This window comes from Micrasema longulum, unplaced genomic scaffold (genome assembly GCF_059751315.1).
Source record: "Micrasema longulum isolate JH-2025_06_02 unplaced genomic scaffold, ASM5975131v1 h1tg000921l, whole genome shotgun sequence".
NCBI lineage: Eukaryota > Metazoa > Arthropoda > Insecta > Trichoptera > Brachycentridae > Micrasema > Micrasema longulum.
This window is the reverse complement of record NW_028278112.1, coordinates 29,268-173,446: the sequence shown is the minus strand read 5'-3', so window position 1 is coordinate 173,446 and position 144,179 is coordinate 29,268. Positions and strand designations below refer to the sequence as shown.

The 144,179-nt window shown below is 33.3% G+C and overlaps 6 protein-coding genes and 1 long non-coding RNA gene across 11 annotated transcripts; 3 read left to right on the top strand and 4 right to left on the bottom strand.

The window, feature by feature from the left end:
* Nucleotides 1–40,903: 40,903 nt before the first annotated feature.
* LOC148278168 (uncharacterized) lies at nucleotides 40,904–43,299 on the bottom strand. The gene is made up of 2 exons (XR_015823260.1): nucleotides 43,195–43,299; nucleotides 40,904–41,912 (listed from the first exon to the last, which is right to left on the bottom strand). It is a non-coding gene; the product is annotated as an uncharacterized LOC148278168 (long non-coding RNA).
* Nucleotides 43,300–47,709: 4,410 nt separating this feature from the next.
* On the bottom strand, nucleotides 47,710–73,659 carry LOC148278167 (uncharacterized). The gene is made up of 3 exons (XM_088231807.1): nucleotides 72,437–73,659; nucleotides 48,030–48,138; nucleotides 47,710–47,746 (listed from the first exon to the last, which is right to left on the bottom strand). Exons 1-3 carry the CDS (start codon nucleotides 73,050–73,052, stop codon nucleotides 47,710–47,712), a joined length of 762 nt encoding a protein of 253 aa, XP_088087933.1. The 5' UTR covers nucleotides 73,053–73,659.
* A 2,225-nt stretch (nucleotides 73,660–75,884) lies between these two features.
* Nucleotides 75,885–84,204, bottom strand: temp (protein prenyltransferase alpha subunit repeat-containing protein tempura). Its single transcript, XM_088231808.1, has 3 exons — nucleotides 84,026–84,204; nucleotides 81,078–81,472; nucleotides 75,885–80,190 (listed from the first exon to the last, which is right to left on the bottom strand). Exons 1-3 carry the CDS (start codon nucleotides 84,109–84,111, stop codon nucleotides 79,286–79,288), a joined length of 1,386 nt encoding a protein of 461 aa, XP_088087934.1. The 5' UTR covers nucleotides 84,112–84,204; the 3' UTR covers nucleotides 75,885–79,285.
* A 415-nt stretch (nucleotides 84,205–84,619) lies between these two features.
* On the top strand, nucleotides 84,620–85,300 carry ksh (transmembrane protein 167A-like protein ksh). The gene is made up of 3 exons (XM_088231810.1): nucleotides 84,620–84,710; nucleotides 84,907–85,016; nucleotides 85,128–85,300. The coding sequence occupies exons 1-3, from the start codon at nucleotides 84,708–84,710 to the stop codon at nucleotides 85,231–85,233; spliced, it is 219 nt and encodes a 72-aa protein (XP_088087936.1). The 5' UTR covers nucleotides 84,620–84,707; the 3' UTR covers nucleotides 85,234–85,300.
* Nucleotides 85,301–92,091: 6,791 nt separating this feature from the next.
* vap (RAS p21 protein activator vap) lies at nucleotides 92,092–121,795 on the bottom strand. The gene is made up of 20 exons (XM_088231809.1): nucleotides 121,423–121,795; nucleotides 118,878–119,074; nucleotides 114,078–114,191; nucleotides 111,450–111,522; nucleotides 110,534–110,687; nucleotides 109,282–109,406; nucleotides 108,370–108,500; nucleotides 107,835–108,046; nucleotides 106,592–106,894; nucleotides 105,407–105,577; nucleotides 105,022–105,197; nucleotides 103,968–104,040; nucleotides 100,991–101,109; nucleotides 99,571–99,701; nucleotides 98,657–98,826; nucleotides 97,816–97,944; nucleotides 96,345–96,474; nucleotides 95,221–95,375; nucleotides 93,994–94,150; nucleotides 92,092–92,282 (listed from the first exon to the last, which is right to left on the bottom strand). Exons 2-20 carry the CDS (start codon nucleotides 119,035–119,037, stop codon nucleotides 92,131–92,133), a joined length of 2,835 nt encoding a protein of 944 aa, XP_088087935.1. The 5' UTR covers nucleotides 119,038–119,074; nucleotides 121,423–121,795; the 3' UTR covers nucleotides 92,092–92,130.
* A 1,279-nt stretch (nucleotides 121,796–123,074) lies between these two features.
* LOC148278163 (uncharacterized) lies at nucleotides 123,075–128,909 on the top strand. 5 transcript variants are annotated; one of them, XM_088231816.1, is made up of 6 exons: nucleotides 123,131–123,447; nucleotides 123,921–123,983; nucleotides 124,404–124,493; nucleotides 125,045–125,119; nucleotides 126,251–126,351; nucleotides 128,384–128,909. In XM_088231816.1, the coding sequence occupies exons 1-6, from the start codon at nucleotides 123,318–123,320 to the stop codon at nucleotides 128,396–128,398; spliced, it is 474 nt and encodes a 157-aa protein (XP_088087942.1). In that variant the 5' UTR covers nucleotides 123,131–123,317; the 3' UTR covers nucleotides 128,399–128,909. The 5 variants fall into 5 exon arrangements, 3 of the variants coding, with proteins under 3 accessions (XP_088087941.1, XP_088087942.1, XP_088087940.1); XM_088231814.1 differs by having other exon boundaries at nucleotides 123,171–123,447; nucleotides 126,251–126,346; XM_088231815.1 differs by lacking the exon at nucleotides 123,921–123,983 and having other exon boundaries at nucleotides 123,075–123,447.
* Nucleotides 128,910–129,216: 307 nt separating this feature from the next.
* On the top strand, nucleotides 129,217–142,595 carry LOC148278162 (uncharacterized). Its single transcript, XM_088231817.1, is given in 12 exon segments — nucleotides 129,217–129,446; nucleotides 129,539–129,817; nucleotides 131,378–131,672; nucleotides 131,675–132,197; nucleotides 133,246–133,360; nucleotides 133,717–134,174; nucleotides 134,254–134,441; nucleotides 136,206–136,423; nucleotides 138,381–138,469; nucleotides 139,446–139,530; nucleotides 140,393–140,522; nucleotides 142,435–142,595. Coding segments are annotated over 12 exon segments (2,571 nt in total). The 5' UTR covers nucleotides 129,217–129,282; the 3' UTR covers nucleotides 142,462–142,595.
* Nucleotides 142,596–144,179: the final 1,584 nt, after the last annotated feature.

Below are 144,179 nucleotides of genomic sequence, written 5' to 3'. Positions count from 1 at the left end.
CAATATTCAAAAGTAGATATATTTTGAATAATATGTATTACATTTACATTTCTAGTAATATTATAAGTTTTGTATGATTAGTTATTTTATGGTATGTATAATTTTCATGTGACAACATTTACAATAACAATATTATGTGGAAGCCTCTAATTGGACTTTATGATATGTATTTATGGTATAATTGTATCTTATAAAGTTATAAATGTCTGTTGGCTTTCCAATGAAATAAAATAAAAAAATAATATTTCATGTTCCTGGACTGGCAACTGAGGCGTAAGGCTGATATATATCACGACTCGGATTTGTTTCTTCCGGTTTACTACAAACTCATGATCTAACATACTCAGAACCATCGCGCTCAGAATGGGGAAAATTTTATTAAGGGTGACAGACAAATTGACTGTTTATACTTTGGTTGCTTGGACGGCGATCGGGGCATTGAAAGCATTAAATGTAAATTCAAAAATTAAAAATACGCAAATCTTCTGAAAACAAATAAATTTACCGATCATTACAGCTAAAAAAACTGTTTCTGCAATGTGCGGATCTGAAAGGAGGCCACAAGACCTTTAAAACAGTTTTAGGTAAGTGGGTGGGCTTACAATGATATCTATCACCTTACCAACAAATGTTACAAATGATCGATATATTTATTTATTTATTTTATCCCTTAATATACAAATACAATATATTTATACATATAAGGGCGGGCATATTGCCTTAAGGCAATTTCTTCCTACCTACCCAAACCGTTCCGATTTAGAAAATTACAAGTACATGGACATATTCTAAGGAATTATACTGAATCTTATAATTTTATACAAAAGTAATTATATTTTAGTTACATAAAACTTTTAAGTATATTTTTTAGCAGAAATACCTTAAAAATTATAGTTTTTATCTAATTTGTGTTTTTTTTATATTTTTATTACTGCGCGATACAAAAAAATATTCATTGGCAAAATCATATGATTTCCTCATTTTGATTCAGATTTCAGATTCAGACAACAGCCTCAAGGAACCTTGTCTTTGTGATTTTTTTACAATGTTCCTATATTATTAGTTGTGAAGAATGCAGGTTTAATGTTTTCATCAATTTCAATGTTATGTATTTTATTATAATCAATAACCGCAAAGTTAGTGCTTCAAATATAAAAAATAAATAAAGTTATTTACGGCTTTTAGGAAATGTCTGAAAATTTAAATATTTGGGTAAATATTAGGATTCGAATTATTTATTTTTTAATAAAAAAATTGATAATGAGAAGACTGAGTACCAGAACTGACTCATCTGGAATGAACAGATAGAGAACACATTTTCCCGGGATTCGCTTTGAATCGATACCGGAAGAGGAAAATTACCTTTGGGAAAACGCCCACACAAAGAAGGTAGAATTTTATGTAAAACATTCAAGTGTTATTGTTTCTTGGCTTATTCTGCTATACATAATGTCAAAGGAGATAAGTTCGCCCCGTTTTGTAGTGGTTGACGCGATCGCCTACCATTCTCGAAGTGCGGGGTTCGATTCCTAGCAGGGTCGACATGTTATATTTCACTCTCCACGGCGTCGCACCTGCACCGTAAGAATGATCACTTTATCTTGATGTAACAGGAGATCGAAATACGCTGCATTTGGGTTACCAATAATGCGTTTAGAGGGTTTTATATTGCCGGCAAAATGCAAACTCCCGATGCGTTGACAGACGAAATAAAAAAATGGCATTATTTAACTAGGTCAACAAAAAGGAGCCCCGTTTGAAAAAAAAGAAGATAATCAGTTATCGTGCCACATTAAAATTAGCTTTGCCATGCAAAAACTATTTCATTACAATTTCGGTTCCATTTGGATTTCATGGGAGTCTTTCCCGAGCTTTATTTCCCTCAGCGTCAGCGAAAGCGCGCATTTTTTCCTAACTTCGCCATTTTTTTAATTTCGTCTGTCAACGCGTCGACGGTTTCCGTTTTGCCCGGCAGTATTGCCAAGTGTAAATTTACTTTACAGGTTCTCAAAAAAGTTAGGCATGGTACCTGCTTACCGTACATTCGCGGAGACTGGACCGCTGTGCACGTGCAAACCACGAGCCTACTGCGTGATATCGCATGATTGGCCCATTTCACACCACGGCAAAAATCTACACGGCATGATAAATACAATACGGTGGATCGATATTTACCGTTTCACTTTTTTTTTTATTTAATGCCTGGCAAACGCAATAACCAGTATATCATGAGACCGACTAATCTCCAGTCGATTTCCTTTTGCAGGATTTTTACTTGAGAGTACTCGCTAAATATAAAAAATGATTTTGATAAAATTATCATTTAAATCTCTTTTGTTAAGTTCTACGATAATATTTGAATCGGGTTGTGGTCCCGGGGGCAGTGTTGCGGACTCACGGATCAGAGATCCGAGGTTCGAACCCCGCTCTACCCCAACTTGATTTCCATTTTCTAATAGTGAGTTATGTCTAGCACAGAGACATGCATATTGTATAGGCCCAAAAAAGTTTAATTATTTTTTTACTGATAATATTTCATTAATCCCAAACATTTCAAATTTTCCTTCTTTTAAAAAACACGCTCTATCGTGGATTCAAACTTAAGATATTAACTTTTTTTATGATATATTTTGTTGTCCTTCAATAATAAGGAATATTTTTATGATTTTTTAAAAATATTTTCTATTTACTTTTTTAATTACTATAAAATTAAAAAAGTACCTTATAATCTTTTACAGAATACTGTCTTTTCTCTTTCTCAATAATAAATAATATTATACCTGTCTATTTATTATATGAGCAAAAATTCATAAACATTTCTTGTATACCCAGGTACAGACCATGCCTTTGTGGGATTTTTTGTTTACTATTTTTACTGTTATATATATTTCATTGCTTTGTAATTATCCTTTATTTTTTATATACTCTGTTTTACCTCTCATGTATATTGTAAAAAACAAAAAAAAATATATAAAAACAATAAAAATATTTACAACTCGTTGCAAATGGTCACCAAAATTGAAATATTTGGGCAAGTTATCAGAACACATTTTTTTTTCTTATTATTATTTTCAAAATTTTATTTATTTATTTTCTTTATTTATTTATTTACACCTTTTATCAAAAGTACAATTTTACGTTCACTTTGCCCAGCTAACAAGGATACATACCCCGTTCCAAGTTAGGCAATTACATTTTAATATACGAGTATGATAATAGTTAACAAATTATTAGAGAGCACAGACTAATAAAATATAAACATACTCGTATACACATTTCGATACATGTACATACACATATATATACAGACATATTATATACACATGTACATACACACACACGTACATACACCAATGTGCATTCACATACATACATTCATAAAACATAGACAATTTATTAATAATGCGAAATTCATGATTGCCGTCTGTATATATATTTTTTAAAATTATTCTTCATTTTTATATTTTATTTTCGACATCCAGTAAGAATCTCCAATCGTGGCAATATATCAACCAATGCGTTTTTATTAATATTTTTATAAAAATCACTAACTAAATTATTATTTTCAAAATTTAATACATTAACTAATGCGTTTTTATTAATATTTTTTGTAAAAATCATTAACTTGGAAGTTTTATAAAAAAAAACGAAAAATAAAGTATTATCAAATTTGAGTAGGTACAAACGAATCTAATAAATGTCAATCCACTATAATTTTACCGTGCCGTTTAGATTAAGATGATATGTGTGAAATATCACACGGCTGGTTAGTTTATTTGGAAATTCTTGTAATAATGAACGTATTTTAGCCAATACCATGACACTACCGATGAAATACAAAATGAACGCTGTTCTACAGCACTGAAAACAAAACAGCAAATAAAATGGCACAAGAAATTGACCAAGATCTTGTACCTTTTTTGAGCCATGGCATACGAGGTTTAGTTAAGATATTTCCTCATCTTGAATGCTCAATCCTCAGTCTACAAGTCCAGAAAAAAACGTATAGTTTACCAGTAGCTCAATCACAAATAACTATCGACGTGCTAATATGCGACTTGATAACAATTTCTCACCATGGTTGTTTATCGTATTCGCGATCACAATGAAACATCCGTGAACACCTAATAATTAATGTCAAAATATTAACGTTTCGCGACGTATAATCCTGCTGCGCAATTACATATTTGAATTTCACCGGTGTAAATATTTATTTATTTATTTATTTATTTAATTTTACAATACGCCCAAGGGGCATTTACAAAAAATATACAGTTAAGTACAAACATAGTGCGTAAAAATTTAAAAGATAAACAATACATTTAGAAACAATAAGAAGCATACTGCCATGCAAAATAAAAAGTGAAACTTTACATAGTAAAAAGAAAAAATAATTTTATATGGATATAATAAAAGTAATTGAATTAAAAAGCAAATTGTAAGTAACTTGTAAAGAATTCAAACAAAAAAATAAATACATTTTCATATATTTATAAGTGTAAAAATAAATATACAGGTAACTACAAACAAAGAAAGTAATAATTTTATAAATACACAACACATTAAAAGAAATAAAAAAAGATTTTATATACATGTAGAAACAATAAAAAGCAAACTGCAATGCAAAATAAAAAGCGAAACTTTGCATAAAAAAAAAAAGATTAAAAATATGAATATAAGAACAATGTTAAAATTAAAAAACAAATTGTAAATAACTTGTTAAGAATTCTAAATATATATATACACACATATATACACATACATATATACGTATAAAAAAAAATGTTATTAACAAATTAATCTTAAAAACAAGTAATGAAAATTAGTTAACAGTAAGTATATGTGTGAAAATAATATAATATACGGTACACAAAAATATTTGATAAATTAATATCAGAAAGAGATAAGATAATAATAAAACTCATCAAAAACAGAGAAAGAATTGTATGAAAAAGAAAGTTTTATTACGACATTAATAATTTGCTTCAAACAGTGCATTTAAGAACGTTTTAAAATTAATAATTGTCGTATTAAAAATGTCTATTTCACAAGTAAATTTGTTGGCTAAGGAATGTAAAATATGGAAAATATTCCTAAACTGCTATTTCTATTAATTTATTTATTAGTTATCATACTATTTATTGCATTAAGCCGGCTGATGGCAAGCCAAATATCAAGAAAAGCAGTCGCCATTGTAATTGTAATTAATTTCCAATTTTTCGTATAAGATACTCCATACTATTTTGCAGATGCAATATATTGTATTATTTTTTATGGTAAACGCGGATTTTTCGCCAATGAACTGTATTCATTTACGAGGAAAACAAAAAACAAACCGACACACGCGTTGACTTATGACTGCGATAACTTAAGCATCTTCGTTATTGTTCATTGTGATCGCTCAAATGCTTCGCATATTTTGAAGCACGTCAATAGTTATTTGTGATTGAGCTACAGCTCGACATAACAGCTGCCTTCCTCATTCCCGAGTCGGCGTGAGCTGGTGACACTGACGTCACGAGGTCGGATACCAGGTCAAGGTAACGGCAGACGCCTGACCTTGGCACTGACCCGGTGGGAGACCTGGGCTGAAGCTTTTGACTCCGCCCGCTAGAGGCGCCGCGCGGCACAATGTATGTCGGGCTGAATTATTGACTTACCTTAGTATTATTATTTATTTATATTATAATAATCATCATTTACCTGTTTTTTTTTGTGAACTCTAAGCGCAGAATATCAGCAATCGTTAATTTATAATTTACGTGAAGGTTGGTTTAATTATCAAATCCAATGGTCAGCGCGTTTGCCTACCATTAGAGATCTTGGTTCGATTCCCGACATAATTGAGACGAAGTCTTTACTTAAAATCCTGTTTTTCCACTATACTCGAATATGCATATAATATTTTGTTTGGTAATTGATTATTTTAATTATTACTTTCATTATTATGTTTTTTAACTTTATAAACCATATTTCAATGATGTTTTTGTATTATTTTCTAATAAAATCAATGATTTTTGCATCGCTTTATGAATCGCTTTTTTAATTTCTAAGATTTCTAAGTTGTCTAATTTTAATATTTTATTTTCAACAAGAAGTACTTTTAATCCAGTGTCTTTATTGAAGTTATGATTATTTTCTATCAGATGATTTGCGAGTTCAGAAAAATTATTATTATTTTAGCATCTTAAGTGTTCTTTTACTCTAATATAAAAGTTTCTTTAAGTTTTTTCAATGTAGATTGAATCGCAATCATTACAATTTAATTGGTATATTTATTTATTTATTCTATTTATGGACTTTGTCTTTGTGATTTTTTAACAGTGTTCCTATATTATTAGTTGTGGAGAAAGCCGGTTTAATGTTTGATAGTAGGGAATTCGATAATTGTTTTGAAAATATGTCATTTCTAAAAGGAATTAATATTAAATCAAAAACGCAAACTTATGAATAAATATTTATATTTTACTCCCACAGTAAATAAAGCAAACCCACCTAAACAATGGAGGCGGATTCTTTTCTTCTATATCTTTGCATACAGATCTCGCTTCCTCTACATTCATACATCTTCTCATGCACGCGCGCCGATTATTCCGACTTTTGACATGTCCATCTTCAAGTATTTGTTGGATTTGGTCATGCCATGGCTTTCTCAGTCTTCCTCTATTTCTGCATCCATCTACATAAATATTCTTAGCCGTTCTTTCGCTGTCCATTCGTTTTACATGTCCAAACCAGCGCAGAGCTCCTTTCTTAATTTTGTCGATAATGCTTGTCTCAGCCGTACATAATGTACGGATCTCAACATTTGTGCATCTATCGTACATAGTTTTACCACACGTTCGCCTGAGAGATCGCATTTCGACAGCATTCAGCCTACTTTCATCCCTGTTTTTCCAAGTCTATACTTCGCTCCCATACATCAGGGACGGGACCAGGACTCCGCTGTGAACTGCCTATTTCCCTATATCATATTTCCCCCTCTATATTTGTGCATACTAGGTACATAATAAACTAAACTATGGCTTGCATGCACCAATGCAATGTCCTGATTGTGTTGCATTATAAACTCGATACACGATCTGAACTTTTTTGGTGTAAGACTTTCTAGATTTAAAAAATCACTAAGATAGACCAGAGATCTTGTCTTGGGATAGTAATTATTATTAAATTTGTTGTCCTAGCTTTAATTTTATTTAGTTGTATTTTATTTCAGTTGTTCCTGTATTTATTATAAATAAACGTATTTACCATTGTTAAATGGGCTGAAAAAGTCTGCAATAAAAATAAATATAATAAAATAAATAAAAACAAGTTTGTTTTTAACCACTTATTTTCATTTTTTTTCTACCGACCGGTTTCAAACCTATACAAGATTCTTTATCAAGGTATACTTAACTAATAAATTAATTCCTATTTTATTTTATCCATGTTTACTAAATACTACATATGGAGCTAATAAATCAAGTATATTTGTCTTGTAATGATGGGAAACGTAATGTGAGATGGATACGATCTTTAAAACTAGACAGGAATGGACGAAAGGAAATATTGTCAATTCGGTTATTAATTATTTTTTTCTTTTTATTTATTTATTTATAAATTTATTACATAAAATAAGTATACATATTTGGTAAGAGTGAAAATAAAAACGGAGTGTTCTCTGTTTAGGATAGTTTCCATCTAACATGGCTCAGCCTGTTCTAAGATGGAGATTTTTTATCTTTTAAAGCATAAGTAGTTCTATACTAATATAATAAAAACAAACAAAAAAAACTAAAACTACTTAATTATAAATGCATTGCTTTTTTAATTTCTAAAATTTACAAACTGTCTAATTTCAATATTTTGTATGTCGACAGAGCCTTTGTTGAGTTTATGATTATTTTCAATCAGACTTTATGCGAATTCAGAAAAATTATCATTATTTAGGCACATTAGGTGTTCTTTTACTCTAATATTAAAGTTTCTTTTAGTTTTTCCAATGTAGATTGAATCGCAATCACAACAATTTAATTGGTATAAGCCAGATTTATTATATTAAGGGACTTTGTCTTTGCGATTTTTTAACAATGATCCGATATTATTAGTTGTGTAGAATGCAGGTTTAATGTTTGATGGTGGAGAACTAGATAATTATTTAGAAAAAATGTCATTTATAAAAAGAATCCACCTCCATTATTAAGATGGGTTGGCTTTGTTTATTGTGGGAGTAGAATATAAATATTTATTTAAAGTTTGCGTTTTTTTATTTATTTAATATTTTAACAATTAAGTTCTCATGACATCCATTTATTTATTTATCGTGGATAACTTATATAGCGCCATTTTCGTAATAAAATACCTCAAGGGCGCTTTACATGGTGATTCTATTGTTAAGTTAATTTAATTGAAGCTTTTAAATTTGTAATTTAATTAAAATAATTTATTTTATTTTGTTGTCACGTGCTACGGATTTATTCAAATGATTTAGAGAACAAGTGGGTTTTAAGTTTTTTCCGAAACATTACTTCACTTTCACAGCCTCGCACCTCTGGGAGAGCATTCCATGCCATAGGGCCTGCGACCGCAAATGCGCGCTCACCAAATTTAGTGCGCTGTTTGCGTAGAGGTATAATAACTTTTCATCTCGCCGTAGACGTAGCTGATCTAAGCGTGAGACGCCTGTCAGCTAGTTCATCTGGAATGCATAGTTCCCTTAGATATTCCGGAGCCGAGTTGTGCAGTGACTTATACATAAGCCAACAGAGTTTGTATTCGACCCTCTGTGGAAAACGTAGCCAGTGTAGTTCCCGAAGTAGTGGAGTGATATGACTGAACTTAGAGATTCCGAAAATAAGTCTCGCTGCGGCATTCAATACAGATTGTAGGCGAGTCATTTTGTTCATCGGTAGACCTGCATAGATACCATTACAATAATCGACTCTAGACACTACAAACGCATTTATTAATTGACGGGCGGCATCAACCGGCAAATTTTTGCGTATGCATTTAATTTGTCTCAGCTGGTAGAAGCATGAACTTATCGTTCTACTAATTTGAGCGTCAAGAGATAGGTCAGAATTGAGTAAAACATCCCAGTAGTTTAACGGTGGGTAATACGGTACTCCCAACATTGGATTGGGTAGAGCCGTATCCTGGATCAAATTCTGTCGTCTGGCTGAAGCCACCCACAGTTGTTCAGTTTTTGATGGGTTTAATGTTAGTCTGTTTTCAGCCATCCAGTTTCCTATTTTCTTGATGCATCCATCAATTAAATTGACAAGCACACTTCTCTCGCCTGGTTTGCAATAAAAATAAATCTGCGTATCATCTGCATAGCAGTGCGACCACTATCCACATTCATAATTAACCTATGTATCATTTAATGGAATGCGGAATGTTTATAGGCAATTGTATTTACATATTTATTTATTTTATTATAATGAATAACCACAAATTTGTTGCTACAAATATATATATTTAAAAAAAAATGTTTATAAATTAATTTGTCAATTTTATTTTATTTTATTTGGGATTTTTACAGCTATTACATAAACAAAATAAGTAGAAAAATATTAACAATACTAAAGCCAATTAAGAAATCCACTGTAAATCTAATGACACATAATATATAAGAAAAGAGTTTACGTAATTGTATGTGTGTGACGTTTGTATTCATGTGTATTTGAATGTGTGTATGCGTAAATGAATGAGGGAGAGGGTACGTGTGGGAATGAATGAGGGAGAGGGTGCGTGTGTGTGGGTGCGTAAGTATAAAAAAATAATTGTTTGAAACTTGTAAATATATTAAAAATGGTACAAAAAAGAGCTAGGCAAAAAGTTTGAAACCATTGATATAGACCGAAAGTACCGCTGTGCCAAATCCATCAATTCTATAATTTCTCGTTTAAAAATAATTATTGTGAACGCGTCTCTCTTTTAAAAAATACCGTTCGATTTATTAGTCACCAACAAGGACCCGAATTGCGCCTTTCGCAAGGGTCGTTGTATGTAATAAAAGTATGTCCGCTCGGGCAATCGGGAGCCTATTGTTCTTGCCGAGAAGGTACCCCCAAGAACCGGCCACATGTCAATATTTGTGAAGCTCAGGACACTTTTAAAAACGCGAATAATAATAGTTAAAAATAATATTTATATTTTGAAATCCTAATCACTTTATTTCCATGAATAGCATATTTATATTTTACATGAAAATTATAACGGCAACCATCACGCCGTTTCCCCGTAAAAGTAGGTAGAGAGGATGGAACGCCACGTCACTCTATCTCAGCATATAGACTTCGCTTCTTCTACCTTCATACCTATTCTCGTGCACGCTCGCCGATTATTCCGATTCTTATCATAAGTTAATTATAAGACTAGGTTAATTTAATATTTAAGTTTAGTAGAATAAGTTTTAAGAACACCATTTGGCGGGAAAGACGGAATTCAGCGGGAAAAGAAGACCGCCCCGACCGAAGCGTGCGCCCGCCAATCAGAGCGACGAGACCAACCGGGAAGAGGGGACGTCTAAAAGATGATAAAAACCGTGACGCCCGCTTCCCGGACTCTCTTCCACTTAAACTCTTTCTACGGAACGCTCTTTCTACGGAAGTCCTTTCTACACGAACTCTCTTCTACGGACTCTCTTCTCCTGCGTCTGTTGATCTCAAGGGTCACGGGCGGGTGCCTTGCCATCCCCGTGGCCCAGTCAGCAGCCCAGTCAGCAGCCCAGGAGAGAAGCCACCGCGCTAGCTAACCAGCCCTGAAGCCGCAGCCCCGACGCTGCCGCCTACGACGTAACCCGCGCGCTCACGTCGCCGCACTACGGTGACGCAGCCCACGCGCCCACGCGCCCACGCGCCCACGCGCCTACGCCGCTGCGCTTATGACGAGCCGCCTACGTCGTGCGTCCCTATACGCACCCGACGTCACTTCTCATGCCCCGCCATGGGACAGGAAGCCACGCCGCCGCTCATAACGAGCCGTCCTCGCGGCATACCTCACCGCAGCTGGACGCCGCCGTCCCAGCTACCCCTGTCGCCGCAGCCAGATGCCGCCTCCCCCTACGATGCACCACGCCGCCGCCCACATCGCGTCCTGTGCCCACGCCGCACGCCAGGGACCCACGCCGCCTTCGCGTCCACACGCCGCGCGCCGCATCAGGGCGTCAGGTTATTTTTAAGTTTATGGTTTAAGTAGGTTAAGTCTAATTCTAAGTTAGGTTAGATATTGTTTATAATTTATTTTAAATACATTTAATATCCACAATTATCTTTATTCCTTTCTTACCCCTCCACATTGACATGATTAAACTGAATGCAACTTTAATCTAATTGTTATTCTTTACGAATAACTGGCGCCCGACTAAACCAAACGTCTCTCACTCTCTTAATTAATGTTTTTTTTTAACGCTAATTTTTATTTCATTTTATATATTTTTATCTTTTAATTATTTTTTTCGAGGTTGTCACCTTTTTGTTCAAATTTAAATCAAGAAATGTTATAAATTGTATTTTTTAAAAGTTTGTTAAATTTTAAAACCGTATTGTGAAAAATTAGCATTTTATTTTAAAATTTTCGGCAATTTTGGATAGGTAGTTGGTTTTTGACAAACTGGCTAGACGCATTTTGGTGTGAGGTCCCCTGTGACTTTTTGAATATGAAGAGGACAGTGAAAGGATGACGGTTTACGTCTACAAAGGAGATAAAGACCGAATTGTTAGAAATTAATCGTAAGAAATATTTCGAGGATTGGAAAAACGCTGCCATTAGAGTATTATATCCGATAAGATTAATATTGAGTAATCAAGATTAAAATTTGTTGCAAAAGAGAGGGAAAACCTTTTTTGAGAAGGAAATATGGAAGTCTAGGGATTTACAGGGCTTATGACCTGTCATTGGCTGGTTTAAGTGGCCACTTTACACACTGTGTAACATTCACCATTCTGCCTATGTTTAAATATCCCTATTTCCTGAACTCTTCCATCTGTCGACTTTTGTGAAGTAAAAGAGCTGAAACCTTCATCGTGTGGGTGAAATACATCCGACTGAACCAATCCACCTCACAAAAATGTTTTTCCTCTCTGTTGCGACAAATTTAGACCGAAATAACTCCCTAGGAAGGAAATCCAGCCTGTCTTCAAAAATTTGGATGTACTCAAAACATTGTTGAATATATCATAATAATTCAATTTGATGAATCTCACCCGCATAAATAAAGGTTTTAGCTCATTAACTTCACAAACATACACAGGTGAATGAATTGAAGGAATATAGATGTTCAAATATGGGCAGAATGGTGAATGTTACACAGTGTGTAAAGTGGCCACTTAAACCAGCCATAAGCTCTGTAGATGCCTAGACTTCTATATTACCTTATCTTAAATGTTCTTCATCTCTGTTGTAATATGTTAATATAAACAGCTCCCCAGGGAGTTGAATCCAGTCCTTGTCTACAAAAATTTGGACAAACTCAAAATATTGTACATATAATATAAATACAAATTAGTTTATTATAATGCAATTTTAGTGTCAATTTTAATTCTGACAGAGTGATGTTTGTGTAGTCTAAGTCTTTAAATTTTGTATTGTACACTGAAAAAGTCCTACGAAAAAAAGCATTTTTAACATACGATGTTTTACTTATTAGTACATGAAACAGGTGGTAAAGTCTACAAATTCTGTCTGGAACATGTATTGTTAAAACTAAGTAATTCTTCACAGTCAACTATTCCTGTCGTAATTTTGTGAAGCAGTAGTTGGTCCGCACACACTCTGCGGTATTGTAGAGAAGTGATTTCATGGTAGGTGGAGGCAGCGAGAGTTGATACATAAGAAAAACCGGTTTTGTATTTAAGCTACTTTTTAAATTTGTTCTGAATGTTTTATATGTATTCCAAGTGGCTTCTAACAAACGTATAATATAATGAAATTTGGGCCTTTGGATTGCCAAAGTGTTTACTCATTCGAATTATGAAACCTAACATGCACAATGGATGTATGGGTATGTGTATTTGTGAGTGTGTAGTGTATGTATGCATAATTGCATATGCATGTGTATTTATGTGTGTATGTTTACATTGTTTACGTATGGAAATGTATATAATATCATTCTGTATACCTATATACCTATGCGGGTGCATTTCCTTATTTTTACTTACTATTGTTTCTTTTAGTTTTTCTTGCGTTTTTCTTACTTTTAACCTAATGTTTATACTTATGTTACACTTGAATATATTACTAATAAATGTTAAAGCTCGTAGGGCGTATAAATAAATAAATAAATAACTCCCTAGGGGGAAATCTAGCCAGTCTGCAAACATTTGGGCATACTCAAAACATTGTAAAATAAAGATTTATTTAAAATATTTGCAAATTCCGTGTATTTTGTTATCAAACTGTGTACTTATTCGAGATGCGCCCCCTCAATGTGAGCTCCTGTCAGAGTGGAGTCACCCACTGCGGCAGAAATTCCTTCTAGAACAATGTTATGCATTCCTTCCTCTTGACGTTCTGCCATTCTGCCGTTCTGCCGCGTCACATTTTGCGCATCCCTAATATTAATAAATGACCATCGTCAGTAGAAACATTAGCTTCGACTAATCTTTAGATCTACGTTGTGCTACCGATTTTATCTATGTGCTGACGGATGACACACGAATTTGTTATTTTTATACGAGCTACATAATAAACTACGTAGTGTAATAAAGGCCGATCTTCCACCGCACCGCACTGATCGCAATTGTACAAATCCACACGACACGGTAAAATTAAGGTCGACAAAAGCCGACAAAACTACTCAAAAATAAGTAGTTTTACGTTTTTGAGACAGAATTTTATAGGATATCAGTCCTTTGAGAATGGTTAAGGGCATCTCCAACACATAAATAGAAATATAAATATTTATTTATCAATTAATTAAAAGAAAACAACAGCCATTGTAATTTTGTATTTTTGTCGCACAATTGATCGCGTTGTAGACTCGGGCAATTAGAAATCCCTATCTACAACTGCAATTTCATCACCATTTTTAATAATTTATTTTAATTTAGTTTCTTTTGAAGTCACTGCATTGAGAAAAATATCACGTTATGACGAATCCGCACTCGGCGGGGTCGCGATTAACGGGGGTTATCTGTACTGGGATTCTTACAGCGCCCTCTGTTGGCCGGTCTCGCATATTGTGCGATGTTCAGGCACAACCCTATGAATTTCTATCGTGTCGCGTGGATTTTTATGATCATCTAAAATGTTCTATGGCCAGAAACTAACCTCGTGAATTCCTTTAAGTTATGCGGTAGGAAACTTTCATCAACTATTTTACGGAGGTTTCTACTCAACTTTGTAAGGGAAGCATTTTTATAGCAAAACTTTTGCAAGTCAAATTATTTTTGAGGCTAACATATAGCAACAGAGATGGAGATCTTTTTTATTACACATACTTCCGTCATTAAAGAACTGAATCTCACTCACATCAATAAAAGTTACAACAACTTAACTTCATAAAAACCAATAGATGGCACAGTTGAAGATATTATCAGATTATGTCAGAGTTGTCATGAAATGCCCCTGGCTACCGCACCCGTCACATCATCACACGTTGAGTTCTCTATTTTATGAGCCAGCAGTTCGTACGAACTATGCCCAGAACTCTCCACTAATACGTTTAACTCGTGACTATAATTTGAACTTTCCCTTATTGTCCCTTTGATTGTAATAAATTAACATTTAAAATGTGCATTTTAAAACACACAGTTTTCTCTTATATTTATTAGTTTTTCCATTTCATATTAATATAATCTTATTTTCATATATCTTTCATAAATTATGTATTTTTGATACTTGTGCAATAATATACACACACATGTCCACTAACCTTTACAACTAATGTCTAAAACATATTTACACACGCAAAGAAAGCGATTTATGTATATTTCATGTTTTTATGTCATTAGTTTCGTTCTCTGTATATTTTGTTCGTAATACTTTTCTGCGTGTATTAGTATTGATATCCCAAATCAAATTTGAAAAAATAAATAAAGAAAATAAAGAAAGACATTATTTTTTCAATCTAGCCACTCGTTTCGGATACTGACAGTTATGTTTTCAATTTCATCAAAATTTACTTTTTTCTCTCTTATATTCTAAATAGGCTAAAAGAAAAAAATTGCCAACCACAAAACGATTAAAAATTTAAGTAAATCGTAATTAAAGGAATGATTACTCGGTGGAACCAAATTTTTGTCACTTTTCATGCGTAGGTAAACGTATCGATGGGTTCTAGGCCCGTCGGTATAAACCGATGTACTTACATAAAAACTTGATGGTGGAGGGATCGGTAGTGTATCTTAGTAGTCGGTCGGGAGACTTTTATCTTCAACTATGACGTCATACTGAAGCTATGTCATTTTAGAGTGTAGATATGAGTACCGTGACGTACGCTTCCCCTTGTTTCATATCGATGTACCTACCCAAAACTTGAAGATAGAGAGTCGGTAGTGTATCTTCGTAATCGCTCGAGAGAATTTATCTTCAACTATACCGTCAAAGTGAAAGTATGACGTCTTTATATTCCCATCATAATCAAGGCCCTGCTCCGAAAAACCCCTTCGGAAACTTGGAACAGATTATCATCCAGAGTGATGTTGTTCAGCACAGCGGAAGCCCTTCCAACAGGCATAAGCACCTTACCTTCACGTAACAAAAATTATCATAATATGCTCCGGTTGGTGTACCAGTACGGTGCCCTAAGCACCATGCGCAAGGCAATAACGCTTTTCATCCCTCGACATAGCGCATCATTTTTCAGCTGTTCCTTTTCTTATTTAAATTTGTAGCAACAGAGAGGAAAAACATTTTTGAGAAGGGAATATGAAAGTCTAGGCATATACAGGGCTTATTACCTGTCATTGGCTGGTTAGTTCATCATTCTGCCTATGTTTTAACATCCACATTTCCTCAACTCTTCCACCTGTTGAATTTTTAATGTTGTTGTTGCTGTTGAATATGAATTACTCCCTAGGGAGGAAATCCAGCCAGTCTGCGAGCATTTAGACATACTCAAAACATTTTTGTATTCCTTTTCTGTTCAAGGTGCTTGACTTTGGAATGAACTACCTCTTCATATAAAAAATGCACCTTCTCTAGCCACCTTCAAGAAACGCCTGAAACATTACTACGTATCCTCAGAATCCTGAACTCAATGTTTTTTTAAAAATATTTATTTTTATATCTTTTCTTTCCTTGGTTTCTCTTTCTCTCTTCTTCCAAACTCATTCTCTCATTCTACATCCCTCGTGATTTAATATGTATAACATTATGTATTTTTTGAAGTTAACATGTGGAACATTATGTACTTTTTAAAGTTAATACTTGTAAGCCTTATCTCCCAATTAAAAAATGGCTGTTATTTTTAATTTTATTTATTTATTTTGTTTATTAAGAAAAACAACAGCAATACAAAGAAATATACACAACATAATAAAAAAAAACATAAAATAAAGCCAAATCAGTTTTCCACATAAATACAATTATAAAAATCCAGTTCAGTTAAATATAATTTATAGAAGTGCATGTGTGCGAGTTTTTTTTTTGTGTGTGAGGATGCGTGTGTAAAAAAGTGGAGTGTGGTTTTGGTAGGTATGTGAATATGTGTGTGATTGTATATGGGTGTGAGGGTAGGTTTAAGGACAGGGTAAGTGTGTATTTGATATGAGTGAATAGAAACAATTTAAAATTATAATGTAAAAATATAAATATATTTTTTTTTTTATAACGAAACATAATTTTTTTCAAATAATAGTTTTTTAATTTTGGTTTTAAAAGTGAGTTTACTACAATTAAATATGTCTATGTTATTGAAAAATAAATTATAATTACGCGTCAAGCGAATCAGAGGAGAGTTCTGAGCATAGTTGGTGCGAACTGTGGGTTAATATGTTTCTTTTATTTTTACTTACATTAAATAAGTAATTTTATATAATATTCCCAAGGACTTTTTCAGAAAAAACTCATTTAAGGACACGCAGATAACAATATTTATATACAGACGCTTTATATATTAAACTATAACATTATTTGCAAAAGCAGAATAGAAATAATTATGACACACTACAAATTAAAAAAGTGTGAAAAAGTTTTTAAAAATTACAAAATAAACATATTACAAGTTACGGAAATGATATATACATAATACAACCAATAAAAGAAAAAATAAGAAAAAAAAAAAAGTTTTAAAATTACATATATGTTTCAATTACAAGCTAACGAGTAGAAGAGTGCAAATGTCAAAAAAATACATGAAAAAGTTTTTAAAATTTACAAAATATATGTTCCCAAAACAAGCTATAAAAGTATGAAAAAGCATAAAATCATTTTAAAAGTATTAAAAATTACATATATGTACAAGCAAAAACAGTAAAATATTAATAACTATATGTTCAAGATGCGTATTCTCTGGATCAACTAACATTATTTATTCAAAGTACCTACTTCTGGAAAAAATAATTCTTCAATTCGCACGTCCTGTTTCTGTATTTTGAAATTGGTACTATATTTTTGTGGCAATTTTTTAAATTCCTTGAAACCTTTGTATTTTTAAGAATTTTAATAATAAAATATAATTTATTTTTAAAAACAAAATCTTAATAAATTAGTTAGATTTTTTTATGTAAATATTTTCTTTTTTAGTACAAATTTTTGACTAACTCTTCTTTGACCAGTCTGTTTTTCGGTCGGCTGGAAAATATTGCTTTCAGCAAAAAGTCCGCCAAGATACATATTCTTTGTACTTAGTTTTAAATAAATAAATAAACAAATAATGAGTGAGCGAGTTCAGAATTATTTTATCCGCCGTAAATTTCGAAGGTAACAAACAGGAAGTAATTTCAAAAAGTGCGAACATTATTTTACATTTCATACCTTTATTAAAGTTAATGGATTCGGCCGTGGAAGGAGATGATAGGTTCGGGTGTAATATTCGCTATTTTCATTCATTATTTTATGTCATTTACTTTTTTGGTCCCTCGCATAACTTCTAATCTTAACAAATTACAAAAGGGATGGAAAACATTTTAGAGAAGGGATATGGTAGTGCAGGCATTTACTGTCATTGGCTGGTTTGGGTGGCCACTTTACACATTGTAATTTGTTAATCGTGATGTCTCCCTAGGGCAGAGGTTCCCAACCCCGTGCCCGCGGGCAACATGGCGCCCGCGGAACGATTCGTATGTGCCACTATTCGACAGGCAGAATTTTTTCATAAAAATTAATTAAAAATTTGAATTATTTTTATTTATTTGTTGGAGTTTTAATTTTTTTGAGTGCCGAGGTTTATTAAATACGTTGGTATGTTTACGATATTGTATGTATGAGTGATTCCTTTGCTGACAGTACTTGTAATTGACAGTACTTAATCGGGTTGTGGTCCTGTGGCTAGTGTCTCCGACTCACGGACCAAAGTTCCGTGGTTCGAATCCCACTTTACCCCAACTTGATTCCATTTTCTAATAGTGAGTTATTTACAACTCGTTGCAAATGGCCCTTAAAATTAAATATTTGGGTAAATCATAAGAACTTCTTTAAAAAAAATATATATATATATTTTTTTACAAAATGTTTTCTTTGTATTTGTGTTTTTTGTTTACTTTTTTACGTTTTATAAATACATTTCTCTGTGTGTATGCAATTTGAATAATATTTGTATTATTTTGAAACATTTTTGTTTATTATTTATTAATAAATTATGAATATAAGAAAATAATTTATGGGAAAATGAGAAGTTATGGAAGAACTTTGTCGATTAAAAATAGGTGGTGCCCGCCACCCTACCGATATTTTATAATGTGCTCTAGAGTACGAAAAGGATGGGAACCCCTGCCCTAGGGGATGAAATCCAATATTTTGTCTGCAAACATTTGGTCAAACACAAAATATTATAACTTCTTATCATTTTCACTAGGAAAAGGTACCGATACAGAAAATTTCATTCTGATACTCTTTTTAAAAAAAAAAATTGGGTGCGATTTTGTCGATCCTAGTTAGGCATAACCAGTCCGACGTGCAGTTATCTTTTTCCAACAGTATAGAGGAGGAATTGGCGAGTGACATAAAAACTAAGTTTAAATACATTTTCATCATAATTGTCTGGCAAAGCATATCCCCTTAACTTCTCATTGGCGGCCCCGTGGTATAGTGGTCAAGACACTTGACTCACGCACGGAAGGTTCCGGGTTTGATTTCCGGTGAGAACACAAAGAATACTTGAGTGATTTTTCTCAAGCCGGGGCTTTTTGTGCCGTAATTAACCACTGTAATTTAAGGCTATTTAAGAGAAGGAATTCTAGAATTGAAGGAATATAGATGTTCAAATATGGGCAGAATGGTGAATGTTACACAGTGTGTAAAGTGGCCACTTAAACCAGCCAATGACAGATCAAAAGCCCTGTAAATGCCTAGACTTCTATATTCCCTTCTATAAAAAGTTATTAATTTCTGTTGTAATCTGTTAATATAAACAGCTCCCCAGGGAGTTGAATCCAGTCCTTGTCTACAAAAATTTGGACAAACTCAAAATATTGTTGATAAACTCACCTGGTCTATAAAGAAGTATAATAATTAAAAAATAAACATTTCAGGCGTTGCCTAGTATGATGGTGAAATAATTCAATCACGTGAATCTCACCCACATAAATAAAGGTTTCAGCTCTTTAACTTCACAAACATCATCAGATAAAAGAATTGAAGGAATATAGATGTTTAAATATGGGCAGAATGGTGAATGTTACACAGTGTGTAAAGTGGGCACTTAAACCAGCCGATTACAGGTCATAAGCCCTGTAGATGCCAGGACTTCTATATTGCCTTCTCTAAAAGTTCTTTATTTCCGTTGTAATGTGTTAATGATATTTCATTGATTCCAAACTTTCAAAATTTTCCTTCTTCTAAAAAACACGCAGTATCCTGGATTCAAACTAAACATACGAACTCTTTTTTTCTATGATATATTTTGTTGTCCTTTAATAATAAGGAATGTTTTTAGGTTTTTTTAAAAATTTTTTATTTATTTATTTTTTGAATTACTATAAAAAAAACATATAATCTTTGACATAATATTAATTTTCTCTTTCTTATGTTACACAAAAATATTATAACTGTCTATTTATTATAGGAGTAAAAATTCATTGACATTTTCTTGTATACCCACGAACAGGCCATGCCTTTGTGGGATTTTTGTTTACTATTTTTACTATTAATATGTATTTTATTGCTATGTAATTATCCTTTATTTTTTTAATACTCTGTTTTACCTCTTATGTTTATTGTAAAAAAAATCTAAACAATTTTAATGAATCAAATTAAATCAATAATACTATAAATTACTTCATTCAAAAAAATCTATAAATAAATTAAATATTTTTTTTATATGCAGAGATACATATTCCTTTCTCAAAAATAATATCTTCTATTAAAAGCTAAAATCAAGATCATATTTTTATGTCAATTTTCGGTTCGTAGGTCAATCGGCTACCATGATTATACATTAAATAAATAAAAGGCGATTAAGTTTTAATTGGCTGGAAGCGATTTGATACGACGCGACGCGGTGATTAGCAGAAACTAGGAGATCAGAAGACCAGGAGAATATAAGCGACGAGGAGAGCGGATAGCGGAGCGCTCATTGCAATTTCCGGACAGTAATCTGCCCGCCAATTATATTCCCACCACGCTACATAAATATTCCATATTGCTTTTGTACGTACATATTTGCCTGCATACACAAATACACATAGACACAATGTGTGCTTATGGTTTACACATAATATATACACCCTCATCACTCTATGGTAATCCGGGGTAGCAGAATCAAAATATTAAGCATTCCATGTCCCCTTCCTAGTTGGAGCATACGGAGTCCACGAAGATCCTCCAGGCATCTCTGTCGGCTGCCAGCTCCTATGCATCTCCCCAAGTCGGTGACATGGTTGAATTTAATTCATATGGAGAATAGCGAATGTTACACAGTGTGTAAAATGGCCACTTAAACCAGCCAATGACAGGTCATAAGACCTGTGGCTGCTTAGACTTCTATATTCCCTTCTATAAAAAGCTATTCATCTCTGTTGTATTATGTAAATATTGATAGCTCCCTAGGAGGTTGAATCCAGTCCTTGTCTACAAAAATTTGGACAAACTCAAAACATCGTTGAAATATAATTTAATTTAATTACCATAACATAATTTTGAATTCTTTATCTTTATTTATTTTGTACACAAATAGATATAATTTTATAATAAACATACCAGTCTCTAAAATGACGCCAAAGCGATGAAACTGGTCACTGGTTATTTCAAATTTGTGGATTTAAATATCACTAGTCTTTTAAATTTGTAATAAATAACAATAAACTTCCACCAATAATTGTCAGTAACAAACTGAAATGTTTTAGAATTAAAAAAAAAAAGTTCACAAATAAAAAAAAGCAGTGTTAATTGTCCTTAGACAAAGTTTTTTTTAAAAGATCCACGGAGTTGATTTCCTTGACCCCACTTTACGGTAACTGAATACTGAAACAGTACAGAAGTGATAAATTACCACACCATAGTCCATACTCGTAAGTATTAATCGCCACATCCCATCATACTTTAGTAACCAAATTACTCTATATTTGGACATTTAGAGGACTTAATATGAAACTGTCGAAACATGACGTAAGTATAGTCAGCCTCTATGGTGCAATTGTAAGGTGCGTTGGCGTTGTATCAAAAACATCAGATATTAGAAACATTACTTGGCATCCTTCCAACTGAAGGAATATTGTTAATCAATTTCATACGGATAGTTAGGTTAATACCTATGGAGTAAAGGTAAATTTTAAATACATAATACACCCAAGACATACAAGAGCGTCAAATAATTTAACTTGCAAACAGCCTAGGACTAACAGAAAAATAAACAGTTTTGTGTACAGCAATAAAGTTCGTTCAGCGGCCTCCGTAATGTAGTGGTCAAGACGCTAGACTCACATACGGAAGGTTCCGGGTTCGATTCCCGGCGAGAACTTAAAAAAATATACAAAACATATACGTACTTAAAAAATACCCGAATAAAACAGTTCTTGCAGCCCGTGTGACGAGTGATATGTGATGATATTTTATCGACTTTTTATTAAAACTATTGAGTCATAATATATTATATCCCCTTATACAGCACTTTTGCTGATTGGGAATATTTCGTATAAATAAAATATGTAATGTAATGTAATATATAAATATTAACATATCACAACAGAGATGAAGAAAAATAAACCAAAGTAGGGAAGAAAATGCCGAACACTCCTCTAGTGGAACGGAAGGCCTGTTGACTACTGCCAACAGGCCGGCTTCTCCTGAAGAGTTTTGAGTGGTTTCCTCTCCACATAAGCAAATGCTGAGAAGTTCCTGATTGGCCCACATTAGTATATCCCTCCTGATCCCAACAGTTTAGATCAATTTAAAGAAATTTAATAGCAGAAAAATCCACTTTTGAAATATAAACCTTGTATATTATAAGCAAGGTAAATAATAAAGCAACTCCTATATAAAAAAATTAAAAAAACAGAGATGAAGAATATTTTAGAGAAAGTAATATAAAAGTCTAGGCATCTACAGGGCTTATAACCTGTCATTGGCTAGTTTAAGTGGCCACTTACTTAACACACTGTGTAACATTCACCATTCTGCCCATTTTTTTTTAAGCCAATTCACAGGCTTAAGTAAGCCCTAATAGATTGGCATTAATGAGTAATACTTAATCTAAACATTCTTAAAATCTACTTAAATTGACAAAGTGTATAATTAACAAACGGTATGCATATAGCATAATCTAGGCGGAAATGGCAAGTGTGACATCGCGAGTCAGGAGAGACAACACTGCTTGCTTCTTAAATGTCTGCCCTTGCTGTAGAAACACATCGACAGTAGTTTGAACATCTATATACCTGCAATTCTTTCGTCTGTTGATGTTTGTGAAGTTAAAGAGCTGAAACCTTTATTTATGCGGGTAAGATTCATCTAGTTGAATTATTTAACCTACGTACTAGACAACTCCTGAAAATCTTATTTTTCTTTTATTTTGAATCCAGTCATTGTATACAAAAATTTGGACAAACTCAAAATATAGTTAATATGTAAAGTAAAAAGATGTATTTTGCCATAAATAAACACCTCTCTCCCGCTTCCCCTCCCACCAAGTCTACTATATACCATTGTGTATTTCTACTTTTCTTTATAGTAATATTCTATGAATAAATATGTCCTTAAAAATGCCCATTGGACGTATATATAAATTCCGTCATGTTCCGTGCGCCTGTTACAGACATATTATCCAACTAAAAAAATATTTTTATAAGCCTATAAAATGCATCAAAACAGCTTCAAAGTTCTTTCATTTTCACTGTAATGAGGAAGTTCAACACAACGGGAAATTGGATATAAAACATATTTTCTTAAGCGCGGTTGAAAATAAAACGTTTGATTGTACTCGGAAGTTTCTGTAAAATGTATTAAAAAAAATAAAAAAAGATTTTATCATATTACAACAGCGATGAAGAACATTTTAGAGAATGAAATATAGAAGTCTAGGCATCTACAGGGCTTATGACCTGTCATTAGCTGGTTTAAGTAGCCACTTTACACACTGCGTAACATTCACCATTCTGCCCATATTTGAACATCTATATTCCTTCAATTCATTCACCTGTTGATGTTTGTGAAGTTAAAGAGCTAAAACCTTTATTTATGCGGGTGAGATTCATCTAATTGAATTATTTCACCTACATACTAGGCAACGCCTGAAAATTATATTTTTTTCTAATTTCTATACTTCTTCAGGGACCAGGTGGATTTATCAACAATATTTTATCAAGACTTCTTGATTACCTTCTATAAAATGTTCTTCATCTCTGTTGTAATATGTTCATATTAACAGCTCTCCAGAGAGTTGAATTCAGTCCTTGTCTACAAAAAATTTGACAAATTCAAAATATTGTTGAAAAATTATTTTGATAATAGTGAACTACTTTGAATGACGTCACTAATTTTTCGAAATCCACAAACGACGGAGTATTGAGATAGATGTCTGGTTACCGGGAAGCCAACCCACCAATTAGAAAAACTAAAAAAAAACCATCTGGACAAAACGACGATTGATGGTCTATTAAATAAATAAAAACCACTAAACTTTCTTATTCCACAGAAGAAAACCGAACAATTATCATCGATGGCCTTCTAGGTCAGCGGGAGCCCGCAGGTTTGAAGAAGACCAATTTGCTTCGGACGTGCGGTATACAAATTTGATGGCTATTTTTGAAAAACGCAAATAAGTTCGACAGAAAATTTCAAAGTGATCGGTTCAGTTTTGAGGTGCGGAAAACGGGACAACGAAACGTCGATTTCAGTTGGGCAGTATCAGTCCATCACGTAATTGACTTTTGAGACATTTGCGAGAGAGTGACTGAAAAATAATATTCAAATATCTGCGTATCCTCTTAAGACATAATATTTTTATAGTTCCATTACACGCATGGGTACTATTGATTTTACAACAGTTTAGCAAATCTAGCTGTACATGTGTTATTTTATCTGGTTATTAATAGAGAGGAAAGGGGCTCAAATCAACCTTTACTCTTTCTTACCAAGGCCAGGCAAAAACTGAGGGGAAAAATATCATTAGCAATGTGATTACATTAGCGATACCACCCGCTTAAATGATCTGCAGTGTGCGAAATGCTCCTTAAACCAGTTTTTTCAATCTTTTTGAATACGCAACCCCTTAAATAGTAAAAAAAACAGGCGACCCCCCAGAACCTTAATTTTACCATACCACTTGTATGTCTGCGATTTTAACGACGTAATATTTCATTTTATTTCTGTTGAGACTGTAATGAATGTTTATCGTGTAGGTTTATATAAATTCAATTGTGTTGAATTAATAATATGATACTTACTGGGAGTTTTGTTGTATAGGTTGCGTATAATTTTAATAAAAATATTCAAATGTAAATAAAGACTACCCTGGCAATACTAACAAAATGTCCCCCTTGTTTTATTTAACAATCTGACATACGGTAAAATAATTTATTTTATTTATTAAACACTTTATATACATACATATACAATATATAAACATTAAACGGCGGGCATATTGCCTTAATGCAATTCCTTCCTACCTACCCAAACCGTTCCGATTGAGAAAATTATAAGTACACTAGCGGACCCGACAGACGTTGTCCTGCCCGAACGTTGGCTTGCCTGCTATTACCTTGGAAAAAGACTTTTCATTGATAAGTAGGTACCTAGGTACTTGTTTGTGATTGAATTCCAAAGCTAAAAATTGTTTTTATTGAATTCAAGTAGGTAGGTACCTAGGTACTTGTTTTTGATTGAATTCCAAAACATAAAATAAATATTTTTCAAGTATGGAATTCTTTTTGCAAACGTCAAACTCCGGTCGTCTCACCAACAAAAGGGTGTACTTATGTAGGAATACGATTTTTAAAAATGTATTGAATTTAATATTATTTTAGTTTTATAATAATTATAATAATAATGTTTGGCGCTGTACAATAAATAAATATCCCAACACGTCTTGCAGCTACAGAGCGCATGGACGGTTGGGATTCTAGTTCCTCGTCTCCAATTATGATATATTACAATTATGATATATATGAGCTAGATAACAGAACGTCTTGCAGCTACAGAGCGCATGGACAATAAGAAATCTAGCCCCCATTTACATTTTTAATTTTTTAAATTTTTACTTGACAATGAAGTTTAGAGTTTAAGTGATATTTTAAAAACGAAATAAAAAGCAAATTTATAAAATTAGAAGTTAGATAACAACAAGTCTTGCAGCTACTGAGCCCATGGACGGTTGAAATTCTAGACCCCATTTACTAAATTTAGATATTTGTTACCAAAAATCCATTAAAAAGAAATAAATGGGTGGAAATTATAAGAAATGTAAGATGATTGAGATTCACAAAAAACAAATTCTGTTTGTAAACATTCCAGAACAAACTTTTGTATACACAAAAAAACAACATCTTTCCATTTTTTTGTAAATGCATCCTCCTCGAAAGCAACCCTGGTAGATCGATGAATAAAACATGTAAGCTCTTTACTTCTTTTTTACATCTTAGATTGAAGATTTTAATATCTACGAACAGGCACAGCGCAAAGATCTACATTTCTCTGAAAATCGCACGTAAATCGGTTAAGCCGTTTAGGAAGAGTTCAGTGACATCACACGTACAGAGGGATTATATATATAAAAATGGACATATTCTAAGGAATTATACCGAAACTTAAAATTGTATGCAAAATTAAAAACAAAAATGAACGAAATAAAATAATTAATATACTATGAAGAGAGAAGAGGAGATGGGAAGGGAAGAAGAAAGAGAAAGGAACAATTTAAATATTTAGATAGTGACATTTTAATCATGATTTAAATGTAAATAAAGAACAGGCGTCTCTTACATTAGTGGATAGATTATTCCACAATCGAGCAGCTATTACTGTAAAAGAGGAGGCAAGAAAATTCGAGCGGTAAAGGGGTATTAAAGGGGCTCTCTCGTTACTAAAACGAAGAGATAGTCCAAGTTGTGATAGAGGTTGGAAGAGCTCTCTTAGATAAACAGGCGAAGTGGGATTATTTCCAATATTGTGAAGAAGTGATAGAATGTGAATGTTTCTTCTATGCCTGATACTGAGCCAGTTAGTTGCGTGCAATATTCGGTTAAGTTGTCGAATTTGCGAAGATTAAAGATACAACTTATACAAACATTCTGCAATCGTTCTAACTTATCAAGCAATTCAGAGTTAGCATCTGGATAACATACATCTACATAATCAAGAAGTGAAAGAAGTAAGCTCTGGACTAATGTTTGCTTAACATTAATGTGTCAAGGTTTACCTTTAAATTACAAAAAAATCGTGGTAATAATTATAGTACTCATTTACCGAAATATTAATGAATTAAGTGCAATGAGGATGTTTTTTTTTAAATAAAAATAAATTATTTGTTAACATGCTATTAAACTAAGTCAATTAAAAAAATGTATATATGTATCGTATTATCAGCGCTATGATTTTTTAAGTTTTGTATTTCTGAAATAACTACGCGTGTGACGTCAGAGGATCTTCTCGTTCGTTTACGGTAAGAAAACCAGATATTCTTCACAGCTCTCATATCATTGATTGGTTCATATGAACCAGTGATGTCGTTCAAAGTAGTGCGTTTTTTTTTCTTTTTTTTTTCTTACATTTTCAAGAAACTTTGCGCTACAATTTAATGCTCTAATTTTTACCGCGCGCAAGAAATCATTTTTTTAATCCAATTTCCCGTAGGGCTGAAGCCCTTTATTATCATTACAATTATGTTTTTGTATTATTTTCTATTAATTTCAATGATACTATGATTTTCATTTGGTTATGCATGTAACTATATTTGTATAATTTATTTATATTTTTTTTAAGCTAACTTCTTTGGAATTTTATAATTCATACTTTGTTATTCTTTGCATCACATGTTATTAAAATTTCATTAATTTTACTATGTATTTAAAAAATATATAATTACGGCTTAATACGGTCACAACCTAAAAAGCCTTAATAAGATCAAGTATGTGTAAACGAGTGTAATTTTATTTATTTATTTAATTAAAGGTTGTTTATTACTCATTATTTGATACATAAGTCCAAACTCCATGGGACTAACAGTCCTGTGTCCTGTGTTGAGTTGGGACGAGCAATTAGTTGACACAGACACATGAGTATATCGTCACAAATATTATGTAGGATCAGAAACATAACATTTAAAAAAAAAAACAAAATATATGGCTCATCAATATGGTAAACAGTAAACTCAAACATTCGGAAAATCATCTAGGAGTTTCAAATTCAAATGCCATGTTACAGGATTGATGTAACATGACGTCACACGTTATGCCACCGACCGTCGCGCGTCGGCGTCGGCGTCGTCTCCAAAGGTATTTTTTTAGCACGGTCTTTTAAGGGTTAAGAAAAATAGTCGATAACTAAGGGAGTCGGGAAATACCGAGCCTTTTATGAAATAACTCATTTTATTACCTAATACAATCCAATACAAACACACCAACGTAATTTAGACGAGCTTACATACCAATAAGAACTTTAACACCCATTTTCCATTAAACTAATTGAAAAGTTTCGAAGCCTGTTTTATGTAAGTATTTAATATTGTATATACTATTAACAAAGACAGGAACACTTATGTATAAAAAACGGATAGAAAATAAAAATGTTTTGATTGAACAATGGGGAAATATAGGGTTTTTTAAATATTTTTAAAGTTATAAAGGTCAATGAAATACTGTCCAGTAAAAAAAATGTTTTGCTAGTAATTAGTAGCATAAAAATACTTTTCAATTTGTAATTTCGAATTTCCGCAAAAACGGTCATTCCATTGGCCAGGCCCATAATACATCACGATTCATGTTTATTTGTTCCTAACCATTCAAATTTGTTAAGAACATTGTCACGAATCTTGACGTCACAACTGTCAAGGCCAAACATGTTGCGTTTTTCTGGCGACGTAATTTTTTAAAGTACTTTTTTAAATTTATGTATGAAAACATTTCTCCACAATATCCATATTGATTTCAAAAATACAATTGATTATTCTAAATCCATTTCGTATATTTTTATCGGTATTCGTAGTATGTGATATTTCCCTATTTGCTGCAGAAAAAAAGCAATAAACTAGAAAATAAAATGATTTATAAAAAAATAAACATTTGCGGTCTTATGATTTACCCAAATACATTTAAATTTTGGGGGCTATTTTATACGAATTGTAAATAATTCACTTAGGTTCGAACATTGAACCTTTGATACACGAGTCGGCGACACTGGCCACGGGACCACAACTCAATTCAAACCTTGTAAATTACTTAAGTTAGTTTACATAAGTCTTGCAGAATCAATTATATCATACGGAATTCTGTCTTGGGGAGAAACTCGCAAGTCATACGTTGATAGAATTTATAATCTCCAGAGAAGACTTCTCAAGATAATGATTGAAAATGAAGAAATCAAAAAGATTTGCAAAGAAGATGACACAATTTTATTTAAGCATTGTGGGGTATTTCCGGTGAAGCAACTTTACCACTTTAAGCTAATAATAAAGCATTTTGATGAGGAAAAAACCCTGCTCAGTCACCAACATGGAACAAGATCGATAACAGCCACTAAACTGGTAGAGTCTAGAGCACAAATCTTCTATGGAAGCAGGACGACAGAATATATTGTATTAAAGCTATTTAATAATCTTCCTGCCGAGGTAAAGAACTCTACCAGTTTGCAGCAAAGAAGCAAATGATTAAAGGATTTCCTCATCAAGAATCAAAACTTCAAGGTGTAAAGTTGTGTTTATCCAGTCCAAATATATTTATGTTTAATTTTTACAGTGGTTTGTTCGTTTTTTTGTGTTTATTCGATATTTTGTGATAAATAAAAAAAATTGTATTGAAACGCGCCGATAAACTTTTATTTATTATTAGTTTGGCGCGATCTAGATTTTGTTTACTTTTGTACATTATTTTGAATATAATATAATTAAAAATATTTTTTAAATTTATTTTTTTAAAATTGTTATTTGAAGCGGGTTGTGGTCCCGTGGCTAGTGTTGCGGACTCACAGATCAGAGGTGAGACGACTTTTAGCCTTAGCGGGGCAGTATGGGTGCATGGTACCATGCAAATCCACGAAATTGAAATAATATTAACATTGACCCATAGGGGTGACATTTTTCTCTATAAACCTAACTTCCTAAATAGTATTGTCATGACAAATAAGTCATGTTAAAAATTCAGTTCAAGCTATAGTTACATGATAATTTCAACAGCTACAGTTCTAGGTACCATAACTTCAAAAAACACCTACAGAGATGTGACTGAGATTGGTCGAAAATTCTCCGATTAAAAAAAATATCTTTCAATCTAATCACCTGATCATGAATAGAGTTTGACATTTGTTTTGTTGATATTTGACTCCTTTGTGTGCCTATGGCGTATATACAGTTTCGACATTTAAAAATGTGTCACCAAAGGATGTGAAAAATAGCGGAAAATGACATCCACGCTTGTGACGTATCAGACTGACACAGAACTTGTATCACCTCTGTTTTTTAAATTAGTAAATTGTAAACTCATATTTTATTCAATCGGACTCCTATGTGCTTAAAAAATAACAGGAAGCAGATATTTCGTATATTTAATTTTATTTATTATATAAGTTTATATATAATATCATTTAACATATAAGATATAAGCATATTAGCATGGTAGTGACATTTTGGGTGTCTTTTTCGGGATAACCTGAAAACTGATAAGCCTAGAAATTGTATGGCCTAAAACTAGGCTAATTATTTAATAATAACCTTTAAACATTTGGATTTTTTGTATCACCATTGGAGACAATATTCGGTCACATATTTGGAAACCCCATTTGAGAAGTGCCCATAAACATGATAAATTAATTATTTGTATTTAATATTGCGTCACTTGAAGCTATCATATTTTAAAATTTTATACAAATATTCTAATTTTAAAGCGATTTTCATATGAAATAATGTTTTGTTTATTTTAAGATTTGAGGCACTTTAAAGGATAACTTGTGAGGAAATATAAACATAATGTTCCAGAAAAATAATAGAAAATACGCATTGAATGATGAGATGTCAAGTAAATTATGTGAAAGTGTTTATTTTACCTTCCTTGAAGATGTATTTTCCAGCTTTTTCACACAGAAATTCCCCTCGCTCAGTTTCCACAATAATTCAATATTCCGAGGAACCCATCGGTTGACAAGTGTTTCTTTCTCGCCTAAAGTACGGACACACCTCGCGAAAACTTTACTCACAAAAATAGCAAACAAAACCGTAAAATTATCCGAATTTTCGTCGATGCAGATCACTTTTGTTCACAAAACGGACAACATTAAAAAGAACCGCCAAAAATATGTCCGACGCGCTCCGAGGACCCTTCAAACACAAAACATGGTGGCTGTTCCATATAAACATACAGAATAAAGCAGGTAATTCAGATGCAGGAGACACTGCACAACAATACCAATTATTTGACAGTTAAATCTTAACAATTCGCTTATAATAAAAGCTACTTTTCTGCTCGAAGTCGCTGAAAATAAGCGCACCTCATTTCACGTTGGTAACTGACGTACTAAATTTGTACGGATGCTCGTCAATCAAATCCTGTGCAAGCGATAATGCCCTCTGAAGTCATTACGGCAGTGGTCAAAGTTGTGTGAGAGAATTTCTCTAGGGTCGCGTTGTCATGGTACACGATAATAGGCTTTCCGCATTGTAGTAATATAGTAGAGTTTTGCGTATGAGGGTTTAGAACTGCGCGAGTTTTCTGCGCACATCGATCCGTTGTAGGTGTAAGGGGATTCTAAATTCAAGTAGTGTCAGATTATGGTGCGTGAAAATTTTCATGGCAGATAATAATTGTTAGGTATAATAGGCATTATAATTAAATTGATTTGTGATGCGCACCTTTCAATTTGCGCTTACAGTTTGCTACATTGTACTCATAGGTATATTCATTCAATCAAATTACAGAACGCACGATATGTATACAACAGTTTTACTTCTCAAATAAAGAACTTATGAAATTAGACAAAGTATTTTTTTTTTTTATGAAAGAATACTATTAGAATGCTGTCAAGTACATAAAACTTTATTGATATTTAAAGCAGTAACTTTGTAGTCAAACATTTCAATAAATGTTGGTAAATAACCACCTACCGACTTTTCTATGGTAGGGTCAGATGGGGAACACTGTAACATGGGGTCAGCGTTGCCAATCTCCATAAAGAAAAAATCGGTAGATTAAAAAAAAATATATCGGTACATTTCCATCCAAAACCCATAACCGGGGGGGGGGGGGAGGGTAGTAACAGGTGTTGTTAAAAAAATATCGACGGTTAAAAATTTCATACACAAAACCACTTCTATATCATACTTTTACTGTACGTGGAGATGTTTAAAAATCACTAGAATTTCAATGTTAACTTCTAAACGGTATCTACCGAAAAATCGGTATAGGGTTGGCAACGCTGCACGGGGTACACTAATAACAGTCCTTTATTTGTCTTTATTGCAACATTTTTTTTTACAGCCCATGAGAATTCAAAATCCGCCAGCTTAATACAGAACTAATTTGATAACAGTATTTGTGTATTTGCGAAACATTGCTTTTGTAGTGATTTAAAAAAAGTTATTTCGTGGCTATTCTGAAATAGTTAATTATTGGTAAGTCAATGTGTTTCCCTTTTAATATTTTGTTTGTAATCTGTATAAATCAAACAAGCTTGCTGATCAAACTTTCTAATCTAACTTTTTTCAAATGTAAGGAAAATCATTTTAATACCCTCTGGTACTCCCCAGATCTGGACTACAGTGTAACAATTAAGGCACTTCACATAATCCGTTGTATAATAATTCACGAGCACGTTTTCTATTTTCATTGTTAGTGAAGTCAAACGACACGAACTATTGATTTACTATAAGAAAAGTGTTCGTGAAATAAAAATAGATTTTTCTAAAATTAAATAAAACTTTTTTGTTAGACTGTTCTCCTCTGACCCTTCCGGTTTTGAGACGTGCGTACCCGTCTCTCTCTGTCTATATAATGTATCCAAATAATTGCTAACCTGCCTTAAAGACACATAATAATATTGGTAAATTGTCAGTAAATTATACCCTACCACCAACCAACGGCTTCGCGTCTGAGATCTAAAAACAGTTTCATCATAGCCACCTCCCCTATTGAAACCTCACAACCGCGGAAATAGGAACTGTGGTAACAGGATCTTGGAGCGAGACCGTGGATGGGTCCACATGAGGGTATCTAAGGAGGTGAACACCTACACTACTCCTTATGGATGACCCTCAACAAACTACGGGTGGGTGTTACACGAAGTAAAAACAAATCTCCAAAGGTGGTGCTTCTTTGGTGATGATATATGTGATTGCGGCGCAACCCAGGACGACAGTCACCTTCTGACATGGCCGCTCATGAGAAAAGGCTGCACTTCTGGGGACCTAATTGTGGCAAATGACAAGGCGATATCCGTCGCCGTATATTGGAGTGGCAGGATCTAACCGGGCACGTTAAGCAAATAAGTAGTAAATAATAAAGATTAAAATAGCTTATTAAATAACTCGGGAGTTTCTAACTAAATGCATTTTTTGTCCTTTGGTTCATATTGAAAGAACATCAATATTCCTGTTAAAAAACACATACGAGGTGTCTACAATAACAGTTTCTCTGAATTCACAAATCCCTCTGTCAATTTTATTCATGACTTTAAATACATATAGTACATACAGGAGTTAAAAGTTTAAAACTTATTCAGAGAGAAAATACGTGAATACACTTGTATGAAGAAAAGTCGGATCGCGCTCCCTCTTAACATTAAACATAATTAAGTATACTTACAAAATTTTACTGAAAAATCTTTATTGAAAACCGTTTGGATAAACGTAAAAAAGATGTTGTAACTTTTCATTGGTAAGTAGGTACTTGTTTATGATTGAATTCCAAATCTAAAAAACATAGATATTCTAATAATTAATTTAAGTAGGTATCTAAGTACTTGTTTTATGTTTGAAATCCATAAAACAAGTACTTCAATCAATTATTTTCAAATAAAGAAGTCTTTTCGCAAATGTCAAACTTTGCTTAGGGATGCACTTTAGTCGGGAATATGATTTTCAAAAATGTATTGAATGTCAGTTGATATTACGATATTCGTATTTTAGTATAACCATAAATAAAGTAAAAATAAATAAATGGGTAGAAAATATAAGGAATTTAATGAAATAAACTGATTGGCGTCCATAAAAAAAAGAATGTTGTTTGTAATCATTCAAAAACAAACTTTTTTGTACACAAAAAAATTACTTCCATAATATTTTTGTACACGCCATAGAATTATGAATAGTCCAGAAACCGCATACGCACATCAAACGGAAGGCGACTAAACTACTCATAAATGAGTAGGTTTACGTTTTGACCTATTAGTTTCTTTGTGGACGTCGCTCAGTACGCAACTCCTGATTAGAATTTAACTATGCCGTGTTATATCTTTTTAAAGTGTAGAAATACTTATAAGATCTTAAAGAAACAGGATGCAATCACATTTCATGTGTAATTAGCAAATGAATGTATATGTAATAAATGCATTACTTAAATATTTAATTATTTTTCCATCTGTCAGATTGTCGAAGAAACAAAATAAACATTTCGTTAGTGATGCCAGGGTAGTAAATTTTTTTACCCTACTTTGCTCATCTAATGAGAGAACTAATGAAAATTGAATCTCGGATTAAACAACTCTATCGTAGACATTTGACCGACATCTTCTTTAAAGCATCAAATATTATTTAACATGATATAAAAATATCCGTTTTATGTAAAATAAAATTTGTTTTATATTTCAAGTTTAAAGTTCATTAATTCAATTACTCTTATTAAATGACCCTTTACTTATTTACTCTGTTGTGTCAATCACTATTTCCGCGTTCACAATAAAATTTTAGAGAAATTAACAGATTGCTTTTTTTTAACCTTACATTTGTGTTATAATTATATTTTTTCCCATCGTTTAACATTACGCGACGGCATCACGGACTATTCTTAATTCTATGGTATACGCATTCTCGGCGAATGCAGCCCTGGTGATGGATAAAAAAAACATTTACGCTCCTAACTTTTTTGTTCTTAATAAATTAAAGATTTTATGAGCTTTAAACCTTCTCGTGGCAAAGATGTACATTTATCTGAAAACCGCACGCAAATCGGTCTGGTCAGATTCAGTCCATCGAGGACAACCATCCAAACATTACCTTTTATAAATATAGAAGAAGAAGATAGAAGAAGAAGATAGAAAAAGATAATATAATAATAAATATACCCCATTAAACGATGTTCCTCTGTACTGGCCACCCTGTGCCTAGTAAATTCGCACACCTTCCTTCCTCCCCTCCCGCTTTTCAACTATGCTCTCACAAGATGTTTTTATTATACTCAATGCAAGTTGGTGTTAGCTTCTAGTAGCATGCGTCCTATCAGCACGTGGGTCGGTTTTATAGTGGGATATGTGTGTTAGTGCGATTAGTGTCCTGACGAAACCGGTAGACACAGAAAAGTCGATAAGTGGTTTATACAAATATTCAAAATAAGCAATTATTAAATAAAAAAATATGTTTACTTCTAGTTACTCCCTTTATCTAGTTAAAATACAACACGAGCACTTATTTCATTTTTATTTTGCGATTTAGCGTTTTTTTTACATTATTTTTTAACAAGAATCTTAACGACTTTTACTCCCTGAAATAATATTTAGACGTAAAAAATTAAGACTCGCGTTCAATGAGCATAAACTATAAATGTACATAATTTTAAATATTAAGAATATTTAACACGCTTAAAAAAGTAATAAAAATGTGAAAATCTTTAACAACATTTTAACAAAAGTATTTAAAAAATGAATTGCTACCGTTCGTCTGAGAGATTTTTTTATATATTTTTTAAGTATGTTTCTTTATATTTTATTAAATGAATACAATTTTTCCATAGTTCATAATAGGGAAGTTCAGTGCTACAGGAAATTTGATATAAAAACTTAATAAAAAAAAAGTTTTGATGGAGTAAAATTGTACAAATTAAAAAATTTAAATTTTTTATACGCGGTCAAAATTAGAGCATTAAATTGTGGAGCGAATTTTCTCTTAATTGTATAAAAATATTAATAAAAATGTTTTAAACTACTTTGAACATCACAGTTTTACGTGAAATCAATTATAGCGTTATGTTGTGATAGATTTCCAGCGTCCTGGTAGCCACGTTTTGCAACGATTAGCGTGTTTTGACAGGTACGGGGTTTTCTTTAAACTTTCAGGAAAACTTGCTGACTTAAACTCGTGACGTCACGGGTGGCGTAATTTCAATAAACACAAAAAAATTAGAGCTATGGTAATACAATACATGATTTAAAATGATTCCCCATTAAGATCTTAAGGAGGTACCTATCAATTGAATTGATTACACAAGTTTTATTAGTCTGCCATGTGTCTTGAGTTTAGTTACAGCTTGTCCACCACATAGCGCACATTGCAACTGAGTATATAATACCCGTATGCAGAGACAAAACTTAAGGTGAGGAAAGTACATTCTATTGTCTTCACCTTCGGGTTATTCTGTGCATTTTAAATTAGAATGTACTTTCCTCACCTTAAGTTTTGTCTTTGCATACGGGCATAAGTCTCCTTGGCGGTGCCCACATACACGGAACAAGTGCTCGTTGCCGAACGAGAAAAGCTGCCCGAAAGTCCCTTAGTCTGGTAGCCTTAACAGCTTTGTGCTGAAAGAAGGAAATCCAGAAGTACGTAATGTGCATTTCATTGGATTAAGAAAAAGAAGGAAGTGAATTTTTTACTGATTGGGATTACATTGATTGGACATGATCAATTCGCCGAAATGATTACAAAACTTTTTAAAATCCTTGAAATTATTTTTGGAACCCATCAGATCTGTATATCCGAGAGGACCTATAACAGAGCCACGGATAGTAGCGAGAAACTCCATTCGGTAATCATAGAGAGGGGGAAAGGGACAAGATCACAGAATGTGTTCAGAAGATTGATTATGATATCCGCAGCAGGACGAAGGGGAATCAACGATATTGAAATCAAATAATTTGTCAATAAATTTACCATGACCTGATAAAAAACTGCGTAGTCCAGTGATCGGGGATAACCCAAGAAGGTTTTAAGCACTGGTGGATTGAAGGAAAAAAAGAAAGGTAACCCTCCCTGAAGGGAAAGATTCCCAGAGCTTAATTACAGTAAAAAGCAGAGGAATTGCCAAAAGTGTACAAATGGCAATACAAAGCCTACCAGCGTTACGATTATGAACGCCTTTTTCATCTGTACATATCGAGACAGTATAAACTAACATCGATATTTATGTACGAAAATGTGAATATTTGTATAAAAATTCAATATATCTTCGTCGGTAACCTGTAATTGAACAAGTTTAGGAAAAAAATGTAAACACGTTCTATTTTTTATACGGAAAACTAATTTTTATTTTGTAGATAAAATTAAAGATAAATTTTATCTTCCCATTAGAATACTGACCAGGGGTTTTATGCTGGAAAGATGTGACATTTTGTCACCCACTCGACAATAGTCGATTAGGCATCTCGAATGCTTTGTCACAATGCTATTCTTGAAAACCCTCTGACAATTTAATAACAAAGACGAATGAGAATGTGGCAACACTAACACATCCGTATTTATTTATGGCTCTCCTGTCACACGTAAAATTTTATTGTTTGTTGTCAGACTTCTTCGGTTGAATATTTTTTGTTCGAAATATTATGAAAACAAATTTTAAAAATGTTTTACTGAGACACTGCAACATTGATCATTTTTATTTGCCTTTGATCAGTGTTGTAAATTTTCAGTTGAAATACAAAAAAAATATCGACTTGTCATTGAAACATGAATGCTGAGCGTTTTACAAGAAAGAAGTTTGACAGCTTAAGTTACGATGTCGCATTCGAGTTCTTTGGGGCACTCGAGATAAAGTCGATTGGTTTGCGATCGACTGCATTCGTATGGGTGGTTCAAGAATGCTATCACTCGTCGAATTACGGAACTCGCATACGATTCTAAAAACGAATGAGTCCAGCATGAGGCTCCAGGGCCGCGATTATGAATGGGTATATTCATCGGTATATACTAAGACGGTATAAACTAATATCGATATTCATGTACAAAAGTGTGTATATTCGTATGAAAATTCAAAGTATCTTCGTCGGTGACAGGAATTTAAAATGTATGAAAAAAAAAAGTAAACTTATTATATTTTTCATACAAAAAACTTAATTTTGCTTTGTTGATAAAATTGAAAATAAATTTAACTTCCCGTCAGAATACGTACCCAGGGCCCTGATTACAATGGGAAGTTAACAGAGTTATCTAAAACTGTATAAAGAAAAACCGATATTTGTGTACGAAAATGAGTATATTTGCTTGAACATTTAAAGTGTTTTCGTCGGTATAATTGAAAATGTTTAGAAAAAAAAATCTATGCATATTCTGCTTTTCATACAGAAAACTTAATTTTATTTTGCTGATAAAATTGAAGATAAATGTTAACTTGCTACTGTAATCGGAGCCCAGGTACTAAAATAATTTAACGCATGGGATGATTATTGCTATAAGAAAAACCAATGGCTAAATGTGAGGCAAGGTGGTTAATTTAAGTTGTACGTGAGCAATCCTTAATTAATAATGTATATTCATCTAGATTACAATGGGAAGTTAACATTTAACTTTGCTTGTATTTACAAAGTAAAATTAAGTTTTCTGCATGAAAAGCAGAATATGCACACATTTTTTTCTTTTAAACTTATTTTATTATAGGTGACCGATGAAGATTATTTAAATGTTCATGCAAATATACTCATTGTTGTACACAAGTATCGGTTTTTCTTTATAGATAGTCGAAGATAACTCTGTTAACTTCCGATTGTAATCGGGCCCCAGGCACGACTCACGTCTCCGGAGGCCCGTGTGGTGTGTGGTATGCTATATTTGAGTAAACTGTTATGCAAGCCCAGTATGACCGTGTTATATAACTCGGTCCTAGTGGAACTCGCCATAAAATCAATACCTACTGCTTTATTCTTACATCACGGGGAAGATTATTATCTTAGACGGTATGGCCTAAGCCCGCTGGGGTAGCGCAGCTGTAATCTAGGCACCTCGAGAAAACCTATGCTAAAGTATGTAAAAGTTTGACTTTAAATGAAATTCCACCAAGAACTGTCGATTCGGGGATTTACGAAACTTAAGAATTTTGTTATTGTCAGATAATCTAACATGCTCATAATGATCATTTATCATTGTTATTTATTTAAAACTAGCGGACTCGAGAGACGAGTTGTCCTGCCAGAGTTGTCCTGAAGAACTGTCGATTCGGGGATTTACGAAACTTAAGAATTTTGTTATTGTCAGATAATCTAACATGCTCATAATGATCATTTATCATTGTTATTTATTTAAAACTAGCGGACTCGAGAGACGAGTTGTCCTGCCAGAACGTTGGCTTGCCCGAAAGTTATTTATTTTGGTCTTTTTTGAGCTATTTTTATATTCGTAAAAAGGTTAGTTATTCGTTTTATCTCCTCATGTGATTGGTTAAGAGTCTTCGTCGTACTCAAATCGAAATTGTGCATAAATCACTGCTCTAGTGCCATAATCCAGGGAGAAAATACGAGAATACGTGTTAATAATGAAAAGCCAGAGCGCGCTTGTAAGATGCCTGATTGTGTCGTGAAAGTGTGCAAAAATTGTTCGGATAAAAAGAAAAAGACTTTACATTGATAAGTAGGTACCTACGTACTTGTTTATGATTGAGTTCCAAAACTAAAAATTAATAATATTCAAAGATAGAATTTAATTAGGTACCTAGGTACTTGTTCATGGTTGAATTCCAAAACATAAAATAATCCATTTTCAAATACAGAATTATTTTTGCAAATTTCAAACTCTGCTCTATTTATCAACAGCGGTGCATTCTGTGTGTATCAAATATAAGTTCAATTATTTAAGCATTACTAAAAATCCATTCAAAATAAGTTAATATATAGAAATTAAGATATTGTAAGGAAATTAATCAATTTAGTATCCATTAAAAATAATTAATCTTTTTAAATGTTAAAATACCAACTTTTTATTATTCTGCAAATTTTTCAATATTTGCTTTTTAGTCGAATGCAACCCTGGAAAATCGATTAAAAATTTATATATGCTTCCAATTTTTTTCCAGTCAACATTGAGGATGTTATTGTATTATGTTACCTTGAAAACGTAAAATATATTATTTTGCAAAAAACCGAACGTAAATCAGTCAAGCCGTTTTTGAGTTTTGCGAGATTAATAAAAACTATTCATTTTTATATTTATAAGAAGAAGATAAAACAAGGAAAATTCTATTTTGTCTTTAACATAAATTAATACTTTTAGAGCCATGGATTTTCCTGTTTTTATATTTAAATAAAATTATTATTCTTCTTCGTTTTCTCGTAGATCTGACGATCTGTTCTTCTCAGACTACTTCGTCTCCGGTGGTAAGGCCTAACTATCCTTCCATCGCATCGCCTAGGGGGTCTTCCAGGTGCCCGCCGCACTGTGGAACCAAATTTAGAATTCACGATAAAAAGTAAAAAAATGTAAAGTAAAGTAAAGTAAAGATCGGGTTGTGGTCCTGTGGCTAGTGTCTTGGACTCACGGACTTAAGGTCTGTGGTTCGAATCCCACTCTACCCCAACTCGATTCCCATTTTCTCATGAGTTATTTACAACTCGTTGAAAATGGCCCACAAAATTAAATATTTAGGAAAATCATAAGAACGCAAATATTTTATTTTTTTTATTTAAAAAAAAAAGTTTTTTTTAAATATATTTTTTATTATTTTAAGCTTATACACAGATAAATTTTGTATGAAAGTGCGTTTTCAAACCCAAAAATGGTGGTAATTAAGTGGAAGGGGAACACTGATCACGCGTTGGTCCGTTGATTCAGTCGTATTCCAATCGTGGGCGAAAGCATTTATCATATAATCCCCGTATTATATTTTACTTTTATTATATTTTAAAGGTTTTTTTTTATTGAATTCATCCAGCTTTTTGAGATTTTTTATGAAAACGAGTCTTTCTGGTTTTCTCACATATTTTTCATCAGATCAAAGTTCGTGATTTTGTACTCAGGTACACAAATGTAAGGTTAAAAAAAAGCAATCTGTTAATTTCTCTAAAATTTTATTGTGCACGCGAAAATATTGATTGACACAACAGAGTAGATAAGTAATGAGTCGTTATATAAGAGTAATTGAATTAATGAACTTTAAACTTAAAATATGAAACAAATTTTATTTGACATAAAACGGATATTTTTATATCATGTAAATAAAATTTGATGTTTTAAAGATAATGTCAGTCAAATGTCCATGATAGAGTTGTTTAATCCGAGATCCAACTTTCATTAGATGAGCAAAGTAGGGTAAAAAAATTACTACCCTGGCAACACTAACGAAATGTTCATAATTCAATTTTTAAGTCATGCATTTGTTACATACACATTCATTTGCTGATTACCCATGAAATGTGATTATATATACAGTATACAGTATTTCTACATTTTAAAAGGACACAATACGGCATTGTTGAATTTAAATCAGGAATTGCGTACTGAGCGACGTCTACAAAGAAATTAATGAGTCAAAACGTAAACCTACTCATTTATGAGTAGTTTAGTCGCCTTCTGTGCTATGTGCGTATGCGATTTCTAGACTATTCTTAATTCTATGATAACAGCATTATATTATGGTCCTACATTTTCTAAGGAATCTGCTCCAGAGCACTCAAATCTACAATATCGCACATTTCCCATATAAAGTCATTTTTGACCCGGTCGTGCAGAGTATTTCCGGTAATCGATCTGAGGAACCTAATCTCTGATGTTCTTAGCGAGGTCTTTGTTTTTCTGGTGTCCGCTCGTGTACGTTAATGTCAAGATGGGTTTCTCACTTTGCTGTCAATACGCATATTTTAATTTTCACTTAAAATCTCTTTTAGACATCCCTAAGTGGTTTTATTGACTTGATCTCGGACTTCGCTGTATATTTTGGTACATTACCATCGTCATCAATTCCCTTTTCTACACCCAGTGGAGGATAGGGCGCTGCTTTAGTACACCAATGAAGGAGAAGTGATTACTGATGAGTCTTACGTTTGAGCTGTCAGTCCTGAAACTATAAAATATTGCAGTTTAAAAATTCTTTTAAAATAATATTTCACGTTGAACTTGCCAGGGTCGGTAATACAAACGCTCTCGCGGCCGTATTATCTCGTGTATTTGTTTACAAAATACACGAGAAAAACTGTTTTCTCGTGCCGCGAGAGTGGTTCACAATAGCACCCCAGGGCCTCGATTATGATAGGAAGATAAAGGCATCATACCTTCACCTTGACGGTACAGTTGATAGATAAATATAAATTCGCTCTAGCGATTACAAATATATACTACCGACCCCCCCCCCCAACCCAATCCAAAACTTAAAGAAGTTTTGGGTTGGTACATCGATATAAAACAAGGGGAAGGGTACGTCACGGTACACATATCTACGCTCTAAAATGACATAGATTCAGTATGACGTCATAGTTGAAGATAAAAGTCTCCCGACCGACTGCAAAGGTGCACTACCAATCCCCCCCCCATCAAATTTTGATGTAAGTACATCGGTTTATACCGACGGGTCTAGAACCCCTCGATACCTTTATCTACGCATTAACAGTGTCAAAAATTTTGTTCCACCGAGCAATTTTTTCTTTTATTTTTATTTCATTTTTAATCGTTTTGAGGTTGGCTCTTTTTTTCTTAAAAGCTTATTAAAAATATGAGAGCGAAATAAGTCAATTTTAAGTCGAATTAAATTCTGACATAACTGTCAGTTCCAGTAACGAGTGGCTAGACTAGCTAGATGCTGCCCTATTAACATACATGAGCATCTAGCCGTAAAATGTTACCAATGTAAAAAATAGATTGAGTTATTATATTTTTACCGTCTGTTTTACTATCTTCCGGAGTGTGCGTATCGGCTTTGAAGTTCCCCGGTAAATAAATACAGACGATCGTTAAGCATATCATTTTGGCAAGTGTCAAAAGTCTTTTAAAAATCATGTTCAAGCGAGCTTTTTTGCTTGAAAAGGGATTTATTGGAGTTTATAATCGCTTTCAAGTGGGCACTTTCTATCACAAAAGCCTATTTAAAATATAAATGAGAACTATTTTAAATGTTAAAGATGTAAGGAACGCGGATTATTTGTTTGCGGTCATTCATTGACTTATTTCGATCATATAATGTCAATATGACAAGTAGGTAGAACATACCGAGGTAAGATACAGATAGTACAGAAGTTAAGCATACCATCGCGATATATACATATGAAGATAGCGTTCATAATCGTGGCACAGGAGCCGAACATGCTAGGCGAACTCCCCAGTCACTACACTACGAGGTAGACTTATCTTACCTTTTTCAGGATTTTTACCCGATCTCTCGGGCTAAACTCTGGCTCTCGCCATCGAGTCTTAAACGCTCGTCCATGTTCTTGATTCTATTTCACACACAGAACTGTATTTTTTACTCCTTCTGGACAAACTATATTCCAAAATGTTTATTTCCTAACGTTTTGTGTCGTGTTTATTTCCCGCCTCCAAGTAGATCACGTGACCCCCTGGCGCGTAGCCATCTGACGTGACGTCGCATGATGCCATGACGTTACACGACGCTAGCGATGTGCATAACCGATTATCAATTTTTTATGTATTATAAATCATTAAATCCATTCACAAAAATACATATTTTTATTAAAATTCATTCGGATCCAAAAAACTGCGTAATTAGATTAAAGTTTTTCAGAGATTTTCTCTCAAATCTGTGGCCGTTTTTCGGAAAACCAAACATTTACCAGGTGTTTTTTTCAAATCGTTCATTTTTCATACTTGTTGGGCAGATTATTTATAAACAGCTTAACGAGCCTTTTGCAAAGTTATTGTTCATACATTTCAATAAAAAATTACGTTAATAATCATGGTTTATTAACAAAAATAACAATTTCTTTATCTACAACACACACACTTGGGTAATAAATTTCTCTGGATCATGTCTAGTCTGCCTAACTAGGTACAACCTGTTTTAAGGCAGACATTTTTATGCAAAATAAACAATAACATGACTACCTACTAGATAATTTATTTTACAATATTAATTTATACCAGAATGTTTTTGAGTAAATTTTCTGATTTTTCTCTACCTAAACCCAGTAACCAGTTCAGTAATCCGGGTCATGTTTTTGCAATGTTTGGGTAACTTTGAGAGAATATTTTGGGGCCCAGAAACTTATAATTTCTTTTCCTGAATTCAGAGTTTGCGGTAGATCCCATGACCCATCCTCTAGTTTGACTTCTGGTAGTGTGGGGGTGTTCCTTTTGGGATTTGGTAGAATAATAATTATAACTTATATTTGAATATAAGGTTTTACATAATGTGGAAGTTCAGTTGTTTTTAAGATTGTTTGGGTTAATTGTATATCATTATTGCCAATCTTTTAGGACTCGCTAAGCCCGTTGATCGACTTTAAAAAAAGGGTTAAAATAATTAATAAAGAAATTGGCTTGCAATTGACATTCATAAAAAGATTATGGGGTTAAATGAATTACAAATTATAACCGAATATAACTAACAATGTTACGCATACGAAACTTAAAAAAGATAAAAAAAAGATAAGATTACCAATGCAATGAGGAGTAAAGAGTCTCAAAACTCTTTGTATAATGGTTTAAAATTGTACAAAGAGTTACCCGAAGAGATAAAAGAAATAGAACGCCCACAAACAAATAAATTATTACATTACCTGTAGAAATTATAACGGACTCGGTATTGATGTAGACATTTTTAACTGCACGTTGCATTTGTACAGAAAATTTCTTCATGGGGTCGATTATTTGGGATAGTTGCTGAATGTGCATCTTGCGTGGTTTATGCTATGTATATGTGCCGCATGTAATGTATATGTTTGTGTATGTTTTATATGCGCGTTCATGTGTGTGCGTGGATAGCTCGGAGTGTACATTCGGTATTTTTATTTATTTTATTTTATTACCTAAATATTCTTCTCTCACTTGAAATTCTTATTTATTTATGTTTTTTGTCTCATTTAATGTTTATATCTTTTGCATAATTTATGAAAACTTAATTGGTCTTTTTATGTTAAAAAAATTATGTTTTCAATACTTATTGTGTATGACTGTATGTTTTCTGAATAAAATAAAATAATAAAATAAATAAATTACGTTTATGAATAAAATTCGATTTCTAAACAATTTTATTTCTCGATTTTCAGATGCACGTCACTATACGAAGCAGTTGGCGCTGATGGAAAAGTGGAATGACTTTTCGACGCCCGTAACAAATTTAATTAAATTATATTATGTTTATTCCAAAACATATCTAGATAAAGAAATTATGCCAATTTCGATCCAACATTTATATAATATGAAACAATAACACTACTCTGCATCACGCACGTATTTATTGCGTCATGAAACATCTTTTTTCTTACATTTTTTGTTTGAAGTTTTTGATCAAAGCAAATATCGTGTGGAATATTTTTACACTGTACTCTTTGTTGTCTATGGTATCAAAATAGGGTATTTTAAATAAAATTACGACGTAACATATGCAAAACTATTAGTACTACTACTACCATCACGCCATTTCTCTGTAGGGGTAGGCAATGAAGGCACCCACCCCTTTCCCGAAACTGTTCAAAAAGACTTGTCTTAGCCCTGTAGATGCCGAGCCTTCTATATTCCCTTCTCGAAAAATCGGTGTATCGGGTGAATCGGGTGAATCGGATAGCGGTCCCGTGGTCTCGGACTCACGGCCAAAAGGTCCGTGGTTCGAATCCCATTCTACCCCAACTTGATTCCCATTTTCTAATAGTGAGTCATTTACAACTCGTTAAAAATGGCCCACAATTTTTTTTGTAAAATGAATGTTATAATCCGTAAGGGTTAATAAATAAATTTTCAAATTAAAAACAAAAAAGATGGAAAATACTAAATTAGCATTGCACTGAAAAGATTTTTAAAACGTAAGGTTCAAAGTTAGGTGCACGGCGTTACTCTCCGCTCTTTATTAGCCTTGATGTCAAATTTTATTAAACAGAAATATAGGTCATGTGACGGTTCACGTTATTAGTTTAAAACGCATAAAAATTGACATTCATCCTTTATATCCTGCACCCTTTATTAGGAAGTAATAATTCAAATGTTTGCGCCAATATTTTTTAATTTATTCATGTAGTGAAAGGCGTGGGAGGGATTTGTGGTTTAGTGACTCACAAACCAGATGACGTAGAGCGTAAATATAAAATTGTAGAATTCAAAATACACAAAGCAATTACAAGAGACATTGATCATCGCCTGGTGTGACGACATGTAGTTTTACAAGCTGTTTTTGTTCCCGTTGCCAAAGTGGAAATAGTCGAGATCCAGAATGACCATCCTATAATTTGTACTGCGTTTTGCGTAAACTGGTGGGCGGGCTATACGCGAGAGGCGAGCCCCAACTATTTATTATAATACATCCAAATAAATTATTGTATACGTGGTTTTTCAGGGCCACGCCGCGATACTTCGGAGGCACATTTCTCATGACGTACCTTTAAAAATATTCTAATGAATTTTAATGAAAATCGCAAGTTCTAATTTTTAAAAAAATAGAGAATAAAAGCGTATTTGACCAAAGATACGCGCCGGAAGCGGACTGGGGAAGCGGATGGGTAGGGGAGGGGTAGAGGATTGTGGACCCTTCCATATTTTATAATATTTCAATCCCTATTTTAGTTCGATACATGGAGGATTTTCCCCATTTTCAAATTATTTTATTGAATTGAATTTTATTTGTAGAATAAGGATGATATTACCTTATTTTACCACTTTGCTTAGGCGTGACTTTATATTAGGTTTATAAGTAAGGCTCCGTGTACATAGTAGTTTTCTTCTTTTTTCATCTTTCCCTTATCACCGAGGATCATGATGACCATCACAATCATACTTCGTTCTCCCCCGAAAATAACGTTTCTTATTGAACAATATTTTGTTTACATAACATATGCTAATATAAACAGCTCACAAGGGAGTTGAATCCAGTTCTTGTCTACAAAAATTTAGACAAACTCAAAATATGGTTGATAAATCCACCTGGTCTGAAAGAAATTGAAAAAAAAATCATTTTCAGGCGTTGCCTAGTGTGAGGTGAAATAATTCAATTAGACAAATCTCACCCGCATAAATAAAGGTTTCCGCACTTTTACTTCACAAACATCAACAAATGAAAGAATTGAAGGAACATAGATATTCAAATATGGACAGAATGGTGAATGTTACACAGTGTGTAAAGTGGCCACTTAAACCAGCCATTGACAGGTCATAAGCCCTGTAGATGCCTAGACTTTTATATTACCTTCTATTAAATGTTCTTCATCTCTGTTGTAATAGTTTCTTATTCAAGTTTGTTGCGGCCGTTAAAATTCCGCAACGATAAGATTTCCAGTTTATAAAAACCTTACCCGTACAACAATAGATGACGCTAGTTTTCTCCATACTTTTATTTTATACAGTAAACCGATGTGATATTCAATCCAAGTATATACGTGCAGAATCAAAAAATGTCATACGTGAATATAGGTATATAGGTAGAAATGTGAATTTTACTAAGTGCGTAAAATGATCACTCAACCCAGCCGATGACAAATTTGATTTGTAAATGCCTACCCTATGGATGAATCAGATATCTGATAACTATCCGGTATCCGGCCTTTCCGGCCTAATTTTATTATCTGACCGAATACCGGATAGTAGCTTGATATCCGGCGGATATCTAATATTCATTAAACTGGGAAAATTTTATGAAATCAAAGCCTATAATTTATTGATATCAGCCGTGTTTAGGAAAAAATGTATTTCTTGCATAAAAAGGGTCAGTGTTCAGTATACACTCTAGAAAAATTATTTGACCTGGAAATATAAAAAATACTCATCAAAATAGATTGTTTAACGAAAATCACATTTGCGTGAAAAAAAAGGATATCCGGCCACCCGGCTTAGGGGATTTCCAAATACCCTGTATCCGGTATCCGGTTAAACCACTATCCGTTTAGACACTACCCTGCACTTTAATATTTTCAACAGCTTTAATTTTGTTGAAAAACTATTTGAAAAAAGTTTTTATTTACTACTAATTAATGGTACATAAGATGAGTTTTTTAAAACATTTTAGATTCAACAGGAATTTACTCACGGTAAGCCAACAGTAAGTGCAAGGGCTTGTTTAGCGAGGGCGCACGTTGAGCCCTGGGCTAGGGGCGGGGGTCCCTGTGCGAGGCTACGCCGTGCTGTCACCGGAGGACCTAAGATAAGAAAATACTAATTAATACATTTAAACAAAAAACTAATTAGGTATCCACCAGTACAGTACCCGATCACGAAATGAAAATCAAATAAGACCTGTGAAGTCAACGACGTTTGGTACTACAGTAAAACTCCAACTATCCGTATTAATGAGTGCCAGATTTTATTGCTTTTGAAAAAATACAGCGAATTGAAATTGAAAAAATGAAATTAGTTGCTGAATGTGCATCTTGCGTGGTTTATGCTATGTATATGTGCCGCATGTAATGTATATGTTTGTGTATGTTTTATATGCGCGTTTATGTGTGTGCGTGGATAGCTCAGAGTGTACATTCGGTATTTTTATTTATTTTAATTTATTACCTCCATGGAAAACGCAAATGTTAACAATTATTCTTTTCTCACTTGAAATTCTTATTTATTAATTTTTTTGTCTCATTTAATGTTTATATCTTTTGCATAATTTATGAAAACTTAATTGGTCTTTTCATGTTAAAAAAATGTTGTTTTTAATACTTATTATGTATGACTGTATGTTTTCTGAATAAAATCAAATTAAAATAACTGGCAAATCTGCCTTTTACAGTCATTTATAATACTACATATTTGGCTTCATTTTTTAAAATTTTAATTTCTTAAATTGGCACTGGTGTTAACTCATTTTATATTCATATAAACCGACTTTTTTGTATATTTTGTATGCTGATACACATACATGTTTGTTATTTTTCTTTTTCTTTTTATATCCATGTTTTATATTGTTTGGGCTATGTATAGCGTGTGAGCTCGCCAATATATGACAGTAAAAATTTTATTGTCTTTGAATTTCCTAGAGTTTTAACCATCGAAAAAAAAGAAGATTGCAAATAAAATCAACAGACAATGGAAATTTGATGTGTATTATTTTAATATATTGTTTATAACAGAAAAATACATAGAGAAATATGCATTTTTATTTTTTGTAATAAAAACAGTCTAGTAAATTCGAATAAATAAAAATACGCTTTATATTAACAATATTAATTAAAATGCAAAAATAATATTGAATACTTGAAAAATAAATATTACTGAGTGTTACAAACATAATTTAAAAAAACGGATAGCGATTAAAAGTAAAAACTATCTTTAGTTTAATTCTTATAGCGATAAATACATAAACATTATAAAACAGGAGTTATACAAAAATAATATTGTAACTAGGCGGCTACCTACACGGTTAAATTTCGAAACACCACGCAATTTCTTATCTCGGCTACGCTATGTAAAATGAAAAAAAATATTTAAATTAATAATTTCATCACGTCATGAAGTCGCCCCTGGGTAGCGCCTGCTAACGTCAATCAACAAAAACATCCTCGTTTTAATAACAATATTTCGGCTACGCCATAAATCTCTTTTTTTAAATAATTTCTCACGTCACAAAGTCGCCCCTGGGTAGCGCCTGCTAACGTCAATCAACAAAAACATCCTCTTTTTAATTACAATATTTCGGCTACGCCATAAATCTCTTTTTTTAAATAATTTCTCACGTCACAAAGTCGCCCCTGGGTAGCGCCTGCTAACGTCAATCAACAAAAACATCCTCGTTTTTATAACAGTATTTCGGCTACGCCATGAATTTCTTATAAAAAATGTCAAAACGTCACAAAGCCACTCTTTGAGTGTCGCTACTGACATCATTTACAAAAACATAATTATTTGTGCTTTTTTCAGGTACGAAACATTTTTTTAAATACACCTACCTAACCGATAAAATACTATTAGTAATTAAACCAAGGTGTGCTTTAAAGTTCCGTATGGCCAAATAATATTATTTATTATTAGAATATTATTGACATGTAGTTCAAGCATTGCTGCATTCACGTTGCTTTACTTCTGAGAGCTCAACTGCTATGTTTTTCTATGGTTATGTTAATGTCATCTGTCATGTATTGGCGAGCTCACAGGCTATACTTACGCCTATTGTTTTTATTTTTTTGTTTATCTACCTAACTCATTATATTGTTATATTATGTATTGTAAAAGGCACTTATGCCGTATAATAAACAAAAAAAAAATAAAAAAAATATCGGTATTCGTAATTTGTGATATTCCCCTATAAGATATCTACCTAGGCATATGTACTATCACGCCCACTAAATGTAAAAACATAATTATTTTTTGCCAGCATACCTACTGATAATATTCACCGCACGTGCCTGCTACTATTTTACACGTGTATCTAGTTTACAATTATATTATTTTATTGATCGAAGTTCAACTTCCAAAAGTAAACACCTCATTTATATTCAAGTTGGAGTTCTAACAGGAAAAATCTTTTTAAATATTAGAAAGAATAAAAAAAAATTGGATTTAAAACATGAGTTTTTTGCAACATTTTCTTTCATCATTACCATAATTCATTGTTATGGTGCACGAGGCACTGCATTTGTACACCAATCGCAGCGAATCTAATTATTTTTTATTACATGAAGGCCCTTTTCACCTACAAAAGGCAACACAAGTGTCACACTTAACCCGGTAAAATTACCGCGCCGGGTGGATTTGCGTGGTATGTGTGAAAACAGCCGAAGGTAAGATGATCAGTTTTACGTTTCACGTGCCACTTTAGGGACTAAGATTTATAGTATGTTCTTTAAACCCTGTCACATCTGAAACCACGATGATCAATATGAACAAGAAGACATATTAGCATATTTAAAAAAATATTTAGAACAAAGAAAGTTTTTAAAAATAAAATATTTAAAAAAACAAATGGTTGCTTACTTCTGCAGAGGAGAAGTGAAGGAGCTCGGTTGTCGGTGCATCAGACTTCCCCCCCCCCTCGTTTCTCCCCTGCAGAAGTAAGCAACCATTTCTTTTTTTTAAATATATATTTTTTTAAATTTTATTCGTTCTAAAAAAATATTTTGATGTGTCAATATGTCTTCTTGCTCATACTGATCATCGTGGTTTCGGATGTGACAGGGTTTAAAGAACATCCTGTATACCTGTTCGGACCAAATCTAAACCTACCTACCCGTCTTTCCCATTTCCTAGCGCACTCCTTGTAACAATAATAGTACGTGTAAGTGCCGGAAACAACATTAAAAATCAGTACAAAATCTAACATTAACGAGTGAAGTACTTTACTAATATTTCAACAAGCGAGCTGTGCCTGCGTCATTTTAGACCGCCAGCTCCATCCAGACAAGCTGTGCCAGCGTCTTCCGACCGCCAGCTTCACCGGGGTTCCAGTACTCGTCACGCCTCATCCATCAGCAGGTTAGTGGAGTTGCGCAACCTTCCTCCCTAACAATACAGTCCACTCTAAATTTCCCCCCTCCTAGGACAAGGTATTCTTCCCACCTCGTCCACTCCTCAACAATACTAGTCGACAGTATTTGGAGTTTGTCCAAATTTTTAGACTCAAATCGCACAAAAAACTTCACAAAAATCAACAGATGAAAGGATTGAAGGGACATAGATGTTCAAATATGGGCAGAATGGTGATTGTTACACAATGTGTAATGTGGCCACTCAAACCAGCCAATGACAGGTCATAAGCCCTGTAGATGCCTAGACTTCTATATTGCCTACTCTAAAATGTTCGTCATCTCTGTTTATATATTAATATATTCTAGTGTAAAAACACCTTTTCGAATAAATATTTCATGTCAACCATGCCCCCGAAATCGAACCCGAGGCCTTTTGCGTGGTAGGCAAGTTCTCTGACCACTACACCATGAGGCCGATATTTTTTCTCTAGCCGCTAAAAAAATTAACCCTGCAGGGTCACCGGAGGTATACATATATGTCGTAAAAAATATATAGCTGTAAGAAATCCAGTCATTTGTCTACAAACAATTGGACAAACTGAAAACGTCAGCCTCACAGTGTAGTGGTTGGCGCGTTTGCCTACCATGCAAGAGGTCTCGCGTTCGATTCCTGACATTAAATATTTATTTAAAAAGGTGTTTTTACACTGGAATATTTCGTAGTCCCAGGGCCGCGATTATGAACGGCTATCTTCATCGATATATACTGAGACGTTATAAATATCGATATTTATGGATGAAAGTGTGTATATTTGTATGAAAATTCAAAGTATCTTCGTCGGTAACCGGTCATTGAACATATTTAGAATAAAATAATGTAAACATATTTTATTTTGCTTTCGATAAAAAACATTTTACTTTTAGGATAAAATTGAAGATAAATTTTAACTTCCTATCAGATTACGTACCCTGGGCTGGTATTCTGAATGGAATTGTGTTGATCGCTCTGTTAGCGTGTATTTAGTATCTACGTAAATACGTGTTAAAAATGCGTTTTCTACGTTCGCTTTTGCGTTCAGAATACCAGCCCTGGGCTGGTACCTAAAGCGTAAGACTGATCATCTTACATTCATGTTACAAAAATGATCAAAATACACTGCGATTGGTGTACCAAAGCAGTGGCCTATGCATCATTAGCTGCAGAAAGGGAATGATGATGAAAATTTTTTAAAATAAATAATTCATGTTCCCGGATATAAGGTCATTTTGCCGCGTTCATGACATGTCACGTGTTGTCTGTCACTTGCTAATAATGGAATTTCTAATTATTATTAGCGATGTGAGCTGTGGCTTTATGCTGTAACTAATTCGTTTCGTAAAATCATTCGTATCGTTTGAGAGGGAACGAGAGCGAAATATAGTTTTGATTGCGTTAGAATGAGATGGATACATGACTAACGAACGAACTTACGAAACTAAATTGTGACAGATTAAGCCAGCTGACTCATCAAGTTTCCAATCCATTGACATTTAAAACTCACCAACACACACGCAAATACACACACGCGCACGCAACCAAATAATAAATCCGCACTATGTACTGGTTGAATAATTGAGCTGGCGCGTTCGCAAAACTTACACAAACGCATTTAAATTTCATAGGATGTTAATTTTAAAAACGTTAGATTTCATTTTAACCAAATGTGCTCTTTTTTACAAATCCGTGTTGGATTAGAAAGTTGTGTGTATAAAAAAAATTAATGCATTCAGAAAATGTAATAAATTAATTTATTTTTACACAAGTACATTTTTCATTTATAATAATATTTAGTGTTCATCATTTTCGACCAACTAAAATCTCTACCGAAATTTTCTTAACCGATTGCTTTTTTTTGCCTTTTTTTTGCTTTAATCCAAAAGGGATTTTAAAAAACATAGCACATTTGACTTAAATTTAATATGAAAGTTTTTTAAATCAATATTCTGTGCATTCACAATGTGTTTGTGTAAGTTTTGCAAACGCACTAGCACTAGATAATCGACCATTCACAGATACTATACAATGCGTGTGAAAGTTTTCACGGTCACTGTTATCAATGTGTTTTTTTTTGGGTGAAACCGTGTGTGTTGGAACTGTTCAGACGGAAGCTGTTTATAAATTAAGTTGCCGAGGATGTGATAAAGTGTGCACAGGACAAACAGAGCGCACAGCAAAGAAAAAGATCGACGAACACAAAATAGCGTGTAAACTTGGGCACCCTGACAAATCTGCAATAAAACACTTTATAGACACCGGTCATTTTTTTGTCTTCGAACCGAAAATTTTACATAAACCCACGAATAATAAAAGAGGCAATTGAAATACACAGACACCCAAATAACATAAACAAAGACGACGGGCTTAAATTAAACTCAACATAGTTCCCAGCACGACATACTCCAAAAACTAATAGAAATGTGCCTATTCCCGACTGCGACAAGGTACAAATTACTAGTTTTTAACTTATAATATTAGAAATCAAACCCTGATTTGAGTCTACTTAACACTTTATTTTATTTTTACAAATATAAAAAATAAAAAAACAAAAATTTCGTGGCAATTGTTTCGCCTTGTTAGGGTATTTTCAAACGAATGTGTGTAACATTCGTTGACATGTGACATGAAAATAAACACCAAATCAATCAAAAAATTACTAGTACTTAAACACATACTTTTTTCTACGAAGCACTCAGTTCACCTTGAAGATGGCTGCTGCAATGGTAGCCGAAACGTCGGAACAAATCCAACACACACGGTATCACCCAAATAAAAAAACATATTGACTAAACAATGCGTTTGTGTATGTTTCGCGGACACGCCAGCTTTAATTAATCGCCCAGTGGACATCACACTGGATTTAGAAACCAGACAATGGTGACACATTGGCAATCAACAAGTTAGATTATTACAATAAAAGACGAAGTCGTAGTAGATTATCAACAGTATTGTTGGATTTAAATATAAAAACTGCTACGCGAAACATGATACGAGAATTTGTAAAGCCCATCTCACACAGCACGATAAAATAACACAGGGTCAACAATATTTTAGACTGAATTTTACTCCTTAACTTACTGCCTTTGTTTTCAAGTAATGCTACATACCACACACCTATGGCCCGCATGTGTCGGGATATCTTGATTATTTTTGTTAAATAAAGGATGATCAGCTTCAGGTACCAGTCCAGGGACTGTGAAATATTATAGTGTGAAAACACCCTTTTAATTCAAGTTTTCATATCAACAATGTCAGGAATCGAACCCGAGACCTCTTGCATGGTAGGCAACCATTACACCACGAGGTCGCCGTACAAGATATACTGCAGAGATAACAAAACTGTCATCTTTCATGATACTCTCGCATTTTAGGAATAAATTTTTAAGTACATACGTACACCTTATTTTTCCTTGCTTTCTATAAACTGAAAAAAAGGTGTATTAAAAAAAACAACAACAAATAAAAAATAATATTGACTGAATGAGGAGCTTCAGCCCTACGGGAAATTGGATAAAAAAAAATTTTCTCGCGTGCGGTAAAAATTAGAGCATTAAATTGTACAGCAAAGTTTTTTGAAAATGTGTGAAAAAAAGAATAAAAAATATTTTTATTAAAACGCACTACTTTGAACGACGTCACTGGTACATATGAACCAACCAATAATATGACAGTTGTGAAGGATATCAGGTTCACTTACCGTAAACGAACCAATCGGATGAACTGACAGAGAAGACCCTCTGACGTCACACGCGGAGTTATTTCAGAAACACAAATCTTAAAAAATTGTAGCGCTAATAATACGATATACAAAAATATTTTTAATAAAATTTAGTACAATTCTCTCAACTATAGAGCATCAAAGACCACAACAATTTGACATAGCTAATGGAGAAACCGGACCAAAAATACTAAAATCGGAAGTGATAAACGCGATTAACCAAATCAAAAATGGTAAAGCACCTGGACCTGATGAAGTATTTGCAGAGTTAATAAAGCTTGTAAATAACAATGATATCGATATATTTGTTAAGTTATTTAATCAAGTATATGCTACCGGAGTAATACCAAAAGAATGACTTAAATCGACATTTATTACCTTACCGAAAAAAAGGAACGCAAAAAGGTGTAGTGAATATAGAACAATAAGTCTTATGAGCCACATTCTAAAAAAATTTCTGAAAATCTTTCACGGAAGAATATATAAAATGTGTGAGGAAAATTTTAGCGAAACACAATTTGGTTTTAGGATATGGTACAAGAGAAGCTCTCTGTTGTATTCAATTGCTTGTTAAAAGATGCCGTGACATGAACGTAGATGTATATGCATGTTTCATAGACTATGCCAAAGCTTTTGATAAAGTACGTCACAAAAAACTTCTAGAAATTTTAAAAATTACCTAGATTCTAGAGATATAAGGATAAATGGTAACCTCTACTGACGTCAAAAAGCTGCAGTGAAAGTGGATGATGAATTGACATCGGACATAGACATATGTCGAGGAGTCCGGCAAGGATGCATTATGTCTCCTCTCCTTTTTAATATGTACTCGGAAGCCATTTTTAGAAATGCGCTAAATGAACTAACAAACGGCATTAGCATAAATGGACAAATTATAAACAATATCCGATTCGCGGATGATACTGTCCTTCTACAGATAGTATGGAAAGCCTGCAACTATTATTGGACAAAGTTCACACGGCAAGTTTGAATAAAGGGCTGGAGATTAATATTTCCAAGACTAAATGTATGGTTATTCGGAAAAAGCCACAAACTTTCCCAATGACTTTAAAACTTGGAACGCAGGTTATTGAGCAAGTTCATCAATATCAATATTTAGGATGCTGGCTGAATGATAAATGGGATCACTCGCAGGAGATCAAAGTCAGAATAAAGATGGCGCGAGACTGCTTTTTCAGGATGTGTGACCTTCTTCGCAGTAAAGACTTTAATTTAGGCCTCCGAATGCGCATTGCTTGATGTTACGTCTTCTTAGTACTTTTTACGGCGTCGAAACGTGGACACTTACCCAAAACACTTCAAAAAAGATCGAAGCCTTTGAAATGTGGTGCAACAGGAGGATATTAAAAATCTTCTGGGTGGATAGAGTCCGAAACGATGATGTTCTCCGACGGATGGAAAAAGATAAAGAGGTACTGAAGACCATAAAGAAAATAAAACTTGAGTACTTTGGGCATGTGATGAGAGGCAAAAAATATAAAATTTTACTAGTCGTTCTACAGGGAAGGATTGAAGGAAGACGCAGTGCAGGTAGAAGGCGCATCTCTTGGCTTAAGAACTTGCGCGACTGGTTCCATTGCAGCACTCGGTCTTTGTTTAGGGCAGCTGCCAATAAAGTAAGAATCGCAACGATGATCCGTCTTTGTCGTATTGTTAACTCGAGACAAGATCTGGACTTTTTTGGTTTAAGTTTACAACGATTTAAACGAGCACTTAATAAATAGTCCAGATCTTGTCTTGGTGTCCCTTATGTTTGTCAATGCTTCTTTTCTTTTTTTAAATGTTTTAAACTATTCTTTTGTTGTAATATTTTAACCCTATAAACTGTATACATGGACAATGTCCGTTAATAAATAAATGATTTCCAACCTCCATCGGGGAGAGGAACCATAAGAAGAAGAAGATAGAGTGGATCATTTTAATATAAGTTTTAGTTGAATGTCCCCACGACTTATCTATATCTTATAATTTATTCTACTTAAGAAAAATAAATTATTTTCAGAGTTCTTTTAGGCGAAATAAAAAATAGCCTATAAAAAGTACTCACAAGAGTCTGCATTAGTTACAAAATTAAACTGTGGATCACGTTTGTCAAATGAATAAATAAATGTATTAAAATACCAAACCAAATTAGCCGTTGGGGAAACTCAAGGTAAGTCAGCGTCGTTTTGCGCTAGCTGTTGACTCACTCAAATTTATTAACGATTATTTAATGCATTTGATCGCATAAATCAAAGCATAGCATCCTTGCTGGACGAATATTCATTTAACGACGTGTTTATCCTTGCCATAACGATTACTTGACCAGCAGCAAAAATAAGTTTCGCTTATTTCTGGGCACGTTTGACTGTCAGATTTATCAATACCCATGGGTTGTATAAGATATAAGAAGTATTAGGTATACTGAGTTGGACATCATTTACCCGAAATGTTTATTATACCTATAACATTTGAATATTTTTAATCGGGTTGAATTAGTACTTTTTATTATATGGTTTTTAGTTTATAATAGAATTGCCACTTCCACTGAGATCAAACGCCGAATATTCGTGGCAAAAATATGCTTCTTTGCATTGTCATATTTATGTCTGTATTTTATTGTCTTTTAAAATATATGTTTTTATCCCTTTTCAACATAAAGAGGGATCAAAAGTTCATCTTTATCTCTCCTTCCAAACTCATTATCTGATTCCACATTCCTCATCCTTCGATATGTATAACATAACGAACTTTTTCGAGGTTTATTTCCCCATTGAAAAACAGCTGTTATTTTTTATTAATTAGGTTTTTTTTCATGTATGTATCTTTTGATCTATATTTTCATTTTTTAGTAGAAATTTTTGATCAACTCTTCTTCTGACAAGTCTGCCGCAAACCTGTAATAGACGGTTTCGGTTTGCGCTTAAAATTCTCAACCCAAGTACCTACGGCCCGCTGTATTGCTGTAATCTGTAGCTTACTTCGCGGTCAATAATCATAGAATGATTTTTCTCCGTATGAGCGAATCTACTAGGTTTAAAATTACTAAGCCCATTAAGCTCTAAGGTTTAATGGGCTTAGTAATTTTATTTATTTATATCCGCAGGAAATATGAAACATAAAATATTATAAGTACAATAATAAAATTATTTACATACGATTCATTGAATCACTTATAAATGTCAATAAAAATATAAATATATAATATAATTCAACAATTAGTAAATTTAACATAATAAACCAATAAATTTAAATCAATAAACTAAAATCAATAAACACGAATCTAATGACAAGCTGTCTTATCCTGCACATATTCTTAGACTCTATATTAGCTCTTTCCAAAAAAGTTATGCTTGACAAAATCCTTTAAAAAAAATTGTCAGAAAAGCCTAAATTTCAAGAGGTACCTTGTTGTAGAATCGTATGCAGTTTGAGGCAAAAGAACAATATATATTTTTGCAGTTTAGTAGTGGGCACAACTAGCATATCTTTATTTCTCTTGTTCAACCTATGGAAATCTCTGTTTCTCTTAAAATCATCAGTATTTTATGTACATAGATCAAGTTTTCATAAATATATTGACGTGACTCAAAATACTGATTTTTTAAAACTTATTTTAAACTCGATAAAACCAAAAGCCCTGTGATGCGTTGGGATATGACATAATGGAAAGTGGAAGCAAACATATTATTTAAAAATTATCTCATGAATAACAATTGCATATCACCATATAAACAACAGACAACACTATGTTTGCAGCATAATATGAATTTATGCAGTGTCTCCTAGCGGCAGCGGTCTCCTGCAACCTGCAACCGTCTGCGTCTCCTCCCCTAGACAAAATCCTATTTGGAATATTTCTGTCTGAGATGACTGTTGGTTTGGAGACCTTAATATTATGTCCCTCCAGGATATTGAACACTCTTGGGGCCACAAAATAAAAAGAATAAATTTGTGCTAAAATCGTGCGTGTTTTAGGAATAAAATAAATAAAAATAATCAACTATAAATATCTACAGAATCCCAATGATAAAGTACACTTAACTACCAAGGCAGACTTGGCACAACTAAAAAAAATTAAATGTTGAATTCCCTTCAATGCCATTTTTTTCTAATTCTAACTAAAAACATATTTTTATGTATGTTTTTTTATGCAAATACTGGGAAAAATAATGAAAAAATATTTTTTTTTTTTTTTCAGTTATAATTTTATATTTTGGTTTATGTGGACAATTGGGCATTAAAATGATAAAAAATACAAAAATGTAAGGAAAACACGAAATGGCGATTCTCATGAACATATTTTTATGTTCAAATTTATTGCAACAAAGAGGGAAAACATTATTAAGAAGGGAATATGGAAGCATTTACAGGGCTTATGACCTGTCATTGGCTGGTTTAAGTGGCCACTTTACACACTGTGTAACATTCACCATTCTGCCCATGTTTAAACATCCACATTTCCTCAACTCTTCCATCTGTTGGCTTTTGTGAAGTTATAACAGGTCATAAGCCCTGTAAATGCCTAGACTTCCATATTCCCTTCTCAATAATGTTTTCCCTCTCTGTTGCAATAAATTTAAAAATAAACAACTCCCTGGGGAGGAAATCCAGCCAGTCTGCAAGCATTTGGACATACTCAAACATTTTTGAATATTTTTATGTAATTATGAAAGTTGCGGAAACAATTATAACTTCAAATCTTTAAAAAAAACAAAGAAATTACCCTTTGAACTTTAGATAAATTACACTTTTGACAGAATATGTGCAACTGATTTTTTATTTCAAATTTTATCGAAAAAATTTACCCTGGTGGCGACTTTTTGAGATAAATTATAATGGCTAGTATGGATATAATATAAAAAACTAGTTGCCTATCGGTACATATCAGATTGTCTACATTGGGCATTGTTGGGTTAATAATTTCAAAAGTCGACATAATCAAATACACGAGAAGAGGCATACGAATTAGAGAAAGAAATCCTAGCATATATTATGTAGGTATGTCAAGAGACGCGTGTCTCATTCTATGCATCTACTTGTAGTAAAATTAGAAAAGTTGGTGGGAAAACCGTATTTCGCCATTTCTTCTGTCAGAAATAATGAATTGCCACATGGACATTTTCTCGGCTTTGTGTTTTTCTATTTCTGCTGTCGTTTCTTTGTAAACTTATTTAAATGTGTCCTATTTGTACATAATATAGGGCAACATTTAATAATATATTAAAGTATTTGTGTTGGCAAACTCATCGTGAGATATTTCTTCAAATTAATTTAAAGCAGCTGCCACTCAAAATAATTTCTCCACAGAGCCAAATTATTTCGTCTTATTTTTTAAACTTTTCTTAAGAGGAAAGGCGGTCTGATTTTTATTCGTACAAACGTATTTTCTATTTTCTCTCTGGATTATGTACTATAGTAGTGATTTTTTTGCATACTGTGTCAGAACAGCTGTTCCAATACATGAAGGTGCTGGATATGAGACAACTGTACCTAAAAGAAGCACTTCTGGTCGAACAATAAGGAGAGGTCTCAGCAGAATGTCCGTACGAGGTTTTCCCAGAGCATGAATTATGTCATACACAAAACCCGTACGACTTTTGCTCAGAGACATCTCTCATTTATCGCACCGAGAGTGTTCAATATTTCGGAAGAACGTATTAAGCTCTCAAGGACAAAAAATATTTTCAAGAAAGAAGTTAAAGACTGGATTTTCTTTAGCGGGAGGGATTTGAGTAGGAAACTCCTTGATGATTTTCCAAATGCTCGAGTTTACTGTTTACCATATTGATGTGCCATATATATGTTTTTTAAAAATATTTTATATAATTATTTTTGCACAAATAATGTACAATTACCTTATGTATGTAAATAAATAAATTAATAAATAAATAAATAAAAAAAAAAAAAAAAAAAAAAAAAAAACAAATAAATAAATGAATGAATAAATAAATAAATAAATAAATAAATAAATAAATAAGTAAGTAAATAAATAAATAAATAGATAGATAAATAAATAAATAAATAAATAAAGAAATAAATAAATAAATATGTATTTACTATTGGCATGTCTCTATCGTTTTGCTTTTTTGATAAATTGTTTTTTATGGGACTTAGGACCATTCAAACCTAAAAAAAATGCCAAGTTTTATCTGGCGTCTTTGGACGTACGGTTTACCAATAAGATAAATAATTTTGAAAAACACAAAATGTACCAACACAGAAAACTTTGTTTAGATACTCTTTCTTAAAAAAACAACTAAATCGGTTCAGTTTAGAGGCATGGAAAACGGGACAGCGAAAGGTCAATTTTTTCGATTTAAGGCAAACTCAGTTCGACATGCAGTTGTCTTTTACGCACAATATGGGGCGCGCTTGCGAGAGGATGACAGAAAAATTATGTTCAAATACTTATTTATCAAAATTCCCAGACCCCGCCTACCCTTCTCATAAAATTATTAATATTTAAAGCATTTACTTTGTGGTTTAAGTTGTTTTTAATTATTTTATTTTTTTTATAATTTGCTTATTTTAAATATTAAATAATTTCATTTCATATTTAGTGGCTTCAGAACGGGTATTTTTGTACTTTGTGAGGTTGCTAGAACATATATTTGCAACTCTTAAATAGGTTATATTGTGAATGCAGTTAGTTGGTAGAATTCCATTTTAATTATTGGTAAGTGTGTGATAATGTCATAATAAGACGAAACGCGTCACATTGTATGCTCTTGTGTATATTAAAAAAAAAAGTTGAATTTACTAATGATACTATTTTATTTTGGTTCCAGTACCAACAATAGTTCAATTTTGTTAGTTGACTAATTTATAGCATTAACACTTATTTTATTTGTGTTTTTGTATTGCAAGTAAATTATTTAAGTGTATACCTTTTTTCTTTAACGTTAAGATATATAAGTTTAACAGTTTATAAATGATACATAATGTTATTATTAGAGCACACATAAGAATATTTTTACGTGTGTACTGTTTTGAGATTTAAAATAAATAAATTAACGTCGTATTTCGGCACTGAAACTAAAATATATCAATAAATGTGAGGTAATATTAGTTTTTAGTTTTTTTTAAATTTCTAAATGGTTTTTTAAGGTTTTTTTAATAAATTGTCCTTTTACGCATAAAATAATCAGCTTCGTAACATAAATGAAAGCTACAAAAGTTTTGATCTAAAATGCAGAATTTAAGTTCAAGCGAGTCAGAGAAGACTTTCAACTTAAAATTAAAAAAAACCGAAAACGATAAAGGCAGGTCTGAAGATCATAAAAACGTAAAAAATATGTTGTTATAAATTAAATATTACAACCAGAGTTATCTTACTTTAAAAAAAATACAAATCTATAAAAAATGTTTCAACTGAAGTATTTCAATAAAAAAAAATTAAGTATTACCGAAGGCATAATTTTACGTAGAAATAAAAGAAAATTTAAAATGCTTGTATTTCTTTTCAAAATCAAATAAATAAAATTTGGCTTCAGCCACTTTCATGTTTAACTTATTATCTTTAAATAATTACGACAAATTTTAGTTCAATACTTAGTCTTTATTGAGATCCCAGATACCTAAGTTTAGTCTAAATTTGAAATGGCGTTATCTGCCGGTCCAAAAGTAATTATATTTTAGTTACATAAAACTTTGATGTATATTTTTTTAACAGAACTACCTTTATAAAATATTGTTTTATTCTAATTTATGTTTTTTATTTTTTTATCATTGCGCGATTAAAAAAAACATTCGTTTTAAATTGGAAAAATCGTATGATTTCCTAATTTTGCGTTCGTTTTACCAGACTTTGCCTTAAGAATTCGCCACTTCAGTGTTTTTTAAGGCTGATTTCAGCGAATAAGTAATACTTTTTTTGCTTTGGTACAAAAGCTTAGAGTCTAGCGCAGTTTTTAAAGTTATTCAGAAACTATGGAACTGCCTTTTTAGATTTTTGATTATAAGTCCCAAATTCAAGTCTGACTCGCTCGAACTTAAATTCTGCTTTTTAGGTCAAAACTTTTGAAGCTTCCATCAATGTTACGAAGCTGATTATTTTATGCGTAAAAGTACAATTTACAAAAACATCCTGAAAAAACCTTTCAGAAATTAAAAAAAAAACTAAAAACCGATCTGGTCGAAAATTTTCAAAAACTTATTCAAAAATTCATAACTCAGAAATTACGCAAAATCACGGAACATACATGAGGGTGATTTGGATACCCCTCAATATGAGGCACCCACGTTTTACCTTTGGACGTCACTTCTCCGGCCATCCTCTATAACCACTTACAGACTTTTTTTATGTCTACGAGTTTCGTCAAGACACTAATTACTCATGCAAATCCCACTATATGCAAATGATATTTTTTAATTTGTTTATTAATCATCATAATATGGTGAACACACAGTGCTGTGTGTTTTCCAGATCTTCTTCTTTCTGTGCCTTATCAGGTCTCCCCGACGTTGGCGATCACTCTAGAGTAGGCATTCCGGTCCTGCGCCAACTGGAACAGCGCCTCAATACCGCGCACTCCCGTCCAGTCGCGGATGTTTCTCAGCCAGGACACCTGTCGCCTTTCAACTCCACGTTTTCCCTCGATGTTTTCCATCATGATCAGCTGTAGAAGCACATATTTGCTTCCGCGCATGATATGGCCCAGATATGCGAGTTATCTCTGTTTTATTGAGGACAGTAGTTCTTTTTCGGCACTGGCTCGTCTCAGCACCTCCACGTTGGTCACTAAATCTGTCTGTAAAGATGATGGTGTTTAGCCGAAACCCTCAGATTAATGCTGTATTGCGAATAAATGGTCAAACAATCGAGAGAGTGGCCAACTTTAAATACCTCGACAGCCAAATCACTTCTGATCTGAATCCGGATAGGAAAATTAGATGCAGAATAGAGATAGCACGATCAGCATTCAATGGCATGAAATTATTCTTCTGCAGTGATAGTCTTAATATAAAACTGAGACAGGATGGTCAAGTGCTATGTGTGGTTAGTACTGCTCTACGGGGTTGAAACATGGACTCTCAAGGTGAACTCCACGAACCGATTAGAGGCTTTTGAAATGTGGCTTCACCGGAGAATCCTCAGAATTCCGTGGACAGATTTGCTGTCCAAACAGCGAAGTGAAATTAATATTTATTTTATAATTTTTAATATATTTTAAGAATACAAAGTATTTTAAAATTAATAACTTAAATGTAAATATATTCCTGTATCATCAAATAATATCTACATATGTTTCCACTTTCCATTATGTTATATTCCAACTCAACAAGGGGCTTTTGGTCTCATAAAGTTGGAGATACGTTATTATTATTCCTTTTGAATTGGAGGTCAGTATTATACAAGTTTCTGACGTCACTGCGACCTGTGAAGATCTATTGTGACGGGCCCGGTTGTACCTATTCTTACTAAATTTAAGCCCTTAGTTCGTCCTCTCAGTTAGAAGATAAAATATTACCTGTAATATAATGTTGTAGGTACTCCGGACATGAAGCACGCTATACAATAACAACCTACCTGTATCTCTGTACTAAAGTCTCATGAAGTTCCTACCTGTGCAAAATGCGTAAAGAAAATACATTATTAATACAAGATTGCATATAAATCTCCAGCGCACATACAACTTCTCTCATCTCCGTCTTGATACATAACGTTAAGTCAATAACTAACATGAGAATATAAAAGTAACCACCTTGCCTCACACTTAACTACTGTTTTTTCTCATAATAATAATCATCAGTAGCTCAATCACAAATAACTATCGACGTGCTTAAAAACATGCTAAGCATTTGAGCGATCACAATGAAAAATAATCAACATGCTTAAGTAATCGCTGTCAAAAGTCAACGCGTGTGTTATCTCTAAGTCGACGCTCGTGTCGGTTTGTTTTTTTGTTTTCCTCGTAAATAAATACAGTTCATTGGCAAAAAATCGGCGTTACTACAAAAAATAATACTATATATTGCGATTACAATTACTATGGCGACTGCTTTTCTTGGCATTTGGCTTGCCAACCGCCGGCTAAATGGAATAAATAGCGTGATAAACAATGAATAAATACAAAAAAATAGCAGTTTTGGAATATTTTCCATATTTACACCGGTGAAATTCAAATACGTGATTCCGCTGCAGGATCATACGTCGCGAAACGTAAATATTTTGACATTTAATATTAGGTGTTCACGGATGTTCCATTGCGATCGCGAATACGATAAACAACCGTGGTGAGAAATTGTTATCACGTCGCTTATTGTGTCTCGTATTGTGTCTGTCTTTATTACAATTTTTTTCAAGTTTAACTTCTTTGTCTACAATTATATCTGTGGCTAATTTATGAATAAATTTTAAGGATTCTAGTTCAAAGAGTTCAGTTATATTTAATTGTTTAGTTTGTTTAAAAAGTTCTTTTGTTGCTGTTAGAAAAGGGGAGTAAATATTTTATTTTATTGTATTTGTGTATTTGTATGTCATTTTGGTTTCAAGTTCACCGTAGTAATTGCATATTACATATTTCTTATTTTACATGGCTTCATATATTAATAGTTTATCGACAGAAAAAAATTCAGTCTTTCACTGTTGATAAAATAAGAAGTGTGAGCGTACAGTTTACAAAAAATTACAATTACAAAAATTGACTTAACGCCTTTCGTTAAATTAAAACAACCTGATATTGTATAAATATAACTTGTTGTTTTATTAGTATCATATGCATACTTGACCACACTTATAATTATCAACAACTGTAGTTAGTAAATAGTTAGTAATACGAAAACCTTGATTTTATTAAAATAATTACCTTCATTTGATATGAGTATAATTAAACGTAAACGACATTAGGTTCAAAGGTTGATCAACATACCTACTTGTACAACATTTTATAACACGCATACATAGTCAATCGAAATTTCAATTAGTTTAAGAGGAAATTGTGTCTTTTCAGGAGTGGCCAAAAGCATTTTTATATATTTATTTGGGATATCAACAGTAATACAGCGAATACACATGTACATACATTGAAATATAATATATAGAGATAACACTCCATATAAATCCGAGCTAAAAAGTCGTCCCCAAAGGAAAGGAATGACCAGCGGAGGGAGCAAGTATCGTCACGTCATATTACGTCGAATTTGACAAGCAAAAAAAGTGGTACAGTAAAAAGCACGAACTGTTTACATCGGTCTGTAAGTTCCGTTAAGTATGTCGCTCCCTTCCGCATTCGCGTCACCTTTGTTTATCGTTTCACTATACGCCCGACTAACTGAGCAGAACAGAGACAGGAGATAACCCATGAATTGGTAACATATAAATAAGACGTTTTTTGACATTAAAAATGCTAGATTATTTATTACTTACCGGTAAAAGGTTGTGGGTAACATCCCTCTTTCTATTTTTTCCAGGTCGACTTGTGCAGTATCTTAGCTTACATATGGGCATTTTAGTAATTGCGAGGAGAAAAGTAGCCGGGGAATGCTCGCAACAGACTAAAGTCCGTTCTATTAAACATATGCCAATTGGCCGCAGGTTGGAGAAACATATTTTTAACGCTCATGTTTACTCTAGTTATTGTTACCTCAATGTGTACAAACGAAAAAACGTAAAACGAAACCAATAACATCATTCCCCTTTCCACACCTAATGGTTTATAGAGCACTGCATTGGTACACCAATCGCAGCTTATTTTTACATTTTTTTACATGAAGGCAAGATAATCAATCTTACGTCTCAGGAGTCAGTCCAGGTACTATGAAATATTATAGTGTAAATACACCTTATCAAATAAATATTTCATGTCAACCATGCAGGGAATCGAACCCGAGACCTCTTGCGTGGCAGGCAAATGCGCTATCACTACACCACGCGGCTGACCTATAATAGATATCCACAAAAATACTTTATACATTAACAAGTATGTATAGAATAAGAATGTGTGCGGCAAATGTCGATGCATGCAGAAAACGAGGAAGACCGAGAACTCGCGCGACCAAATCCAACAAATACTTGAAGATGGACATGTCAAAACAAACCATCACGCCGTTTCCTCGTAAGGGTACGCAGAGAGGATAGAACGCCACATCACTCTATCTTTGCATACAGATCTCGCTACCTTTACATTCATACATCTTCTCATGCACGCGCGCCGATTTTTCCGACTTTTAACATGTCCATCTTCAAGTATTTGTTGGATTCGGTCGTGCCGTAACTTTCTCGGTCTTCCTCGATTTCTGCATCCATCAACATTCGTACCGTAAATATTTATAACCGTTCTTTCGCTGTCCATTCGCTCCGTATGTCCAAACCAACGCGGAACTCCTTTGTTGATTTTGTCGACAGTGCTTATCTCGGCCTTACACAATGTACGGATCTCGACTTGCACCGCCGTGCACAGTTTGACCACACAGAGATCGCACCCCGACAGCATTCAGCCTACTTTCATCCCTGTTTTTCCAAGTCCATACTTCGCTCTCATACATCAAGGTCGAGACTCCATTCTGAACTGCTAATTTTGCCTCTTGCGACAAGCGTTATTTGCCAAGGTTGATTTCAATACACCGTTCGCTCTGTTCCCGGCACTCACCCTCCTTCCAATATATTTCTCAGTCATTCCATCCCTAGTAAATATACTTTACAGATAATTTCATGAGTCGGAACAATCAGCGTGCGTGCATGAAGAAGACGTATTTATTTATTTACTTTAAGGCAGTTTATTACACATAATTTGAGACATAAGTCCCAACTCCACGGTCCTGTGGTAAAAGTCCTGTGTTGAGTTGGGACGAAGAATATAGACGAAGCGAGGTCTGTATACAAAGACAGAGACAGAGTGATATTTTTTATTTAACAAGTTTACGGACAATGCCCAATTTAAACAAATCAAATAAAGAAAAACAATAATATTTCAATAACAAATAATAGAAACAATACAACAAAGAAAAGCAAAGACAAGTTAATATATTAGGCATCATGGAATACAGGTTAATTCTATAAATATACAGTCAATTTATTGGGAATATTTTTTCAGTTTATTCGTAAAAAAAATCAATTTACAATCAAAATAATTTAGATCTTGATTTTCATTTACAAATCTAATCATTCTGGGTAGAGGCGCGTGGAAACCATAATTAGTCTTATGATGACCGAGGAACAGATTTTTATTATTTCTGAGTCTATGTGAAGGAACATTAAGAGATATTTGTTGGAGAATAGTCGGGACATCAAATAAACTATTAAATATACTAAACATGCAAATTAAATTTGCATTAAATCGACGTTATGAGAGACTGGATATATTAAGGAAAGGTTCCATGTCGGAATAGTTATAGTGATCTCTTGTGATTCCTAGTTTGTACGAATTTTTTCTTATAAATTTATGCTGAACTGATTCGATGCGATTTATATGAGTAACATGTGAAGGAGACCATATTACGGAGGCGTATCCGAGAATGGGACGAACCAATGAGCAGTAAAGTGTTTTTAGAGTTAATATGTCTTGAAAATCTGATGTAGCTCTATTAACAAATCCAAAGAATTTAAGAGATTTGTTAATGATCAATGCATTCATGAAAATTTAGTTTGTTGTCTAGAATCACCCCGAGATCTCTTGTTGAAGTTACAACGGAAAGAATTTAGTCATTTAGTTTATAACAAAAAGTATTTTTTTTTTTAGATTTACAGTAAGAAATTATTTTGCATTTTTTAATATTTAATTCAAGGTTATTTGTTTTGTACCGAGAATAAATATCATCTTCAAGAGCAAGACAGTCACTAACATTTTTAATTACTTTAAGAATCTTATTTTCGTCAGCAAAAAGCCAAAATTTTGTGGTATGATGTTCTATCCTTTCTGCATACTCGTACGGGAGACGGCTTGATGGTTTGTTTGTATGTTTTGTGAAAAGCAAAGATGAACGGCACTCAATACCCCAAAAATCTCAGTGCCCACGTGTTCTATACACTTTTTTATATTTCTAGCAACAATATTACGTTGCCATTTATATGTAAATACTGGTCCTAATAACCGGTTTTAGTGCAGGTTACAGCGAAAGACAACCATCATTACTAATAGATTCATTTCCGCATTGTTCAATTACATGTCACATTTCCAGTAAGTAACAATTATTTATCTCCATAATGAATTATTTTATTAACATAAATATTTATTAAAGGTATTTTAATTCGATTTTGCGCGTCGGTATTCAACACATCTACATAAAATGTAGAATATTATGTACAAAACAAGGAAACCAAAATGATAATACATATTGTTTTATTGATTTTTTTTACTAATTATTTATCCTTAACGGAAGACGAGTACGCAATTGAATTATTTAATTATGTATGTATTCATATTTTGAATCGTAGACAGAAATTTGACGTAATGTGCGAGACAAAGTGATAATAATATGTATGGCCGGCCTCCGCGGTGTAATGGCTAAGACACTCGACTCACGCACGGAAGGTCCCGGGTTCGATTCCCGGCGAGAGCGCAAAAAACGATGTGGTTTTTCTCAAATCTGGGCTGTAATTCACCACTGTAATTGGGCCTCCTGGCCTGTTGTGGTGCAAACAAAAAAAAATGAATTTGTAAGCATATTTATTTATTTAAAATTTACATGTCCATTGCAGCACAATTGCCAACGAGGAAGTTCAGTGCTACGGGTTTTTTTTCTTAAGCGCGGTAAAAATTGAAGCATTTAATTGTAAGTAAAGTTTCTCTAAAACTGATGAAAAAACTAACAAAAGTATACTAGGCATATATCTACATGTAGACTTCTATATTACCTTCTTAAAAGTGTTCTTCATCTCTGTTGTAATATGTTGATATTACCAACTCCCTAGGGGTTGAATCCAGTTGTCTACAAAAATTTGGGTAGACTCAAGATAAAAATATCAAGATAAGTATAAAAATAAAAATATATTTTTAGGCGGTACCTAGTATGTAGGTGAAAAAAATCTATTAGATGAATCTCACCCGCATCAATAAAGGTTTCAGCTCTGTAAATTCACAAACATCAACAGATGGAATAATCGAAGCAATATAGATATTCAAATATAGGCAGAATGGTGAATGTTACACAGTGTGTAAAGTGCCACTCAAACTAGCCAATGACAGTTCATAAGCCCTGTAGATGCCTCCCTTCTCTGTGTGTTGTGTGTTTCGTGTGTTCTCATCTCCGTTGGAATATGCTAAAAATGACCTCACAATTCTTTTAAATCAACCAATGATGTAGTGTTATGATAGATTTCCGGTTTCCGAGAAGTTGACTCACCAATCAGGAAAACTCACCGAAGAGAACTAGTGACGTCACGCGCGGGGTAATTTAAGAAATACAAAATTTACTTAAAAATAAACCTACTGTTTTTTTATTTAGTTTGATAGCCAATAAACAAATTATAAAAATTAAAAAACAGCCAACTTCCTCATTACAATGTACATATTAAAAGCTTACCCTCATACCAGCACTTTTGCTGATTGGGAATATTTCGTACAAATAAAATATGTAATATGTAAAGTTTAAAAACCTTGTATTTTGTCAGTTTTGTCATATCATGAGTACAGACATATAAACATGTAATCTATAAACACAATTTTAAAAAAAGACAACTAAATCACTAATGCACATTATGATACATAGTTGGAGAGGACGAGTCTAAAACTGGTAATCCCAGCGTGGACGAGATCCACCTCTCTCGGTAGGCCGTTCGACAGACCGATCGTCCTCCCCACAGGCATCATCAGCGGTAAATCGGTCCTGCATTCAGGAAGAACAGAAGATCTGAACTAGTAAACACCAATATTTGTTGTACGATAGTCAAAATCATTCGTGAGGACAATATTATAATAGGCGTTGATACTTTTCAGTTACTGCAGTCACGCTGTTTCCCCGTAGGGGTGGTAGGCAGAGAGGATGGACCGCCACACGCGTCTATCCCGGCATACATTCTTAGTTTCTTTCACATTCACCCATTTTGTCATAAATGCCCTTCGGTTCTGCCCGCTTTTGACATGACCGGACTTAAGATTTTGGTTTATCTGATAATGCCACGTCTTCCTTGTTCGTTCTCGTCCCACGTTACCATTCGTTTTCGCCACATGTACCTGTTTTACCATCCATTCAATCTACATGACCAAACCATCTCGGAGACATTTTCTTGATGTTATCAATTATACCTGACTCAGATTTACACTCTCGCCTGATTTCAGCATTCGTGACCCGGTCATACATTAATTTCTCACACATTCGTCTAAGATATCGCATTTTGACCGCGTTCACTCTGCTTTCATCTTTCTTCTGCCAGTACCATGTTTCACTTCCATACATAAGTGTTGGGACTAAAACTCCGTTGTGCCCTGCCAGTTTAGCTTCGATTGACATATTTTCATTAGCAATTACGGTTCTTAGTGCGCCGTTCATTTTTTTGTCGGCATTCAGTCTTCTTTCAGCATTTTTTTCTACTCTCACATCTCTTGAAAACATGCTTTATTTGAGACATTTGTTGTTTACATTTATTATGCGATCAGTAACCTCACTTTCCCTTTTAAATACCATCGCTTTTGACTTACTATCGTTCATCACCAATTCGCTCTCCTGACGGCATATGGTACATCATACTTCTAGAAACTATTTGGCACCTTGATAACTGTTTGAAAGTTATTTTCTACGTTTTCTTGATATTATTCATCTTGTATATATTTTAAATTTCCTTATTTTACATTTGTAATGGTTTAGAGAATTAAAAATAATTTTTGTTTTTATGTGAAATTTTTCGCGTGACGCATTAAGCATTATGGACGCAATTTGTAATTCTTGTATCGTATCGTAGATTATCAATATTTATTGTTCTACTTTTATATAATCACCCCACTATTACAAAATTAAATTGAAAACATAATTAAAGGAAACACAAAGCGTAATTTTTTCTGACGATATTATCCATTTTGTACGTGGCGTCGTACGAAAATTGAGTTATAATAATTTCAAATGTAGATTTTTTCAGTTTTAATTTTTATGGTTCATGTGAATTACAAATTATATCATTATAAGAAATTTTACTAGCGTTTTAGGCTTTTGCGGATGAGTGGACGCAGCATTTTCAATTTAATAAAGCCACAATTATTACTCCGTCTACCAATACTCATTTTTTTATTGTGTAATTTCAATTACATTTTTTCATTATCAGCAGTAATTTATTGTACGTACTCGGTTTATTAAAAAAAATAATGCGTTTTTATTGACTTAAAACATGTATCTGTGGTGTTATTTTTTACCTGTCACGGTCGGATAAACGCCAACATCCGAATGGGATCTAACTTTTTTAGTCAGCTGCTCCATCTTCCTAAAACTCCACGACTTCTTGATCCTGCAGGACAACTGCCTCAACTTGGAAACTCCTTCGACACTAGACGAAGACGTCCCAGAACCTGTCGTGCTGCTGCTGCTGCTGCTGCTCCCGGGACGCTCTCGGACAAACTGCAACAGCTGCAGCATTTTGGAGGGATTCGATGCACTGGAAGATATTCGAACTGGGTTTGAAATCCGCCTCGACACTTCTTTGTACGGCTTTCCGACAGGTTTATGGTGCGATTGATCCCGAAGCTCTCGGCTGCAACTTTCCATCTTGATATCTTTCGATCCCGAGGTTCGTTCGCGATAATCTAGTGGATTGGCAGTTTCATCGGCTGATTGTATTACGGTCCTAACCGGCGCCCCTTTTATTTTTATCGCATTAGTACTTCCGTGGGTGAAAGACTTCGATCGCGAAAGCGAATTTTCTGGAGGCCCGTCTGTGTCATCGCCGGCAGATAATATGGCTATGTTAGGAGAACCCAAACTCCTCTGACGAATGTGGATACAACTCGAGGATCGCGTCGAATATTCAGACATCGTAACTTTTTAATGTTTACTTGTACTTTTAATTATTTCTGCAAAAACTGCGTTTGTTTACCGTGTAATAAAAAAAAATGAATAAACTCATTAGTTGATCATTATCAATAAATATTTTATTTTTTTCTATTCATGATTAGTTATCTGTTTGTCGAAATTATTTCTCGAATGGCACTGAAATTTAGAAGATCAGTTCAACAATAACCTGAAACTGACGATCTTCACGTAAATTAAGTATGAAATTACTCAATGATACTGAGATAATGCACTGTTTCGCGGAAGGACAACACTCGACACTTGTAGTATACAACACTGCCACAAAACAATTAAGACACAATGTGTTGATTTGATAATTTTACAAATCGGCGGCACTTTGAACTTTCCGAATCCAGCGCGATCTAAATAGAATCGAGACGGGTTTGAGATCGAGCCGTACACGTAGTAGAATATTATTATACTCCGCCCGGACAAACTACCGATGGAAAACTGAACACTAAACCAAAACAAAACGTGCTAAATGTTTTAATAAATGGCATGAGACGGATGTAATAATAACACCACGGGTCTACCGCAACGCGTCTTGCTAATCGCGCGCCATAATGACACTTATAAATATCTTTTTAGATGTTGAATGGTGTCGCAAGTGGGCTTGAAAAAGCGCGGTAAAAACGCGCGGGAAGTCGCAGCGCCACGGAAAGTTACGAAGTTGCGGCGCGCGGCGGCGGCGGCGGGGATAAACCGATTTTCCCTCCTTCTGAGTTATAGAGATATCTGAATACTGGTAAACCACCGAAATATTGTCTATTGGAATAAGAAGCCGGCGTGATAAGTTCAAACCGAGCGCGAGCGCCCGTAATAATGAAATATAGGCACATATTATCCAGTTTCCGATAATAAAAATTTCACCTTTATTTGTAATAATTACGTTCATTGAGATCGCATATTTACTCAGTGAAAACCAAATGCCGCTTATATAACGCCTGCATTACACCTATTCTCCTCTACGGATGCGAATCGTGTCACCTCACTAAGGCCCAAAGCAGCAAAGTTTTGAGTTTTGAGAATAGGTGTCTCGGAAGAATCTTAGGTGCGGTGGTTTGACTTTGTGAGAATGAAGTAATAAGAGAACGGACGCAGCAAACTCCGGTGACAACTGTCATCAAGCGGAGGCGATACGGTTGGCTTGGTCATGAGCTGTGGATGCCTCCTGAGAGCCTTAACCACGCTTGCCTACTTTACAAGGCATCAGGTTCTCGACGTCCTGGACGTCCACTGCTGACCGTCCGTCGGCAGTTCGTCTCAGAACTACGGGACGCAAACCTTACTTGTGAGGATGCACAGGAGCTGGCAGCCGACAGAGATGCTTGGAGGATCTTTAAGGACACCATATGCTCCAACTAGGGAGTAGACATGGAATAATGAAAATAATGAATTTTATAAACAAATTTTGTGAATATTTTAATTTGCAGGCGCTGTGGCGCAGTTGCGGGTTCGATTCCTACTAGTTGCAAAAAAAAAAGTTTTCTTAATTGGTCCGGGTGTTGTGTATTTTAAATAACCTCCTTCCATATCCTCTTTTTCCCACTTGCTGACGAGCCGCTAAAATTTTAAGCTAAGTAGGATATTTCTTTTAAAACTACTTTGGTAGTTATAAATAACTGTGCCAGAAAGTTCTGGTAGTGTGAGGATGGAGCTTTGATCCGTAATTCGCAAAACTACCATAAGTTGACAACTTTTCTTTAAAAAAATCCATAATGTACACGTAGACTTGGCTTCCTCCACATTTATTTACTTATTGTTCTTTTACAATTTATGTATTACTTTAAAAAAATATATATTTATTTATTTTACCGGCATTGTCCATTTATACAATTTATATGGTATTAATATTACAATATAAGAATAGTTAAAAACATGGAAAAAAGAAGAAAGAAGCATTGACAAACATAAGGGACATTGAGACAAGATCTGGATTATTTATTTAGTGCTTGTTTAAATTGTTGTAAACTTAAACCAAAAAAGTCCAGATCTTGTCTTGAGTTATGACAAAGATGGGTCATTGGAGAATTAAGGCCGTAGTTTGTTCTATGCTGATCGATGAACAGTACTTCATTGTTTCTCAACCTACTAGTCGGAATATGGAATTTTACCTGTCCCAGTAATGATGGCACATCGATTATACCATTTGCCCTTTGCGACCCCCCTCACCCCACTCACCCTCTTAGACCCGCATCTGTTAACACTCTCTTAGCCGAGCGATGTCTTCCCACGCATTAAATCTTAGACTTAATTTATTGTAACTTCCACTTATGTGATAAATTTTAAGAAATAAATTCTACTCAATGTCCTGTCCCTCATTGATCATGTTTTCATATCTGTACTTTAGATAACTATCCATTCATATGCTAACACCTTAGATAAGTGGAAAAAAAACCCCCTGCTCTAAGTTTCACTGATTAATTTGTTTATTTTTCGTTTAAATTCTATAACATTGTGAACAATGTTCTGTGTTTACTATATTAGTTTTATATCACCCGTCGATGGGAGGAGTGCTTCCCAAAACTATAGTAGTGTTCGTGTAAAATAATAAAAATTGTGTAACACTAATAACAAAGTTTTATTTTGATAATAATTTATGAAGTGAATGCTGATTCAATTAAAAATATTAGTAAATTATCTATTTAATTTTACAACAGTTTACTTATTTCACCGTTAGAAATTCTACGTTCCATAAGGTAGGACTGAATAATAAAAACTCATATTTCCAAATAATAAATTGATTTAATTGTTTTCAAAGTATAACAGAAAAAAATATTTACATACTAATTAATGAACACCATCGCTATATAAATGTAAACTTTGTACAGCTAACTATAAATAATAAAATATCTACAGGTTTATATTAAATAATAACATATACAATATGTTTGTGTTAATATTAGTGGTAACATGTATATTTTATAATAAATCATACATTGACAAAACTATTTCATAGATAAAATATATTTTAATATATTAAACAATAATATAAAAGAATTGCGGGCATTAAAAAGACATGAAGTGTATTGTGACACAATGATGTGTTAACAATTCAAATGGATTTACATTGAAATTAAATGTCAGTTGATAAAAGTAATTAAGATATAATTAACAATTTTGTAACAAAAACATTGAAATGGCTTTATTTAAAAACATTAAACTACAAGTAATAAAGTATTTATATTACGTATAAAAGTGTTTGGTATTTATTTGATTGGTTATAGTATTATTTCTACTCAAGTATACATCGGAACCTCTTATGCGGCCTCAAAATAACACAATACAATTATTTTTTTATTTTTTATGATAACATCGATTTAACAATTCATAAAAGTAATATAATAATTAAACTATTCATTTTTGGAATTCCCTTCATAGCTCTTTTACTTACTAGGGACATAATAAAACGTCACAATTGTAGAACAATGAGGCATGAGATTTTCTTTAACTTTACATGAGAGCGATTAATTATTTTTTTTACACTTTATTTAATAACTTGATTAGTACAAAAGTATATCCTTTGATACTTGAATTAGTTATATATGTATTTATTTTTAAAGCTGTGATATAAAACCTTTAGTGACGGCTTTAGTGAAACCTCGGCCTGTAGATTGTTTCGGCTTTCGGCTGGTTAGTTGTATAACTATATACCATTTATAATTTATTTATTTATTTATTCATTCAAAATCACACTAGTTTAAATATTAATGAACTTATTAAGGTTTTTTAGGCTATGCCCGTGTCAAGCCACAATAAATAACAAAAAAAATACATAGTAAAATTAATTAGATCAAATTATAATGACAAAGAATAACAATCTAGAAAAAAAAGGTAAATGTTATAAATAATAAAATTCCAAAGAATACAATGCAAAAAAGATAATCAGAAATAATTTTTAAAATATAAATTTTACAAATTAAGAATCACACATAATCAAATATATAAAATAATGGTATCATTAAAATCATCAAAATAATAATTAAATATAGTAGTATTAAAAAAAACTAAATAAGAGTATAATTGAAATCAACAGAAAAAGAATATATATATAAAAACATAATTTAAATGATAATTATTGTTGTATACCTTTATAGTTGATAAGTTAAAGTTCCTATGGCGTACATTAAAGAACTGTATGACATAACAACGAACCAAAAACCGCTAAAAATAAACAAATTTACTTCATTGCGTACTTTATTTAACACTTATTTGAATTTGTAAGGTTTAAGAATGAAAATGCTTAATTTTGGGTGTTTTGAAGTGACTTCGGACAAAACTAGAACAGAAGCCAAAATTCGGTTTCAGTTTTGGCTGAAAATCTTGTTTAGGTCGGTCACTAAAAATGTTTTCAAGATCAATACAAAAGATAGAATATTTCATAGTCCCTGGACTGGTACTTGAAGCGTAAGATTGATCATCTTACCTTCATGTGACAAAAATTATCAAGATACGCTGCGATTGGTGTACCAATGCAGTGCCCTATGCACCATTAGGTGCGGAAAGGGAATGATGATGATGATACAAAAGAAAGTCAATGTCGCAATTTTCGCACATCCGTCGTCGTTCTACGATCACGGCAATATGATAGACATAGTGAATAATATTTGTTAGGATTTTTTCAAGTATTTTTTAATAAAATTAAGGTATAATAAATAGTAAAAATGTAATTTAAAAAAAATCCCAAAATGATTTTATTCAAGGAAACCTGCCTATCCACCATTGTTCATTTTTTGGTATACTTTTTTAATACAGTTTTTCATACACGGTACTGGGTGGAACATAATATCTACTGTGCCAAAAGAGGTTCCGCTGTAAAAATGTACTTTTCAACAAAAAACACAACAAAATTTTACAGTGAATAAATTCATTTTCTTTCAAAATATTTGAATAGAGGAGTCATTTTTACTAGTACTAAATAACTGTGATCATAGGAAAAGAGTTGTGGAAAAGTGGCAATCTTAATTTAGTTGGATGCTATTATCGAATCATAATGAGGAAAATCAGCTCTATGAGAAATTGGATATAAAAAACATTTTCTACCGCGGGGTAAAAATTAGAGCGTTTAATTGCGTGGCGAATTTCTCGCAAATATACGAAAAAAAATATCAAAACTAACTATGTCACAAGTTCTTACTTATCTACCAGTCAACGGGTTGGATAGATTTCCAGTTTCCGGGAAGCCAACTCACCAATCCGGACAACTCACCGAAGGACAGCTAGTGATGTCACGGGCATAGTAATTTCAAAATTACATTTTAAAAAAAAAATCATAGCGATGATAATACGATACATAAAAATATATATTTATTGGCTTAGTTTGATAGTTTATCAATAAATAATTTTAAAAAAAAAGAACTTCCTCATTCACCTCATAGAAACATTATCTATATAAAATATTATATAGTGATTTATCGCAGTATAAACTACTACTACATATTGACTCGCTAAATTACTTTTATTACACTTTCTAATGATTGCATTCTAAACATTGCATTTTTATGATATGGTTGTTTTTGTAAAGGTTTATTTTAAACATGAAAAGTATTTGATTTACAACACAAAATGGAAAATTAAAAATGTGATCAAATAATAGAATAATTCAGCATACAAAACGTGTAGTTTTATGGAAACCAAGAGAAGTATTTGCAGACATGAAAACCGATACATTGTAAGTTTATAAAATTTATTTTGTCATAGCTATAAATATTAAGTGATTGTTTCATCCTATATAAATTGCTCATTAGAAGATTTCAAACAATAGGAATGTTTACCGAATAAATTAACCGTGAGCCGAATCCAAGTTAATAATGAAACAATTTGAGGTTTGGAAAAATGAAAATAATTGAAGGCGAGATAATATATTTTTTTAAATATCAACCTGATTTCAATAAATATGGCATGCAGAGTGCATTAGATTTCTAAAAGTGATTAGATTGAAGTATTGCTATTTTACTAGGATAATATATTTTGAAAATATATTGCAATAGTAACACTTTTGTGCAGGACAAACATAAAGATATGAAAAATGTTTGCCTCTGTGTAAATATAAAGACTAGTAAAAGACAGTGCTCTAAAAATAAATTATTTTTATTATCGATTTATGAACGTAATTATTTACGTAAAGATTCACTATAAAATATTATAATAAGTATAGTAAATTATGAACACATTTGCTACAAACTAATACTCGCGATCTAAACTGCAAACCCAAACACATACTTCAACCATTTGTGATATTTGACTGAAAACATGTCTCCGCTTTTAGATCTCTGATCGATAAAATGTTTTTCATTAATGGACAGAGCTTTATAAAAATTACTGTTACAGACGGAATGGTGATGATGTCTCTGTATTTTAGGTTCTTTCATTTCGAATTCTATCCGGTCAGTGTCCGGAATTTCATTTAGGTATCTTGAAATAGCCGATGGAGATTGATTCAAGCATTTTTCTAAATGGGGAGAGGTATTCGATTTAAAATTATCTTCACCGAAATATTCACTCATTATATTTAATAATGCGGTAATTACATATCGTCGATGACACCACAGAGATTCGTGCGAAACATACAATTTAGATAGTTCCTCATTCAGCAGAAGCTCAAACGACACTAAACAAATTTTCTCGTAGAAATTACTATATATTTTATGACTATCATCATCTTGGAAGATAGGTCCGAGTATACATGTGAGAATTTCATTATCCGTCTTCGCTCTGCTAAATTCGTCGTTAAAACTGTGAGAATCCTGAATATTCAACAAAATATTACATATCGCTTGTTTATACCTCGAGTACTCGGCTTCACTGAGAAGAGACGGGATGTTTTTGGTTTGCAAAGCGCAGTTTAAAGAAAACTGGCGGTAGTGAAACCCGCTGTAGTCAGAAATATGCGTCGATATCCATTGCTGGGAGAAAGTGAGTTCGGCCGAATACCAATATTGCGTGACGCTGGAATGGGCGTACTCGGCCATCTGTTTCATAAACCAGATGCGATGTGTCCAGGCGTGGTAGTTGTTGGGGCTCTTCTGAGCGCAGCTGCGTGCGAGAGTCAATTCAGCTGCTACAGTGGCCTCTACGCGAGATCGTCGCTCTCCTGCCGCCTCTGAAATGAAAAAATCGATAACTTCAAACGAATATAATTATTAACTAACTTATGTTACTGGTGAAGCTTATTTTACTTCCTGTAATATCTTCAATTTGCGTTTGGATGCCGTTAGCCCAAAGCAACAATGAGATGAACCTGAAATGTGAATGATGAGAAGTCATACCCCATCCGCCGTATTCACTAGACATTCATTCCGATTACCATTTGTTTCGATCGATGACTCATGGTCTGCATTTGAAATCGAGGAAAAATTTGAGGTTAATAGTAAAATAATCCCTTATGCATCATCATTCCTCTACCCACATCCAGTGCAAACGCAGCATATCTCAATAAACTGTCTCATGAGGGTAAGGTGATCAGTTTTACGCTTCAGGTGCCAGCCGGTCCAGAGACAATGAAATAAAGCAGCGCAAAACCACCTTTTAAACCAATATTTTATATCAACCTTGACAGAAATCGAAAACTGTATGCGAACACGCCAACCACTACATCGGAGATAAACTAATTAAGTAATGAATTACTTAATTTTTTTTCAGGATTTTTACTGAAGAGAGTACCCATCAGAATTGTATTTTTAAGGTTCATATATTGGGAATCACTTCCCATCTAACAGAAGCAATATTACTGAAGATTGAACTATTGATTCTATATGGATACTTAGGTATTACGTAAAAACACAACATTTTATTGAAAAATGTTTTCATAATCCCAAATAAAATAAATTGAACAATACTCCAAATGCATTAAAGCCAGTTCATGGAGATTAAATTTGAACTGTAATTTAATCAAACTTTGGGAATATTTCAAAACGATAGTCGCCGAAATTTGTGTCGACACGGCCGGCGGCAATGTAATTATTAAAAACTAATTAAACAGTAACTAACCGGACCAATATCTCTCTAGCAGCCATTTTCTGTATGCGAAAGCCTCATTGCTCTTGGGTTTCCGGGACAGAAGGATTCTGGTGAACTTCAATTCATCGTCAAACTTGAGGAACCTCTTGAGGTACATTTCTCTCCTCTTGTTCCAGAAGGACGAGACGTCCGGGTTGATGAGCAGAGCTCCGAGCAGAAGCCGGTTCACCTCCTCACAGTTGTCCATGTTCACCTTGGTAGGCTTGCGGTCCGCCTTGGAGATGAACTGGTTCATCAGGACCGAGTAGCAGTAGTTGTACACGTACTTCATGCACCACCCCTCCAGGCCGAGCGAGTGCTCTGAATGCAGGACGGGGGACTTGTTGCTGTTATTAGTTTCGACCGGTACAATATCAAATTCCTCACTGCAATCAATCCAATATTTGTTTATTATAAATAATAACTCGATAATTATAATATTCATATACACCGGAACCTTTTTTATACGTTCTACGCAGTACCTTGTAAAAAATATATACTTAAAAAAGAACAACAGTGGATCGGTTTCCTTGCATAAAAATCATTTTGGGATTAAAAAAAATACATTTTTGATAATTTATTGTACCTCAATTTTATTAAAATATACATATATAACATGAGAACAAAATACTTGAAAAAATCGTAACGAAGATTATTTACTATCACCCTTCCCTTGCGCATACTTCTCTGCGCCAAGTAAGTAAGAGCGATGTACGGAATTAAAAAACAAATAGTACAATTATGTTGCTTTTACTTATTGTTAAATAATTTTTGTTAAACGTTTCATTTATTTTTTTTCCGTGTTATTTCAAAACTGCGTAAAAAGAGATTCCAGTGTAATTATTAATGTTATTGCATTGTATAGGTTCTTTTTGAGTCATAAAAAATAACTCAGTTTTACAAAGTAGTATGACGCTTTAAAAAATAGGCAATGTCAATATCAAATCTTTATATCGTCAGTTCAATACTGCAGAAAAACCATTTGTCAAAATGTTCAGGACAATAAACCTTGCGATTTCGTAAAAAATCAATTTGAGTGTAGTTTATTTTGAGTTGCATGTATGCAAAATTAATTATGGCAGTAACGCATGGCGTATTCACTGTATCGCCTTTACGCAAATCGAGTACGTCTCATCTGCTGTATTGGATTTAGGGATATACGCAGTAAGTATTGCTTGCTTCTTAAGTGGAGATAATTCATTCGCGGCATTGAATTTAATCGAACGCAAGCAGTCCATTGGTGAATTTCACCATTTAAATACACCAATCAATGTGGCTTGTGCCATTCAACTGAAAACCCCAAAAAAACATATTACTCATAAACTTGGCATAAAGTTACACTTAAGTATGGTGGTATAATTTGAATGGGAATACCATCCTTATTATAGTGGTAGAATAAGGATGGTATTCCCATCAGAATTATACCACTATACTTAGGCGTAACTTTACCCCGAGTTTATAAGTAAGGTCCACACAGTATTGAACTAACATAGAAGATGTTATATTGTTACCTATTTCTTAGTCCAGTTAAGCATTTTTTCTAAATCTGAATATGTTTATAGCTTTCCTGAGACTTTCTGGAAACTCACTGAATGCTTTTAAATCTTTATAAACCAGGCTGTTTTGAATTCCAGTCAGTTTCACCTTAGGCAGTCTGAAATCGTCTCCCCTTCTCGTTTGATACAAGTGTAGGTCCTAGTTGCAGTTCATACTCTTCAATATGCCACTTGTGTGGATGTAAGCGTAAAAAAAAATTGAATTATACCCACATAGAAGGGTATATTTGATTACTTTTTTTTTAGAGTAATTCAACAAAAACTTTTAGGCAAAGCTCTATTAAGTCAATTTAATTGGGCTTTTTTTTTTAAATATAAAGATGCTTATTTCACAAAATTTAATGATTGTCAATTATACTTTGTTGCTATGTATACCATTGTACAGTTAAATAAAACTGTTTTTTTGTTTGTATAGTATATGCCCTTTTACGAGGGCACAATTAAATTTTTATATACATGTAGTAATTCAACAATTTTGTGATGTTAATTTTTTCATTTTAGAATTTTTTACACTTTTATATATTTGCATTTTTTTATATTGATTTCAAGCATTTGCTAGAAAGGATATCACACACAGTTTGAGAGAAGCCAAAGGGAAAAATGAACCAGAATTATTAAAAGTTTTTGTATTTTTTATCATGTACTAAATAATGTTGAATTTTACTATGCTCTAAATAATGCTAGCATTTACTATAGTAATTTATTTATATATACGCCCAATGGGCATTTTTAAGGACATATTTATCTATATGAAATTATTATAAAGGAAAGTAGAAAGACACAATGGTATATAGTAGACTTGGTGGGAGTGGAAGCGGGAGAGAGGTGTTTATAATCGAATTTGATTCAATGATCATATGAAAGAAGACAACTTGTTATCAAAGAAATCAAGACTGGTATGTTTATTGGCAGACCTAAGAATTCTGGGCATAGGGGAATGAAAACCATAGTTAGTTCTTTGGTTATCTGTATGAAAGAGTATGTTTTGTCTGAGGTTTCTAGTTGGGATATTTAATTTTATTGAACTCAGTAGTTCAGGCGCATCAAAGAGGAGATTTTAAAATAGGACTTTAGTTGGGAAGAAAGTTTATAATTGTTTTCAAAAGTTTAAAAAAGTATTGCTTGCGAATATTGTATTGAAAATTATAATAATGATAATAATATAATGAATTTAATTAAATCTCCAAGAGCCTATTAATTCGGGGTGACAAAGTAAACTTCCAAACAAATATTTCATGTTAAAAAGAATATTGTGATCTCATATACTACGTATTTTTTTTGACTAAAAGTGCAATTAAATTTATTAAAAGGTTACACTTTTTATAATAATTTTTCAATACAGAAAATAAATATGATACAGCAATTTACTAAAATAATGCTTACAGTAGATCATCTTTTGAAAATACATTTGCGATGTCGAGCAACACTTTATCTGCCATTGCATTTTTATAATTTTCCATTGCTGGCATTTTAATTGAACTTTTAGTTTGATTTCAAGCAGGGCAGACGTACAAATCAGAAAAGTAAAAACAAATCCGCGAAAACGGAATTGCTGTCACGTAAACGTCAGATTTCAGATTCGTTTCTGGAAAAACATTTTTTCTATGGTAAAAACAATGTTACAAGTGGATAAATTTGTCGCTACTTTAGCGGAAAAAAATCTGACTTTTCATCTGTTTTTGAAGATTATTATTTTTTTTTTTTTATTATATTGAAAACATATTATACATAATTATATACAATATTCCCAAGGAGTTTTTAAAAAAAAAAACTCATTTAGGGACATACAGATAAAAGAATGAATACAATTTAAAGGAAGTAATGTTTGTTGACCCAACAATTCCGAATTTTAAAAGTTTTATTTTCGTCTTTTCTATTTTATTTTGTGGATTTTTTTATTTTTTTTGATTTGGACACCGACTAGACGAACTATATGATCTAGTAGGTATTGTTTGTATGTTAATCCTTTTATATATATGGCAACTCAGTATGTCAAATTAAAATTATGAGTTGTCGAATGCGGTGTTGACAGTTAATATCATATGTCAAATTACACGTCAATATCATGGTAAGATTATTAATTTATTTGTATTACATCGATTATATTTATATTATCGTATATACATAGCATTATTTAGAATCGCTTTATTATTCTTTGTTCAGGATGGAATGTTTACCTCGTGCATTATTATATCAATATGACACGCTACCTAACATAAATATTCGTCCTATATTACTCGGTGGTATTTGTTTTTCATTTTCAGAGTGCCCTTTTTAATTTCCAAAGCCTCTTGTCGGTGGTGTTACTGCTAATATGTACTTGTACATATCTGAGGTCACTGTTCCCTAGTATTGTTGACAGAAATAAAACTGGGTAAGAATATGTTTAAATTATCATTCAAGAAAATATAATTTTCTTGAATTTAGCACTTTATTTTATTGTTTATTTACCATTACTTTAATTTAGCTATTTTTTAAATTGCAGATTGTTGGGAACATTCTGGAAATGTGCCCGAATCGGAGAAAGAAAATCTCCCTACGTCGCAGTCAGTTGTCTGCTGATGGCATTCTCCATTTTGTTCTGGACGTAGTTTCATCCTAAATTAGGCATTTTACCAAATTTCATATAATATTAAAGATACTGTATTTTTTACTTGATATTGTTGTTTCCATTATTGTAATATATAACATTCATATTTATTTAAAAACAAAGTGTTATATGAATTCATATTTATAGGTCTAAAACAATATAGTTTGTTGATTGTTATACACTATATAGACAGGTATGTCGTTGGTACTATCTGAATGAAAACAAAAAAGAGTATAGAATATCCATTACACAGATCGTCCCTTGGAGCTCCGTGACCCTAAATTAATTCAAGAAAAGTTTCATTTCTAATGAACAGCCATGATAATAACAATCGAACCTTTCTTTTGATGTTCAAATTAGTTGGACGGTAAGTTCATGCTTCTACCAGGTGAGGCAAATCAAATGCATAAGCATAAATTTGACGGTTGATGCTGCCTGTCAATTAACAAATGCTTTTTTAGTGTCGAGTCGATTATTGTAATGGTATCTACACAGGTCAACCAATTAATAAAATGATTTGCCTACGGTCAATGATTTTTGAAATCTCTCAAGTTTGGTCATATCACTTCACAACTTCGGAAATCACACTGGCTACATTTTCCACAGAGGGCGAAATACAAACTATGTTGGCTTTTGTACAAGTCACTGCACAACTCTGCTCCGGAATATCTAACAGAACTATGCATTCCAGATGAACTAGCTGATAGAAATTTTATGATTAGATCTGTGGTGTTAGGAATATAAAAGTCATTATAAAAGTTTAGTTTTAACTAAAAAAAAAAACAGAATTTCTCACAGAGCCTTCTGACAGAGCCTAAAAACTAAAATAACCTCTCTTTAAAGTGAGATTTTTTAATGGGGTTTTTATTTTTCTTTCCACCCTTTAAAAGCAATCCCGGTGTGTCATATATATTATAGATTTATTTTGGAAAATGGTATTATACTTTTCAAAGAAAATCTCCATCGTTATATAGAATAGTTAAAATATGACACTGTTTGAGAATGGCCATGTTCAAATAAATGTTAGCGTGTTTCATAAGGCTTTCAAGTGGTAAAATTGTAAAGCTACAATTATGTTTAATTTTTTAGCATTAGCAGTTTTTTTATAATTTATTGTATGTACTTAACTCAAAATCTGATTTTTTGCGTTCAAATTCTATTTTATCGTAGATGCGATATGTGTATTTATCTCGTAAAAATAGTGTGTACATGAACCGTGTGAATTTTCTTGACATGACTTCCTCCAGATATGAAAAAAAAAAGATTTATAAATGAAGTGGTTAAAAATAAAAGACAGTTCATTCTAAATTAATTGTTTATAATATTGATGAATAATATATTTTCGGTATATTTTTACATAATAAAAGAATATAAAAAGTATTTAATAATATAACATATTATATAATTAATTATACTATACGAATAAGATTTAAATGTTAATGCGCTCCAAAAGTAGCAAATATTATAATTCCTTTACTTCAATAGTTTTGGCGGTCATTTTGGTTATTTGTGTTACCATTTTTGATAAAATTATTTGAAATCATTTTAAAAGGTAGAAAGTCCCTCGATGTGATTTTCAGTGAAAATAGGACATTTAACATCATTATGTGGCCTGATTTTTACTGTGTTGGAAGAGATTTGTTTCATTCAGAGATATATAAAAAAAATTGAGAATGTTTAATATAAACTGAGAAGCCATTTAAGAAGACTTCAATTTTAATAATTTTTAAAAAAACATCTGAATTAGGAATATGTACGGATTTTTTCAGAGAATAAGATGACCGCTTTAAAAACTTTTCCTAACATCTTTCCCAGCATATAAGAATACATTTTCATGGCTGCTCGGTATAAAAAATGAGCAGTCAGCATACATATTTTTCAAATATTAGTAATCGTATAAATCTTTTAAATCAATAAAATAAAATAGCACACAGCAGACATATTACTACATTAATTCATACATTTTGTAGTAATCTACACACATTGTTACAAAAACATTATATTTATATTTTAATTGACTGTAATATTTTCCAAAAGTGTGCAGGTATTCAGAGTTTTAAGGTAGAAAAAAGTATCTAAATACAACCTTCCATAAACCTAATTGTAAATCATCGGTTTCCAGCAAAAACTCAGGTGGAAAATTTAAAATGGATGTTTGAATTAGTATACATTAAAATATTTTTTGTAGACTGTTAGTAAAAAAAAAAGTTTTATACCTATTCATATTTTATTTTAGATTAAAGTATGCATCTTTTGTTAAATCACAATATAGAAAAAAAATTGTCATATTTACAAAATTTTAAAGTTGTAAATGTCAAATCTGCAGTTTGTGTGAGCTTTTGCTTGGGACTGTCAAAGTACTTGTATGTAGATAAGGGCTTCCATTCGAGACTCGAAACTTCGAGAGTCTGAAGACATTTTTAATATCGAGACTCGAGATGCTAGTATGGAAATTTTGAGACCAGCAGTGCGATTCTGAATGCTCTCTAGGATGTAGAGGAAGTAATTTATCTGAGTAATTTACCTGTTGGTTGCTAGCCGATTTCACTCTGAACTAGTTGCGGATGTAAAAGGATTTTTTGTTATCTTATTTTAGTTAAGCTATCGTGATCTTTGTGTGTTTGGTGATATATGGATAGTTGGTTTATATGTTTCAGATTATTTTAATAATTAATGGTATGCTATGATGTGATATATTTACTACATTCATTATTTTTTATAAGAATTGTTGTTAGTATCAAATAGCCTCAAAAAGTCTCAAAATAGACTCCGTCTCCGAGTCTCGTCTCAGTCTCGAGACTCAAATTTGTGTCGAGACAGGAAGCCCTGATATAGATATATTCCAAATTAAAACATTAGTGGTTTAATTGCAATTTGAAATCATTATCAAAGTCCTATGAAAAAATAAATGCATTTTATGGAATAAAAAATGCTACATCCGCACTTGGAAATCTTAATAATATACAAACATAAATTGAAAGTAAAATTACAATTAGTGATCCAGATATTTGGATAAAATTGTTAGGGTTATGTTACATTTGACGACTAAGGTTGCGTAAAATTCAAGCTGTTGACTAAATAACATAAAAAAGGTATATTATAAATAAATATTCTCAAAAGAGACAAAATGTTATAAAATATAAGGGAAGAATAATTTTGTAAAATTGGGAAAACATCTTAAATTGATTGAGCACTTTTTTCCTGTGTCATGGATTTTTATCTTTTTTGATATTTGTAATTTATTCACTACACAAAACCAATTAACATTTAATTATTTATATTTCATCAAAGAATGCGCGAGAAAAAAATTCTAATAAAATGCATCGCAAATGCGATGCCTAAATAAAATATATACACCTCGAAACATCTGCATATTTAAAAATACGATAGGTAAAAAATCTTGAAATCCGTACTGCTTTTTAATTCAAAGTTATTAAAAATCTAAACGAATTCTGTATTAAAATACAAACTGGCCTTCATTAAAAATGAACATTCAAATGGCTATGGAACATGGCAAGATAAAAATATAATAAAACATAATGGGGTCTATTCTAATCGGCCAGAAAAACTTCAACGTTTTCAATGTAATGTTTTTTGATGTACAAATGAACTTGTTAATTTAAGAATTTTATAAGTTTTTGTAAGAATAATTAAGAAGTTTGTATTTTCACCTATTATATGTATGAAGTAGAAATCAAAATATAGCCTAATATTTTTAAAAGACCCCATTAAAAAGGTAATCTTTCTTTTGAAATAATGGTCAGATAATGAATAATACATACACACTATCTTTCTACCCACTTATTACATATTATAATAATTCTAGATTCATAGTAAATACATACTATATTATAAATTCTAGTCTAGAGTAAACAGTTTACAAAGTATTTATAATATATATAAGATCTAAACATTTTACGTTGATAAATTGATCAGTCTACAGAGAGTAAAATTCATTGTCACGTCAGAAAAGCCAAAAAAGGCGTCAGATTAACTTCATATTTTCAAAATACGGTTATGTAATACTTTGGATTTCAGTATAAAATTTATTATATTTGTGCCGTGTGAGAATTGACAATATAAACACGCTTGAACTTTAAACTAACAAGAATGTTTTATCAATAAATTATGCATTCATATTTTATATTAATGTAATCTTTTTGGTAGAACTGTTAAAAACTACACTGTATGGCACAATACCTCCATGTATGAGGAAGGAAAATTAATAATACATATAAATAAATAAGTTTATATTTTGAATTAGCACATTTCAATACAAAGGGGGAACATATGATTAGGAAATATGTCAATACTATGGAATTTTTTAAAAAAAGTTATAAATTGAGTTTATCTATGGACATTTCCGAGTAAAATTTCATTTTAATTATCTTGACGGTAAAAAGGCTGAAAGATTTATACACCACAAAACAGGAGAGTTAATGAAATATTTTTTTTAAATTTAAAAATGAGCATAACTTTATTTTAAATCAATTCCAAAACAATTTACGAGGTATTTTCAGAAAGTCAGTGTTCCGTTTATATTTCTTATTCGACATTTCAAACAAGCACCACGAAGCGTACACAACACTCAGCTAACTCATAACGGTATCAACTTCTTCTCAACAGGCCAATGCGTGAAACTGCCATCGCAGCGCTGCGATGGCAAGAAATGCAGCAGGCACATCAGTCACTTAGCCTTTTTACCCTATATAAATAAACACATTTTTTTTATCTTTGACCACTTTTTTTCACAAAAAAGTGGTCAAAGCCAGATGGTGTGATTTATTTATATGTATATTTATAAACTTCTTATTTTGGCACATCACTAAATAAAGGACAAAAACACATTACTTACTAACTTTTGTATTTTGTAGAAAATTTTGTGAACCCTGAATGTTTAAACAATTGGACTCGATGAATATTGATTGTATGAACATATTTTGATATTCAAGTAAAAATATCATCCTAAACATTTTTTATTCAAATCTTATATTGTATACAAGATGTGTTTAAATGTTTGTTGCCTCCAATTAATATAACTACACATACTCTGTTTTAAATAGTAAATACTAAACTATTTGGCATCAAATTGTTGTTATTTGAGCATGTTTCTTCACTAAAAAGAGAAAACCTCGTCTCTGAAATCAAACACGGCCAGGAGAAATAATTAACATTAGTTTTTTATTACTGATGAACAAATTTTATAGAAATTAGAAAAACGAAGCTTTCTAAAATTAAGACGGATGACTTCGCGACACAAATATTGTAGCCAGTAAAATGATCCTTAGCGGAGAAACCATCTGAAGCTCACATTGTTTATAATCTCAGTAGCTGCTCAGAATAAAGTTTTAATTTAAATACTACAAATGAAATAATCATTAGCTTTAGTTTAATAATTAAAAAAAGTCCTTGTAAGAGTATCTTATAAAAGCAAAATATAATTTTGAATTGAATTATTTAGCTGTCATTATACTCAGGAAACCATGAGATGAATTTTACATTTTTGTTATTGAATCCATTATAGAATGTACAAATTACCCCATAAATTAATACTAACAATTGTGAAAATGAACAGTTCATATTTATTATTAAGAGAATCCCTAACTATCAGTGCATCATTTAAAATACAAAATTGAGTGATTGATCGATTGATTACTTATTTACTAGACATTCATTTTTGCTTTGTGACATCCAAGTAATTTACCTACTCACAATCATACATGTACATATATGTAAATTTAAAACAAATCCCTCAATAAAAATAGCGGCACTATTACTGTTCATGGTAATGTTTTTATTAAAAACAAGAGCCTATGGAATTTTTCGATAAAATAAAACATATATTAATTTAATATTTTTATAGCTCACTGTTTTCAATTTAAGTCTTTCACAAAATTGTTAAATGGCAAATGTATAAAAATTTCAAACTTTTGTGTCAATTTTTTTATACAAAAAATAAAGTAAAATATATATATTCCATAGTGGCGAGAGTACCAAGTTATTCCGTTACATACGATACAAACTAAAGGTAACAATATTGGTATTTGATTAACAGAATACATTTTATCGGGATCGTAGAACAACTAAAAACAAAAAAAAATGCAACATTGCCTTTCTTTTAAATTTGATATTGAAAAATTATATAACGGCTTTTTTTCAGGTTTGAAAAAAATAATATATACATAAAAAAAATTGAGCCCGTCTCACGTAAAGTTGAAGAAAATCACATGCATCGTTGTTCTACGATCATGACGATTTGATAATGTTTACATTAGCATTTCAGTGCTAAAATATTGACAGTATAAAAAAACAAGTTTATATTTACAAAGCTAGATATTTTAAATATATTATAACATAAAGAACAAAACTAAAATCCACTGTACAGTGTGGCTACTGCATTACATAATTCATTAATGGCACATATAAATGTACCTATTTAATTACAACTTCATCGCAAATCTCACCATAGACAAAACACAAACTAAAATAACTACTATGTTTTTATGTTGGTAAAACTGCCGATCTTTTTGAGTACAGTGCAACAAACTAATCTGTAGAATAAACAAAAACTGAACTGATGCCATTTCAATGCATTAATTACAAATTTGACATGCCATGGTTTTCTTCATCGAGTACATTTTTCAATACATGGCATGAGTATTTTTTTTATAAATCAATAAAAAAAGTGTCCGAAAATTAAGGATAGTTCAGGTTCTATGATTCAATTCTACAGATTTGTAGCAAAGTATTTTCAACAGTCATAATTAAAATGTAGCAATTGCAGTTTTCAAAATTTTCCGCACTGTTCCAATTTTAATTTGGCGGGTATGAATTGAGTTATTCTTTTCACTGTTTAAAGTTTTGTTTTGTTTATCTACCTGGGCAGAGTTGATTCGTTCTATCTGATCATTTCAAGATATTTGTGCTTATGTTTGGTCAGCATGTCAGTAACGGTGACCAGTTTCTTGATAGCCGGCTGTGTCTTGGCCAGAACTTGCAACTCTGTCAAGTGTGACACGCAAACATGGTGCAATGTTGCCAGTTCTTTGCCTGAAATAAAACATCGAGAATCATGAAAATATATTGACTTTAATAGTTTAATATAGTCTATTCGATAATAAATTGAAGAACAGAACATGAGAAAAAGCCGTCACCCAATTAATATCGTCCGGGAGAGCATTTTAAATTTGTAACTTGAAAATATACAAACTTTAAAAAAAATATATTAATTAGTTATTTTTAAAAACATAACAGGAAATCCAAACTGTTAATAAATTAAAAAATAATAGCGTTCAAATTTTAATAGTGTTCTCTTGAAGGGAGTCTCACTGTCATGAGATATGTCAACATCTGAGTAAAAACTATTCATCAAATAAATTATTCTGCCCACTGTCATCATCAGTGACGCTGAAGCCCGTTGTGAACCTTAGTCTCCAAAATCTGTCTCCGTTCCTCCCTGCATCCTGCAGCTGTTCTCTCGTCAGCCCAATTGCTCTCATGTCACTTTCCACACCATCCAGCCATCTTCATTTAGGTCTAACTCTGCTTTGTCTACCTTCCGGAGTAGAATAAATAATTTTATTGGGAGTACGCTTATCATTCGTCCTGTGCACATGGCTCAACCATTGTAATCTTATTTTTATGAATTGTGCAATGTTGGGTTCCCATATAGTGACACTAATTCACAATTAAACCGTCCCCCCACACTCCATTTTGGTTGATAGCCAAATATCATCCTTAATATTTTTCTTTCAAATACTAATACCATGTTTTCATTTCTTTTGGTCGTAACCCAGCATTCAGCATTATATGCAATGACTGGTCCAAGGACAGTTGTGTAAATAATGGTCTTAGTTGTTCTAGAGAGCAATTTGGATCCCAGATATTTAAACAAAACCATAATAACATCTGTTTGCTGCCGATAGCCGTGTTCTAATATCGGTACTATTTTTAATAATTGGATTGAAGTTGAACTTTGGCTTCTCTTCTTTTTCATCTTCCTGTGTCTTGCTAGGTCATTCCAAAGTTGACTATCACTCTGGAGTATGTATCTCTGTCATGGGCAGTACAGAATACTCGACTCGTCAGAATAGTCCTCCATGCAAATATTGCAAAGCCAGGATATCTGTCTTCTGTCCACACCACGTTGAGCCTCTATTTTACCGTCGATGATCAGATTTTTCACCTCTAAATATATGACCTAAGTAATGCACCTTTCGGAGTTTGATGTTTGTCAGCAACTCCCTATCAACTCTAGCTCTCCGAAGAATGTTTGTGTTGCTGATCATATCCATCCACTGTATGTGTAGTGTTCTTCGGTGTACCCACATTTTGAAAGCTTCAAATCAATTCATGGTGCTTACTTTGAGAGTCCTTGATTCAACTCCATATAAGAGGACAGACCGCACATGGCATCTGACCACTCTCTGACAGAGTTTCAAATGAAGATTGTCATCGCAGAAAATAGGTTTCATTTTACTAAATGCCGTGCGAGCTACCTCTATTCCGCATTTGCCTTTGGTTTCTGGGATGAGGATTTCTGTTAAGATCCTTCCGAGATATTTGAATTTCTTTACTCTCCACAACAGCACCATTCAATGTGAGACTTGCTTCCCTTTAGTCTTCGTGGCTGAACACTATGAACTTTTGCTTCTTTAATTTTATCAAATATCCTCCCAGTTGCATTTAGCCTTTCCACATACGGAAGTCTATACAAAACGTGTGGTATGTTGCGGAACTATCACAAAATGGAATAAATTACCCGTATCTACGTTGGTGGCAGTGCTGCTCCCTGAGGGGGTGAAGGGATGAGGAGGGCTGGTGCCCGGGTCACCGATAGCACTGAGCTGGTCCAAGAACACCACCATCCTCTCCTTGTTCTTCAGGATGAAGGGGTTCACTACTTCCATGTAAGGCTCCTGCAACATTATATTTAATGCGTTGGCATATGCAGAAAATGGGCTAACAATTGTTAGAGAAATACAATAGAACTCTGTTATTTTACATGGCAGACAAAAATCGAAATACCGGTACGCTATTATTTATTTATATGCAATTAGCGCTTTAAGTCTCTAATGGGGATCTTCAAATTGATAAATATAATATCATGCTAAAATCATTAATACAAATACAAACTTTTACCTTAAATAATATTTTTTATAAAACAAGTCAACATCAAGCACAGGAGGTTTTCTCTCTTTTCGTGTGTGTCCGGAAATTTGTTCGCCAACAGTTGTTCGCAAGACATTTGTTCTCGGGCTTTTCTTCGCAGAGACAATTCACCGCCAGCGACTTATTCGCCACAGCACTTCTTCGCCGAACATTTATTCGCTATGACATTTGTACGTTAAACATTTATTCGCAAATGCAGTTGTTCGCAAAATATTTAATCAATATCCATTGAATAAATATGTGAAACCATGGCATTCTATCCTCTCTACTTACTTCTCCGGGTAAAATGTGTCCTATTTATTAAGTCAAGAAATACATATTTTTACAATATTTGTAATGTTGGTATGAAAATGTATTGATTTTTTGTTTTTAACTTTCATCGTAGAAATATTTTGTAATTCAATAAAATACACATTTTATTACAATATGAATATATTACAAGAATACAAACATAAAATATTAAAACATATTTGTCCCGATTAACTAAAATACTCATATATGATAATAATTTTTAATGTTTCAAGTGTAATTTTTAATTGTGTCATTTTGCAAAAAAAATGCCAAAATAATACAAAATTGCCATTGAAAATACTTTTAATATTTATTCCACATTAGTAATTAGTAAAAGACAATCTTAATCAAATTAAATCTATTTGACACAAATTTCGGAGGACACGTTTATTTGTGTTGATAATAAAGTAATGATTTCAATTGTTTCATCATCCAATAAAAAAAAGCACATGTAGCAAAAAAGGTTCTGCCTAAAAATTTCTAGCTAGTCGGGACCTGAACTGGAGAAAATAAAATAAATTCTGACCTTTCCACCAAATTCCACAAGGTTAGCGAGATTCTGCAGGCACTTGGCCACCATGACAAGGGAGCGAGTGGCTGCGGGAGGAGGCGGTTCCGACACCAGACCCCAGGCGCGCGGGGACAGCAGAGCGGGACACACCAGCCTCAAGAAGATGAAACCTGCAATCAAATTATTTTACAATATTCAATTTTTCTTCTTCTTCTTCTTTTCCACGTCCGCTTCTAAGTGGAGCAATTGCACTTCACCAGTTGCCTCCAGGAGACCCTATCGCCAGCCAGCACTGTCGCCTCCTCCCACGTCAATCCAGCGCCCCTTAGTTCCGCGGAATAAAGTAGAAAGATTGTCATCGAAAGGTTTCCAGGAAAGCGTAAGCCCACAGGTTTAAAAAAGAGGCAACTTGGGTTTAGGCTCTCCTGAGGCATGCGCAGTACGTCTCCGAGCCAAGTCCACTGCCGCATCCTCAAGACGCTGGTTATAGAAGGCTGCTGCATCCATTCTCGGACTTCAATGTTAGTTATAGAATTGAACCACCTGTATACCTAATATTATTCTCAAGCACCTACTCTCAAAACTCAGAAGTTTGGTGTTCTGAGTTTTAGTAAGGTGCCAAGATTCGCTCCCATATAGGAGTACTGGCATTACACGAGAGTTGAATAATCGGCATTTCATTTTGATCGAGTATAGACTAAAGTTCCAGACAACGAGAATACCTTAAATAAGGGAATATGGATATCAAGGCATTTACAGGGATTATGACCTGTCATTGGCTGGTTTAAGTGGCCACTTTACACACTGTGTAACATTCACCATTTTGCCTATGTTTGAACATCCATATTTCTTCAATTGTTCCATTTGTTGATTTTAGTGAAGTTAAAGAGCTGAAACCTTTATTGTTGTGAAGAGATTCATCTGACTGAATTATTTCATATTTGTACAAAGATAAATGAAATAAATCTAAATTTCCATGTTTGTTTGCTAACATGTGGAGCAGTGGAATAGATGAGTATTTAGCGCAGTTTGAACTATGCAAATCGACAGAAAAGGTAGTATTTTGTCTCGTCCCCCGCTGTCTCACATAAAATTCTACAGGACTGTCAAGAACTGTTCTATTGACATAATTTAATTACCTGACACGACTCTAGTTCGGACAAAGCGTTCGTTGGGCCACTTGGCAACCACCGCCTTCTGCAAACATCCGCACAAATATCTCACGGGGCGTGGACACGAGTCGGGCGAAGTGAATATCGAAAGTGTAATCTGGAAATTAAAAACATACATATTTTTAATAAGTCGGGAGTGTTCCCGTATCAGTGTTACGAACTGTGAATCAGAGGGATCAATTTCGAACCAACCCTGACCTACATAATTTTAAAACAAGCCCCTTTTATATATGTATTTCAAATTTCGTTCGCATTTCAGGAACCAGCTACGCACGAAAGTCAAGGAGCCCTGTAGTTATTTATGCCTTGCTGAAAATAAACTTAAATTGTAACATTTGGGTACATTGGGAGAAAACAAAATTAAAAATGATAGAGTTGTTCTAGGATATTACTGAATTTGTTAATAGCACTTTGGTAGACATTTCTAGCCGCATTGTTTGTCCTTTTGGTATATTATCACTTAGCTCAAATGATAACATTGCAATGCTTTCTGAAAAGTCAGAAATGTCGTTGACACACGACACAGCGACCCAAGAAAACACTACATCATCTGATAGGCCGTAAAAATTAATAGGACAGGAATAAGGATACGAAACTGTGTTAAAACTTTTAGATTAATCAAGAAACACCGCCAGAGGTTTTTAAAGTACTTATAATTTGTGAACAAGCAATTATCGCATCAAATGTGTCACAATTTTTTCAATAACTTGATAGACTTTTTTCTAAGAAGCCATAAAAAATTATTAATAATTTAAGCATTCATTTTGTGGTAAAGCATTTTATAAAATATAAGTTAATAATTGAAGATTATAAGGCTCGAGCTCATTGCATTTTTTCGAATTGCGATATTGATGTCATTTTTTTCTCCAGAATGAGTTCAATAAAATGATATATTAAAAACTAACAAAATGTGGCTCCCTGTCTTATAAATTGTAGGAAATAAAAATGGGGTCAGGGTTGGAAAAAAAAACAAAATATGACAATCGCTGTTATGAGTTTGTTTTTTTTTAAATTTAAAGTAGACGTTTTTGCTTCTTTCTTTCTGTGATTATAAGTCTAAATATATATAACATTAATTGAAAACCTACTGCATTAAATACATGAACCCAGTGTCCCACAAATAAGGTTTTTATTCCTCTTTTTGCTCTCCTGTAAAATTGGTTATTTGTCAATGAGCCTGTTAATGGCCTACTTACCGACTTTTTAGGAGATAGAAAAATCAGTAAATGGTTTACTAACATTTTATAGCTATAGATTCTTCGCTTAGCAAATTTCTCAATTATCTTAAAAACAACACTTAGCAATGATTACAGGCCTTTTATTATTGACAGAATATTTATTACCAGATTTTAATTAAGTAAATATGCAAACAACAGTAAGGTTGATAAACCCATTTACATAACAAAATTAGTGATTGGACTAAATCTCAGTTACGTACCTGATCTAAAACTAGCAGCAAGAATTCAGCATTGTTACAAGCATCATCAGGAGAGTCCATCTTGGTGGGATTGAGTTCTGCGGACTGTTTGCTTTCTACCAATTTTTGTACAGTATCCGATACAGCTGCCTAAAATAATATTCATGTTTGAAGCATTCAATATTTAAACAAAGTTTATATGGATTTTGGGATATTTTAAATCTTCATATGAATATACTCGTTTTCGTACACAAATATCTTTTTTTTAATAGTCAGTCGAAGATAACTCTATTAACTTCCCATTGTAATTGGGGCCCAGAAGAGCAAAACGTTATTATGAACCCAATTATTTAGCTACAGAAGTCATATTTTGCAAAATGGGTTATTTGAATGGGTAACCACATTGGAGCAGTTTGTATAAATAATAGAATTATTCCAAATATACTTCTTGAACTGTTAAAGATGGGACAGAAGTGAGTCTACTTATACTACTAGAACTAACTTATACTATTTGTACCACTCAATGAATGATAGAAATGAGTGTATTTATATTACTGAGACCATCTCGTACTATTTGTGACATTGAAAATATGACACAAATGCGGATACTTATTTTATTGAAACTAAAGTAATAGGCCCAAAGTTTTTTATTTATGTTTTGAGTAGTCATATAAGTGTACTATTAATACCATTGAAGCAGGCATACACAAGGAATATTTTCTCATATAAATCGTAAACTGAATGGAGTTATGCTCTTATACCTGCCCGTCAAAGATATTTAGATCTAAAGAGTGCAGCACGGGACAGACTTGAGGGGCAGAGCTTCGCTGTTAACCAATCCAAAGAGAGAATATGTTGCTACCTGCAGGAACTGATGGCACTCTGCCTTCATGTAGATGTCCATGAGAGTAGTACTGAGGGAAGTCGCCCTGAACAGAGTGGGCGTGTCGGCCTCTCTAGCCACCTCGGCCTGCAGAAGCTCGCGGAGGAGGTCGGGTGCGCGATTCTCGTGGCGGAAAACACGAAGTAACGCTGGAAATGTAACCAGTTAAGGCACAAGTTCCCATAGTAGGGGGGCAATGTAAGCAAAAGGGGGGCAAGGAGATAATAATATTTTGACATTATAAAACATATATTGCGTTTTTTTTTTAAAATGAAAAATACATTTTTAATGTTGTGTCGAGGCGAGCATGCATTAATAATAATTATTTTCTCATTAGGGCGCTCAACATAAAAAACAGAAACCGATTGCAAATAATTAACTGCGGGGATTTGCGGTTGCTGGTGACAAAATTAAAGCCTAATGCCTAGAGCCAATCTTATTGAAATTTGATCAGTTATCAATAATTTATGATACTATAGATCTGTACATAAAAAATCATCGCAATTTTCTGTTTTATGTATATTTATTTTTGTGAAATCTGAGTGAATCTTTTGAACCAAAACCAAAGCTTTTGTCATAAAAAAATCTAAAGTCCACTTTGTTTTAATGCAAAAAACATCAGTAGTCCCAGATACACTATTTTAATATGTACTATTACTATCAAAACAATTAATTTTTTACATTGAAAATTTTTTACAAATTAAAATTATCTCATTTGGTTTAAAAGTTACGAAGTCACACAATCACAAAACCTTGTTTTCTGAACATTTTGTTAAATTTGACTCCCGTGATTTACCATTTAAGATACAGATATATTTGTAAATTGTTGATTATATTTTTCCTTTATTAATCGTTAATATTTATTACAATCAGATTAAATTTAGCGAACATACCCATTGCAAGTGGCATTCTATCAGCGTGACAAAGTTCAGACAGAGCTCTGACCACAAGCAGTCCGGGTTCCAAGATTAGTTGCTGCAGAGGGCTGTACTCTTCACTCGGCATTACCAGATCATGCATGTACCTGAACAGAATAAAATTTTATAAAGAAAAAATCTCTCAATGTTTATTTATGTATTTCAATCATATTTACAAATGTGCAAAAAGTAGCAGGCGCTCATTAAAATTTTCATTCAAAGAAAGGGAGCTCATTGAAACCTCATCTATCAATGGGGAGCAACGGGTGCTCATTCGAATCTCATCCATCAAAGAGGAGCACAGGTGCTCATTTGTACCTCATTCTTCAATGAGGAGCAACGGGTGCTCATTTTAACGAACCTTATCCATCAACAATGTGCAATGGATGCTCATTCGAACTTCATCTGAACGGTGACTCTAAACTCCTTTATCTATGGTGCACGGGTTACAGAAAATTTTTCAGTAGGCATAAGCTCTTAAAATCCTGTCAAAACCAGATTTATCCGGCCAGGTGGTAACCCTACACGGGGCTCCATCGCAACAGTATATTGAAATTCTCAAATACCTACGTATTTAAGAAAACACGAAAAGATTAACCGAAGCAGTGTAGATAAGACAAAACAATAAGGAATTTCGTAAACTAATATTCGTGAGAAATATAAAACAATAATTTTTGACAACCTGCAACTGAATATGTATTGTAACTACACAGGGAAGCAGAAATATGGATGGTGTTTCCCTTTTCACCCTTTCAGCCCGGGCGTTCATTAAAATTTCTTTTCCTCTTGTACCAACCAAAATTCAAAAGCGGCGAGTTTATTTTTTAATCACTGGAACCCGGTACGCCTCTTTTTTTTGTATGCATTGGTAGTCAAAATTAGATGCAAGGTAATTTTTAAACATATTTTAGTAAAATTAAATTAATTACAATTTATTTTAACAGAGAGGGAAATTTAATTTAACTCCCTAGGTTGAACTAAATTTAAATATGAATAACTCCCTAGGGAGGAAATCCAGCCAGTCTGCAAGCATTTGGACATACTCAAACATTGTTAAATTAATTAGATTAAATAAACATATTATATTGTAAGGTAATAACACATTTTGAATTAATATTGTCGGTCGATTATCTTATGTAAGTATAAAATACATTAAAAATACCAAAAAATTTCAAATGATGAATAAAAAATATATTTTAAAATCTACAGGATTTACATATTTTAGGTCCGAAAGGGCAGAAAGAGCAGTGGTTCTGTTATAAAAGACCTACATCAAGTAACTTTCCAGGTTACAAAAATATGAATATATATATTATTTTGTTAGTACATACAAAAACATAATATTGATACCAATGAAACATAATAGACCATTTTATTTGTAAAGACAAAAGTGTACCTAGTTCGCAAGCGAAGTGAACCCCATTCCCCAATGGGCGTGATGCCAGACAGAGGATGCCAGTCTTCCACCTCCTCTCCGTTGGCTAAAGTGGATAGGTCCACAGTCAGCTCGGCCATCTAACACGGAAAATCCGCATTTCAATTAAACTAATCCAGGTACAAAGAAAATTTTATTTAGAAACATTCCAAGGGTGGGCCAACGTCGGAATTCATTTTCCCACCATATATATACATATATATAGTTGGATAATTTATATAGCGCCATTTTTGTGAAAATCACCTCAAGGGCGCTGTACAATTAATAAATATCCCAGTACGTCTTGCAGCTACAGAGCGCATGGACTGTTGGAATTCTAGTTCCTCGTTTTCAATTAAGATCAATCAAAAATTATAAAAGATAGGAGCTAGATTACAGGACGTCTTGCAGCTACAGAGCGCATAGACAGTTAGAAATTTAGCCCCCAAAAAAATAAAAATATGAATAATAAAAAGGAGTAAGATTACAACACGTCTTGCAGCTACTAAGCGCATAGACGATTGGAATTCTAGACCCCATTTACAAAATTTAGGTATTTTAAAGTTGATATATGAAAGCTAAATAACCAATCATCGTGCAGCTACAAAGCGCATGGACGAGTGGAATTCTAACAAAGTTAAAATGATATCAATAAATTTACAAAAAATAGAGCATAGTAGTAAGTTTGTCAAGTGTTCATGCCAAGAAGTAAGCAATAAAAAACTAAATAAATAAAACACTGTTTCAACTCCATGGTTAACAAAGGGAGATAGCTGTCCGAAAAGAAGCTTTTGTAGACAGTAGGTAGATACCGTCGCCATGTGGCCCACTGGCTGCTTGATAATTTCTGGAAACGCATGTGGGTAGTTACTGGGGGATTATGCTTATTGTTCCAACGACTTGGTGTCTATTTTGGTCTGTATTATTTCGTTTTATGAGACGCAACATTCCTGTTCAATTCACTTTTTTACATGAATATTACACAAACGCGTGTATGAGCGGTTTTATTTATCATTTTGTATGTTATTAGAAGGCAGATATTTGAAATATTATGTATTTATTGATATAAATGTCAGTTCACTTTTAGTAGCACTGTTGAATTTATTAATTATGGGTGTAGTGTTCCAAATAGCAAAATTTAGGTACTTTCGTGCAAAAGCTGATGCATTCTTAAACGGTTTTAATGGATTCACATAAAATTTTATTTTAAGGTTACAGGCGCACTATTTTTTTTAAGTTTCCATTGTTCACTATTTGTCACATATTTTGTTAAGAATAAAGTATAAAACAATGCTACTAAATAAATAGTTTTCTTTTTTCCACTGTTTGTCTAAAACATGACTACACTACTACACACTAACGACTTATAAACATTAACCCATTGTTTTCTAACATATAACAACTTATTTTCAAATTTATTATAAGATTATAAGCTATGGTTGGAGAGGAACTATATTTCACACCCAGCCCGTACAGTGACTGAGCGCGAGTCTTTTATACTTTTTACTTTTTATATAATTTATCCTGCTTTACATGGTATAGATTCAAACTAATTGAACCTTTTTAAATGTCATGTCTTATTTTTAGAAAATAATGTCAACTTAATCAACGTATTTAAATTTCACATTTCTCAGTAGCTTATGTTGAGGAGTTTTGAATTTATCGACAACGCCGGGTAAATTTCGAGTCAAATAGGAAATGGCATCCAAAATAATGTTTTATTTTTATTTAATAACATTCCTACAGCCAACTGTTTTGGAATAGTTAAGAGTTATAGAATATATGTAGATTTGTATTTTGGAATATACCAGTCGATGTTGTGTAAATTATATGTCGGTAGATAATAAAGTTGCCCTAAAAATAGCATTTTAAATGACATGTCTAAATTTCACGTCACTATAGTTAGCTGTTGGCGAAATGGGCACAATCACGGGGTAAATTTCTTGTGGAAAAAAGTACAATTCACAGTTGACAAAATAAGCTACATATAATGACAACTAGCAATATATTATTCTGATCAACAATCAGCAGCAGGTTTCTAAAATAACAGTATTTCCAGAAAATAAAAGCAAGTGTGAAGTTAAAAAGTGCAGCAAAACAAATAAGATTAAGGATAAATAAAGTGACACGAGCAACAACAAATACACGTTGACAGTCAACAGCACACGCAGATCTCGGTTCAAATATTTGTCAAAAAATGGGACATGTTTTCCTAATTCGACCACAAATTTCAATTGAACTTTAAAAAAAAATAAGAAATGAAAAAGATGTGTGTAATAACAAAATTAATTAAACATCTGCTTCTCTCAATATTTCTATGACTTTTGTCGTGAAAGATATCAGCCTCAGTATATCTATAGTTATATTTCTCGCATATTCTAGGTATTGTAGATTGTTTTAAATAGTTCGTTGACGCGTTATCTGTGTAAAACAGAAGATTTTGTCTTGTCGGTCTAGATGGCACACGGAATAGAAGTCTTTCAAGTAGATTAGGGGAATCAATTTTATTCTTTATTGATTTGTGAAAAAATAACTTGTCTAATAATATTCTTGGATTTTGAAGAGAGTTTATTCTATGATACTGCAAACTCTCAGCATATTTAAACCTGTTATTCCACAAAGTTAATGCCGATTTAATCAATAATATTGTAGTAATTACATTACGACGATGCCAACCTCCCAAAACCTTAGAAGAAATAGTAGAAAATGTTGTAACGATTTATCAGTCCCCAAAGATACCTACTTAGGCAAAAGCGCTCGTCGGTCAAATAAAACATAACCAAGGGATGTTTTTATCAAGAAATATCTACAAAAACATACATAAAGTAACAGTATTTGGCCGGACTAGGAAGATAGCGCATGAACTAGGAAGATAGTGCATGAACTGGGGGCACAAAAATAAGAAAACTACGGAAATATGATATTATTATGTTATTTGATTAAAATTTATGAGACTTACTTCAGAGTCTTTTCCTCTTTTGCCTTTGTTATGTACAGTGAGTGTAAAGGAAACCACATCTGGGGGAATGTCACTGAAATAAGAAGGAAGTTTTTAAAAAGAATAATGAAACTGATCAAAATTATTAATAAATTTTTAAAAATAGTCGGCGTGTGTTACATCCAATCTACAATTTTGAGAAAAATTATATTTTCATATTGGGGGATTTATAAATCTTATTGGATGTTTCCTAATCATACAATATGCGCGGGACCAGTAGGAGGCGAGTTTTCTGAAGAAGAACAGTACCGCGGACCGGAAATCATGTGTTAGATTTGATATTAAGAACAATGTTTTCTGTCTGGAAAAAGTTGATTTAGTAAATTGGTAGTAATGTACGCCGACCAATGATATATCACAAATAACTGAACTATTTTGCTAATCATCAGGAAAACTAGTTTTGAAACAACGAGTTTAGTTGTTTAGCAGCATCAATATTGAGAAGAGAATAAGTATACAAGCGGGTCAGTGTAACAAGTATTATTCGTGTTTTATTTCTACTACAATATTTGAGTTTGTCTATGTTCATAGACAAAAGACTGGATTTCACCCCCTCGGGGGTCATTAAGATTAACAAATTACAACAGGGATGGAGAATACCTTAAATAAGGGAATATGGAAGTCAAGGCATTTACAGGGCTTATGACCTGTCATTGGCTGGTTTAAGTGGCCACTTTACACACTGTGTAACATTCACCCTTTTGCCTATGTTTGAACATCCATATTTCTTCAATTCTTCCATCTGTTGATTTTAGTGAAGTTAAAGAGCTGAAACCTTTATTGTTGTGAAGATTTGGACAGGACAAGATTTGGAAGATTTTGTCTATGAACATTTGGACAAACTCAAATATTGTGATGAAACCAACTGGTCCAAGAAGAAGTTTAAAAATTGAAAAATTGTTTTCAGGCGTTGCCTAGTATGTGAAATAATTCAGTCAGATAAATCTCTTCACATTTCTGGCAAAATTACTATTGAATAATACAAATAGTGAATACGAAGCTGAAGGGTACTAACTCGAGCACAAACTCCTCATCCCACATAGGGTCGGGGCCGCTCTTGAGGCGAGTGCGCGCAACCTTGGCCTGGTTGAGTTGCAAGGAGCAGTACGGCTGCGGGACGAGCTTGTACGGCAGGCGGTGGGCCTCCAGCACGTGCAGAGTCAGGCAGCGCAGCGAACGCAGCTTCGGGACCTAATCAGTCAATACCCGTGCATTAATAAGAGTCATGAAGCCACAAAATACCAAGGTAAAGAGAGTTTTACTAAATAATTGTAACTTGTTCCAAAAATCACTTAAGAATGATTTAGCTTCAGACATGTCTCTTCATCGCATTTCCATTATATTTTTCACAAACTTAGTCCACATTTAAGTTTGTTATGGTTCATTGGAATTAGTTTTACCTTGCACTGGGCCCTGGAGAGCTGCGGAACACAGAGAGGTTTCAGAGCGTTAAGCCACTCTTGGACGGCGTCATTTGTGGGAGCCGCGAGGTAGGATACGGTGGCCAGGCACGGCAACGCTCGCTCCACCAGCTGAAAACAATTAGCGCGCTCCCAGAGGGACTCGTGAACCTGAAAAAATAATATTGATGTATTTGCTGATAGGTCTTGATAAAACTCTTATTTAAAATATTAAATGATTACATAGTTAAGTTAACAATTATATTTCACAAGCCCCTAAAAGCATGTCTCATTTCTTCATTGCAACATTCTTAGCATTTTAGCCCAACATAATATGTCAGGGTACGATTCCCAGTGAGTTCACAATAATCAAATTGGATTCTTCCCAAGTGTTCTAAGCTTTAAACTTTGGCGTGGTATCTAGCAAAACGAACAATTCACATTCCTTATTTGTATGCAAAAACGTGACTGAAATATTATAGCCTATAATATTTCTATGGTACTAACCAAACTACCATACTACCAAAAATTAATACAAAAAAAACTCAGATTTTGTGCAACAAATCCTGTCCTGACCCTGATCAATAATGGACAGAGGATCGTCAAAGTTGACAGCTTTAAATACTTGGGAGTTCACATAACCGAGGATGGAAGCATGCACAAAGAGCTCGCAATCCGCCTAGGAATTTCTGGAGCAACTTTTAACATGTCTGGAACTCTAGTCTATACTCGGTCAAAATGAAATGCCGATTATTCAACTCTTGTATAATGCCAGTACTCCTGAATCTTGGCACCTTACCAAAGCCCAGAACACCAAACTTCCGAGTTTCGAGAGTAAGTGCTTGAGGCACACGTGCTGCACATGCCTCAGGAGAACCTCAACTCAAGTTGCCTCTTCTTTAAACCTGCGGGCTCTCGCCGCCCTGGAAGGCCGTCGATGACGATCTTTCGACTTTATTCGGCGGAACTAAGGAGCGCTGGATTGACTGGATTACTGGCTGGCGATAGGGTCTCCTGGGCGCAACTGGTGATGTCCACATACTCCACTTGGGAGCGGATGTGGAAAAGAGAGAGAGAGATTAACCAAACTTAAATTTTCGTGCGTTTGGGCATCTCTATAAGCGGCAGCCTACACATCATTACTCTAATGTTTAATATCAACGAGAGATACAAATTATAAATTACCTGATACAAATAAGCACACGAGAGATCGATGAGTCCTTTGGGCTTGGTCCTTTTAGGAGAGTCGTAAAAGTAAAGATGGGTGTCTGTTCCTTCCACAAGCAGCACGAAGTATAGCAGTTTCCACTTCTTGTGGATCTTATCAGACTTCTTGAGGAGGTAGCCCTGATGCTTAATTCCTTTCATTTTCTTCAGGCCAATCTGGTCGCGACACTCGCGGAGGGTGGCGTAGATCTTCTCGGCGGCTGCTCCGGACGCGGACATTTGGGTGGTGTGGGGCTCTGGTTTGTGCCCTTCTGCGGCCAACTGTTTAGGGAGATTAAAAAAAAAATTATACAGCGTTGAAACAATTGGTCAAATAAATAGGTGGCATTTTAAGTTTTCTCTCATTGTCAAGACAGATTGAGAATACAGTTCTGTGTGTGAAATAGAAGCAGAACCCTGGACGAGTTTTCGACTCGTTGGCTGCTTTCAGGTAAAAATCCTGAATGAGAAAATCGAGCGGAGATAAGTCCGCCTCGTTGTGAAGTGATTGGCGTGTTCGACTACCCTGGGTTTGATTCCTGGCCGGGTGGCATGAAATATTGATTTTAAAGGTTGCTTAAATTGTAATTTCATTGTTCCAGGACCGGCACCTGTGGTGCAATTATGAATCTTCTTTATCCTCTAGAGAGTGGTTAATTTGGGAATATTTATTTTTCCATGCGACTAATTTTTGCTTCATGTATGGCCACACTGATGATTAAATGTCAAAAAATATGAACACGTGAAATCAAACATAATGATTTTTATTTAGAACATTATTGCAACCTTAAGCATTACCCAAAACACATAATTAGGTTGAATTGACCAAACCGTATTAGTTTTATTTCCATTTTTAAAGCAGTTTTATACACCATTTGACGTTTAGTCATCAGTGTGGCCATATATATAAAGCAAAAATAAGCCGCATGGAAAAATAAATATCCCCAAATGAATAAAATTGCATTCCTGAAGTGTAAGACCTTCATGTAACAAATTATTGAAATATACTGCATTTGGTTTACCAATACAGTGCCCTATGGACCACTGGGTGCGGAAAGGGAAATGATGATGACGACGATGATGATTTTAGGTATTTTTATTTATAACTTGTATTTGAATTTTGCAAACTTTGTATCTATTTTTTATTGGATAATTTAAATAAATAAACAATTAAATTAATTTTTCAAAACAAGATTGAATTAAAAATAAATTTAGAACTCACAGGTTGCATAAGTGTATGGCCTTCCACAATCTGTTCCTTGCGATAGCGGTTGATGACGGCGTCCAGGCACTCGAAGGTTCGCCCCCCCATGAGGTAACGGACTCCCTTCTTCTCGATACGGAAGCGTTGGATCTGGTTGTTGATGTGGAAGAAGAGGGAATAGTCTCCGGGAGAATTGTCCGAAGGTCTCACGAGGAAGCTGCCAGGACCGGCTACAGGGGAGAAAATTTGATTATGGATAGTATTCTAAAATATAGTGAGTGAATAAGGTTTAAAAAATTACTGTAACAAATGTTATGCATTATGATTATTTACACATAAACCCTTCTGTTGAGAATTTGTGTTTCATATTATGATAAATAAAATAGGGAATACTTATACGTAGTTAACATGTATTTAATTCATTTTTGATATTCTTTTATCAATCGAAATTTCGCCTAACCTTGTTATTGCAATTTCTAATTTATATTTGCCGCTATTTATTTCAATTAATTATACTATAATAAATAAGTTTTAAATTACTCTATTCACAAACCTTTCACGAGCATGTCCACAGCCTCACTCTTGGTGCAGTTAGGGTGGAACCAGGAGAACACGGTATTGGGATCAATGGCCGCATCCAGGTCCTCGACCAGCTCTCGGAATATCATCCCCTGCTCACCCGTTCTAGTGGAAGTACCGGTAGATTTACATTTTGATAATCAGAAATATGGCACAGAGATAATTTCAGGGTATGATTATCATTGGTCCAAAGCAAAATCTCATTAACTGCAATTTTATATTTTTCATCGTTGCTTTTCTCTTACACCATGGCTACCTATATTAAAATATTGCACGGTATATTATTTATTTACTTTCGTTTAATTTTATTTATTCACACATTACAACTGATAAACGTGATAGCGTGTTTTGGAATAGTGTCTGTGCAGCATGAAGCCGCACAGGTCTCTCTCATAGTTCGGTTCCTTGAATTAGTCTTTCTTGAGTTCTCGGGGTTAGGACATTGAGCATTGCTATGTATAGTTGTGATGGGGGGTGATGGTCAGTTTATTTATTGATTTAATTTAATTCATTTTCAATATCAAAATTATAAAAAATAATTTTACAACGGCGTGCAAAAATACAATAGTGTGTGTGGAATACAAATGGAGTTACCATTTTTTTTAATCGAATCCGGGTCATGGTTTTACAATGATAGAGGATGGTGATAATTTTAACTACATTGTTTAGTCTTACCTTTCTTCGATGGTCAATGAAGAAATTGAAAACAAAACTCAGGAATTTAATCTACATTTTACTAATTTTTTCCTCTCATGAAACTGGTAAAATTAATATTTTATGAAAAATGTTGTACACTATTGACTATTCGTGAAGGTGGCTGTTTAGGTGGGAGTGCTGATGGTCCTTACATCATAAAGAATGTAAAATGAACTTGTTTTCATCCTACCTGTGTGCGGTCACCCAGAGCCAGCCATCTCCCATGTCGTTATGGCAGAAGAAGATATCTCCCTTGTGGAACGTGAGCTCGTCAGTATCGGGCATCTTAGTGTAAGGCAGAATGGCAACCACCCTCTGTGGAAATCAACCAACTTTAAAATTGGTTCTATTTCAAAACTAGTTCAAGCGTTGAATGGACTTGGATCTTCCGACGAAACAAATATATATTTAGTTAAATAGGCTAATTTTAAAATTTGATCAACAACAAAATGAGTATTTAAAGAGAATTTTTTTACATCCAATTGAGACATTTCTTCAGTTGGGTGTAGACCAGTCATTCCCAAAGTAGTCTATAATGACCCCCAATGGTCTACCACAACCTTTAGGGGGTCCATGGCAGTGAAAAAAAAATTGGGGGTCCATGAGGTGAAAATGGGGGTCAACGAGAGTGGATCCCATTTAGGCGAGCCGTCACCAAAATTTTACTGTAAATGTAATAATCCACCTAACATGAACAGTATCTTAGAAGGTACTTACGCAATACTTTCTTACAATGGGCATATACATTTCCCAAATATATGTATATTTAATGTAATTGCGTAAGCAGGCTATACCCTTTATGGCCGCAGTACGTGTAACTTATAAAACTGATCAGAATAATAACCAATGAAGAACCTATGGTGCAGTTTAGAAATGGATATCAGCATTCTGGCTTCAAAGCTACATTCCTGTTACATATCTTGCATTATGGACTATCGAGAGAAAGTTTTTGATAGCTTTTCTATCTTCATACCTTGCGGAAAAAGGTTTTAGCGGGGTTGCCAATATCACAAAAACAAATTGGAAATCACTCGCCGAGGAGATTTAAGGTTAAACCTGATTTAATGTTAAGCCAAATATTGAAATTTTGCTATCAAAGCGGGTTACTTGATTTTCATTTTGTGTCATCTAAAAGTAAACCTTATAAATGAATAATTCTGTGTCAGCTTTAAAACAGATTTAAAGTTGATGAATTTCTAAAAAAAATAATGTAAGGTCAACGCAAAACAGAAAAAATCAACAAGAGATCTACGATACAAAAAAGTTTGGAGACCTCTGGTGTAGACGGACGCCACCAATTATAGAGGAACGCTTTCTTTTTAAGTGGAAATTCGCGGAACATTGCTGGACCTCCAGATCCAGAAGAAACAAGCCCGATAAAAATTACAGTTAAATTTGACACTACACCTAAAGGTCACACCAATACATTACTTCTGGCTTACTTTCTTGTCGTTTACTGGCTCGGGCGGAGGAACCGGCTCCAGGAGACGTTCCCTCTTCAGAAGGTCAGAGCAGTGGCTGTAGAACCCGACCAGATCACTCAGAGAGTCAAACTGACGTCCTCCGATGTAGTAATCTCCACACACCGCCGTGATCCTGAATGAAAAGTTACCAAAATAATTATCTTTAATGCAATTAAGAAAATAAAGTAAGAGTACTTCGGACATTAAGTACTAAATAGTCCGAATCATATTACAAGGAAAAGTTAAAGGAAAACACAGTGTAGGAAAAGACTTATCTTCTGACTTAAAAACTTAAGAGAGTTGTTCCCATGATGAATTGTTCCATAAATTCATATGAAGAATTGAAAGGCAACAATATTTTTAGTGTGTTCAAATAATGCTGGTTTAACTAACTGGTCCGAGAAGAAATTAATATTTGTATGTATTATAAATTTAAAAGTGGTTTCAGGTATTATAGAGGTGAAATAATTCAGTATAACCTTAAACAATTGGCCACTTGAACCAGCAATTGACAGGTCATAAGCCCTGTAAATGCCTAGACTTCCATATTCCCTTCTCAAAAATGTTTTCCCTCTCTGTCGCAACAAATTGAGAAGTTTGACTTTACTCAAATTAATCAAAGTTTTAGCTCTTTTAACAAAAGTTAGCAGAAAATTAAGAAATATGGATGTTCAAACATAGACAGAATTGTAAAATATGCATTTATCTTTGGCTTATTCCACTGTGAATTATTAGTAAAAAACTTGAATGTTTTACAGTTTGAATTTTTCATGAGTTTCTCTGATTTTGAGACTAACAACGAAGTTATTTTTTAAGTTTTTACTTTATTATTTATCTGAAAAATAATATTTACAAAAACTAATACATACTACATTTTTAATACACATTTCCTCACCTAAAATGGTTAATCCCAGTGCGGCCGAGATAGCTCAGGACATAAGATCCGGGTTTTCTGTCACTCTCACGGACTGCAAAGTTATTAAAAGTTAATAAAACGTTTTCTCATTTTAAAAAGAGATCCAAGAGCATATTAAAACATTATTAACACACATTATTAGGTATACAGGTGATAGTATCCATTCCATAAGAGCGTTATTTGTAAAATTGCACAGCTAAAAAGTGAGTGCTTCAAAGATAAATTATATACTATTTCATAAATAAATTTTTAATGAAAAATATTATATTATAAAAAACAATGAATGACATTGTTTAGGTACACTTGATACTCACGGAAATAGGAAACAATGTCTAAAATAATACTGCTTTTAAGTGAAGAAAATCTGTCTGTAATATTTCATACTATTCCCACGGTAATTACTGCTTAGCCCATTGTTCGTCAGAAGGTTGGGAAAAATTCACTTTCTATGCCCGATAAAACAGAGAGTGGAACATTGTTCTCTTCTAACAATTCTTGATAATAAATTACATGGATACACCAGAGTGCTTTGAAAATGATCAAATAGAGGAGTCACATTTATAAATATTGCTCATGCGTCTACGCATGCTCCAGCAAACATTCAAAAAGTTATTTGTTCAAACTTGAAAAAAATAGGTTAGGTTCATATCGAAATTTAGGAGAAAAACAACACTTATTCATTAAAATGCGTTTTTTTCTGTATAAAATATGTCCTAAAATTCATACATTTAAAACAAATGGTGTTTTTTAGAATTTAGATGCACATATTTTCAAAAGAAACAAACAAACCATTCAAACCTTCCTCTACATTCATACATCTTCTCATGCACGCGCGCCGATTATTCCGACTTTTAACATGTCCATCTTCAAGTATTTGTTGGATTTGGTCATGCCATGTCTTTCTCAGTCTTTCTCTATTTTTGCATCCATAAACATTTGCATTGTAAATATTTTTAGCCGTTCTTTCGCTGTCCATTCGCTCTACATGTCCAAACAACGAAGAGCTCCTTTCTTGATTTTGTCGATAATGCTTATCTCAGCCTTACATAATGTACGGATCTCAACATTTGTGCATCTATCTTACATAATTTTACCACACATTCGCTCGAGAGATCGCATTTCGATAGCATTCAGCCTACTTTCATCAAATATAAAATAACTTTATTTTTAACCACTTTTTTTTTTTCTACCGACCGGTTTCAAAGCTACACAAACTTCTTTATCAATGTATACTTAACAAGTGAATTCTATCCTATTTTATTTGTACGGTAATTACTAAATATTACATTGATACATATGAAGCTAATAAGTCAAGTATTTTGGTCATGTTGCTCTTTTGATGACGGAAATTGTGAAGTGAGATGGATACGATCTTTAAAACTAGACTGGAGTGGACTAAATGAAATATAGTTTATGTAGTATTTATTATTTTTTTCATATTCATATTAACAATCGCTTTTTGAATTTTTAAGATTTCCAAGTTGTCTAACTTTTATATTTTATTTTCAACATGAAGAACTTTTAATCCAGTGTCTTTATTGAAATTATTTTCTATCAGATGATTTGCGAATTCAGAAAAAATATTATTATTTAGGCACCTTAAGTTAGTGCTTCAATTATGAAAATTGCACACATTTTATTTTAACTTCGTGAGATTACTGATACAAAAATATAATTTAACCTTTATTTTTAAAACTAAGCAATTTTTTTAAATTATTAAACTAAAGGGTGTTTTGATCCTCATAAAAAATTGAATCTTAATTGAAATACACGCTATTATAATTTAAGTTATGAAATACATAGTAAGTTGGAGTTTTCATCCGTTGCGTGGAGCCCACAATACATAACAAACATTGAAAGGATTGAAAATGTCCAATGTAAATTTTTTAAATACCTTGATTACAAATATAATAAAATGCTTTCACTTACAGCCAATGTACTAAACAAAATGGATTTTTTACGCTTAAAAAAAAAAGAGGCACTATATTTGAATTATGTTATTTATATAAATTATCATATAATAAAGTAGACTCTTTTAACCTACTCACCAAAATTTATTTTAATGTCCCCTTTCGCGTGACAAGAAATAAATATTTATTCCATCTGCCAGTTTGTAGCACTAACTATGCACAACACTCTTTCCTCTATCGTTCTTGCTTAAACTATAATGATTTTTTTTCATCTATTTATGTATTTAACATACCCCTTAATTTATTTAAAAATAAATTAAGACTCATTCTTTCCGACTGCGATACGCTCTCACTTGCTATTTAATGATGCTCACTCTTACACACACCTTAACACTTACTCCCACACAAATACACACCCTCCCAACTCTACACTTACTCTCATACAAATGCACATAAACACACCCTTTTATTGTACCACAATTTTATATGTATGATTCTTATTTAGAAACTTCGCTGGTCTCTCTTTAAACCTTTTCTTTATTTAATCATTGTTGATTTTTTGTTTCTGTAAAATAAATAAATACATGTTTAGGATTTTTATTTTCTTTCCAACGTTGATTTCAGACAATTAACGAGCTCAATACCAAACGAATTCGACAATTAGTAAGGAATATTTGCTCAGAATCAGAACATGTACCTAAATAGCTGCCTATCTTGTCGGTACCCCACAGTCTATCCTCGGCTGTGTAGCGATCCAATCTCCCGTGATACCATTCGGACTCCGGGGGTGCCAACACTCCTTGTCTCTCTCCTGTAATTTAACTTCAAATTATTTTAGTAGTAATGGTTTTATAACTCAATAATATCAAAAATTGAAATAGAAATTACATAATTTAATTAAAATTATTATTATTATATAGCACCCATAGAATTAAGAATGGTCCAGAAGGAGCGTAGAATCATATTTGAATACATTGGACTGTGTCCAATAATTCCCCCACTTTGCCCCACTTTCGCCGCACGCATGCGTGAAGTCGCCGCGTACTGTTGCCAGATCGTGCAACATAATCATAACACATTCGTCGTGTCGCCGCGTAATGTTCTACGATGGGACAAAATATAATTATAACACAAATGTAAGGTAAAAAAAACCAATCTGATAATTTCGCTAAAATTTTATTATGCACGCGAAAATATTGATTGACACAACAGAGTAGATAAGTAAAGGGTCATTCAATAAGAGTAATTAAATTAATGAACTTTAAACTTAAAATATAAAACAAATTTTATTTTACATAAAACTGATATTTTTATATCATATTAAATAATATTTGATGTTTTAAAGATAATGTCGGTCAAATGTCCACGATAGAGTTCTTTAATCCGAGATCCAATTTTCATTAGATGAGCAAAGTAGGATAAAAAAAATTACTACCCTGGCAACACTAACGAAATGTTCATTTTGTTTCTTCGACAATCTGACAGATGGAAAAACAGTTCACTTTGTAAGTAATGCATTTACTACATACACATTTGTTTGCTAATTACACATGAAATGTGATTGCATCCTGTAACTTTAAGATTCTAGCAGGATTTCTACACTTTAAAAGGACACAACACGGCATACTTATCATAATTCAAATCAGGAGTTGCGTACTGAGCGATGTCTACAAAGAAACTAATGGGTCAAAACGTAAACCTACTCATTTATGAGTAGTTTAATCGCCTTCTGTTTGATGTACGTATATGGTTTCTGGACTATTCTTAATTCTATGATCGCACCTTTAGGACAAAAACGACTCAACTCAAAAAATCAAATTTTTGGGAAATTGCAAAAGAATAATTTAAATTGTGACACCTTCGTATTCCTTCGTCGATTGCTTCGTATTTTTCGAAGTAAGCACCAAATTTTGAGTTAAAAATTACCAAAAGCTTTCTTCAGCCATGAATCGATGAAAAAAAAAAGCGTAATAAAATTTAAATTATTGTAAGTTTAACCCTTATACTGCTAAACAACGATATATCGTTGTTGTTAATCCCTATCATAAAGTTCTAACTAGACTGATGCTGACGTCATAATCCCCAAAAGGGTAAATGATTTCGGGAACTCCTTGTTGCACTTAACCGTCAGTGGTATAAAACATTTTCAAAACATAAAAATTACTTATTCGACGGCTTATTATTTAGTTTCGTACCTATTTCAGGCCTACGGAAAATTTAATACAAAAAATAATTTTTTTACGCGCAGTAAAAATTTAAGTATAAAATTGTACAGCAAAGTTTCTTGAAAATAAATAAAAAATAATTTAAAATATTTTAATGAAAACGAACAACTTTGAACGACGTCACTTGTTCATATGAATCAACCAATGATAAGAGGGTTGTTTAAGATTTCCGGTTTGCTAATCGTCAATAAACCAATCAACAGAACTAACCGAGAAGAAGGGGAAGAGACCTTGCGACGTCACACGCGGATTAATGTCAGAAATACAAAACTTTAAAAGATCGTAGCGCTGATAATACGATACATAAAAATTGAAGAAAAAAATCTTCGTCTATTAATCATTTTATTTTTTTAAACCACTAAACATCCTCATTATAAATTTACTTATGATGTTTAAATTCACAGTGCTTTTAAGAAAAGAGAAACGACTAAACACAGGAAACTTCTAGCTAGTCGGGACCTGAAACAGTGAACTTTTTTACATTCCAGAAACAGTGAAATAAAAAATAAATCAATGTTAATAGTAAGATTTTTTATCACTTATATGACATATGAGGAAAATAATTATATTCGGTGTTTTCCCCGCTATTAAACCCAATTCAGTGATTACGAAAATATTGATGTACTTCCGTAATGAATAACTAATTGAATACTTTACCTTTAATATAAAAGTTCTTATCTAGTGAGGTCCCTATATCACCGGAAAACCCCATAATTAAGAATATAAACAAATAAGTAAAGAGCCATAAAACATAAAAATAATTCACCATGGAACCTAATAATTGTCAATTAGGACGTTTGAATATTAAAAAAAATCATTTGTTAATTTATTATAATGGGTACCCACAGTAATGGGAAATCAAAATGTTTTAGCTGTTCATTAGGTAGTAATTATTACTCTACTAACAAAACGTAATTATTACTATACAAACTCTATTCTACAAACTATTCTACAAAGAAAACGTAAATGAGGTATATCAGCTCGATATTGATCCAAAAATACTTCAGAAAAAGCTTCTTCGATTTCGTGCTCTTCGTAAGAGTCATATTATAAATTATTATCACTATCACTTAAAAATATATCATTATTGTCTAATTCACTTTCGGAATAGGTTCAGCTGCTAAGCCTCTGAGTTTCTCGGCGAGATACTATTATTTCTTTATCACTTTTACTATCCGTTATCATTTTGAATGATATATTTTGTAAATTTATTCATAATAAAAAGGACGCTTTGCAGAGTTAAATTGTTAGTTAAAGTAACAAAGTAAGATTAAAAATATATATAAATGTAAAAAATATGTAATTTACCTCAGCTGTTTGTAATTTCGGCAACTGTTGTCTATCTCACTCAATCCGTTATGCGTGAACTAGCTATTAGTGAAACGGAATATTTTTCTTAGAAGAGATATCAATTTGTGAGACAGTTGTACAAAAACATTATTTTTTTTAATTAAAATTATATTATGACAACTACAAAGAAATAATATCACCTAGTACATTTACCGGTTACCTTTAAGTTTCAATCTAAATAACTCCCTACAAACATTTGGACATACTCAAAATATTGTTGATTAAAATAACTTGCATAAAAATTTTAAAGTATTTTTAGGCATTACCTAGGAGGTAAAATAATTTATCCAGATGAAACTCACCGACATCAATAAAGGTTTCAGCTCTTTTAGTTTGCAAAATTGAACAGATGGAAGAGTTGGGGTAATGTAAAAATAACCATGAATGTGGATGTGTAAACATACCCAGAATAGTGAATATTTCGCAGTGTGTAAAGTGGTCATTTGAACCAGCCAATGACAGATCATAAGTCCTGTAAATGCCTTGACTTCCATATTCCCTTGGCAAAAATGTTTTCCCTCTCTGTTGCAACAAATTTCAAGATATATTTTACTCAATTTTTGTTTAGCATGCATTTATGGAAGTGGTAGGTTTGATAATATATAACAGAGCACTTCGCCCCGCAATCAACAAAAAAACTATCATAATTATTTTGTTTCAATAATAACAATGCGCCTTGAGATTGCAGTACGAGATCAGTTTTGTTTGTTTTAATTTTCAATTTAGAAAGGGTTTACAACCGCTGTACGAAAATTGTCTATTTGCGGCACGAATTTTCTATCTTGCTCACTCCATTGGGTTTGAACTAGATATTTATGAAATGGAAGATTTTTCTTGGAATTGCTATTAATTGATAAAACAGTAGTGTGTTTGGAAAACAACGTATTCGATAAAATATTTTTGAAATGTATAAATAAGAGGATTTCTGATTAGATTCTTGAAAAACTGCGTAGCAGCGTAAGGGTTAAACAAGACATTTTTTAAATGAGTCATTATTAGATTGAAAAAAAAAAACAAATAAAATCACTTTAATAAATAAGATAATGACATAATTTTTATTAAGTCAGATCGGGTCACCAAACATAAATGACATAAACTTAAATAAGTCACTAAGATTATCGGTAAGTCGGAACGAAACAATCACAAAGCGTTGGTTTTAATATTTATAGAAATAAAGTAAAGTTGCCATTTGTATCAGAATAAAATCGACTCAACCGGCTTTCGATCACATATATATATTCGGACTAATAGCGTCGCTTATGTACTGACATGGAACCTAAATTCTCTAAGTAACAGTGACCGATGTAACGGTTTCGTCCTATTGCCACCCAAATGTGTCATTTTTTTTTAATGCAGAAAGATGGATAGTGTTCATTGAAGTTCTTTTATGATCTTAACGCATTTTAAGCTTTTTTTTAGTTAAGTCGTTTTCGTTCTAAAGGTGCGATATTATGTTATATTACCCATTAAATCTAAACCGGAGATATTTAAACCTTTAATAAAATCCAATGTTGAACTTCAAATATTTTGATAGTAAATTAATTAATTAAAATAAGCAGTCTGAACATAAAGTTTACACATATAAGCACTTTATAATATTAGAAAATATAATCAAAAAAAGTAATATGGACCTAATTCAATATTATTGTGAAAATATTCCTATTGAGGATTTCAAATTTTGATCTCAAATCAATACTAGTATCGCAATTTGCGGAGAAAAATGAAAGGCTATTATTATGTTATTAACGCACGCAATAGAAATCTATTTGATCTACCCATAACAACATCAAACTTAAATTTAATGAGACTTGGACTTAATCTATTGATATTCTTACCTGTCCATTTACACTTTATGTACATTTAAACTGTTTATTGTAAGAGCCCCTGAGCGTTTAATAAAATGATATCAAATTGTGTTGTACCGTTGGTGCTAGGTCCATCCACATCATCCAGCTCTAGGTCCGCTGTCACATCGGCCAGGTCGGGCCCCCCGCCGTCCTCGGAGCCGGTGGAGGGCGAGCCCAGCTTGTCCTTACTGAACGCCGCCCCCGCCATGGGCCCCCGAATCATGTCGGCCATCATAACACAGTCCCTCCGCGCTCGCCACCAGTTCCGTTACCTGATGAATAATTTCCCGTGTAACATATCACTAAGACTTCTGTAGAAATCCATGGACCCATTTCAACTTTCAGTTATCTCTTCATTATGACAGCCCAACACCTAAATTATGCTGGTTTTACATGGTGCAAGAAGTCTTGCGTAAAAAAACTTGGTTTGTCTCGATTTGTTGAGTCATGGTTTGAACACAAAAATATTACTATTTTTTTTTGTTATAAATTTTTCTTTGCATTTTACAATAAGTATACATAAGTTACAAATACAAAAAAACTATTATATAAACACAAAAAATAATCCCTCAAAGGGATGGCCTGTGTGTGGGTATACATTTCATTTTAAATAAATTTATTTAAACACTATACAATACAATGACAAGAAGGATAAAATTTATAAATATATATGTATGTATGTATGTGTATGTAAGGGTGTTTATGTGTGTGTGTGTGTGTGTGTGTGTATATATGTATGAATATTTATGTGGGTATGTGTATATGTATGTGTACATATATGTATGAATATTTATGTGGGTATTTTTATTTATTAAGGAAAAACAACAGTTGTTATAATATAAGAATACAAAATATAAAAAATAATACATACATCCAGTTAAAGTTTTTCACAAATATAATGAGAGAAAATGTATGTGTATATGTACATATGTGTATGTGTATATGCATGCATGTGTGTATGTATGGGTGTATGTGTATGAATGTTTATAAGGGTGCACATGTGTGTGTGTATGTGTATGGAAATATTTAAATAAACACATATGTTAGTCTGCCTTAGCACGGGTCTTCTCTAGGCATTACTTTATAATATATATTTAAAAATGAAAAAATAATAATAAAATTTGAAAAAAATAATTAAATAAAGACAATACAATGCTAATATTAGAACACATTTTTTTTGTCATTAAAAATGAGAAAATTAATAACAGAAGTATATGCTATTCATTGAAAAAATAAGCTATTAAAATCTGCTTTTTTTATCCATAATTTCAACAAAAATTTCAATCGAAACAATTTCAAATAATTAATCATAAAATAAGGAACTACTATTTATGAATAAGGAAACGCGTTTTTCATTGAAAGTTGTGATGCACTTAATGAGGAAGTTCAGTGATACTGGAAATTGAATATAAAATGTCTTCTTACATGCGGTAAATATTAGAGCATAAAATTGTGAGAAAACGAATGAAGAAAATAATAAAAATGAACTATAGTCAGGGTCTACGTTCAAGGCGCACGGAAGGAACGCGCTAATGTGTTTTGACGCTGCCCGCTTGAGTTTCTATAAAAAATTGGCGTTTATCGTTCAAGAATAACGGCCGGCTAATTTTTATCTAAACTCAACTGGATAGCCTAAAAATACACTACGAATTAATCAACGATGAGAGTGTTGTGATAGGTTTCCGGTTAATGGGAAGCCAATTCAACAACCAACCGAATTCACCGAAGAGAACTTGTGACATCACACGGCGAGTAATTTCAAAATTACAAAACACAAGTTCTCTGCGGTGAATTCGGCTGATTGTTGAATAGGCTTCCCGTAAACTGGAAATCTATCACAACACTCTTATCATTGATTGATTCGGATGAACTAGTGACGTCATTCAAAGCATAGTCGGGGTCGACGTTCGAGGCACACCGAAGCAATAAGATAGTGAGTTTAGATAAAAATTAGCCAGTTTACAAATATACTATTATATTCTTGAATATTGAGGCGCCAATTTTTATAAAAACTCAACCAGGCAGCGTCAAAACACATTACCACATTTGAAAGACATTACTCGTTATTTCGATAATAAATTAAAAGATAAAACAATTACTTTTGTTTTATTAAAATGAGCAGGAAATACAACCGTTTAACCAAGAGACTAAGCAACATTCAGGCCTTTCGTGAAACGTTGCTTTCAATATTTGGCTAAGCGTCCTTTAACCATTCGATTGAATGCCCGCATTTAATGAACATCCTAGCCATCCAATTGAGTGGGTGATTTAGCTAATTGGCGACAACATTTACATCTACAAATAAATTTTAAAATCCAATTATCCCACTAAAAACCAATAAGATTCAATAACATAATATTCCAATAGGAAGAAGGTTTAATTTTATAAAGACTATTGAAAAACTACATTTTTCGAATAATATTCCGAACAAAATAAATTAATCAACTGCATGCAAAATATGTTCTGGCTAGAAATTATTATAAAACTGCTTAAAATACTTGAATGCTAGGTGTATGACTAATTGTGTATTTTATTTACAGCTACGAGAGCGAAAACATTTCGTAAAATAGTGATTAATTTCTAAGAATAAATTATTGAACCAAATTATAATCGTACATACCTTATTTTATTAAATACCATAAAAGAACTATCACTGATATTTAACTTTTACGCGCGTCTGATTCCGAAAATAGCTAAAACCGAGAGAAAACCGACGCATGCATTGTTCTGCAGTAATCACAATTCTTGGGACAAGAAAACAATCGAGACAAAAAAGTTGTTGTTATTTTTTTGCCGAAAATTCGATACAGGCAGAGTTACGATAAAATAGTAGATTTAACTTAACATCATGAATTTACTTTACGTCTTTTGCATTTAAGATTTTTAATACCAAGTTTTAAATATCGACTGCACAAAATTAAATAAGATTTATCGAATTTAGTTTGAGAGGTGTCACACCGACCGCTGGTACGAGTGGAGATTATTGACGTTTCTCGTTTTAGTTTTTGTGTCTATGTGTCTAAAATCACGTCCAAAATCTGGCCATTAAACATATTTTTATATGGCAATACGTGCGAGTAAGAGTACGATACAGGTGGTCTTTTTATAAGTGGTATAATATGTTCAGTGTTCAATAAATTCTTTACCGTTTTGGAGGTACTTGGTTCTTACAGATGTATATACTCTAAGGTTCTTACTGTTTTTTATTTGACTTCACCTTCTTGATGTATCTACTATTTTTCTCCATGTTACTTTTTGCGATTAAAAAAAAAACGATATGAAATTATTTATACATTTTTTAGTCAATGTACCTTTATAGTCAATTCACCCTAAAATTGAAACTTTTAGTAGCATATTTTACTAGAGATGCCATTGCGCCGGTAAAACAATATAAATTACGTAACTGTTGATATTTCATACAGATATTCCTATCCTCGTGTAGAAAAAATTTACTTTAACAATTTTGAGAAACTTTACGTCAGTAAATCTTTTGAAAGTTATCCTTATATTAATATAATTGAGGCATTAAGTATTCAACAAGGGAAAAGTCTTGGGATGGCGAGAATGGATTTTTAAAGCAACAGTAGTCTGCTGAAAAAAAAAAAATTTTGAATTCTCAAATGAATGTCAATCAACGAATTATCAAAAAAAACACACGTCTCTACAGACGCCATAGATAAATGGAGAAAAGGATAATAATAAGATGTTTTATGTACCAAAATGTGTTGACAAATACGAATTTACCGCACCACAGTTTTGTTAAGTTTATTACTTACATTAGCTTATTTAAACTTTTACAGAAAACGTATCTTAATTAAACTGAATCATTATTTCAAAGTAAGTAGACTTAAAAATGATCACAATTAAGTCGTATTTTTCAATAAATAATAAAAAAAAAGATGGAAACTTCTTTGAAAGGGAATATGGAATTTTAAGCATTTACAGGACTTACCGTATACCTTACTTATTATAACCTGACATTGGTTTACACATTTAGTAACATAATGTATTTTATTTTTGTTTTGGTTATTTCCTAAAGGAAAAAGTTGTGGTAGGGTACCTACGTTCGTGCGGATGATAATATTATTAAAAAGTGTTTTCTTCCGTTAAGTTGCACAAAGTATACCAGAGATTAAAGATTTTATTTTTCATATAATTTACCAATTTATTTTGCTTTCACTCAGGCAGTTTTCAGCCAATACAAGACTTTCTAGTCATTCTTCCGATGTCGCACAAGCCACTTGCTAGTAAATCAATACAGTTTGTGGCGCAACTGTCGGCGGCGTGTGCCCAGCCACGCCGTGCCGGCCGGCGTCCTTCTAGACGAACCGCCAATTTATCCGTTTCCATTCGAAATCGCTGTCACACTGCTCTCTGTGTTTTTACACTTTTTTCTTCGAAATTCCGAGTTGTTGCGTACCGAATTGTAATTCTACGAAAAAACTACATCGTTTTCCGAAACGATATCCACATTTATTTAAAGAATGGATCAATCGTGTTCAAAGTCCCAAATTTATGAATTTATCAGATGACGAAATTAATCGACTTTGTTTTGTGTGCATTAAACACTTCAACGCATTCAACTTTAGCCAATACAATGACATCCAGCTTTTATTGTGCTCTGTGCCTACCATTGGATTGCCAGGTAAATTGCATGATATTTCATACATAATTATTTCAAGAATTTGTCTCATGTTGCACGTTTATTTGTCCTGTTTGTCTGCCCTGCAAATTTTTATTGACAATCTTTACAACTCATAGGGAAAGCATACTTTTATTAATCTGGACCCATTTTACAATGAAAGTTATTAGTATTTCTGCAAGAAAAATATATGTACGACTCAGGTTGGCTTTCCACTGTAATTGCACCTTGTTTATCTGTCTTGTGTCTATACAATTGCAAGTCTGCTTTTGGAATGTGGTGTTTGTGATTTGTCTTACAGTTGGTTAATCGGGTTATTATGTATCTACAAAGTTGGCGTAGTGCCTTTTCCTGCAACTTCCGACATTTTTATTTGGTCATTATTTACAAACAATTACCAGGGTGGCATGGTGTGTATACAATTTTAGGGATGTGCTTTTGCAATGTGGTGTTGGTAATTTGTATTATTTTTACAGGGTTTAACAAGTCACCATCCAAAGAAAATAGTTTTCATTATTTACTTGGTGAACAGAGTTCGGGTATGTATTTCTATAATTTTCACATTTCCTTACACCCCTTCTTTCAGACATGTACAATCTCATTTATTATATTGTCGTTATGGTCGTGGCATGGTGTGTTTTCAATTGTAAGGATGTGCTTTCGCAATGTGGTGTTGGTAATTTGTATTTATTTTATAGGATTTAACAAGTCACTATTTACTCGGTGAACCGAGTTCGGATAAGTATTTTCTATAATTTTCACATTTCCTTACACCCCTTCTTTCAGACTTATGTACTATCTCAGTTATTATATTGTCGTTAATGCTTTCTACACGTAACCATCTCAGCTTATTCTTTTCTATTCGTTCAAGCCTTACTCGATCTTTCAAGGTTTTTCCTGAAGTTCTTGCATTATGTTATCTGGTATGATGTTCATTTTATTTTTATTGTGAATTACAGTAGGCATAGCTGTTACTGAAGAACACCCCTGTGCACTCCCGGAAGGCGTTGCCAGTTGCAGTGGTACGACTTTCATCCAACCTATTTCTGGTTTGTAGCAATATTTTTTTTATTTTTGTAATAAAAATTTACAAACATACATATTTATATATAAGAGAAAGAGAAACATCTTTGTTTCTTTGTTAAAAAGAAAAAAATAATAAACAATACATATAAATTCAGGAGAGTTCAGCGTGTGTAAGAGTTAATGGGAGATTTACATCTTGGTTTGCGATCTCAAAAGGCGTGAAACAGGGATGTGTAATGTCACTATGGTTGTTTAATCTATACATTTTTCTATTAATTTCATACATTTTCTGCAAATTGAGAAATGCCGTTTTTGTGATCGACCAAGACTACATCGTCTGAGCGTGGGCCGTTCCCTTTTTAATTATTAAAAAGTTTATAGCACATATATATCGTATGACATGACCATGAAAGTGACCCTCTCAGTTGAAACAAATTTCTGACCCATAATTTTCTCCAGCAAATCGGCATATTAAAGCTGTTTGTGTTTTCAAAGAACTTAAAATGTATACATACAGTTACTTGTCCGACTCATTGACACATTGTCACATATTACTAATTAATAATGTTTTTAGATATCAACGCTGATGACATATCAGGCCCACTGCATATTTCTGGTCCGAGTGCACCTCAGCAGAGTACACCAAAAAGTTAGTATCAAATGACATGTATTCAATAATGCATTTTCTCTTGGTTCTTGGACAGAGAGATTTCGTTCTACATAATATCCACAGATACTTTGTTTCTATCATGTTCATGCAGTTTATGAATAATGCTAACGGATGTTTCCATGAAAATGCGACATAAATTTTTCGTCATTAAAACTTCATGAGGTGTTAAAAAACATTAAGTGGTTAAGACGCTTGAATTACGCACGGAAGGTTCCGGGTTCGATTCCCGGAGAGAACACAAAATTATAATATGATTTTTCTGTAATTGATCACTGTAATGGGCCCTCTTGTCCTGCTGTGGTGCAATTTTTATATTATTTATTATCGGGAATCAAAAAAATTACCTAATTGAATTATTGTTTTTATGAAATTTTTCCTTAATCGTTGTTCAATGTACAGTGATATACAGAATACAGATGCATTAGTGTGCAATTTGTACAATCTTTGGGAGTCGTCGTCTTCACAATATATATAATGTTATCCTGAGTTCCTATCTGACCTCTCCAAAATCAGCGTCCCATTCCCTACTACTATTTAAACTCTTTTGTTCCCACCCAATAATAATATATTAAAAAATTTATGTAAATATGTAGCTATAAATGGTATTAAGTTGTAAATAAGTTTTATATTATGTAAAATGTATGTAATATTAAATACTAACATGCTAACTTATATGTATAGTACTAACACATGTGTAAATATTTAAATAAGTTAATCTCAAACTTGACACTGGCTAGAACACCTCAGTTAGGAGTGAAAAAAGCCAATAAAAAACTAAAGAAGATATACAGAATAAATATTTTTTTACATTATATAGATAAAACACATTGAAAAAGACTCAATTATGACGTTAGTATCCGTTGAATTACCCTAATACTACTCAAATTTATTAAAGATATAAAATACAATGAACTTCAACCAAGAACTTTCATTAACAAACTTGGAAGTGAAATTTTATATTGTAAATAGAACCAACTGCTAGTATTTCTTTTTGCTTATTTCCAAACAGCATCCCTTTACATTTTATCATTCTTTGCAATAATAGTTAGGCATTCATTATATTATGATGTTGGGACCCTTAATGCATCATTGTGAAATATTATATTACAGGACGAAAATATGACCACATCTTGAAGGATGTAAATGAAACCCAATCTCAAAATTTAACACCCAGGAAAAGGAAGCTTTACAAGAAATGTTTGAAATGTTTGGTACCAATTTGCATATATTTAAACATTTGGAAGAGGTCGCCCAAAATCTTTCTGCTAAAGCTCGAATATGCTCTTTGATGTTTGACGAGATGTCAATTAGTCAGAATTTAATGTACAAAAAACATAAAGATTTTATTGAGGGATTCCAAGACTTGGGTGAAGGAAAACGTACTCCAGCTTTTGCTGATCACGTTTGTGTTTTTATGCTACAGGGTTTATATAATAAATGGAAACAACCATTAGCATTTGTTTTTACAGGAGGACCCATTAAATCTTCAGATTTGGTTGTTATCTTAAAATCAATAATCTCAAATATCTTTCGTAGCAATTTGGAATTAGTTTCAATAATTTGTGACCAAGGTAGCTCAAATGTTGGTGCAATAAATATCCTGAAACAGGAAACCCGTGAATTGTACCTTCGGGGTGGTACTGAATGTAGAGTTCACGGGTTTGAAATTGAAGGCCATGAAATTGTACAAATGTTTGATGTGCCACATCTTTTGAAGGGATTTAGAAATAATATGCTAGTAAAAGATGTACATTTTGTTCAAAATTCTGTATCAAAAATAGCAAAGTGGTCCCATATTGTACAATCATACACATACGATCAAGCAAGAGGGGAAGACTTTTTCCAAATGCACAAATTAACCGATAGTCATATTTTCCCCGACAAACTAAGAAAAATGAAGGTCAAGGTTGCTGCTCAGGTATTCAGCAGGACAGTAGGAACTACCATGAAATCTTTGGCAGATACTGTGGATGATATTGACAATGGGGCATCACAGACTGCTGATCTTATCTTATTTATAAATAAACTTTTCGACAGTTTAAATGGCAGTTCTCTCAATGCTAATAGTATTATTTGTAAATACCGTTGTGGAGTCAGATTAACATCTCCCCACTGGAAATTTTGGCAGGAAGCTATTTCCATCTTAAAATCAGTAAAATTTGTAGATTCCAAAAACCAAAAAATATCAGTACCACCTACAGTGCGTAACTGGATTACAACTTTGGAAGCAATATCATATTTGAGTAATAAATTACTTACATGTTATAAATTTACTTTTGTGCTTCCACGTAACCTTAACCAAGACCCCATTGAAAACTTTTTTGGCATGGTAAGAAGTCAGGGTGCACGTAACATAAACCCCTCTAGTTCAAATTTTATAGATGCTTTTAAGTCGCTTCTCATATCAAACTTATCTCATACTCACTCCATTGGAGCAAATTGTGAAAATGATGACGGTGAAATTTTAGATTCATTAAAACTTTTTTTAACATCGGACATCGAAGTACAGGAACAATTTCATGTTGATGATCACTCCTTACCAACAAGTTCTTCAAGACAGAAAAGTAGTCAATATGTTGCGGTTTGTAAATATATAGCTGGTTATGTGGCAAAACGGGCTTTATCTAAATTTGGATCTTGTTGTGAATGTAGACTGGATCTTAAATCTGAAACACAGTTACCGGGGCATAGTTTAATAACTTCTAGGGCATGTGGTCCAAATACTTTAATCCACCCAACAATCAAAATCAATAAAGTTTTTAATACCATTGTCAATCACTGCAAAAATAATTTACCGACTATTTGCCATAAGTTTCATGTTATGTCGAGTTTGAAGGAAATAGTACTATCTAAATTAAATTCAGCATGTTTATCTTGTCCAGCACATAGAGGCCACCTTTTTGATTTTATTGTTAACTTAGTATTGCAATTATATATTTTTTCTTGGTGTAAACAAATTAACTTTCTATTAACTGGGCGAAAAAAATTAGAGTCTTGCATTGTTGATCTTCTCAAATTACAAGCTAGAAAGTGTTATAATAAAAGACTTAAGAATAAGAAGCGCAGACAATAGAGTAGATACATGCATACCCTTTTCTTCTTACCTACCATATTAGCACTTCATTTTATTACTTAATAAGCTTATAAGTGCTTCCTTCCTGCTTTATTCCTAAGCAGCAGCCTAGAAATGTCAATGTGAAATAAAATAAATTATCCACCATTAATAATGTTCTTTTGTTTCAGAATGGTGATTGTTGATGCCATGGATCTTAATGTGCAGGAAGAAAATATTTTTCATCCAGGAATAGAAGGGATCCAATACTGATCACAATGCTGCACAATTTTTAAATAATACTCAATTGTTATTTTTGATAATCCAATATTAGCATATTAGCACTTCATTTTATTCTTTAGTAACCTTATAAATGCTTCCTTCCTGTTTTATTCCTAAGCAGCAGCCTAGAAATGTCAATGTGAAATAAAATAAATTATCCACCATTAATAATATTCTTTTGTTTCAGAATGGTGATTGTTGATGCCATGTCTCTTAATCTTCACGAAGAAAATATTTTTCATCCAGGAATAGCAGGGATCCAATGCTGATCACAATGCTGCACAATTTTGTTATTTTTGATAATCCAATATACTAACCACACATGTATATAATATTATTTTACGAGTGTCAGTTTTCTTTCTCGATTCTTTCTGACGCATCTAATAGAATCGAGGGATTTATTTTAACAGTAAAATAAAACTATTAAAAAATGTTTTTTTAAATTTTTATTTATGTATTCCTATTCCATAATAAATTTAATGTGCAATATCAATATAAAATTGTTTTTTTAAATACAGGACAGAAAAATTAAATTGCGTGCTAATACTTGTATTTAATTAAGCAATTTTGTATTGATATTGTACAATAAATATCAATATACGATGCAACGCAGTGATTTGAATTTTCGCGCCATCGTCAAAGCTTCTTGTATGCCACACTAAACAGCGCTGCGATCGACGCCCAAAGTGCTTAGATATAGTACCATAGTTTCCTATCTAAAGATATCTGTAATCTGTGCTTTCACTGAAACTTGTTAATTTCCTGTCAACCTGCGCGTTTTTTATCGTAAAATTATTAAAAAAATAAAATGCACAAGAATAATTTAAGTTTTGATACCTTAAACCCAAAAACTCCGTTAAGTGCAAGATGGGCTCAAATGTCGAAACAGGAGCAGATAATCGAAACCAAGAGGCTGGAAATTCTCGCCAAAATGGAGGCCCAGAAAAAATCTAAACAAAAGCCGGCAGAGACGTGGGTGTTTTTGACATCGTAATCTTATTTATTGAACAAACGACTCGTTCATTGTTCGCTTTTATGTACTTTAAACTTTAATACCTTTACAGCAAACTAGACATGTCTGCTATGAATAAATTTTCAAATGATGGAAGCTTTTTAAATCAGTTTAAGAAGTTGTCCGATGATTTGAAACAAGGTAAGAAGCCGGAACGAGATACTAAGCAGACTCCCACTCCCGAAGGAGAGAAGAAGCATCCCAGCGAACGCAGTGGAGAGTCGAGGGGTGATCGCCACCAGGGCTACAGGAACAGAGACAGGAGTCCCAACCGAGAACAGAGGAGGAATGTCTACAAGTGGGAGGCCAAAGACAGACGTGACGAGTCTAGGTGGGTCTAAGCGCTTATTTAACTTGTAAAAAGGTTTTTTTTGTTATATGGTCATAATAATATTAATAATCTTTATTTGGTTACAGTATGATTATTAATTTTTTTATATTTATCTATTATTTTAATATAATTTATTAATTTCTTTCTATCCACACCAAGTGGTGCATAGGGCACTGTATTAATACTCCAGTGAGGAACTTCAGCACTGCAGGAAATTTGATACAATAAATGTTTTTTGCGCGTGGTAAACTACTTCGAATTTCGTTCCTTCTCAACATAGGACCTTTAGTCCCATGGAGTTGTGACTTTTTTCAAGTTTCAGATAATGCACATTAAACTTATGTATGTAAATAAACAAATAAATAAATAAAAATGACCTCACTGGTTCATATGAATCAACCTATGATATGAGAGTTATGGAAGACTCCAGTTTGCTTGCCGTGGATGGACCAATAGGGAAAACTGATCGAGAATAACCGGAAAAGAACCTCTGAAGTCACACGCGGAGTTATTTCAGAAATACAAAACGATAATAAGATTTATAAAAATTGAAAAAAACAAAGTAATCTCTCAGTATATTAGGATTATATTGGGTTGATGCAAAAGTTATGACCGGTTTTTATGATCCTAGGTAAAAATTTTTTTTCTTCAGAAATGATGAATAGTATCTTCCTTTAAATGATTCCATTGTATAAAGGATGCTTTCCCTCTACTTTCTATTCAGTTTTGGCCTGGCCAGAGTACAGTGAAGAGCCCTTGTATTTTTTCAAAATGTCAGTCAAAAAAGTGCATTTACATCATTGTTTACTTTATGAATTCCATAAGGACAATACCGCGAGTGTGGCAACCAAAACATTTGCGAAGTGTATGGGGCAGATGTTATCAAAGTTCGACAGGTACGAAGATGGTTTACAAAATTCCGATCTGGGGATTTTTCACTAATTAATAAACCACATACCGAGCGGCCATTGAAGTCTGATGACGACAAGTTAAAAGTCATAATTGACACCAATCCACGTCTAACCACACATGTTTGGATACCTCATCAATTGTCAATTGGCTGCCAATTTATTGGATCGTGTTTCAACGTGCGTTGCTTTGAGTGCTAGTCAAAAACATGAGCCTTTTTTGCATCGTTTGGTAACGGCAGATGAGAAATGGGTCGTGTACAACAACGTGACAAGAAAAAGACATTGGGCTATACCTGGACAAGCCCCATTAACAACTTCGAAGGCCGAATTCATCAAGTAAACAATGACGTAAATGCACTTTATCGACCGATATTTTGAAAAAATACAAGGGCTCTTCACTGTACTCTGGCCAGGCCAAAACTGAATAGAATGTAAAAGGAAAGCATCCTTTATAAAATGGAATCATTTAAAAGAAGATACTATTCATCATTTCTAAAGAAAATAATTTTTTACCTAGGATCATAAAAAACGGTCATAACTTTTGCATCAACCCAATATATACTTCCAGAAATTTTCCTGAGACAAATATGACGAAGAGATTAATGTAATAAATGGTGTCGTTATCTTTAAATATCCGTTTTTATTTTAGGGATAGATCTCGTCGTTGGGATTCTAGTCATCAAGGCTTTTCCTCTTCCAATCCTGTAATGGAATCCCCTCGCCACCCTCCGTACCCGCCCCCCGTTACTACGACCCTGCGCCCGTTGCCCCCAACATACCCCCACCCATGTTCCCCAACTCCGGCTGCCCCCCGTTCCCGCCGAGCCCCTTGTTCAACCCCAATGCGGGTCCCAACTTCGCGCCCCCCGGGAACAACTTCCACCCGATGCAACACAACTTCGGCAACCGACCGCCGTTCCAGAATCCAACTGTGCCCCCCCGAGGTCCCCCCGGCCATTATAATCCCGATAACCGCCTCAGACCTCCTCCTGTGTTCGGCCCGAGTAATCCTCTCCGCCCCGGTTTCCCCCTGATGGATGTGTCCGGAAACAGTGATAATTTGAACCGCCCCCCCTTTCCCCCGAGGGGTTTTGATGAGAATGGTTCCAATACGCAGCCGCCCAATCTGTGCCCCTTCCCGCCGATGTTCCCAAATCTCCCGATGTCACAACAAGGTCCCCCGTCTTCCGCCCAGCCCAATGTTAATTTCCGCATGGCCCCTCCGATGAGTGTTCCCCTGCACACTATCCCCGAACCGAAGCCTCTGAACACCCTGTCCATCCCGCCCCCTAAGCCGCTGGACGCTGTGACCATCCCGCCCCCTCGGCCCCTGGAGCCTGTGTCTATCCCGCCCCCGAAGCCGATGAACCTTCAGGCGATCCCGCCTCCTTCCCCCATCTGCCTGACACAGATTCCCAAGCCCAAGGAATTAGACGTGTGCTCCATTCCTCCACCGCCCATTTCTACAGGTAAGATATGTTTTTAATCCATGTATCCGCTTAATAATAAGAATGAAAATTAAATATTTTTACTAATTAAAACTCAATTATTCTTTTAATTGAAAATACGAAAATTAGTTTTAAAGATATTTTCATTTATAATTCTGTGGCTTTGAACGAAAAGGGCCGATGTCGTAAATTGAAATATTTATTCATTTATTTCATCGTCATTATTCCCTTTCGTAGGACACTGCATTGATACACCAATCGCAGCGTAACTAGATTATTTTTTGTTACATGAAGGTGAAATGATCAGTCTTACACTTCAGGTACCAGTCCATGAACTATGAAATATTCTAGTGTAAAAACACATTTTTAAATAAATATTTCATGTCAACCATGTCGGGAATCGAACCCGAGACCTCTTGCATGATAGTAAACGTGCTGACTACTACACCACGAGGCCGACAGATGCAACATTACAGAAGAGTAATTTTTCAGCTTTTTTGTGATATTATACTGAACTGTTTGACGTGTTTGAAACTAATATTAATAAGAAAAAAAACATTACCACGTATGTATGTGTAAATAAAATATTTAAATATATATTTTTTTCAATTGACATTGACCCTCTAAAAAATGTTTGAAAAAAAATAGAAATCTGACATTGGCTCTTAGATTCAAACCACAGAATTAATTTGAACTCTATAATGTTTTAAAATTAGTCTTGTTTATGGAACAGCTAACAACTTAAAACACTTCACTATGAATAAATTAATATTGCATTGAATCGATGCGATCCTGTTGTAGATACAGGACCTTTAACTTGTGACTGAATAATGATTAATAAACAATTGCGTAATTGCGTTACCTTAACTTTTAGTATTCACATTAAAGCATTAAAAAAAAGTAGAATGGACAATGCAATCCGTGAAACAGAAATCACTTTTCTGTATCTTATAGTAGAATCGAATAAAAGTTTTCTCTTACTAACTAATGTTAATACACTCGCCCGGCAGTAGTAATAGTGTCCCGGTGGGTGAGGTGTGTTACGGCCAATGTTGATGGGTGTGTGTAGTTCTCTCTGCAGGTGAGCAGCGCAGGAGCACGATGGAGCAAGTGGCGATCCAGGTGGCTAGAACCGGAGACGACTTGGAAGATATGCTGAAAACACACCGCGATCCCTCCGTATGGTAATACCGTCCACAGCGAGGATCACAAACATGAACATTCCTCACTTAGTTACATGTGCGATGGAACCTTAATCACTTGACAAAGTTATTTAAAAATATTAATTAATTTAAATTGCAATAGATCGTGTTGGTAGACAGACTGCCTAAACAATTCGTTGATCGTAATTAATGTCCCCAAAGTACACGTATGTTTTATTTTGAATTCCCAATTAAGGTTTCATCCCTAATGATGTATGTTACAGGTACGAATGCTTCAGGTGTATACCATTTACATTAAGCAGTAATATAATTTTCCTTCAATAATTAACAGTTTGCGGGATTTGCGCATCGCCTAAACTATGTCTCCGATATTTTAGGTTCTTGCGAGATGATCAAAGCGACGACTACAGAACTTATCGGGAAATGGTTTCCAAACACAGAAAAGAAATGTTCAATTTACACGACTTATGCGTGAAAAATGAGGAAAAATATGAACCCGAAGATTTCGATGGAAATGAACAAAATTACATTCCGGAAGAAGAGAAGTACGAACCCGAGTTCAGCCTGGACTACGAGTCCAGCGAAGACGACTCCAAACGGTTTAAGAAAGAAATTAAAACAGAGCTGAAAACGGAAGGCGACCGGGACAATATGAAATTTGGAACTTTAGATAGTACAAAGAGCGACACCAAAGTGAAAATGGGAAGCGGAACTGATTCAGATAACGAAGAAGAGAGCAAGAAGGAGAGGAGAGAGAGGAAGAGAAAGTCTCGGTGGGGAGACGGGCCCATTGTAGTCGGGGCACCAGGTGTGGCTTCTGTTGCTAGTCTAGGAGGTAACATTCATTCCTTATCTTAATACACTGAAATATGTTTTTTTGGGTGTATTAAAAGTTACGCATTTAATCTCTGAAGGCATCGTAACCATCCCGGTGCCGCAACCACTCCTGACCGGCGAGGGGGAGTCGACGCAGCTGTGCAAGATAACGCGCCAAGAGCCGGGACTGCTGCAGTACGCCCTCAACAACTACGGCTCCGCCAACCTCAGTGAGGAGGACTGGAAAAAGTGCGAAGACCATTACAAGATCAGCCTCCTGTACCAGGTACGAGTGGTTAGAGGCTAGACTGTACAAAACGCACCAAGTGCCATGATAAGTCATTATTGGTAGTGCCAATATTTTAATTACACACACCACTATAAATGGATAATTATATTATATATGTGATTTATATATCTTAAACATCTCCTGCACACCACTCTGTCAGTGGATTAGTCAAGTGAATTTTATTTTTTCTATGCCAGGACCTTGCCTGACCTCTACACCGAAAACCACCATTATTAAAACGAGTTCCATTATTTCAAGAAAATTAACAATATTTGTGTAGTGTGGGTGCTATAATAATTGTACATGGTAAAACACACATTGAAAAGTGCCTGTTTTATGGTAAAGACAAATTCTTACGTCGACTTATTTTCAACCGTTAGATTTAGTGCCCAATTACTACAGCACTGACCCTATAAAGATTGCACTCACACGTTCAACCAAAAACAATACCAAAAATTTGCAATGCTTTTGTTCTATAGAATATAGTGAAATGGCGTCTCTACAACTGTAGCGCATTATTACTCCAAGATGTATACAAATAGGGAAATATCACCTTTTTTTTTTTTCAATTTTAAATTAATACTGTTGAGGAAATTTTTTTAATTCCCGCGAAAACAGTCCATTGAATTGGCCACGCCCCTAATGTGCCATGATTCGGGTAAATTTTGAACTTTGTGACCATTTAAATTTAAATAGGACATCCTCACGAATCTTGATGTCACAATATCAATGCCAAATATATCGCATTTTTGTAGGGACATCTTTTTTGATCATTTATTTTTTATGGTTACGTATGAAAACATTTCTCCACAATATTTATGTTGATTTTGAAAATACAATTAATTTTTCTAAATCCATTTCATATATATTTTTATCGGTATTGTAGTATGTATGTGATATTTCCCTATTGTATAGCGATCTTTAAAATAAATATATTATGTATTTTTAAAAAATTTACATGACATAGTTAGAATTTTAGTGTTTTATATAATTTGAAATACCATAATAATATTAACCTTCCTAATCTAAGTATTTTTTGATCCAAAATGAATCACATAGAATATGTTATGCACTGAATGAAACAACCGTATACATTTTTTAAATGAAATATTTATACATAGTTTTTTTGTAGACCATTATCTGACTATAAATAATATACAGTAATGTCTACAAACATTATTATTTATATCACTACAGAGATGGGTAGAATTTTTGTTTCAAGATTATGGATATTCAAGCGTTTACAGGGCTTATGACCTGTCATTGGTTGGGTTTAAGTGGCCACTTTTATGTAGAATTCTACAACATTCCCCATTCCGCTTATTAGCGAATATCCATATCGGTGACATTTTTGGTTTTAGTATATATGTCAACCTATGACAGGTCATAAGCCCTGTAAACGCTCGAATATCCATAATCTTGAAACAAAAATTCTACCCATCTCTGTAGTGATATAAATAATAATATACCTACTCCCCCTTGGGATAAAAAACCCAGAATTGTGTGTGTATAAATATGTAAATATATATACATACCAAAATAATATTGTCTACAAACATGTCTGCAACCAACAGCGAATGGGAGAGGTCTGTTGGTTTGGAATACGGAAAGTATGTTGATCTATGGTAGCCTGGCAGTTGTTCAACTGTGTTGTTTAGCAACCAGGAAGTCCCGTAGCATTCTAAGACAGCCAAATAATCTCTAGTGGGATCTAATAAGAACATCTATCACTCATCCATCCTCTCTACAATGTTGTCGCAGGAAATGTTGAAGAAGCGCCGCGAAGTGGAGTTGCTGGCGGCGTCGGGGCGCCACAAGTACGAGTACGACTCGGACGAGGAGGTGGAGGGGGGTACGTGGGAGCACCGCCTGCGTCTGCAGGAGATGGAGGCCACCAGCCGCTGGGCAGGCGAGCTCACGCGTGCCGCCTCTGGCAAGCACCACATCGGGGACTTCCTGCCGCCCGACGAACTCAAGAGGTACAGAATAATTTTTATTTTCTTGACCCTGTTTTCAGAGTAATATAAGAAAGTGGCTAATTGATCGAGAATTTTTATATTAATGAAGTACAAAATGATGTGTTCTTGTAAAGTTGTTACCGTAATCTGTGTTCGTTTTTTCCAAATTTAAATATGAGCACCAAAAGTAAAGTGAAATGTTAAAGGGTTTTTGAAAGAAAGTTTGCTTTTACGTTACATGTATTATTTTATTAAAAGTCTTCTAAATGGAATGTCAAGTAGACGAAAGTGAGCATTTTCGACACCTCCTTCTATTCGTGTTCAATTGAGGGAGTAAAGCAACCGAAGCTGCTTGCAATATTTATGCAGTGTACGGTAAAGATGCCATGAATTATTGACTAACCTTTTGTAAAATGATGATGGAGAATACCATAGAATTTAGAATTGTTCAGAAAGAGCATAGAATCATATTTGAATACATCGGACTGAGTCCCAAAAACCCCCCCACTTTGCCCCACTTTCTCCGCACGCATGGGTGAAGTCGCCGCGTAATGTTGCCAGATCGCGCAACATAATCATAACACAAATGTAAGATAATATTTTTTTTTTATAGTTCTATAAAAATTTTATTGTACATGTGGAAAAATTGATTGACACAACAGATAAGGAAAGGGTAATTTAATAAGAGTAATTGAATTAATGAACTTTGAACTTAAAAAATGTAACAAATTTTATTTGACATAGAGTGGATATTTTTATGTCATGTTAAATAATATATGATGAGCAAAGTAGCATAAAAAATTAACTACCCTGGCAACACTAACAAAATGTCCATTTTGTTTTCTTTGATAATCTGACAGATAGAAAAATAATTACATTTTTAAGTAATGCATTTGCTACTTACACATGAAATGTGATCCCATCCTGTTTCTGTAAGATCCCAGCAGTATTTCTATACTTTAAAACGTGCTATAGTTGCATTTAAATCGGGAGTTGCATACTGAGCGATGTCTACAAAGAAACTAATGGGTCAAAATGTAAAACTACTCCTTTAAAAATAGTTTAGTCGCCTTCTATTTGATGCGCGTATGTGGTTTCTGGACTATTCTTAATTCTATGGAGAATACATTATTGACTAATTTGCTATAATTATTTTTTTGTTGTGTTCAATTGTTCTATTCATTTGGAAAAAAACAAACGGAACTTATGTTAATACCAATATATAATATCTTTTTAAAAAATTAATCAAATACTAGTCTCACTGTTTTTTATTTGAACTGTTATTGTGTATATTTTTCAAGTAGCTAGCCACTAAATGCTACCTGGTGGGATCTTCGAATTTACTTATAATATTTCTTGTTTTGTATTATCTTATGTCTGTACCGATATATATTTCAATAAATAAAATTAAAAAAACGTTTCTTATACAGTTTGCGAATTAAACCTTGTCTCATTGAATCCATGATGATCTGTATTAGCAAACAGACTAGACATAAAAAATTAATACAAAAGATATAAAATAATTAATTTTTTTTTAATTAACATTTATAAGTATGTATTTCACTGTCAGAGTAATATTTCTCTAGAGAAGCCCTTAAGCTCTATTGCATAGAACAAAAGCATTCCAAATTTATGATTTGGTTTTGCGCTTGCAATTCTCAACCCAACCTCAACCCAACCTCAACCCAAGTAAGCCCGTTAAATTGCTGTAATCTATAGCTAACTTCGTGATCAATAATCGTAGAATTGTTTTTCTCCGTTTGGGCTATTAGGTTATTACTCAAAAATTTCACTACTCAAAAAGTACCAAACGGTTGCTTACTTCTGACTGTAAGAAAGTTTTTTACTCTTAATCGCTCTGATTTGGGGAACGGCACGGTGAGTGACGTATCTGCCCCTGCCCACTCCTGTTTTCTCCCACCCATCACTGTAGTGTCGGATGTAATACGTAGGACATACAAAATAATGAATTTTCCAGATTCATGGATAAATATTCCGCTGTAAAGGGAGGACAAGAGCCGGACCTGAGTGACTACAAGGAATACAAATTGAAAGAAGACAATATTGGTAAAGCAATAATAAATTATTCTTAAACAGTATTGAGCATGTAAAAATGTAAACATGGGATAGAATTCCAACTGTCCATGCACTCCGTAGCTACGAGGTGTGTTGCAATCTAGCTCCTTTCTGTAAATCAAATTTATCATAAGTAAACACAATCAAATTTAAATTTCAACTTGCAAACAAGAAACTAGAATTTGTTACAGCAGAAAGGGAATACATTTTTGAGGAGGGAATATGGAAGTCTAGACATTTGCAGGGCTTATAACCTGTCATTGGCTGGTTTGAGTGGCCACTTTCACACTGTGTAATATTCACCATTCTGCCCAAGTTTACTATTCCATCTGTTGACTTTTGTGAAGTAAAAGAGCTGAAATCTTTATCATGTGGGTGAGATTCGATTGAACCAATTCACCTACTAGGCAAGGCCTGAATTATACCTTATAGTTTTCCCTCTGTTGCAACAAACTTAGATTTAAATAACCCCCGAGGGAGGAAATCCAACCTGTCTGCAAACATTTGGACATACTCGAAACATTGTTGAAGAAATTGGAATTTCAACTGAGTCGTTACACCTGATGGTTAATAAATTGCATTTTTCATATAGATATCTTGGGCACAATTGTAACTACAGTAGATTATCGCAAACCTCTAAAAAGACCTATAATGTACAGGGTCTTTGAGTGTATACAGTAGAACTCCATTTATCTGAACTCCAGTCATCTGGATTTCCAAATATCCATATCGTTATCAGGAAATAAAAAATAAAGGAGATGTTTTTAATTTAAATTTAATTGTGCAATTAACTATGCCCAACGACATGTTTAAATAAGTTTTTAATGTGGTTCCTATTCGCTGTATGATTTCAAAAGCAATAAAATCTGGCACTAATATCACATCTGGATAATTGGAGCTTTACTGTATTTACAAAACCGGCATTGTTGTAATTGTAATCGTAAACAACAATAATTATCTGTTTCAGGTTTCAAAATGCTACAAAAATTGGGGTGGAGCGAAGGTGAAGGACTCGGAGCAGATGGATCAGGAATAGTGAACCCAGTTAACAAGTAAATATTTTATTAGTATGTTTTTCCACTTGATTATTTAACGCTTTTTGGAAGTCTGATTACTTTTTATAATAAACTTGATTTGTAAAATATATTTTTTATTTATTCATTAAAACTTTAAGTACAAAAATATATGCACTTTGGCGGCCTCATTGCTAAAAGCAATATCTTCGATGGCTCGAAAAACAGACTGGTAAAAAAAGAATTTGTCTAAATTTGTACATTATTACATATTAACTCAAATGGACACCTCACTCACATACACAATGTATTTATTTATTTAATTTTAAGGCACATCTCAGAGCTTTTTGTAGAACATTATATTCAAAATGAAAAATATATTATAAAGTTACAAAGCCCATTAAAAGATATCACAGCTGATATTAATTGCATACATTACATGAAAGTAAAAAAAGTTAATATCTAGATTTAAATATATATAATAATAGTTTTTCCTGCTCTTCGTAGATCTCTTGAGTGTGGGATGCAGGAGCATTGGAATAGTTGAGCTCTAAGTTCTTTGAATAAAGACTGGACGCCCTTAATTTATTGTTCTTGTTGCGCCATTGTTCGAATGGAGAAGAAAACTATTTTGAAATATTTTTATTATTACACATACAAAATTAAATCAAATTGACTGTGTGCACTTTACACCGCATCGGTACACAAATCACTCTTATCATTGTTTTGTTATTTATATAACATATATCTACTGATATTTCTTGGTGGAACTGCATTTTAGTTATAATAATAAAAATACTTTTATACTTTTATTCCACTTTTATTTATAATTGAAGAAAATTACATGCGTCGCCGTTCTACGGCCATGATATATACTGATGAGTGCCCTTCGTCTTCCCAGAGGCAGCAACAGGGAGTCCAACCAGGGGCTGGGGGTAGAGAGGGGAGATGATCTAGAAGAGGGAGATGATGAGTTTGACGCGTACCGAAAGCGAATGATGTTGGCGTATCGCTTCAGACCTAATCCACTGGTGAGTAAACTGCGACAGGAACAAACATCCTCAGTATAATGCACATGAAAACGACGGCCAAGTTACAAAACCCACTCTGGAGGCTTTTTCTATTTTCAATAAAATCACAAAAAATTGAGTCGCACAGTTTTATAACTCTATGACTCGTATTTTTAAAATGATTTATTATATTGGCAGCCTCTGCGGTTTAGTGACTAAGGCTTTGATTCACGAATATCCGTTCTACTTTTATTCCCAGTGAGATCACGAAACTTGAACTGAATTTTTTCAAGCATTTTCCGCGCTGTATCGAGCCTGTTATCGACGTGTTATCTGTTTGAGATGTTTCTGAATCCACCCGAAGTGGCTTTGTATATAGCAGACGTTATCCACCCCGGTAATTACCGAAACATGCCAAATTCTTTTATAAGACATTTACGGCCTAGCTCAGATACTACAATGAAAATGAGAATGTTTATGTTGAGTGACATCAGTAGGCGCTGCTCAGGGGCGATTTTGTGGCATTATGAAATTGAAGCGCTTATTAATAACGAGCGCCCGGAGTGATTCCAAACAGGAGACGTATTTCCAAGTGATCCCAATTGGATAACGCATCGGCTGTTTACGAATATGCGACCGTTGTGATGTAAAAAAAAAGAAGCCTTTTCACCTTAAATTTATAACACACCCCTGGCTAGAGTCGCCCATATGGAGAAAAACCAGTCTATGATTATTAACTACGAAGTTAGCTACATATTACAGCAATACAATGGGCCGTAGGTACTCGGGTTAAGAATTGCAAGCAAAAACCGTCCGTTATACGTTTGTCGTTAAACTAAAAACCAAATAAAAAATTTGGAACTCTTTTGTTCTATGCAATTCACAGTTAAAGCACTCTATTGCCCACTTGTTAGTCCTCTTTTAGAATATGCCTCCGTAATCTGGTCTCCCTTCATATCGAATCGGTGCAACATCGTCTGCTAAGAAAAGTAGCGCGGATGATCGGCCTCGAGAGGGGATACTACACTTAGGGAGAAATGAAGTCAATGTTTAAAATTTCAAGTCTACAAAAACGTAGAAATAACATTGATTCCATATTTATGTTTAATTTACTAAATGGCTTAATTGATGTACCATCGTTACTGGAACAAGTGGCATTCAATGTTCCGATACGCCAGTTGCGAAATAATAATGTGCTGTTCCTTGATCAGCACAGCGCAAACTATGGCTTGCACGCATCAATGTCAATGTCAATGAAATATATTAACCATTGTTAAATGGACTTATTAAGTCCGTAAATAAATAAATAGAGGTAAAGGGCTTCTCTAATGAGTTTTTCACACATTAAAATAGTAAATTTTATAGAATAAGTCCTGATGTGAGGTATGTGGTTGCTCCAAAATAATTTTGACGTCTAGAATAATTTATAGTGCATGTTAAAATCTTCTTAGTTTTCTTTTTTTCCTCAGTCTAATGCTAGATATATTTTTTTGGTATTGGCCATCATCGTCATAAGCAATCCGCACATCTTTTTAATGGCTAATTTGTTTATTAAAATTTATTGAAATGTTTAAAACTTAATGCCCATGTGCATATGTACCCTAATCTTTTATAAAGAAAAAGTCATTGCAGAAGTAAATGATTTATTTTGTATTATGTATAGTCTTCTTCTTTTTCCTACACTTAGGAAAAATCCTCGCTGCAGGATTGCCCTGATCGTGAATCATACGGCAACCCGAACAGTCTACCACCCTCGCTTCGGGACTATTATTAGGTTCATTATTGCGCTAACTCAGTCTGGGATAGAACCCGACACTTCAGCATGTAGCGGACAAATATCGAACTTTAACAAAGCAGTTTTGATAATCTACTCCTTCTTTTATACACACAGTTCATACCACTTAGTAATATTTTTTTTTCACTCTTTTTTCAGAACAACCCCAGAAGGCCTTACTATTGACATTGTAATATGTCATCTAAAAATAGTATGATTCATATAAATGTGTATACTCGTTTTCCCTCTACAACAAAAAAATTGTATTTACTTTACATAGATAACTTGTTGAATTGAATAAACAACGAAAATAGCTGACACGAAAATAGTTTTTTTTCCCTTCTTATAGTAACCCTTTGACTGCTAAGCAGTTTTCCAAAAATCTAATCAGAAATGCTATAATTTATATACATATTTAAAAAATATTTTATCAAATATGTTGTTTTTCAAACACTATTTTAAAAATTAATAACACTTCCAAGAAAAATCTTCCATTTCATATATTGCTAATTCACACCCAATGAAGTGAGCAAGATAGACAACACTTGCCATACACATGACATTGTTTTGCAGCAGTTGTAAACCTTTTTTTATTTGGAAATAAAAACGAACCATTTAAAAAATAATCTCGCACAGCGAGGTGCGTTGTTGTTATTAATGAAATGACATAATATCTTTGTTTTTTGTTGATTTTGGGACAAAGCGCCCTGTTGTATATTCAATCAAACCTACCACTTCCATTAATGCATGCTAAACCGAAATGGAGTCAAATGTATCTTGAAATTTGTTGCAACAGTAAAGGAAAACATTTTTGCGAAGGGAATATGGAAGTCTAGGCATTTACAGGGCTTATGGCTTACCTGTCATTGGCTGCTTTAAATGGCCACTTTACACACCGTGTAATATTCACCATTCTGCATATATTTAAACATCCGCATTCTTTATTATTTTTACAACTTTTGTGAAAACATTTCCTCAAATCTTCCAACTGTTGACTTTTGTAAACTAAGAGTTGAAACCTTTATTAATGTGGGTGAGTTTCATCTAGATGAATTATTGCACTTGCTAGGCAAAGCCTAAAAACACTTTTAAATTATAAAAAAGTTAGTTTAATCAATGATTAAACTACATAACTTGATTGAATCCATTTTACTGATAGCTGTACATGCATAGTGGAGTGAGCGGGATAGACAACAGGTGCCGAAATTACAAACAGCTGTGATAAGCTATGTATTTCTTACATCTAAATACAGATTTAATTGCATTTTGTTACTAGTTAAGTTTATTTTGTTACAGTAGAACTGACCAGTTGACTGTGCAGTGTCCTTTTTATTATGAATTACTTTACAAAATATATCATTCAAAATGATAATGTATAGTGACAGTGATATTGAAAGCTAATTAGCAGCTCAACGGATTCCGAAAGTAAAATTAAAAAAGCATTTTCTTAAGTATTTTAAAATCAAGATTGTGCTGATAGCAAATTAAAAAATATCACACTAATCAAGTCACTTTATTGCTCCCTGGTTAGAAGTCGTTTAGAATATATTTCTCCAGTCTGGTCGTTGGTCGCCCCATTATAGTGTACATTCTGATTCACTCGAGCGCGTCCAGAAGAAATTTCTAAAATATATTAATTTTAAACTATATATTCCAGCTGCTTTGTTTAATTATAATCAATTGTTATCTTCAGAAAATCTTTTAAAACTTTCCGATAGAAGAATCCTAACTGACCTAATATTACTTTATAAAGTGATCAATTCATTCATTGACTGTCCAGATTTGCCGGAGTTAGTGTGTTTCCGTGTACCTGGTCGACATACCCGCCACAGATCTCCTTTTTGTTCTGCAAGTTCTAGGACCAACTATCACATGCACTCGCCTATCCCTAGGCTCCACAGATA

What these genes read in the sequence shown, in the direction of transcription:
- LOC148278167 (XM_088231807.1), bottom strand. Translation starts at nt 73,052, where the DNA reads ATGTCTGAATATTCGACGCGATCCTCGAGTTGTATCCACATTCGTCAG. An exon ending in CGTTTATCCGACCGTGACAG is followed by an intron (nt 48,139 to 72,436) that starts GTAAAAAATAAC and finishes TTCTTATCTTAG; the next exon opens with GTCCTCCGGTGACAGCACGG. An exon ending in GCACTTACTGTTGGCTTACC is followed by an intron (nt 47,747 to 48,029) that starts GTGAGTAAATTC and finishes TTATATTTCCAG; the next exon opens with GTCAAATAATTTTTCTAGAG.
- temp (XM_088231808.1), bottom strand. Translation starts at nt 84,111, where the DNA reads ATGCCAGCAATGGAAAATTATAAAAATGCAATGGCAGATAAAGTGTTG. An exon ending in TTTTCAAAAGATGATCTACT is followed by an intron (nt 81,473 to 84,025) that starts GTAAGCATTATT and finishes GATTGATTGCAG; the next exon opens with TGAGGAATTTGATATTGTAC. An exon ending in GCTAGAGAGATATTGGTCCG is followed by an intron (nt 80,191 to 81,077) that starts GTTAGTTACTGT and finishes TTTTCATTTCAG; the next exon opens with AGGCGGCAGGAGAGCGACGA.
- ksh (XM_088231810.1), top strand. An exon ending in GTTGACAGAAATAAAACTGG is followed by an intron (nt 85,017 to 85,127) that starts GTAAGAATATGT and finishes TTTAAATTGCAG; the next exon opens with ATTGTTGGGAACATTCTGGA.
- vap (XM_088231809.1), bottom strand. Translation starts at nt 119,037, where the DNA reads ATGATGGCCGACATGATTCGGGGGCCCATGGCGGGGGCGGCGTTCAGT. An exon ending in GCCATACACTTATGCAACCT is followed by an intron (nt 106,895 to 107,834) that starts GTGAGTTCTAAA and finishes CTCCCTAAACAG; the next exon opens with TTGGCCGCAGAAGGGCACAA. An exon ending in CCGAACTAGAGTCGTGTCAG is followed by an intron (nt 95,376 to 96,344) that starts GTAATTAAATTA and finishes ATTTGATTGCAG; the next exon opens with GTTTCATCTTCTTGAGGCTG.
- LOC148278163 (XM_088231816.1), top strand. Translation starts at nt 123,318, where the DNA reads ATGAATTTATCAGATGACGAAATTAATCGACTTTGTTTTGTGTGCATT. An exon ending in GCCTACCATTGGATTGCCAG is followed by an intron (nt 123,448 to 123,920) that starts GTAAATTGCATG and finishes TTATTTTTACAG; the next exon opens with GGTTTAACAAGTCACCATCC. An exon ending in TCAGCAGAGTACACCAAAAA is followed by an intron (nt 125,120 to 126,250) that starts GTTAGTATCAAA and finishes ATTATATTACAG; the next exon opens with GACGAAAATATGACCACATC.